This window comes from Nicotiana sylvestris, chromosome 10, assembly GCF_000393655.2.
Source record: "Nicotiana sylvestris chromosome 10, ASM39365v2, whole genome shotgun sequence".
NCBI classification, from domain to species: domain Eukaryota; kingdom Viridiplantae; phylum Streptophyta; class Magnoliopsida; order Solanales; family Solanaceae; genus Nicotiana; species Nicotiana sylvestris.
Genome location: NC_091066.1, coordinates 19200655 through 19344833, shown reverse-complemented (window position 1 = coordinate 19344833; position 144179 = coordinate 19200655). Strand labels below are relative to the sequence as shown.

Below are 144179 nucleotides of genomic sequence, written 5' to 3'. Positions count from 1 at the left end.
TCAAGTTATGAGATTTTATTTGATTGTGTGTGTTAAATGTTATTAAAAGTTAGTTAGTACTTTTATAAATTAATCTAGTCCTATAAGTTAGTTTAGGATTTTTGGAATTTTTAGTTTTATTAGTTTAAGAAAAGAAAGGCAAAATAAAAGAGTGTTAAGTCATATTTGGGCCAAATCAATTTAAAGTCCATCATCCCAAACAATTTTTCTTCCCCTTTGAAATTGAAACCTAGATACCCAGTCCATACCCCATCCCCGACCCGTTCTGCCCCATAGCCCAAACGACCACCCCCCTTCTCCATTTTCATTTTCATTTCCAATCCAAAAACCCTAAACCACCCGCCCCCTCCTTCTTCTTCTTCGAACCAACGACCCCCCCACTGCCATCTCCAAAGCTCCCTCGACATCCATGGTTGCCCTCCTTCTTCTTCTTCTTCGAACCAACGACCACCCTACTGCCATCTCCAAGCTCCCTCGACATCCATGGCTGCCCTCCTTCTTCTTCGAACCAACGACCACCCCACTGCCATCTCCAAGCTCCCGTCGACAACCTACAGCCCAACGACCCTCCAGTCGCGAGCTCCAGCCAGTCCACCCGTCGCTGCACTGCTGGCCACTGGCCATCCTTCTCCATCGACGTCCAACGACCACCGGCGACTCCATCACTCGTCGACAGCCCGCCTTACGCCCACCACGACCACCTCCCTTCACGCCAGCCTTACTACCAATGACCACTGGCCAGCCTTCTCCATCAGCTCGTTCGACCACCTGAAATAGCCCGCCTCACCTTCAACATAGCCACTCTCCAGTCTAAAACGAGACTAGCCACCCTCCAGTCCAAAACGAGACCAACCATCCGAGGTCGTGCTCAGTCATACGTTGAGGCAGTGCGTCGAGGTTCCATCCGAGTCCGTGTTTGTTAGTCAAGCGTCGAAACAGTGTTGTGAACGAAGCTGTGTTTCATCGGAAGTTCAGCATTGTTCGACGTCGGATCGTTAGCATAAAGGTCATCCATAGCTCGTTCACGGATTTTTTGCTTTTTCTTTGGAGTTTCGTTTTCACTGTGCGTAACGGAGCAAGAAAGTGTAGTAGAAAAGGTCATATCTCTTACCTCGAATCTATGCTATTCACGGATATATTTGTGGTTTCGTTTTAATCTGGGTTCATTTTGATAAAGTTTTCGCATGAAGCATCCTACTGCATATTCGTTGAAATTATATGTATATGCGTTTTAACGACTATCCTACTGTTTTGAGTTCAATTGATGATTGTGTTTAGTGATTTGGATATACTTGTTTGTTCCGTTAAGTTTGTTCTAATATGAATCTGGCCTTGTTGAATTGTCCTAATGTTGTTGATTGGGAGTTAGTTTCATATGTTTAATTAGTCAATTGTTAGGATTTCTCAATTAAGATTGGTTATAGCTGCTATAGTTTGGTTAATTGATTAGGAGGATTGGATATAGCTGATGGGGTAGAATGGTAATTTCAATAGTTTTAGGGGTATTTTGGGATTTAAAGTTTTAAAAATGATTAATTTGAGTGCTCTGTCCACTAAGCACTAATAATATTAAAATAAGGCATTGTTTAATACATAGTGGGGGACAAGATATTTGCTAGTGGGGAACAAGACATTTGCTAGTGGGGAACAAGACATGCAAGTGTGGGGAACAAGGCATGCAAGTATGGGGAACAAAACATAATGGTATGAAAAGCTTAAAAAGGATTGATTAAAATATGTTGCCCATACCTATTTTTGGGTTATAAATAGGGTCATTTCAAGATAGAAAGGGGGCTGGTTTTTTGGGAGCTAGAAAATCGAGTTCTCTTTTAGTTTTTTTTCAGAGAGTCTAGGCTGGATTTTTAACATTTAAAAGTTCAGTAATTTGAGAGTAAAAGAACAGGCTGGTTTTTAATCCTAAAAGGTTCAGTGTTTGAGAGCTAAGAAACTGAAAAGTGAGTCTTTTCTTTTACTGCTGAATATCAAAACTAGTATTGTTGATGTTTCATTGGTGTTGTTGTTTGGTATATCTAGGGTTTCAATTGGTTCTTCCTGAGTTTGCTATTGATTATTGGCTACTGTTTTCATTGGGTGTTGCTAGAACTCTACTGGTTCCTTCCTTATTATCCGTTACTGAGTTGTTCTGTCACTGCGTTGCTGTGTTATTACTGTTGCTGACTGCTCCTTCATCTTCTTGTATTTCCATTATCCAAGTACACGTTCTAAAGCTCTCAAATTTAATGGAAAGGAAGTAAAGAGTTGTTGGAATAGATTTCTGAATTTCCCCTGTTTCTTTGTGTTTAATTTGATGTATAAGCAGTAGTTCACTTGATATTTCATAGTATATATCGGAATGACTTTGGAATGCATAAATTGGACTGATTGAATCTATTTCTACAAACATGGAATATCAATTGTAATTAATCTTAGTTGGTGATTACTAGTTAGGAAATATACTTAATTTAATTTTTTTTCAGCAGTCGTGAAATAGTTTCAAATAGTTTATGTCACAAAACAGGTTCAAATAGTTTATGGAAATCAGCATGTTGGTTTAACAGGTCTAATTCTGAAATTGCGAGTTCACTTGAGTAAATAACATCATTTTAAATAGCAATGTAAATAATGTTAGTAACTAATGTTAATGATTAATGTTAGCTTCATGTCAGTTTTTAAGCATTCATGCATTTTTCAACAAATCGTAAAAAGAGCTCAAAATGGCTTTGTATTCCACATAGTTAATTCCAATAGTCCAATTCATATAATAAAACTAAAGTTGAACTAGATCGAAATGGTAGTTGGTTTGTTAATATTTACAACGGCAGGTGGCAGATCTTAGTTAGGTAGCGGGTTCAAACTAGAAGGTGTTTCCTTTTGTTCGGACCCGGACTTGAACTTGAAGCCCGAACTTTTAATGCTAATTGATTAGGATTTTTCTTTATTCTTAGAGACCAATAAATAGAAAATCAGTCGCTTTAGGATATCCTTGAATAAAAAATGAGATGAGCCTCGCCGAAAAAAAAATACAAAATTGCGGGGCCCGCAATAAATATTTGTTTTAAAATACTTAGACTTAGAGATGGACCGTTTAGCCAATTTCACGGCCTTCCCCAAAAGATAATAACGCGCAAGTCACTTCCGGCGCGCTTTAAATAATTTACTCTCTTAAACTCGGGTGCACATTTATGTGACCCAAATCCAAATCTCAACGAAGTTGAAATGTGTCGCTAATCACGGGTACATTGATTGTGACGTAGTTTGAGATGCATTTCCACGACGTTGCAAATTCCTTTTAAAAATAATGAATGAGACGAGCCTCGACAAACAAAAATACACAAGCTGCGGGGCCCTCATACGTGTTGGTAAAATTACTTAGACTTCGGGATGGGCCGTTTAGCAAAATTTCACGGCCCTACCCAAAATAATGATACGCTAGTCGCTTTAGGCGCGTATTTAATAATGTTATCTTCTTAAACTCGGGTGCACATTTATGTGACCCAAATCCAAATCTCAACAGAGTTGAAATGTGTCAATAACCACGGGTGCATTGATGTGATGTGGTTCGAGATGTATTTTCACGATGTTGCAATTCTCGGTAAAAATAATAATAATAAAAGCGGTACACAGTTAAAATTTGCACATAGGTTCAACATGTATAAAATCAGATAAATAAGCCGAATATGACAGTTGAGCGACCGTGCTAGAACCACGGAACTCGGGAATGCCTAACACTTTCTCCCGGGTTAACAGAATTCCTTACTTGGATTTCTGGTTCGCGGACTGTAATACAGAGTCAATCTTTTTCTTGATTCGGGATTCAACCGGTGACTTGGGACACCATAAATCTCCTAAGTGGCGACTCTGTATTAAATAATAAATCTCGTTTCGATTGTCCCTTAATTGGAAAAACTCCCCCTGCGCTCTTGCGGGTGTAGGTGAAAAAGGAGGTGTGACATGGTGTAGATAGAGTAGCACTCTTTAAAGTTTTTTTAATAGAGCCCTGACCAAGATTCTTGTGTTAAAAATGAATCGATCTCAATTATTCTACCATACTCAAGGTGATAAGATTTGAATTCATTGTCATCTTTTTATCATCAAAGTATTTTCTTATAGAATAAAGCAAGGACATTAAGATTATGGCGACAGAGATTTATACTACTCCTAATTTAAGTATTGGAAGATGAAGCATAGACGACGCTCGCACTCTTGCTTCATAAAATATTCTCAAGTCAATGGAATATTCATGAAGAGGGTGATGCAAAGTACTGCTATTGAATTTTAAGTAATGATCATGTTGCTTGATGAAGCTTACTTAAGTTTCTGAAATATGAAAGATAAATCATTTTCCCAATAGCATATAAACAAACAAGAAAACTGGTATAATTAGAAACTTAAATTCAATAGTAAGGTGGAAGAAGACTAGTTTTGGCATATATGATTGAGGCGTAGAGGAAATTGTTCATGGATACAAGTAGAAAGTTGTCCTTAATGGTATGTTAACGCTAGCCCTTTTTTTTTTTGGCATGATTCAAATAATACAAATGAAACGAGCAAAATACGCAACTTTCATAAATGACTCTATTCATAAAAATATTAGAGATGCTTATGTTTTTGGTTCCTCATGTGTCATATTATCCTATCATCTATTCATGGGTCTCAAAAATACGTAAGTTGGTAAAGTTTATTTTATTATTTTAATCAGAGGCATAATGGTCTTACGATGTACCGAGAGATTTTATTAACGTATTTCACATGCATTTCATGCATTTATACATGCTCATTGACCCATGACCAGATAGCGTTATATGTATATATATATATATATAGGAAATGGGAAAAGGTTACGGCGTTATATACGCACCACCACCTGATCAGCTGGTATACGTTGATGATTTGCCTACAGTGGCAAAGATGATATGATGGGATGCCCTCAGAGGCGTGATGATGTTATGACGTTATATACGCGTATATATATGTATATGGGATATGGAAAGGTTATGGCGTTATATACACACCACCACCTGATCAGCTGGTATACATTGATGATAATGCCTACAGTGACCGAGATGATATAATGGGATGCCCTCAGAGGCTTGATGATATTATGAACAAATGTACCTATGCACGACATGAAATTCATATGCATATGCATGACACTATAAGTATTCCATAATTTATAGAGTTATCCATACTTACAGGTTGAGTCATTTACTCTATATTTCTTCCATGTGTTTTATGTACTTATTTATGTGCCTTACATACTCATTATATTATTCGTATTAACGTCCTTTTATTGGGGACGCTACATTCATGCATGCAGGTATAGATTATTAGTTTGACGAGCCCTCATAGTAGACGAGATCAGCATTCAGTGAAGGATCGGTAAGACTCCACCTTATTCGGAGTGCAGCCGAGTCTATGAGTCATCGTGTCAGAGTTTGCTACAAATTATGGGTAGGCCGGTACCCTGTCCCAGTTGATGTAAAATAATCTTAGAGGCTTTATAGACAGAGGTTCATTTTGTACAGTATGTCAGAGGCCTTAATGGCCCATATGTATTCATGTTTTAAGAAAAATGGTTATGTGATACGGGGTTTCCCACCTATAGTTATACATTATGCGTTGTGGCCAAGTGGGCCTATGATAGTTATAAAAGGAATGAGTCTAGCTAAGTAGACCTATTGTTACGACCCGGATTTTCCACCCTCGAGAGTCGTGATGGCACATACTGGTGAAAGCTAGGCAAACCAAATTATTCTAATTACTTAATCTTTTCCAGTTTTAAACCATTATCAGGAGTGAGTAGATATCATACAAATAGCGAAAATAATTAAGCAGAAGACAAAAATCTAATAATTTATCTTAATACAAACGGCGGAAGTCTAAATGCAACTCTACCTAGAAATTGGTGTCACAAGTTCACAGACTATCTAAGATTACTACAAATAAAGTCTGAATAAAAGTACACGAATCTGTCTCTGAATAAGTAGAAACAAAAAAGAAATGATAGAAGGAGACGCCAAGGTCTACAGACGCCTGCAGGACTCTCGGGTCGCCTGTTAGACTGAAGACAGTAACCTCACTGCGGTCCAAACACTCCGGTACCAGTATCTGCACATAGTACAGAGTGTAGTGTCAGCATAACCGACCCCATGTGCTGGTAAGTGCCTAGCCTAACCTCGGTGAAATAGTGACAAGGCTAGGAACAGACTACCAAATAAACTTGTGCAGTTAAATCATATATAGCGGAAAAATAAAAGCAGATAATTATAGTTAAAGATGGGAAGGGGGAAACATGCTTCGGGAAATAACAGATAACAACAAAATATCAAGAAGAATATAAAGAAACCAAAATCCAATTACTAACAAGGATAAGGAAAACAAATGCAGAATTCACTTTCATTTCACATCTTGTTGCAGGCTTGCAACCCGATCCCATTTCATGTATCTCGTTGCAGGCGTGCAACCCGATCCCATTTCATATATCTTGTTGAAGGCATGCAACCCCCTCCCATTTCATATATCACGTTGCAAGCATGAAACCCGCTCCCATTTCATATATCTTGTTGCAGGCGTGCAACCCGCTCCCATTTCATATATCTTATTGCATGTGTGCAACCCGCTCCCATTTCATATATCTTGTTGCAGGCGTGCAACCCGCTCCCATTTCATATATTTCCGTGGCAGCGTTCCACCCGATCCCATTTACAAATCAACAGCAATCACAAAAGAATCTCGGCAAGGGAACAAGAGCAATATAACAAAATTCCGGCAAGGGAACAATAATATTTCAACAATATCCTGACAAGGGAACAATAATATCAAAACAAATATCTTGGCAAGGGAACAATAATATGACAATAACATCCCAACAAGGGAACAATAATGATAATAACATCCCGACAAGGGAACAATAATGATAATCCTCATATGAAACGCAATAAACCACAATGTGTCATAACAATTACAATACAAGACTCACGGACATGCTTGACACCGACGTATAGATACTCGTCACCATGCCTATACGTCGTACTCCACAGTTACCACATAGCAAATAAGATACGACTCTTAATCCCTCAAGCTAAGGTTAGACCAAACACTTACCTCGATGCCACAAATACAATTCAAGTCTCAATTATCGCTTTACCTCTTGATTCCACTACCAATTCGCTCGTATCTAGCCACAAGTTACTTAATTACGTCAATAAATGCTAAATGAATCAATTCTAATGCATGAAAATAAGTTTTCCAAAGTTTTACCCAAAAAGTCAAAAATCGCCCCCGTGCCCACATGGTCAATGTCACGACCCAAACTGAAGGGCCATGACTAGCACCCGACCACACTTGCCGAGCACCAACGTACATTTCATCTAACCTTCATTATTATCTTTTAAGGCTGACGAGATCAATATAAATGGTAGACCTAGATCATGGACAACCAGCAATAAAATATGACGGCATGAACATACATAGCAGGGGATGACCAGACAATCAAGAAACTACGTATAAGGTATGAGCTACCTCGCTACTATGAAAGACTATACAACAAAAACTAGCCGACAAGGCATACCAAACTATACATGAGACGACACCTGTCTATGAGCCTCTAACAGAACATAAGTGTTGCAACATAGCCGGAACAGGGCCCCGACATACCCATAATGTTCTATAACAAAAATTGCATACCAAGACCAAGGCAAGTCCGGAGAAGGGATCTCGCCAATCACCGCTGAACTGGACAGTCTACTGTGGTGGGGGAGCTGCACCTGCCTGTCTATCAGGACCTGCAGCACGACATGCAGCGTCCACAAATAAAAGGACGTCAGTACGAATAAAGTACTGAGTATGTAAGGCAAGGAACCATAAATACGATCAGTAATGTAAGCAAGGATAGAGAATATACAACCTGTAACATCTTAGTACCTCTGAGGGCTACTTACATGAAATGCATGATACATATGTATAAATACATAAACCTTTAAAGCATTCGCCTCTGTGGGCATCATCATCATCATATCGTACCCGGCCATAATAGGCTCGGTAGAATCGTACCCGGCCACGTGGAGCTCGGTAAAACCCAACTGATCAGTGGTTGCACAATAGGTGTCGTACCCGGCCAACTATAGCGTGGCTCGGTAGAGTAAAATAGATACATATATATAATGCATGCTCGACTCATGGAATCACATTCTAAACCTTTCGGAGTGACGTAAGGTCGGTATCCTCTATACACGTTATTAGGACTAACTCTTCACTATGAACCTTATAAGATTTAGGAAGTACGAACAACATTGATAACATAAGAATAAGAGAAGTAACATTAACATCAATCGTTCCATAAGAGGGAAAACAATGTAAGTACTGCTAGCTTCTAAGAGTAGAGTATCTTGGAAGCTCGTTCATTACATTATGTACAATCGGAGTCGTGCAAAAGAAGGAAAGGGATAGCCTCACATACCTTGTATATACTGCCCCAATCTCAAGCTATGCAATTGTCAAAACTCCTTAGTCTACAATAAGAGAAACGATACTATCGTTATCATTTAAGCGTCATAACTATTATGTATCGACCACAACCTATTTTACGATGAAACGGACAGCACCTCCCCTATATATATGAACTCACACCATTCAAAACAGTCACCAAACAGCCCAAACAACATCAATAATAAACATATTGAGCCTCCCAAAATAGTCCACACACAGCCTAATCACTCCATACATACGACGACCACTGTAGTCGTGTCAAACAACCTGGAAATGTTACGAATAACTATCAGCCCATAACCCTACATATATATGGTGTTTCTCCACACCCTTCCTCCTCCAAAACTCCACAAGATAGTAGTAAAATATGCAGCCCAACAACAACGCAAAACAGTCCACAAAACAATAACATTACTACCAAGCCTTTCGATATATATCTCACAAGTTCTAGCTTCAATGGCTTAGCCGCAACTTGGATAATCTTAAATACATATAGATTAAGAGGTTCCTTACCTTTATACAGAAAGAACAACTCCAATTTGACCTTAAATTTCCAAGAAATATCCCTCCAATGTTGCCACAACAACAAAAAAATGAAACTAGCGATCAATTAGTGTTTTTCGGCACTAGAATCACTTTAGAAGGCTTGAAATCACCTAGGATTGATATTAAGAACATTAGGGAGTATTTACAGAACATAAACCCTTTAAAACAACCTCCCACACGAGCTGGAACGACACAAAAATGAGCAACAACAAGAAGAACAAGAGACTTACTAGCGCCACGGAATTCCCGACACTTGATTTGTGTTGTTTGCCCTTTTTTTGGGTCTTGAATCTTGAGAGAACCTTGAGAGGATGTTCCTAGGGTTCTAAGGTCTGAAAATAGTGAAAAGAAATGACTTAAAACGGGTTGGAGTCATCCTATATAGGTCCAAATATCTTAAACCGACTTAGTGGGCCCCATAGAGAGGTGCTTGGCGCAGTCTCGCGAAAATGCGAATATCTCTCTACTCCGAGATCGTATCGATGAACGGTTTAATGCGTTGGAAACTAGACTCATATATATTTAATTTGGTTGGTAGATCACCCCATAATTCCTTGTAAATTATGAGAAAAGATTAGAAACATTTGACCCAATGTTTAAGTAAAATTATGAACCTAAGTTGCGACAACTTTTGTCGACTTTTGTTTCATAACTCGTTTGACTTCAAGACTTATGATACGGATATTATATGATTAAAATACCTTAATAAATGACCTCTTGAGTGTATTAAGCACCGCTAGATTACCTGAAAATACGAGTTACAACATCCTTGATTCATTTAACTTCTAATACTGGTTAATCACCCTTATACACTCTTGTATCACTTAAGACCAATAGGATTGACTTCTTATCATCTCAAAGATAATTCCTTCTTGGATTTATGTTAACTAATATATGGCATGAACTAACACATGTGGATATGGGTTGTAACACCCTCCCCCCTTAGGAACATTCGTCCTCGAATGTAAGGGTTTATGGGGAGTTTAAATCATCGTGGATTCCAATGGAAATTTCCGATCAATTTTCCCCTATAAAATGGTCACTAGCAAAACTTGCAAGTAATTAATCCCAACATATGGCTTCACAAGGCTACACAAAGCATTATGCGTATTTACATTATCTACATATCACCATTTTGTATTAAGGAGGAGTATTCTCAAATTATTGCTTACCTCATAGAGCCGTTTCTTCTTCCAATGTATCCTGTCTTCCACCAGCATCCTTGTTATCTTCATTCTGGAATAAGTAAGGGTATTTAGACTTCATCTCCTCTTCTGCTTCCCATGTCATTTCTTCCATATTTTTGTTCCTCCATAATACTTTGACGGAAGCTACATCTTTTGTTCTCAGCTTGCGGACTTGCCGATCTAATATCGCCACTGGCACTTCTTCATATGATAGGTCCTCTGTAACTTGTACATCTTTGATAGGGATGACTCGAGAAGGGTCTCCAATACATTTTCTCAACATAGATACATGGAATACCGGGTGGACAAATTCCAATTCGGATGGCAATTCTAACTCATAAGCAACCTGTCCAATCCGTCGAAGAATTTTATACGGCCCGATATACCTTGGACTCAGCTTACCTTTCTTCCCAAAACGCATAATACCCTTCATTGGTGAGATCCTCAGGAAAACCCAATCACCAACCTCAAACTCTAGATCACGACGTCGGACATCAGAATAAGATTTTTGCCTGCTTTGTGCCGTCCTCAATCGCTCCTGTATCACTTTCACCTTCTCAATAGCTTGGTGAATCAAATCTGGCCCATATAATTCTGTTTCACCGACTTCGAACCATCCAACTGGTGATCTACATCTTCTCCCGTATAGTGCCTCATATGGGGCCATTTTAATACTGGAATGGTAGCTATTGTTATAGGCGAATTCTATGAGTGGAAGATGATCATCCCAATTCCCCTTAAAATCTAAAACACATGCTCATAGCATATCTTCCAGTGTCTGAATGGTACGTTCAGCCTGTCTGTCAGTCTGCGGATGAAATGCAGTGCTGAGATTTACCTGTGTGCCTAAACCCTTCTGGAAAGACCTCCAAAAGTTAGCCGTAAATTGAGCTCCTCGGTCTGATATAATAGATATGGGCACACCATGAAGCCTAACAATCTCCTTGATATACAACTTTGCATAATCTTCAGCCGTGTAAGTTGTCTTCACTGGCAGAAAATGGGCACATTTTGTAAGTCGATCAATTATCACCCAGATGGAGTCAAACTTATGATAAGAGCGAGGTAATCCAATAATGAAGTCCATATTAATCACCTCCCACTTCCAGGTCGGAATCTCTATATTTTGAAGCAATCCACCGGGTTTCTGATGTTCTATCTTTACTTGTTGACAATTGGGACACTGGGCTACAAATTCTGCAATAGACTTCTTCATATTATCCCACCAATACTGCTCCTTGACATCATGATACATCTTTGTCGAGCCGGGATGGATGGAATATCGGGATTGATGAATCTCATTCATAATCTTCTCTCGCAACCCTGCCACATTAGGCACACACAATCGGCTCTGGTATCTCAGTGCCCCATCTTTTCCGATCCCAAAAGCCATACTTTTACACTGTTGAATGCTTTCTCTTAATCGTACTAAGATAGGATCTTCATATTGTCGTGTTTTTACCTCGGCTACCAAAGATGATTCTGATGTATTCTGTACAGTAACACCTCCGTCATCAGAGTCTAACAATCTGATTCTCATATTGGCTAGCTGATGAAGCTCTTTAATCAACCCCCATCTACCTGCCTCAATATGTACTAAGCTTCCCATTGATTTACGGCTGAGAGCGTCTGCCACAACATTGGCTTTACCGGGATGATACAATATCTCGACGTCGTAGTCTTTCAATAATTCAAGCCACCTACGCTGCCTCAAATTCAACTCTTTCTGCTTGAAGATGTATTGTAAACTCTTGTGATCTGTGTAGATGTCAACATGGACGCCGTATAAGTAGTGCCGCCATATCTTCAAAGCATATATTACTGCAGCCAATTCCAAATCATGGGTTGGATAATTCTTTTCATGCTTCTTCAATTGTCTTGATGCATAAGCAATCACATTCCCACGCTGCATCAATACGCACCCCAAACCTATACCTGAGGCATCACAATATACCACATAATCTTCTGTTCCTTCAGGAAGAGTGAGCACTGGTGCAGATGTCAATCGATTCTTCAGCTCCTGAAAACTACGTTCACAAGTGTCAGACCACTGGAATTTGGTAGCTTTTTGTGTTAACTTAGTCAATGGTGATGATATAGAGGAAAATCCTTCTACAAACCGCCTATAATATCCTGCTAGTCCTAGGAAGCTGCGGACTTCTGATGGTGTTGTAGGTCTCGGCCAATTCTTTACTGCATCGATCTTCTGAGTGTCGACACTAATACCCTCATCAGATATCACATGGCCAAGGAATGCTACTGAGTTCAGCCAGAATTCACATTTGGAGAGCTTAGCATATAACTTACGATCCTGAAGCATCTGTAATACTATCCGCAAGTGGCCCGCATGTTCCGCCTCCGAACGAGAATATACTAGAATGTCATCAATGAATACAATCACGAACACATCAAGATAGGGCCTGAATATAGTATTCATGAGATCCATAAAAGCTGCTGGGGCATTTGTTAGCCCGAACGACATCACCAAGAACTCAAAGTGCCCATATCTTGTCCGGAAGGCCGTCTTTGGAATATCCTTCTCCCTAACCCTCACCTGATGATACCCTGAACGTAAATCAATCTTAGAGAAATACTTGGCACCCTGGAGTTGGTCAAACAGGTCATCAATTCTTGGAAGTGGATACTTGTTCTTTATAGTAGACTTATTCAACTGTCGATAGTCGATACACATCCGTAACGACCCGTCTTTCTTCCGCACGAATAGGACTGGTGCACCCCAAGGTGAAGTGCTAGGCCTAATAAAGCCCTTATCTAGCAAGTCCTTCAATTGCACCTTCAACTCTCGCAACTCTGCCGGGGCCATTCTGTATGGAGGAATAGAGATCGGTTGAGTGTCAGGCAACACATCAATGCTAAACTCAATCTCCCTTTCAGGAGGAAGGCCTGGGAGTTCATCTGGGAAAACATCTGGGAATTCGTTGACCACAGGGATTGATTGTAAAGTAGGCGGTTTCGCCTCCGCATCCCTAACGCGAACGAGATGATAAATGTAACCTTTTGAGATCATTTTCCTTGCCTTAAGATAGGAAATAAACCTACCTTTCGGTGTAGCAATGTTCCCTTTCCATTCAATGACGGGTTCACCCGGAAATTGGAACCTAACCATCTTCGTACGACAGTCAACATTTGCATAGCATGAGGCCAACCAGTCCATTCCCATTATCACATCAAAATCAACCATTTCTAACTCAAATAAATTTGCCGAGGTTTGACGACTACAAATCATCACAGTGCAACCTCTATATACCCTTCTAGCAATCACAGAATCTCCTATCGGAGTAGATACCGCGAGGGGTTTACTTATCAATTCAGGTTCAATGCCAAACTTATTAGCCACAAAGGGTGTAACATATGATAATGTAGATCCCGGATCAATCAGCGCATATACATCATAAGAAAACATAGATATAATACCTGTAACAACATCTGGAGACGACTCGAGATCATGTCGACCTACTAGAGCATAGGTTCGATTTTGAGCACCACTCGAACTCGGCACTGCACCTCTACCCCTACCACGACCTGTCGACTGCTGAAAACCCCGTGCTGGAGGTCGAACTGATGAGGAAGAACCAGACACAGATCCAGTCGGCTGAGCCATACCATCACCTCCTCTATTAGGACAATCCCGCATCATATGGCCAGGCTGCCCGCACGAATAGCATGCATCAGAACCTCGACGACACAGTCCAAAGTGGGCCTTGCCGCACTGATCACAATGTGGTGTTGGGGGTCTCATCTGACTAGTATCCCTGTGATGTTGCGAGCCAGATGCCCGCGAACTCTGACCTGGACCAGAATAGGATCGATCATATCGAGGCCTCTGAAACTGTGGAGGAGCACTAGCTACAGGTGGCGCCGAACTCCTCGAAAACTGTGGCCTGATGCGGCCTCTGAAGTCATCAGAATACCCTGCAAATCTCGCCCTCTTATGCTGGCCCCTATCCTGCTCCCTAACTGCCCTCTGCTGGCGCTTACGATCCTCTAGGGTCTGGGCATAAGCTTGAATACGGGAAATATCCATGCCCTCCACCAAGGAGGCTGTCGTACACTCATTTATCAGATGTGGTCCCAACCCATTCACGAACATATGCACCCTATCACTCATCTCGGCCACCATATGGGGAGCATACCTTGCCAAAGAATCAAACTGCATACTGTACTCTCGCACACTCATATTACCTTGTCTAAGGTTCAAGAACTTATCAGCTCTAGCTCGTCGTATCTCAACTGGCAAGTAGTGACGAAGAAAGGCCTCAGAAAATTCCTTCCACACAGCTGGAGGAGGGTTCGGACCCCTGGATCTCTCCCAACTATCATACCAGAGAACCGCTAAATCCCGTAACCGATAAGAAGCCAACTCTACTGCCTCTGTATCACTAACATGCATAACCCGAAGTGTACGATGAACCTGGTCAATAAAAGTCTGTGGGTCCTCCTTCGGGTCTGATCCGGTAAACACTGGAGGGTCTAAATTAATAAAATCACGAACTCTTGTACTAACTGGTTTCTCAGCAGCACCTGTATTCTGCCTCTGATCCTGAGCAGCTACCAAGCTAGTCAATAACTGCAAAGCACTCCGCATATCCTGGTCTGGAGTGCCAGACGGAGGAACTGGAGGCGCTGGGTGCCTTCTAATATCCTCTGGAGGAGATGGAGTAGATGAGGTATGAGAGGGCATCTCACTTTGAGCCTCACTTTGTCCTGCTCTGACTTGGGGAACCTGACTGGTACCCTCTCCCGCTGCTGTATCAAGCCGTCTACTAATCGTTTGCTTCCTAGTCGAAGGCATCACTGAAAAAAACAAGGTGAATATTAGAGACGAACACTTACGACTCAACTCTACGCACGATCTAGATTCAGGAAGAAGGTAACAACCCTAGATGTCATGTAGCCTCCTGATTATAAATGTGGCGCGCTACACATCCATAATCAAGACTCTACTAGACACGGCTCATAGACAACCCCTAGGACAGACTTGCTCTGATACCAAGTTTGTCACGACCCAAACTGAAGGGCCATGACTAGCACCCGACCACACTTGCCGAGCACCAACGTACATTTCATCTAACCTTCATTATTATCTTTTAAGGCTGACGAGATCAATATAAATGGTAGACCTAGATCATGGACAACCAGCAATAAAATATGACGGCATGAACATACATAGCAGGGGATGACCAGACAATCAAGAAACTACGTATAAGGTATGAGCTACCTCGCTACTATGAAAGACTATACAACAAAAACTAGCCGACAAGGCATACCAAACTATACATGAGACGACACCTGTCTATGAGCCTCTAACAGAACATAAGTGTTGCAACATAGCCGGAACAGGGCCCCGACATACCCATAATGTCTATAACAAAAATTGCATACCAAGACCAAGGCAAGTCCGGAGAAGGGATCTCGCCAATCACCGCTGAACTGGACAGTCTACTGTGGTGGGGGAGCTGCACCTGCCTGTCTATCAGGACCTGCAGCACGACATGCAGCGTCCACAAATAAAAGGACGTCAGTACGAATAAAGTACTGAGTATGTAAGGCAAGGAACCATAAATGCGATCAGTAATGTAAGCAAGGATAGAGAATATACAACCTGTAACATCTTAGTACCTCTGAGGGCTACTTACATGAAATGCATGATACATATGTATAAATACATAAACCTTTAAAGCATTCGCCTCTGTGGGCATCATCATCATCATATCGTACCCGGCCATAATAGGCTCGGTAGAATCGTACCCGGCCACGTGGAGCTCGGTAAAACCCAACTGATCAGTGGTTGCACAATAGGTGCCGTACCCGGCCAACTATAGCGTGGCTCGGTAGAGTAAAATAGATACATATATATAATGCATGCTCGACTCATGGAATCACATTCTAAACCTTTCGGAGTGACGTAAGGTCGGTATCCTCTATACACGTTATTAGGACTAACTCTTCACTATGAACCTTATAAGATTTAGGAAGTACGAACAACATTGATAACATAAGAATAAGAGAAGTAACATTAACATCAATCGTTCCATAAGAGGGAAAACAATGTAAGTACTGCTAGCTTCTAAGAGTAGAGTATCTTGGAAGCTCGTTCATTACATTATGTACAATCGGAGTCGTGCAAAAGAAGGAAAGGGATAGCCTCACATACCTTGTATATACTGCCCCAATCTCAAGCTATGCAATTGTCAAAACTCCTTAGTCTACAATAAGAGAAACGATACTATCGTTATCATTTAAGCGTCATAACTATTATGTATCGACCACAACCTATTTTACGATGAAACGGACAGCACCTCCCCTATATATATGACCTCACACCATTCAAAACAGTCACCAAACAGCCCAAACAACATCAATAATAAACATATTGAGCCTCCCAAAATAGTCCACACACAGCCTAATCACTCCATACATACGACGACCACCGTAGTCGTGTCAAACAACCTGGAAATGTTACGAATAACTATCAGCCCATAACCCTACATATATATGGTGTTTCTCCACACCCTTCCTCCTCCAAAACTCCACAAGATAGTAGTAAAATATGCAGCCCAACAACAACGCAAAACAGTCCACAAAACAATAACATTACTACCAAGCCTTTCGATATATATCTCACAAGTTCTAGCTTCAATGGCTTAGCCGCAACTTGGATAATCTTAAATACATATAGATTAAGAGGTTCCTTACCTTTATACAGAAAGAACAACTCCAATTTGACCTTAAATTTCCAAGAAATATCCCTCCAATGTTGCCACAACAACAAAAAAATGAAACTAGCGATCAATTAGTGTTTTTCGGCACTAGAATCACTTTAGAAGGCTTGAAATCACCTAGGATTGATATTAAGAACATTAGGGAGTATTTACAGAACATAAACCCTTTAAAACAACCTCCCACACGAGCTGGAACGACACAAAAATGAGCAACAACAAGAAGAACAAGAGACTTACTAGCGCCACGGAATTCCCGACACTTGATTTGTGTTGTTTGCCCTTTTTTGGGTCTTGAATCTTGAGAGAACCTTGAGAGGATGTTCCTAGGGTTCTAAGGTCTGAAAATAGTGAAAAGAAATGACTTAAAACGGGTTGGAGGCATCCTATATAGGTCCAAATATCTTAAACCGACTTAGTGGGCCCCATAGAGAGGTGCTTGGCGCAGTCTCGCGAAAATGCGAATATCTCTCTACTCCGAGATCGTATCGATGAACGGTTTAATGCGTTGGAAACTAGACTCATATATATTTAATTTGGTTGGTAGATCACCCCATAATTCCTTGTAAATTATGAGAAAAGATTAGAAACATTTGACCCAATGTTTAAGTAAAATTATGAACCTAAGTTGCGACAACTTTTGTCGACTTTTGTTTCATAACTCGTTTGACTTCAAGACTTATGATACGGATATTATATGATTAAAATACCTTAATAAATGACCTCTTGAGTGTATTAAGCACCGCTAGATTACCTGAAAATACGAGTTACAACATCCTTGATTTGTTTAACTTCTAATATTGGTTAATCACCCTTATACACTCTTGTATCACTTAAGACCAATAGGATTGACTTTTTATCATCTCAAAGATAATTCCTTCTTGGATTTATGTTAACTAATATATGGCATGAACTAACACATGTGGATATGGGTTGTAACAGTCAAACCCGAGGTTCGATCCAAAACCCGACTGCCCATTCCCCCACGAACCCAAATATATAATTTGTTTTGAAATCGGACCTCAAATCGAGGTCCAAATCCCCAATTTTGAAAAACCTAGGTTCTACCCAAAACACCCAATTTACCCCATGAAAATCATTGATTTTGAGTTGAAATCATGTGAAAAGATGTTAAATATTGAAGAAAACTAATTAGAAACGACTTACAATTGATTTGGAGAAGAAGTTTTCTTTGGAAAATCGCCCAGGAGAGTTTATGTTTTGAGAAGATGTGAAAAATGGTTGAAAATGTGTCTAAGTGTAAATTTACAGGTTGCAGGTATCGTAATTGCGAACCCAGACTTTGCTGTTATCGCATTTGCGAAACGACCTTCGTATTTGCGAACATTCTGTTGCATTTGCGACGACTAGCCAAAACGGGGAACATCGCATTTGCGATGGAAAACTCGAATTTGCTAGGGAAGGCTGGCCTGGGCTAGTTCGCATTTGCGAGCAGGCTGCAATAGAACAGCTGAAACCTACATTTTTCCCAAGTCCAATTCTACGTCGTGGCCTATCCAAAACTCACCCCGAGCCCTCGGGGCTCAAAACCAAACATGCACACCAACCTAAAAAATCATACGGACTTGCTCGTGCATTCAAATCTCTCAAATAACATCAACAACTATGAATTTAGCATCAAAATCATAAAATTTTCTTAAGAACATCAAATTTTTCAATTTTCTCAAATAAGGTTTGATTCATATTATTTCAAGTCCGTTTCTTACCAAATTTCACAGGTTTGACTCAAATCATATATAAGACCTGTATCGGTCTCCGAAACCAAAATACGGGCACAATACCAATGGTTTCATACATAAATTCTCTTCTTTACTTCATAATTAATTCAGCAAAATAATTTCTTTCAAAAATTATTTCTCGGGCTTGGGACCTCGGAATTCGATTTCGGGCATACTCCCAAGTCTCATATTTTCCTACAGACCCTCCGAGACCGTCAAATCACGGGTCTAGATCCGTTTACCCAAAATGTTGGCCGAAGTCAACTTAAATTCATTTTAAAGTCAAAATTCATCATTTTTCATAGATTTTCACATATTGGCTTTCCTGCTACGTGCTCGGGCTGCACATGCAAATCGAGGTGATGCAGAAAGAGGTTTTTAAGGCCTCGGAACACAGAATTTTCTTTCAAAACAAGTGGTCATCACATTCTCCACCTCTAAAACAACTGTTCGTCCTCGAACGATTAGAAGAAAGAAGTACCTGTGTTGGGGAAAATATGGGGATAACGGCTCCGCATATCGGACTCGGACTCCTAGGTCGATGCCTCAGCAGGCTGACCTCTCCACTGAACATGAACAGAAGGAAAACTCTTTGATATCAACTGACAAACTTGCCGGTCTAGAATAGCTACCGGCTCCTCCTTGTAGGACAAGTCATTGTCCAACAAGACAGTGCTGAAATCTAACACGTGGGATGGATCGCCATGATACTTTCGAAGCATGGATACATGAAACATTGGATGCACGACTGATAAGCCCGGTGGCAACGCAAGTCTGTAAGCCACCTCTCCCACTCGATCAAGAATCTCAAACGGGCAATGAACCTAGGGCTAAACTTGCCCTTCTTCCTAAATCTCATCACGCCCTTTATAGGAGAAACTCGAAGCAATACCCGCTCACCGACCATGAAAGCCAAATCACGAACCTTGCGGTCGGCATAACTCTTTTGCCTGGACTGAGCTATGCAAAACCTATCCTGAATAATCATGACCTTGTCCAAGGAATCCTGCACCAAATCCGTACCCAACAACCGAGCATCCCCCATCTTGAACCATCCAACCGGCGACCGACACCGCCTACCATACAAAACCTCATAAGGAGCCATCTGAATACTCGACTGGTAGCTGTTGTTGTAGGCAAACTCTGCTAAAGGCAAAAACTGGTCCCACGAGCCTCTAAAGTCAATGACACAAGCTCGGAGCATATCCTCCAAAATCTAAATAGTCCGCTTGGACTGCCCGTTTGTCTAAGGATGAAACTCTATGCTCAACTCAACCCGTGTGCTCAACTCTCGCTGAACTGCTCTCCGGAAATGTGAGGTAAACTGCGTACCTCGATCCCAAATGATAAACATGGGCACACCATGAAGACGAACAATCTCCCGAATATAGATCTCAGCTAACCTCTCGGAAGAATAGGAGAGTGATAATTTAGGATTTTAACATGTTTTATGCCCCTACTTGCTTATGCTTTGATCATATATTGTTACAAAATAGTCCTAAAAGTCTGACAAGTTGTGCTTGATTGTAGGTTTTATCGACAAAGTGACGAAATATCAAAGATTGGCTCAAAAAGGAGTGAAACCTGCTCAAGTATCAAAGACTAATGAATCTAAGAAAAGAAGGCCTAGTGCGAACCGCGTAAAATAGAATGCGGCCGCACTAGGTGGTTCAGAGAGTTGGTGATTCAGGCTAGAAGAAGCGCGGCCGCGGTACACATCTCGCGGTCCGCGGTGAAGGCTCCGTGCCCGCACTACTCTTTTGTGCGGTCCGCGGTCATGAGATTCAGAGAGATAAAGTTTTCAAAGCCAAAGCCATGCGGTCCGCGGTCATGAGTGCGCGAACTGCACCAGCTCCCTCCGTGGCCGCAGTCCATTCTACGCGGTCCGCGGAGTCCAAGTTCAGAGAAGCAAAAGTGAACCCAGTGCGGCCACGGTCCATTTAATGCGGCCCGCACTGACCCCGCATGAGTATTTTTGTCTAGTTTTTCCAACCTAGTATAAATAGAACATTTTACCATTTTTTAGGTATTAAGATAGATCAGTTGATAGTTGCGCTCGTGAGACCGACTTTTGTAGCCATTTTTGACACTTTTGCTTTACATTTACAACAGATTTTTGTAGATTAATTTTAGCAATTAATTAATATGCTTAGTTCTTCATCTATTTCTTCAATTTCTTTATCTAGCATGAGTAGCTAAACCCATTAGCTAGGATTGTGGCTCAACCCTAGTGTGGGTAATTGATGGGTGTTGCCATCTAGTGTGAGATTGACTATGGGTGTTTGTTATTTGGGTTGGTTTTATGTTTTAATCTAGAATTGGTGGTTGCAAACACTGATTCAAGCCTTGTGGGCTTAATTCTTCTTGAGAAAGAGAATCTATGACCCCAAAATTAACCCAACAAGGAATTGGGATGGACTCATGAGAAATGATAGTCCCAATTAACGGGTTAAACCTCGAGAGAGTAATTACCCTACTTGAACCCTAGTTGCTTGGTCTAATTTGCCTACCAGTTTCGTCTAGAGAGAGTCAATTGGGCAAAATCACTCTCTCTACCGAGAAGTGTGAGAGTGGGCAAAATTGTGCAACGGTTATAGTATAAGCCCTAATTATGTCAATCGAACCTTAGTAACATCTACTCGTCAATTAACCACCTAGGTAGTGTCACGACTCTAGTTCCCTTCTTCCCATTAGATACAACTTAGCACTATTCTTGTAGCATAATTTAGAGTTACTCAATAGTTTTATAAAATTAGTTATAATTCGAAAACTCAAAAATGTTTGAAGTGACATTAGGAGTACAAACACATCTCTAGGATAGACAGACAATCCAACTCCACTTCTAGCTCCCTGAGGAAATCGATTCCGACCCTCATATCAGGTAAAAGCTATTACGACCCGCTCTTCCTACCTTAGTGTAGTGTCGAGTTAGCTGCGATCACTTTTTGGCGCCGTTGCCGGGGAGCTTACTGTGTTGACTATCTGTTTATTTAGTTTTGTGTTTTGCTTCTATTTCCTTCTTATTTACTAATTTTGTTTGTGTCGATCAATCAGGTACAAATAGCTCTTAATGCAAATGACCCTCTCGGCAATGTGATAGCGGGGGAGGAGGTAGAGGATCTAGAACAAGATGAGGTCTTACCTCAAGTTCCACGGAGAGGACGAAATGCCAATATAAATGCAAATGAGAACAACAATATTCCAGACAATCCTCCGTCACCGCCGAGAGTGGCTCCCAGAGTTTTACCAAATCAAGGATATGCCAGTGCTATTGTTCCTCCCCGAATCTGGGCAGGGAACTTTCAAATCACAAATGTTATGTTGACCTTGCTCGATCAAAGAGGGTATTTCACGGGCGCCTCCGATCCAATGCCTACAAGCACTTGAAGGGGTTCGTGGATACATGCTGGGGTAGCAAGCAGAGAAACGTGTCCGAGGATGCATTGAGATTGAGGCTTTTCCCGTTCTCTCTTCGGGGTAAAGCATTGGATTGGTTAGAAAGGCTCCCCAATCATTCTATTACAACATGGGATGAATTGGCAAACAAATTTATTGCCACGTTCTTTTCTCCAAGTCATATGGCAGCTCTTCGGGATGAAATTCTAGCTTTTAAGCAAGAGGCAACGGAACCTTTACACGAGATATGGGAAAGATATAGAACAATGGTGAAAGAGTGCCCTAATAACGACATGACCGAGGCTATGATTCAACAAACCTTTTATCGGGGCATCAATACCACGAATCAATGCATTGTGAACTAATTGGCCGGAGGGAACTTTATGAAACTTTCTTACCAAGAGGCATGTGATGTACTTGATGAAATGGCTGACACCTCTTCGGCATGGCAAAGCCGAGCAAATGTTCCCCAAGGTGACCCCACGGTAATCGATTTGCACAAGGAATTGCACGATCATGGCCAAGCCATCGCCGAGCTTACAACAACTATGAATCAATTGGCAAAAGCGCAATTGCAACAAGTCCAAAACCCGTGCCAAGTCAATGCAATGGAAGGTGTTTCTATGTTGAAAAGGAGGCAAAGAGGACAACAATCTCAAGGTAATTGTGAACAATATGACAACAACAATGATGATGGTGGTTATTCAAATGAGTGCTATGATGATCAAAGCGAAGAGGTCCAATATGTCAATAACTACCAAGGGAATAGAGGTAACTCTTCGAATCAACAATGGTGTCCTCAAGGAAATTGGGGCAATCAATAACAAGGCGGAGGTAATTGGAATAACAACAATCAACAACAAGGCGGAGGTAATTGGAATAACAACAATCAACAATAACGCGGAGGTAATTGGAATAACAACAACCAAAACAACAATTGGGGTAATCAAAGCAACCAAGGAAATTGGAATGGTAATAACAATAATTGGGGCAATAACAACAATCAAGGAGGGTGGAACAATAGTGGGAACCAAGGTAACCGGGGGCAAGGCTTTCAAAGGCCCCCCATGTACCAACAACTGAACAATCCACCCCCTTTTCTTCTCAATGTACGAGTTCTTCCGGAAGTGATATGGGGAGAATTGAAAGCATGTTCGAGCAAATGATGAAAAAGAACCAAGATTCCAAGGCCCAATTAGCGTCTCATAACACATTTATCCGGAACTTGGAGGTGCAATTACGAAAAATCTCTCAAGCATTGAATACTCGTCCCAAGGGTGCTCTACCAAGTGATATGGTGGTGAACCCGAAGGGTGGGAATAATAATCATGTGATGGTGGTTACAACAATAAGTGGGAGAGGCGGTGATGTAAATGCCTCAATGCAAAAGCAAGTTATGGATGAAGATGTTGAGTTGCGGGATGATGATGTACCTTTGATTGTTGATGATGTCGTTAATCAAAATGTGAACAATGATGTGCGGATTGATATTGATGATGAAGCTGAGGTAGAGACTCAAGATGTTGTGAGCCCATCTTGGGAACACGTGATTGACATGCCCGAGCCGGTTGTACAAAAGGCCAAGGCACCTTTGCCTAGGCCACCTCCACCTTATCCTCAACGGTTAGCAAAGCAAAAGAGTGACAATCAATTCACAAAATTCATTGACATGATGAAGAGCCTCACAATCAATGTGCCTTTGGTGGAGGCACTTGAGCAAATGCCGGGGTACACTAAGTTCATGAAAGATTTGGTAACAAAGAAAAGGTCAATGCAGTGCGAAACAATTAAAATGACTCATCAAGTAAGTGTCATAGTGCATTCAATGGCACCCAAGCTTGAGGACCCTGAAGCTTTTACTATCCCTTGTACTATCGGAAGTGCAGATTTTGCCAAGGCCCTTTGTACTATCCCTTGTGCGGATGCCTTACTCGGTCTTCAAGACTTTGGGAATTGGACAACCTCGACCTACCTCAATGAGACTTCAAATGGCGGATCGATCGATGAAGCGACCGTTAGGCATTATTGATGATGTGCTTGTCCGGGTGGATAAGTTTATATTGCCGGCCGACTTTGTCATATTGGATTGTGAGGTGGACTTTGAAGTGTTGATTATTCTTGGTAGGCCTTTCCTAGCTACGGGGAAGGCATTGGTTGATGTTGAAGCGGGTGAGTTGACTTTTTGAGTGGGGGATAAGAAGGTGGTATTCCATGTTTGCAAATCAATGAGGCAACCCAATAGCACGGAGGTGTGTTCATTTGTGGACATTGTCACAGCTGTGATAGTGGATGTCACAAGTTCCATGATCCATGTTGAAGATCCCCTTGAGGATGTGCTTCTTAATATGGATGCCAATGATGATGCTAGTAGAGTGGAGTGCGTGAATGCATTGCATGGTATGGGTTCATATTCTTATGAGCCTAGGAGGCTATCTTTAGATCTTGAAAACCGCAAAACTCCACCAACAAAGCCAGCGATTGAGGAGCCACCGGTGTTGGAATTGAAGCCACTTCCTCCACACCTCAGGTATGACTTTTTGGGTTCAAATTCTACTTTACATGTTATTCTTTCTTCTTGCCTTACTAACATGCAGGTTGAAGCCACCTTGGCGGTTTTTCAAAAGCGTAAGAGGGCAATAAGATGGACATTAGCTGATATTCGGGGAATAAGCCCTGTATTTTGCATGCACAAAATCATCTTGGAAGAGGATGCAAAACCTTACTTGGAGCATCAAAGAAGATTAAATGAGGCGATGCAAGAGGTGGTGAAGAAAGAGGTTATCAAGTGGCTAGATGTTGGGGTGGTTTATCCTATTTCTGACAGTTCGTGGACTTCTCCAGTGCAGTGTGTGCCGAAAAAGGGTGGTATGACCGTGGTGACCAATGACAACAATGAGCTCATTCCCACTAGAACAGTCACCGGGTGGAGAGTTTGTATGGATTACCGGAAGCTGAACAAGGTGACTAGAAAAGATCACTTCTCATTGCCATTCCTTGACCAAATGCTTGATCGTCTTGCGGGACGGGCTTTCTATTGCTTTCTGGATGGTTACTCGGGGTACAATCAAATTCTAATTGCCCCGGAGGACCAAGAGAAGACCACCTTTACATGTCCTTAGAGCACATTCGCTTTCTCTAGAATGCCATTTGGATTGTGTAACGCTCCGGCGACCTTCCAACGTTGCATGATGGCTATTTTCACCGACATGGTGGAGGATATCTTAGAGGTCTTCATGGATGATTTCAGCGTGGTTGGGGATTCTTTTGAGGAGTGCTTAGTAAACTTGGATAGAGTGTTGGCCCATTGTGAAGACACCAACCTTGTTCTCAATTGGGAAAAGTGTCATTTTATGGTAGAAAAAGGTATAGTGTTGGGTCACAAGATCTCGAAGCGAGGAATTGAAGTTGATAAGACCAAGATTGAGGTTATTTCGAGGCTTCCCCCTACTTCTGTCAAAGGGGTAAGGAGTTTCCTTGGGCACGCGGGTTTCTACCGGAGGTTCATAAAGGATTTTTCTAAAATGGTACATCCATTGTGCAAGTTGCTAGAGATAGATGCAAAGTTCTTGTTTGGTGAGAGTTGTATGCAAGCATTCGAGCTTCTCAAGCTCAAGTTGACTTCTACCCCTATCATTACCGCACCAAATTGTAGCTTGCCTTTTGAGCTCATGTGTGATGCTAGTGACGTTGCGGTCGGAGCTGTTCTGGGCTAAAGAATCAATAATATGTTTCATCTGGTGTACTACGCAAGCAAAACCATGAATGAGGCTCAAAGAAATTATACAATCACCGAGAAAGAATTGTTGGCTATTGTGTTTGCTATGGAAAAGTTTAGACCTTACCTTATGGGGGCCAAAGTTATAGTGCACACCGATCACACCGCCCTTAGGTATTTGATGACCAAGAAAGACTCCAAGGCGAGATTGATCAGATGGGTGTTACTTCTTCAAGAGTTTGATTTAGAAATTGTTGACCGGAAGGGTAGTGAGAATCAAGTGGCGGACCACTTGTCCCACTTGGAGGAGGAGGGGAGGCCATGTGACAGCCTTGAGATCAATGATTCATTTCCCGATAAACAACTCCTTGCGGTGTCAATGAAGGATATGCCATGGTTTGCCGATGTTGCCAATTACCTTGTGACTGGAATAATCCCGTGTAAGCTCTCTTCTAACCAAAGGAAAAATCTCAAGCGGGATAGTTTGGATTTTTATTGGAATGAGCCATACTTGTTCAAGATTTGCACGGATGGTGTGATTCATAGATGTGTCCCGGAGGAAGAACAATTGAGTGTCCTTGAAGCTTGCCATTCTTCACCCTATGGTGGTCATCATGGAGGGGCGAGAACGGCTTCTAAAGTGCTTAGTTGCGGATATTATTGGCCCACCCTATTCAAAGATGTGGGAGAATTGGTAAAGATATGTGATGAGTGCCAAAGAGCCGGCGAAATTTCAAAAAGGGATGAGATGCCCCTCAATACAATTCTCGAAGTGGATATTTTTTATGTTTGGGGCATCGATTCCATGGGTCCTTTTGTGAGCTCTTGTGGGAACACTTACATTCTCGTGGCGGTGGACTATGTCTCAAAATGGTTTGAAGCCGTGGCTTTGCCCAACAATGAAGCCCGGAGTGTTGTGGCATTTTTGAAAAAGAGTATTTTCACAAGGTTTGGCACTCCTCGTGCTATCATTAGTGATGGGGGTCTCACTTTTGCAACAAGGCTTTCGACACGTTGCTTTCTAAGTATGGTGTCAATCATAAGGTTTCGACCCCCGATCATCCCCAAGCTAGTGGCCAAGTGGAAGTCTCCAACAGAGAAATTAAGAGTATCTTGTCTAAAACGGTCAATGCTAATAGGACCGATTGGTCGAAAAAGTTGGATGATGATCTTTGGGCTTATCGGACGGCCTACAAAACTCCGATTGGTATGTCACCGTATCGGTTGGTGTTTGGAAAATCTTGTCACCTTCCGGTGGAATTAGAGCACAAGGCCATGTGGGCTTTGAGGAAGTTGAACTTAGAATGGGATGTTGCGGCAAATCTGCGGGTTGAACAACTTAATGAGCTTGATGAGTTTATGCTCGTCCTTGTACAAGGACAAAATGAAATACCTTCACGACAAATATGCTTGGGGTAAGGAGTTCAAGGTTAGAGATATGGTTCTCTTGTTTAATTACCGGTTACGTCTGTTTCCGGGTAAGCTTAAGTCAAAGTGAAGTGGGTCGTTTGAAGTTGTGTTCGTGACCCCATTTAGTGCTCTTGATCTAAGGAATAAGAATGGTGAAGTATTCAGAGTCAATGGACATCGGGTCAAGCATTATCTTGGGAAATTTTATGATAGCCACGTGGTGGCACTTCTCCATCTAAAGTGATGTGCTGGTAACATACGTCGTGCCGCGACATTAAATCTGGCGTTGATTGGGAGGCAACCCATGACTTTTTCTTATTGTTGTTTTCTGTGTTTTCTTGATAGTGTAGGTTTGGTTTTTGAGCTAACTAATTGTGAGATGTTGCAGGGATTGAGTTGATGCAATACAAAATAGTTTGAAAAAAGTGAACAGTCTCTGAAGATTACCAGTGTGACTGTGGTTGCTTTTGTGCGGTCCGCACTGGTGATGGTGAAAAACGGTGCTCTCTGAAGTTAGCCACCGCAGCCGCATTCCATTTAGTGCGGTCCGCGGTGGACCTCCGCGGTCGCGGTCTGTTTTGTGTGGTTCGCGGAGGTTGGCTACTCAAGCTTCATTTGAACAAACCCAGCACGGTCCGCGGTCGGTTTTGTGCGGCCGCGCTGGTAGGTAGGTATGGGTCCTACTATTTTTCTATAAATAGAACCCATGGGTCACTATTTACACTTTTCGAACTTTTCACACTCAGACCCCTAAAAGTTACTATTCACTCTCTCTTCTGACAATAATTCTTGCTTAACCTGATTAATTGCATCTCATCATCACAATCTGGTAACATTTCATCATCTTTCCTTGTTTTATATTATAATTTCATCTTGTTTTTCATGCCCAGTAGCTAGAGTCTCTTCTTTTTCCCGTTTTTTTTATTTCATTTGTTAGCCAAAGAATGTGTAATGGTTGGATATTGTGTGTTTAGGAACCTTTGTGAATTGGGTAAATTGAGTAGGGACAAGTTAGGTGGAAAACTTGAACAAAAATAGCAAAAGACTTAAGCCGTAACTTAGTGCCTCTGAAAAACACTCACCACGGCCCGCGGTCGCGTTTGTGCGGTCCGTGGTGCCCTGACGCGGTCTGCATTGCCATTTTGCGCGGACCGCGGTACCCGAGTGACTGAAAGTAAACCTATGCCCAGCGCGGCCGCATTGCATTTACGTGGTCCGCGCTGGCCCACCGCAGCCGCGGTGCTACTTTGTGCGGGCCGCGGTGGTTGGATTCAGAGAGGTGGCGTTACAGACCTTACCTCAGTGCGGACCGCGATCATTTTTTGTGCGGTCCGTGGTGCCCTCAATGCGGCCGCAGTACTCTTTGTGCGGGCCGCGGTGAGGAGATTTATAGAGATGTTTTCAGGGGTCTTATCCCAATGCGAACCGCGGTTTCCTTTGCGCGATCCGCGGTGCTCCCAGTGCGGCCGCACTCCTGCTTGTGCGGGCCGCGATGCTCTGCTCTGTAACTATTTCTGCAACATATAATCTGATGTTTGCAGTTCAACTTCAACACCTGTTTCACTGCCTGTGCTGATACTAACCTTGTTAGATGTGTATGCTTGCAGATAATGGTCAAACAACGAGGCGGAGGTGCCAAACAACCCGGGCGAGGTAATTCCTCCCGGAGAGGGAAGCAAAGGATGGTAAAACTTACTCCCCAGGCTAGAAGAAACATAAAAGAAATGAGGAAAGCAATAAAAGCGGCTGACAGAGCCATTGACAACTCGGGGAGTGAGTATGAGCCATCCCGGGAGATCTCTTCAAATTCAGTCCCTCTCTACATCTCGTATCCGGAGAACGCCATACATAAAGACACTCCTCCATCTTCCCTCGATGCTCGAGCCTCAATCAATATTTCTTCTGGGTCATCTGATGGTTCAGCAACAGGTAGTGGGGATGAATACTCTACGACTCGCACATCGTCACTATCTAGAGGAGGTGCTAAGGGTGATAAGGGAGATAGGGAATTGCTTGAGGGTGGTGTGCCTCGAGTTGAGGGGTTGACCGGACTAGGAATCCCGCTGTTTGGGAAGATAGATTCGTCAGCCAGGTGGCGTTCCACAAGTTTAGGGAATGGTGGCAGTCACGGAAGTTGATTCTTGAGAGGAGCTTCATTGACAAAGACCTTCTACCCTTACACCCCAATATGCATAGACAGTTTCAGGCTCGAGTGGGCTGGGAGTTCTTTAAAGACAATTGTGTGAAGGCAAATGAGCATATGGTCAAGGAGTTATATAGCAATGTGGCCCATATTTTGAATGGCACTAAGGTGACCAAAGTGAGAAACAAAAGTGTGGTATTTACCGGGAAAGCACTAAATGAATACTTGGGGTTCAATGATGAAGATGAGTCCCTTTACAATGAAAAGTTAGCAATGGGCGAGGAGGTTCGTCCGTGGTTATCTTCATACCTGGCAATCCCGGGTACGGTTCCAAAGTGGTTATAAGCAGGGGCCAAAATACTTCATAGAACTTTCAACATCGAGGCTAGAGGGTGGTTGACTTTTGTGTGCAGTCGGTTCGACCCCACTACCCATGATCAGACTATTCCACTTGACCGGGTAGTTCTTATTGCTTCTATTATGGCGGGATATCATATCAATGTGGGCAATGTGATGTCCCGCGTCATTTATGCAGTGGGGATTGAGCATGACCGGAACTACCCTTTTCCCAGCACCCTCACTATGTATTTCCGGGACTTGGAGGTGGAGAAGAGACCGTTTGACGTCAGGGACAAACCTGTGGCTCCGTTCTCCTGGTACAGTTTGAAGGGGTCAGACAACCCCAAGGACAAAAATTACAAGCCGCCTGCTTCTGCCCCAACTGGCCAGTCTGAAGAGCCGGTTGCAGTAGAGCCCTCCACTGAGCCTACTTCCACAGTTGTTGACATGCCTCCCGGACCTTCCAATACTGCTGGTCCCTCTACTTCAGCTGGCTCGGGGATTCCATCTTCCCAGGCCCATCCTATCACCTCCCACCAGCTGATCCAGACACTTCATAGCTTGAACAACTGGATGGCGACTGCTTCATCCAAGTTGTCCACCTTGACTTCTACTATTGCGGCTCAGTCGGCACCACAGCCAGTGCAGGTGCCCCAGCCTATCGAGGATGCACTTAAAGAGATTCTTTCCAACCAGCAAAAGATCCTCGATTCTCAAGCTGCCTTGGCTAAGGCAGTGGATTCACATGGCAAGGCCCTTAGGGAGCTTGCCAGGGAGCACAAGAAGCTACGCAGAACACGGGCTTCCAAGGAGTCTGTGAAGGCGCTGAGAGAGGATGTTGACAAGCTTAAGGCAGACCAGCTGCCTTTAGACTTGCTATTTGAGGACCCAACCCCAACAACAGCACCAGTACCAGAGCCACAGCAGGAGCAGACTCAGAGGCTTCCTAGGAAGAAGAGGAAGCTCTCTAGTGCAGACGAGGCGGTCATCCGGTTGGCAGACCCACATGAGGTTTCCTCCAGTCAGCCACAGGTTGCTCCAGATATTCAGCCCGTACAGGTCCAGGCCCCTGTCCAGGCAGTCGAGCAGCAGGAGATCGGGAACCAGTCTGAGGTTCCCGTACATACAGAGGACCCGGGGACCACTCATGTGCCCATGCATACAGACGAGGCTTAGGGAGCTCCTATATCCTTTCCTCTTGTTTTATGATGCTTATTTGTTTAGTTGGCATTGGGGACAATGTCAGCTTTTATTTGTGGGGGTGCGCCCTACTTTTTATCCGGATGATTGTATATATTAGTTGACTTAGTTTATGTTTCTGTTGATTTATTTTATTTTATTTTGTCTGTATATAACTTTACATTTAGTTACTTTTATCGCACTTTTTATCTTCTCTTTAGTCTGTATATAAAGTTACATTCTTGTATATATATTCATCCCCCGTTCTATATTCTAATCCCCGATTGTAAATATTTATTCTATTTTCTATTTTCGTACAAATTTTTCATTCTTAGTTAGTAGATAGGCCTGCAGCCTTTTTGTTTGGTTTTGGCGCTTTCAATAAGCCTTTGGTTTTCTTAATGCCACGGTTCTTTCCAAGGGTAGAGTATTGTGCGAACCGGGTGGCTCTTCCCAATGATGGATGGAGTGACAACCTTCTTAAAGGTTTGAGTCCGTTTTTTATTTTTCTTTTATTTTTAGTAGTTTATAGTTAAGGGTACCTCAAGCAAAGCTTCACTTGGGCCTAACACATTTGCCTTTGATCCCATGGTCAAAGACAAGTGGTTGTGTTTAGGATGGTGAATGTAGTGACCTTAAGACTCTTGTTTTGACCAAACAAACATCATGTGGTCTTTCGAGACTATTGTGTGCTCAATCATGTCTAAGGTTGGTGTGGGCCCACGACTCTATGTCTTCAGCAATCCTTGAGTGTGTGTGGTGAGAAATCGAATTGTGAGTCCAAGTCTCGAGCCAATGGTTTAGAACTTGCCCTGAATGTTTGTTGAGGCAAAATGTTGAGTGAAATTCGACTTGAGAAGTGATTATAGGCTCTGCTTAATCCAAACAATAGTCGAATAATTCCATAGCCTACCAATGATATAATCCTTAGCTAACCCTTTTGAACCTTAAACCTTTTTCTTTCAAGAACCAACGCTACAAGCATATACCCGTTCTAAATTATACCCTCTCTTGGCACCCAAATCGTCTCTTAAGTAGTGGCAAAAGTCTAAGTTTGGGGGGGGAGAGACAAGAAAGGAAACGAAGTAGTAAAAGGAACAAAAGCAAAAGAAAAGGAAGACGATGAAAAAGAAAAAAAAAGACAATAAGAAAGCCCAATGTGCAAAGAATAAAACTAGATTCAAGAAAAACAAAAGTGAAAAAGGTGTGGAAAAAGTAGAAAAGAGAGAAATGTTTTGAATTGCATAAGAAAGAGTGACAATGTGTCTCTCTAACCCCTTGAAAAGAAGTGAAATACTCAAAGAGTCAAAGAGAATTGTGCCAATGAATCAAAAGAAGTGCTTAAGGAAAGATGAAACCCATATAAACCAATAACATTTCCTACCCTGAACCAAAAGCCTTCACATTGACTCCACAAAAGCCCTATATGATCTTGAGTTGGATGATGCTCGCATTAGTGGATACTTACATGAGGGTCAAGCATATGGTACTTAGAGCCGGACGTGTGACCTTTCCTTGAGAGAGACGAGTGAATTCCCATTAACCTTGGTTTGTGTGCTTGTACTCTAAAAGGTGAGGTTTGCCTAGGGAGAGTTGAGGACGCGTGAGTTTGGGTTCCACAATGACCAAAGTAATTGAGAGGGTTCTTTGATGTACTGAGTCAATTCTTGATGCTCATGTGTCACACTTGATCCATAGTTTTTCAAAGTTTAAGTTTTGTTAATGATCCATTCGTATTGAGGGCAATTGTTAGTCCCAATTGATACTTGTTGAGGTTACCTTAGGACAACTGGAATTACTTGGATTTTCCTTTAAAGGGTGAGTCTTATTTTGTTTGCTTGAGGACAAGCAAAGGTTTAAGTTTGGGGGAATTGATAATTTAGGATTTTAATATGTTTTATGCCCCTACTTGCCTATGCTTTGATCATATATTGTTACAAAATAGTCCTAAAAGGCTGACAAGTTGTGCTTGATTGCAGGTTTTATCGACAAAGTGACAAAATTTCAAAGATTGGCTCAAAAAGGAGTGAAACCTGCTCAAGTATCAAAGACCAAGGAATCTAAGAAAAGAAGGCCTAGTGCGGACCGCGCAAAATGGAATGCAGCCGCACTAGGTGGTCCAGAGAGATGGTGATTCAGGCTAGAAGAAGCGCGGCCGCGGTACACATCTTGCGGTCCGCGGTGAAGGCTCCGCGGCCGCACTACTCTTTTGTGCGGTCCGCGGTCATGAGATTCAGAGAGATGAAGTTTTCAAAGCCAAAGCCATGCGGTCCGTGGTCGTGAGTGCGCGGACCACACCAGCTCCCTCCGCGGCCGCGGTCCATTCTACGCGGTCCACGGAGTCCAAGTTCAGAGAAGCAAAAGTGAACCCAGTATGGCCGCGGTCTATTTAATGCGGCCCGCATTGACCCCCGCTGGGGTATTTTTGTCCAGTTTTTCCAGCCTAGTATAAATAGAACATTTTACCATTTTTAGGTATTAAGATAGATCAGTTGATAGTTGCGCTCGTGAGACCGACTTTTGTAGCCATTTTTGGCACTTTTGCTTTACATTTACAACAGATTCTTGTAGATTAATTTTAGCAATTAATTAATATGCTTAGTTCTTCATCTATTTCTTCAATTTCTTTATCTAGCATGAGTAGCTAAACCCATTAGCTAGGGTTGTGGCTCAACCCTAGTGTGGGTAATTGATGGGTGTTGCCATCTAGTGTGAGATTGACTATGGGTGTTTGCTATTTGGGTTGGTTTTATGTTTCAATCTAGAATTGGTGGTTGCAAACACTGATTCAAGCCTTGTGGGCTTAATTCTTCTTGAAAAAGAGAATCTATGACCCTAAAATTAACCCAACAAGGAATTGGGATGGACTCATGAGAAATGATAGTCCCAATTAACGGGTTAAACCTCGAGAGAGTAATTACCCTACTTGAACCCTAGTTGTTTGGTCTAATTTGCCTACCCATTTGGTCTCGAAAGAGTCAATTGGGCAAAATCACTCTCTCTACCGAGAGGTGTGAGAGTGGGTAAAATTATGCAACGGTTATAGTATAAGCCCCAATTATGTCAATCGAACCTTAGTAACGTCTACTCATCAATTAGCCACCTAGGTAGTGTCACGACTCTAGTGCCCTTCTTCCTATTAGATACAACTTAGCACTATTCTCGTAGCATAATTTAGAGTTACTCAATAGTTTTATAAAATTAGTTATAATTCGAAAACTCAAAAATGTTTGAAGTGACATTAGGAGTACAAACACATCTCTAGGATAGACAGACAATCCAACTCCACTTCTAGCTCCCTGAGGAAATCGATCCCGACCCTTATATCGGGTAAAATCTATTGCGACCTGCTCTTCCTACCTTAATGTAACGTCGAGTTGGCTGCGATCAGAGAGTGACACCAGAATGAAATGTGCTGACTTGGTCAGCCTATCAACAATAACACACACTGCATCGAACTTCCTCTGAGTCCGTGGGAGTCCAACAACGAAGTCCATAGTGGTACGCTCCCACTTCCACTCAGGAGTCTCAATCTTCTGGAACAAACCACTGGGCCTCTAATGCTCGTACTTAACCTGCTGACAGTTCAAACACCGAGCCACATGAGCAACAATGTCCTTCTTTATTCTCCGCCACCAATAATGCTGTCAAAAATCCTGATACATCTTAGCGGCGCCCGGATGAATAAAGTTCCGGGAACTATGGGCCTCCTCTAAAATCAATTCTTGGAGTCCATCCACTTTAGGCACACAAACTCGACCCTACAATCTCAGAACTCCATCATCTCCTAAGGTAACCTGCTTGGCACCTTCGTGCTGCACCGTGTCTCTAAGGATACACAAATAGGGATCATCATACTGCCGATCACGGATACGCTCCAATAATGAAGAACGAGCGACTGTGTAAGATAACACACGGCTGGGATTAGAAACATCCAACCTTACGAACTGATTGGCCAAAACCTGAACCCAATGCAAGCGATCTCTCACCGACCGGAATATAAGCAAGGCTGCCCATACTGGCTGACTTCCTACTCAAAGCATCGGCCACCACATTGGTCTTTCTCGAATGATATAAGATGGTCAAATCATAGTCCTTTAATAGCTCCAACAACCTTTTCTGCCTCAAATTTAGCTCCTTCTGCTTGAACAAATACTACAGACTCTTGTGATCCGTGAACACCTCACGTGCCATGCCATACAGATAATGCCTCCAAATCTTCAACACGTGAACAATGGCTGCTAACTCCAAATCATGAACCGGATAGTTCTTCTCATTAATTTTCAACTGCCGCGAAGCATAGGCAATGACCTTTCCATCCTGCATCAACACCACACCAAGTCCAATATGATATGCATCACAATAAACTGTATAAGGCCCTAAACTTGTGGGCAAAACCAACACCGGTGTCGTAGTCAAAGCTGTCTTGAGCTTTTGAAAGCTCTCCTCACACTCGTCTAACCATCTGAATTGGGCATCTTTCTGGGCTAACCTGGTCATCGGGGTTTCACTAGACGAAAACCCTCCACAAACCGACGATAATAGCCTGCCAATCCCAAGAAACTCCGGATCTCTGTAGCTGATGCTGGTCTAGGCCAGTTCTTAACTGCCTCAATATTCTTCGGATCAACCTGAATACCCTCCGCTGATACAACGTGACCCAGGAATGCAACTGAACTCAACCAGAACTCACACTTCAAAAATTTGGCATACAACTGACTATCCCTCAAAGTCTGAAGAATCACTCTAAGATGATGCTCGTGCTCCTCCCGACTGCGGGAATAGATCAAAATATGATCAATGAAGGCTATCACGAACAAATCCAAGTAAAGCCTGAACACTCGGTTCATCAAATCCATAAAAGTTGCTGGGGCATTTGTTAACCCAAACGACATCACCAAGAACTCGTAATGCTCGTACTGAGTGCGGAAATCTGTCTTAGGGACATCTGATGCCCTAATCCTCAAATGATGGTAGCCAGATCTCAAGTCAATCTTCGAAAATACCTTAGCACCCTGAAGCTGATCAAACAAATCATCAATCATCGGCAATGGGTACTTATTCTTGATTGTAACCGTGTTCAACTGCCGGTAATCTATGCACATTCTCATTGATCCGTCCTTCTTCTTAACAAACAACACCGGCGCACCCCAAGGCGAAACACTAGGTCTAATGAAACCTTTTTCAAGCAAGTCTTGCAATTGCTCTTTCAACTCTTTCAACTCAGGTGGGGCCATACGATACGGCAGGATAAAAATGGGCTGAGTGCCCGGATCCAAATCAATGCAAAAGTTAATATCCTTGTCGAGTGGCATACCCGGCAGGTCTAAAGGAAATACCTCAGGGAACTCACGAACAACAAACAGAGAATCAATAGAAGGAACCTCGGCACTAGAATCACGAACATATGCCAAATTGGCCAAACACCCTTTCTCAACCATACACGGAGCCTTCACATAAGAGATAACACTATGGGTAGAATGACCAGGAGTCCCTCTCCACTCTAAGTGAGATAAACCCGGAAAGGCTAAGGTTACGGTCTTGGCATGCCAGTCCAAGATAGCGCGGTAAGGTGATAACCAGTCCATCTCCAATATGACATCAAAATCAAACATATCCAGAAGTAACAAATCTACACGAGTCTCGAGACCCCCAATCACAACTATACACGAACGATGGACTCGATCTACAACAATAGAATCACCTACCAATGTAGACACATATACAGGGGCACTCAAGGAATCACTAGGCATGACTAGATACGTCGCAAAATAAGATGACACATAGGAGTATGTAGACCCTGGATCAATTAGAACTAAAGCATCTCTACTACAAACCAGAACAGTACCTGTGATGACTGCATCGGAAGCCTCAGCCTCAGGCATGGTTGGAAGAGCATAACATCGGGGTTGGGTCCCACCACCCTGAACTACATCTCTGGGAGGTCCTGCTGTTGGTTGGCCTACACCTCTAGCTGCCTGACCTCCACCTCTAATACCTCTACCTCCACCTCTAGCACCCCTACCCCCACCCCTAGCTGGCGGAGTGGGCGGTGGAACACCTGGTGTCTGTACTATAGCACGGGAACCCTGCTGCTGAGAGCTGCTCGATGCTCGAGGACAATATCTAGCAATGTGCCTCGTGTCGCCACAAGTAAAACAAGCCCTCGGTTGCTGGGGCTGACGACCCTGAAAACTCTAAAGTGGAGGTGCACTGATAGGAGCTGGTGGTGCACTGTAGGACTGTTGATCGGAATACTGCATGGGAAAACCACGGCTACCTGGGGCACTATGAGAAGCCTAAAGTGCTGACTGAAAAGGCCTAGGAGGATGGCCTCTACCAAAAGAATCTATGCCTCCATACGAGGCGCCACTAAATCTGCCTAAATGGCGAGGCCTTTTGTCAGACCCCTGACCACCTCCCTGCGACAGAACCATCTCAACTCTCCTGGACACATTGGCCACCTCCTGAAAAGAAATCTCACTTCTCGCCTCCTTAGTCATCTAAAGTCGAATAGGCTGAATGAGCCCCTCAAGGTACCTTCTCACTCTCTCTCTCTCTCTCTCTCAGTAGGAAGTAGGGGTGTCAAATGGGTGGGTTGGGTCAATTTTGGGTGGGTTAAAATGGGTTGAGTCAATAATTGTGCGGGTCAAATAACCCGCCCAAAAGTTACTTGGGTTGAGATGGGTTGGGTCAAGATGGGTTAAAATTCGGGTCATAACCCAACCCGCCCAACTCTTATTAAACTTTAATTAATATGTGCTATTTTCTTATAAATTGTATAATTACTAAATAAGGCTTTTTTGCTTTTGTTATGGTCATATTTAAAATATTAAACAAAAAATAAAATTATTTCTAAGATATTTTGACAAACTTGTTCATGGATCAATTTGGACTAAAAATTAGCCCAACTTTAATTGGGTTGAGATGGGTTGGATCAAGATGGGCTAAGTTCAATAAATGGGCGGGTCAATAACCAACCCAACCTTGGGCGGGTTAGGCGGGTCATTTGGGCTTGGGCCAAATTTGACAGCCCTAGTAGGAAGTATAAGTAGAGCATGACGGGCCAAACCAATAAACCTAGTCTCGTCTGAGTAACAGTCATAGAACCCTGCTGGAGACGCTCAAACTGCCTCCAATAGATCTCTCTCTGAGTGACATGAAGAAACTTCTCCAAAAACAGCTGAGAAAACTGATCCCAAGTCAAAGTTGGTGACCCAACTGGTCTAGCCAAACAATAATCCCTCCACCAAGTCTTGGCGGATCCAGATAAGCCAAAAGTAGCAAAGTCAACCCAATTGGTCTCCACTATCCCCATGTTCCTGAGAACCTCATGACAGCTATCTAGATAATCCTGGGGATCTTCAGAAGATGCACCGCTGAAAGTGGCAGTGAAGAGCTTGGTGAAACCTATCCAACCTCCACAAAGCCTCCGAAGACGTAGATAATCTATCACCGGTCTGTGCTGTTGCTCGGCTGAAGAAGCGGTACGTGACTTTGCCATTCGCGAAAGGACAAGAGTAGAGGTTTCAATTTAACAGTTAGAGAACAAAACTGCACGACAGAGAAGAATAGAAGTGAAACATTTCCTAACTCCGTAGCCTCTGGGGATAAATACAGACGTCTTCGTACCGATCCCACAGATTCTACTAAGCTTGTTTGTGAACTGTGAGACCCATGTAACCTAGAGCTCAAATACCAACTTGTCATGACCTGGATTTTCCACCCTCGAGAGTCGTGATGGCGCCTACTGGTGAAAGCTAGGCAAGCCAAATTATTCTAATTACTTAATCTTTTCCAATTTTAAACCATTATCAGTGATGAGTAGATATTATACAAATAGCGGAAATAATTAAGCGGAAGACAAAATCTGATAATTTATCTTAATACAAACTGCAGAAGTCTAAATACAACTCTACTCAGAATTTGGTGTCACAAGTTCACAGACTATCTAAGATTACTACAAATAAACCCAGACTCTGTTGTTATCGCATTTTGCGAAGCGACCTTCGTATTTGCGAACATTCTGTTGCATTTGCGACGACTGGCCAAAATGGGGAACATCGCATTTGCGATGGAAAACTCGAATTTGCGAGGGAAGGCTGGCCTGGGCTAGTTCGCATTTGCGACTCAGCCCTCGCATTTGCGAGCCAGGCTTCGTAAATGCGAAGACTACAGGCCTGCAATAGAACAGCTGAAACCTGCATTTTTCCCAAGTCCAATTCTACTCCGTGGCCTATTCAAAACTCACCCGAGCCCTCGGGGTTCCAAACCAAACATGCACACCAACCTAAAAACATTATACGGACTTGCTCGTGCATTCAAATCTCTCAAATAACATCAACAACTATGAATTTAGCATCAAAATCATGAAATTTTCTTAAGAACATCAAATTTTCCAATTTTCTCAAATAAGGTCCGATTCATATCATTTCAAGTTCGTTTCTTACCAAATTTCACATGTTCGACTCAAATCATATATAAGACCTGTACGGGGCTCCGAAACCAAATATGGGCCCGTTACTAATGGTTTCATACATAAATTCTCTTCTTTACTTCATAATTAATTCAGCAAAATAATTTCTTTCGAAAATTCATTTCTCGGGCTTGGGACCTCGGAATTTGATTCCAGGAATACTCCCAAGTCCCATATTTTCGTACGGACCCTCCAGGACCGTAAAATCATGGGTCCAGATCCGTTTACCCAAAATGTTGGCCGAAGTCAACTTAAATTCATTTTAAAGTCAAAATTCATCAGTTTTCACAGATTTTCACATATTGGCTTTCCTGCTATACGCTCGGACTGCGCATGCAAATCGAGGTGATGCAGAAAGAGGTTTTTAAGGCCTCGAAACGTAGAATTTTCTTTCAAAACAAGTGATGACCTTGGGTCACCACACCTATATATGTTCTAGTTTTGGCCGACCGATCATGAGTTACGGAGTGGTTCGCTCGGGCCAGTGCGACATCGGGTGCCAGTCACGCTTCCCCAGGTTTGGGGTGTGACACCGGGCTAACCCGGACTAAATCAGATCGAACCTGATTGGCAGAGGGCTGACCCAACCCCGTTTAACAGGTTTAGGTGAAGCCCACTAGGTATTTCAAATATTGTTCGATAGGTCTGCAATGCATGATCTAACTTTAAAATCCAATCCTTACATAGGTACATCAACAATTATTCTTTCTCAAAATTTTTTTAGTTCTCTTAGAAACCTCGACATCACAATTGGTTTGTGCGTCTAGTAAGCATGTTTTATGTGTATCTAATTTATTTTGACTAGGCATAGAATTAAAAAATAAAATATTTTAAAATTTATAATCTAAAATAAATTATAAAATATTTGTATGATTATAAAATCTTTCAGTAGTAAGAATTAAATAAAAAATTTAAAATCTGTTATAAAATAAAAGCAATGCAGTAAAATGTAAACAAGAAGAGATAGAGAGAATGGAAAAGTGTTTTCTTTTTCACTTTGGTGTAATTTTTCATTGCAATTACATGGCCTTTTATAGGCATAAAAAGTAAAGATGATGGACATAAAATAGGAAATTTAATCTTTAAGTTATTCACAACATGGGCATCCAATGTAGCATCCAATGTAGTATCCAATGTAGTATCCAAAGTAGTATCCAATGTACAAACTATTCATAACACTCCCCCTTGGATGTGCATGTAAGATAATGTGCCTCATTAAAAACTTACAAAAAAATATATTGGGATGTACATAGTTATTTATAATATGCATTGCTTGTTGCCTCATTAAAAACCTTACCAGGAAAACTCAGTGGGACAAAACCTTGGTTAAGGAAAAGAGTGCAGCGTGTAGTTATTCCCCCTGATAAAAAATCACTTAATGTCTCGAAGACGACGCATTCCAATCTTATATATCAGCTTTTCAAATATTGAGGTTGGTAATGCCTTAGTGAACAGATCAGCCAAATTATCACTTGAACGAACTTGTTGTACATCTATTTCACCATTCTTCTGAAGATCATGAGTGAAAAAGAATTTCGGTGAAATGTGTTTTGTTCTATCTCCTTTGATATATCCTCCTTTCAATTGAGCTATGCATGCAGCATTGTCTTCATACAATATTGTTGGAATATTCTCTTTCGAAGAAAGACCACATGTTTGCTGAATGTGTTGAGTTATAGATCTTAACCAAACGCATTCTCGACTTGCTTCGTGAATGGCTATTATCTCTGCATGATTTGAAGAAGTAGCAACCATAGTTTGTTTTGTCGAACGCCATGATATGGCTGTACCTCCACTTGTAAATAAATAGCCTGTCTGAGATCGACCTTTGTGTGGATCAGACAAATATCCTGCATCTGCATAACCAATCAATGATGGCTTGGATTCATTTGAATAAAATAAACCCATATCAATGGTCCCTTGGAGGTATCTGAATATATGTTTAATACCATTCCAGTGTCTTTGTGTTGGCGAAGTACTAAATCTTGCCAATAAGCTTACTGAGAAAGCTATATCTGGTCGGGAATTATTGGCAAGATACATTAATGCCCCAATTGCACTAAGATATGGTACTTCGGCACCAAGAAGCTCTTCATCATTTTCATGAGGTCGGAATGGATCTTTCTTTATATCAAGTGATCTCACAACCATCGGGGTACTCAATGGATGTGCTTTATCCATATAGAATCGCTTTAAAATCTTTTCGGTGTATGTCGATTGATGGACAAATATTCCATCTTTCATATACTCAATTTGTAGACCAAGACAAAATTTTGTCTTTCCAAGATCTTTCATTTCAAATTCTTTCTTCAAATAGTCTACTGTTTTTGGAAGCTCCCCAAGAGTTCCAATGATATTTAAATCATCAACATACACGGCGATTATAACAAATTCAGATCCAGACCTTTTTATAAAGACACAGGGACAAATTGGATCATTCTTGTACCCTTATTTCAACAGGTATTCACTCAGGCGATTGTACCACATACGTTCTAATTGTTTCAATCCGTATAAAGATTTCTGAAGCTTTATTCAACAAATTTCTAGAAAAAATTTATATGCTTCTGCCACTTTAAATCCCTCAGGTACTTTCATAAAAATTTCGTTGTCTAATGATCCATACAAATAGGCTGTAACAACATCCATTAGATGCATATCAAGTTTTTCTTGTACTGCCATATTTATGAGATACCTGAAGGTGATAGCATCCACTACAGGAGAATATGTCTCCATATAATCAATTCCAGGCCTTTGGGAAAACCCTTGTGCCACAAGTCGTGCTTTATATCTAACGACTTCATTTTTATCATTTCGTTTTCGCACAAAAACCCATTTATACCCTACTGGCTTTATGCCTTCAGGTGTTCGAACTATGGGTCCGAAGACTTCACGTTTTCCAAGTGAAGTTAACTCTGCCTGGATAGCGTCTTTCCATTTTGGCCAATCATTTCTCTGTCTACATTCATTGACAGATTTTGGTTCAAGATCCTCATCTTGTTGCATTATTTCAACAGCAACATTATAAGCAAAAATGTTATCGATAACAACATTATTTCGGTTCCATCTTTTCCCGGTTGAGACGTAACTTATTGATATCTCTTCATTTTCATTATTTTTAGGTACCTGGACCTCCCCTAAGGTCTTATCATTTGTTACGTCTTGGGGCTCTTCTTGAGCCACTACCTCTGTGTTATGTTCACTTTGATCACTTGCTCCTTTTCTTCTTCGAGGATTTTTATCTTTAGAACCGATTGGTCTACCACGTTTCAAGCATGGCTTAGACTCATTTGCTTTAATTAATTGTTCTGTCGGGATATCAACTCGAATTGGAGCATTAGCAGCTGGAATATGTGACTTAGTCACCCTTGGTAGGTTAGTGAATGCATCTGGCAATTGATTTGCAATATTTTGTAAATGAATAATCTTTTGAACCTCTTGTTCACATTGATTTGTTCGAGGATCTAAATGAGACAGTGATAATGCATTCCAATCTATCTTTTTTTCAGCTGCTTATTTTCTCCCCCTAATGTTGGATATACTGATTCATTAAAATGGCAATCAGAAAATCTTGCCGTAAATAAATCTCCAATCATCGGCTCTAGATATTTTATAATAGAAGGAGATTCATATCCAACATATATCTCCAACCTTCTTTGAGGACCCATCTTTGTGCGTTGTGGTGGAGCAATTGGAACATATATCACACAACCAAAGATCCTAAGATGGGAAATATTTGGCTCTTGACCAAAAGCCAATTGCAATGGGGAGACTTTATGATAACTTGTGGTCCTTATCCGCACAAGTGTTGCTGCGTGCAAAATAGCATGACCCCATACTGAAATGGGAAGTTTTGTTCTCATAAGCATTGGTCTAGCAATTAATTGGAGGCGTTTGATCAATGATTCTGCTAGACCATTTTGTGTATGAACATGAGCAACCGGATGCTCAATTGTTATCCCAGTTGAAATACAATAATCATTAAAGGCTTGGGATGTAAACTCACCGGCATTATCAAGACGAATTGTCTTAATTGCATAATCTGGAAATTGTGCTCTTAGCTTTATTATTTGAGCCAACAATCTCGCAAATGCCATATTGCGAGTTGATAGTAAGCACACATGTGACCATCTTGTAGATGCATCTACCAAAACCATATAATATTTGAATGGTCCACATGGAGGGTGAATGGGCCCACATATATCACCCTGTATACGTTCCAGAAATGCAGGGGATTCCATCCTAACTTTAATAGTTGATGGTCTAATAATTAATTTTCCTTGAGAACACGCAGCACAAGAGAATTCCTTAAATTGAAGAATCTTCTGATTCTTCATTGCATGTCCATGTGAATTCTCAATTATTTTACGCATCATATTAGAACCAGGATGGCCCAACCGGTCATGCCAAATAATAAAATTATCTTGATTAGTAAACTTCTCGTTTACTACGGCATGTGTTTCAATCCTGCTAATACTTGTGTAGTATAAGCCGGAGGAAAGAGCAGGTAACATTTCAAGCACATATTTCTTACCGGACATTATTGTAGTAATATAAAGATATTCAATCTTTTCATCATTTGTAGTCTCAATATGATAGCCATTTTGGCGAATATCTTTGAAACTTAATAAGTTTCTTTGAGATTTACTACAATATAGTGCTTCATCAATAGCCAAATTTGTTCCTCCTGGTAGTAATAAATTGGCTCTTCCAGAACCTTCAATTAATCTTGTACTACCGGATATTGTATTAACATTCGCTTCTTTCATTACCAAATAAGAGAAATATCTCTTATCTTTTAAAATAGTGTGTGTTGTAGCACTATCCAGAAGACATATATCATCTTTATTAATCTTGAGTCCAACTGAAGACTGGGGAATTTTCATATTTTTCATAAAAAAGACAAATAATACATCATAAGAAATATGAAAAACAAGCAGGAAAAAAACATTAAGAAATACATTAGAAATGTAGAAACTAGCAACACATGATGCATTAGGAAAATACACTCAAGAAAAATAAACTAGTTGCAAACATAAACATAACAACTTTTATAGCTTCATTCCCCAGTAAGATGATTAGTTCTTCAGTCAATATCCTCAAAGAAGTCCCCAACTTCTAAATGAGTAATATTTGTTAGGCCTTCAAAATCATCATCTTTATATGCAAGATGTGCCTTAGAATCATATTTATTTGAGGGACCTGCTTCATCATCATTATTTTGAAAGGTCAAGTGTGCCTCCACATTATTTTCTTTTTTCTTGAGGGAGGCTTGATAAAGTTTGACAAAATGTTCTGGCGTACGACAAATGTGTGCCCAATGACCTTTCATACCACATCGGTGACACATACTAGCTTTACCTTTTGAATGATTAATTTGAGAACCCTTATTGTTCTCCAATTTATTTCCACCATAATGATGATAATTGTTTCGCCCCCTGCTACGTCCACGTTTACGACCATGTTCATGACCACGGTAATTATTTTATTTTATTTCAAACTTATCATATGTTGCTACAACATTCACTTCCAGAAATGGAGCTGACCCAGTGGGACGGGCTTCATGATTTTTCATTAATAGAGTATTATTCTGCTCAGCCACAAGTAGGCATGTGATTAACTCAGAATATTTCTTAAAACCTTTTTCACGGTATTGTTGTTGTAGCACCACATTTGAAGCGTGAAAAGTAGAAAATATTTTTTCCAATAAGTCCTCATCTGTGATAGTGTCTCCACATAATTTTAATAGAGAACTTACTTTAAAGATAGCAGAATTATACTCACTTACGGTTTTAAAGTCTTGCAACCTTAAATGTATCCACTCATACCGAGCTTTCGGTAATACCGTAAGTTTTAGGTGGTCATATCGATCCTTCAAATTAATCCATAATTCAAGTGGATCTTTTACGGTTAAATATTCAGTTTTTAACCCTTCATGTAGATGATGACGAAGGAAAATCATGGCCTTCGCTTTATCCTGATTTGATGCTTCATTTCCTTGTATAATAGTATTTCCAAGACCTTTAGCGTCAAGGTGAATTTCAGCATCAAGAACCCATGATAAATAGTTCCTCCCGGTGATGTCAAGTGCCACAAATTCAAGTTTTGATAAATTTGACATAGTGAAAACTATCATAAAAGATGAATAAGTTAGAGAAATAATTATAATAATAAACAATTAATGAAAACAAAACGATTAAGGTAAAAGAAATAAAAATAGAGCTATATCATGTTAACAATCTACTATTTCATTTTATTCTTGCCATAAAGTAGAAATTACATACTTGTTTCATTTCACTTTATATTATTGATATATATGTGTTAATAGAACTGAACGTGACTAACATTATTTATATGTTCCAATAAATATAAAGTAATTAAACTATAAAATTATTGCTTGTCAATTTATTTCTCACAGTTCTTCAAAATGCCTTAAAGATATGTTTTGATCTAGGGAGTCCATGAATATTATAAGTATGACATTAGTGCATAGCTAGTTTGATGACTTTGAGGTCCTCTAAGAGTTGAGCACGGAAGGAAATAGTTATTTTATCACTGCAATGTACTTAAACTATTTAAGATGCCCAAGCGCACAAGTAATCTGCAAACAATGAGCATATGATATGTACTGCCATAAATAAAATGATTATAATGATACATACCTTAATAAAATATGGCTCAACTTAGCGGGAGTTAAGAATAAAATTAGAGCTTCGTGCTGATAACGTGTTATAAAATAAAAGCAATGCAGTAAAATGTAAACAAGAAGAGATAGAGAGAATGGAGAAGTGTTTACTTCTTTCACTTTGGTGTAATTTTTCATTGCAATTACATGACCTTTTATAGGCATAAAAAGTAAAGATGATGGACATAAAATAGGAAATTTAATCTTTAAGTTATTCACAACATGGACATCCAATGTAGTATCCAATGTAATATCCAAAGTAGTATCCAATGTACAAATTATTCATAACAAAATCAAAATTATATCTAAATATATAAAATACGTTTATTATTTGAAGTGCATCACATATTTTAAGACATAAAGTATTTGTTTGGTCAAGTGGGAGAACATGTGCACCCAAGTGCACGTGCATTTACAACATAAAAATCGTACTAAATCACAACCTAAACCCCATCCAACAGACGAATTCATTAATTTTCACGCGTTTCTCTCTCCATTTTTCCAGAATATAAATCTACCTCCGCAACACATCATCTCTCTCTCTCTCTCCAAAAAATCTGTCATTTGCTACTTTCTCTCTCGTCCATTCACGGGGCATCCACCAGTTAAAGGTACCTTCCTCTTCGCCGCATCTCTTTTTTCTCTCCTTACCTAAACCAATTATTTTGCGAAAATCTCTAATCACCATAATTTCTCCTATGTTTAGATTTAGTAATTTTTATATGTATATATATTAAGTACTTTTGTTTGGTATGGAAGGTAAAAATCTCAAATATTGAAAATTTTCTTCTTCTTCTGTATTGTTTTTCAGGCTTTGTTCAGTAAAACTCGAAAATGAACAAATTTGCATATAGTCAAAATGCCTTGGTGGGTTTTGTTGGTGTTGGAGAGATGACTAACGGCGTTTATAGATCAAACGGCGTCGTTTGTCCCAAGCCTCGTAGGGGCGGGCTATTCAATTCTCCATTGCTGCAATTCAAGTACGTTTTTTAAGTTTCCTAGATTAATTTTTTTCCCTCCTTTTTGTGCTTTGTTTTTGGTTTATTTATTTGGGTATTTCTACTTTTGGGTGTTTTAGCAATCAAGAAATGGAGGGTTGTGATCTGATAGCAGGAACTGAGCTTCTCGATATCATTCTCACCAAGGTAATTACTAATTAGTGACTCATTAGATGGTTTTAATTAGTATTTTTATCTCTTGATTGGGATTTGGGGAGCGGAGCTTAGGTTCAGAGTTTAAGATGATAATTTGTTTTATATAGTATTATTTTATGATAGTGAATTTTCTTAAAAATATGAGTAGTGCATAAAATGAAGTGGTTTTAAATATCTTAGTACTTAAATACTAATAAAAAGAAAAAAGATTGTCATATAAATTACAAGACGGAGGAAGTACATTTTACTCTGTATACTGATTGAAAAAATGGTCTATACAAAACCACTGATATATTTTTCCTTTTCCCTTTTGTTTCATGTTCTCAGTTGAATTTTATTGATTCACTCAACCTGTTTAATTTCTTTAGCTACTAATAGTGTATTTTGACTGAGAGGATTTAGTCTGTTAACTGAGTACTTGATTCAATTAGTTTGAGCTGAAGATTTCTGATCTTTCTGTGTTCAGGGGAGATACGATGATGAGAATTCCGATTTGCAGTTGGCTTCATCTCCACCATTTTTTTGTGGGTCGCCGCCTAGCAGGGCTTCAAATCCCCTGATTCAAGATGCCCACTTTGGCAATGACAATTTTGTACCTATACCACAAATCCCAGAATCAGCAGCAGCTGCACCACCACCACCCTTCTCCTCCTCCGGTCGTATGATCGGAGGTGGCTGCGTTCGAGTGAAGTTTGGGAACGATTCAGCTCCTGTGAGGATTGAAGGGTTTAATTGTCGTGGCAGCTGCAGCATCTCCGCTGTTGCTTAGGTATACATATAACGTTCACTTACTCAGACATGACTAAAAAGAGCAGAAAATTTTGTGGAGAGTGCGAGAAACCAAAACCAATTCGTTTAGCTTTGTGTATATAGAGTGAAAGAAAGAGGATAATCCTCTTCTGCTGATTTGCTGATGAGTTTTGTTCTGCAATCATTCAAATACCTGTAATCTGTATATTGTAATGAGGTGATGAATGAGTGTTAAGTTGATAATAGGAAGCAATAACTTGAGCTCTAAGAGGGAGAGAGGCTAAAGATTGTCATCTTTTCTCTGGGAGTATTAGGATTCTTTACTATAATTAGGGCAATGTATGAGTTGGGAGTATTTATTTAGTGTAGTGTAGAGACACTTCTTTAGAAGAGATGGTCTTCTTAGAAATTCTTTTTATCTTGTATTCTACTAGTGATATTTTTTCATTTTCAGTAAGCTACTGTATTGTTATTACTTTAGCTCTTTAGATGGAAAGAGTATCTTGTCAACCTTTGATGATCAGTCATGTAACTATTTAAGGAATTACATTATATTACAGTTATCATATAAATATTTTTATATTTTCGGTGTAATAGCATGTTACTATTTGTCTTCTGTTTCACTCGTCAGTTCATAGTTTGTTAATTGTAGTTGGTTTTATATAAAGTTTACAAAGAAAAGGGCAGCCTAGTGTATAAAATATCTTGTGTTCATGCATGGTTAGGAAAAGGCCTATCCTGATGCTTTTGATTCTACAGCTCGAACCAGTGATACAAAGACTTATCGTTGCTCCACTCCTTTCATAAAATTTACCAAGTGCTTTAGTATAAGTCCATACAGTCGCGTTAATATCGCCGCTTGCTTGGGATTTTGAACTTAACGATAAGTTCTCTCTCATATGTTTGGCATATGGAATAAGTAAAGATGCCAAATTGCGCAACACAAGTTGGGGAGGAAATAATGTTATCTGATGGGAAACATTGGAAACTACGTGGACGGATTTGTATCTAGGTTGTTTGCTCTGAGCATCTCTTTTAATAAGTATTTAAGTTATTATTTGATAGTGTAAAGAATTTTTGCAGTAATTAGATTTTAACTTGTACTAACAAGTTAGTTATTTATTTTATCAAACTATAAATTAATGTTTATGAATAGACTTATTTATATTTACTTAATTTTTTTATTTTATTTTTTTCTTATATTTGCTTAATAAATGATCTAGTTGTATAGAAAAAATTATACCGTCACTACATAAAATTTAGATTCAATAAATAATGATGGTATCTGAGTCAACTTGCGTGTAGTATAATTTAATATCCTATTGGATATTTACTATTTTTCATTAGCACATATACCATGTAACTTTGTCAATCAAAACTTTGAAAGATGAAAAAAGAAATTACTTAACATTTTTGTTTACGTTTTAGATTTGAATTTTAAATCAATTTTTTATACTAGGTTTTACTCAACTCACCCACCCTTGGGTGGTATTTGCTTTTAATCATGTGATTTGGTTGAATTGAATGTCAATTGTCAACCCAAAGAGAGGGCTAATTGCTGACAACTTTGTCTAAAATAATAGGCTGGCTTTTGCTAATGGTGGGAGACAATAGAATAAAACAATGGCAAGTTGGTGGGGCAACTTTTTGGACTCAAAACACGTTTCTATACTTTAAAAAAAAGGTTACTTTTCTACCTAAAATGCAGTATAACAAATTCCGTTAAAGTATAGTAACCTCTGTTCCTTACTAGATGTCTGACAACACAGATTAGAGAATAAGCTGCCAACACAGATTAAATACTACAACTGATGGTGTAGAAACAATTACTCACTTCACCGTCTACCTCACTCCTTAGCTTTCCTTCTATATAATGTGGTGAATTCACCATGTTGAGTTTTCTGTATTTTTGAATCTTTACATTACATATCTTGAAACATGTATTAAATGGTTAATTGTTTCATTGAGATTATGATTTGTACTAAAGCTCCTTTACTTAGTAAAAGAGGTGTATCCTATTTGGATTTTCGTTTTGCTATCACACTGCCATTCAGTGATAACTGTTCTTCTGGTTCTCTGCCTTCCATATGAATTCTTGTCCTAGTCATATTGATAAATGACAATGATGAAAGCTGAATTCCATTACTTTCAAAATAAACAACAAAGAATAGAAAGTGCATCCGAGGATAAGCGATAATCTTTCACCAAATGTGAAAAACTACTTTTGCAAAGGGGAACAAAAATTGAATATTAACATTCAACAACAAATTTTGTTCATAAGCCCTCCAGTGTTGCTTTTGTTTATAAATACAAGAAACTTAAGACAAATATATATCAAAGAAATGCAAACCTGTGTAACATTCTCTAATTCGTGTTGTGAGACATCTAGTAAGGAACAGAGGTGTAAAGCGCAGTATAATACTGCATTTTACTATAGCTTAGTATTATATTGCGTTTTACGTTAACGGCTAAAATTTCGTTAAAGTAAAGCACAGTATTATACTGCGTTTTAGGTAGAAAAATAACTTTTTTTAAAAAACTCTAAAAACGTATTTTGAATCCAAAAAGTTGCCATTTAGGTTTCGGACTCCTTCCCCTTGCCCCCTTTGTACTTTCCAAGAAGGGTACCATACAACTAACAAACTTTGAGAATGCTGTGTGTCGACTGTGTTGTCGTTATAATCTGCTTAGCATGTGTGTTTGCATGTGGAAACCGAAACCTAAATGCTAATTTTTTTGGACTCAAAATATGTTTTTACTACCTAAAAAAAAGATATTTTTCTATATATAACGCGGTATTATACCGCGCTATACTTTAATGGTGTTTCTGTCGTTAAGGTATAGCGCGGTGTAATACGACGCTATACCTGTTTGTGGGCCCACCAATAAGTTTCATGCGGTTAATTAACATAACAATAATTCAAATGGGTATAGCGCGGTGTAATACCGCGCTATACATTAAAAAATTCAGCCCCTCGAGCTAGGCATTGCCTTATTTAAAGGCGTTAGAATTTTATGAGAATCCATTCAAAAAATATTCTAACTTTCGTTCAAACTTTTCTTCTTGTTATCAAGCATTTTTTATAATATCTGAAGAGCCAAAAATAAGGGTTTCATTATATTGGAGGGGGGAGGGGTGAGATTGTAGTGGAGAATAACTCTGTGAGGTATAGTTCATTTAACTGATATAGCTGTAATTCAAATATATATAACGTGGTAGTACACCGCGCTATACCTGTTTGTGGGCCCACCAATAAGTCTCATGCGGTTAACAAACATAACAATATTTCAAATGGGTATAGCGCAGTGTAATACCGCGCTATACATCAAAAAATTCAACCCCTAGAGCTAGGCATTGCCTTATTTAAAGGCGTTAGGATTTTATGAGAATCCATTCAAAAAATATTCTAACTTCTGTTCAAACTTTTCTTCTTGTTATCAAGCATTTTTTATAATGTCTGAAGAGCCAAAAATAAGGGTTTCATTATATTGAAGGGGGGGAGGGAGAGGGGTGAAGTTGTAGTGGAGAATAACTCTGTGAGGTATAGTTCATCTCCACAATGTCATGTTAAATTGTCGCTTACAATAGAGTACGATAAATTGGTATCGTTGTTACGTAAAAAAATGAGTGTGAGAAAACTTTCTGTGAGCCTTAAAGTAATCGGTAGATTTTCGTATTCTGTGACTCCACATGGGCTTGCTTGTTATTCTGAGTTTAACATCAAAGATGATGAAACTCTTAGAGTTTTTTTGCGAATTCCGGATGAATACAGGAAATTTATTGTGATAAAATTATTGGAAATGTATGTCAAGGCTGAAGACGTTGGCAATAATGAGATTGCGCAAAGCAGGGATAACCCCCAGTCAGTGGGTGGTTATTTTGGTGTAATTTTAGCCCAACAGGTTCCGGCTGAAAGAGTTTGGTCGGATCTTAACTTATCTCTGCGGGCGAACGAGGAGCGAAAAAATAATTTCTCTCCTACTTTACATAATCCACAAGACGACTGGTAAACTTCAATTTTTCTTTCTATTACGATATTTATATTTTGTTGAATTGAATTTGTATTAACACTCATATTTTCCATAGGGGATACCGTCCGGATATGAATTTTACAAGTTATGACCCCACACCCAGTTATAATATGCGTAATTCTGGCGTGTTGGATCACGGTGGTCCATCCGGGAGTCATCACCAACAGGAAAATGTCCATCATGGAATGTCAACGCAGTACGACTTGTAAGTGAAGTGATATAGCTATATGTAAAATATTTATCAATTTGAGTATCTTACCATTTTGTTCTTTTTGTGTAGTGAAAACGAGCAACTTGATGGTCCTGGCCTCACTCAGTTTCCCGTAGACGATTTATTTACTCGTGATTTGGCAGATGCGCAGAGTTAGGAAGATAATAGTGATTATGACAACAATGCCGATGAGTCTGGAGATGACACACCCTTCCCTGACGAGGGTGATGATGAGGAGGAAGGGAATGTCGAACCTGAGCTGACGAGAGAGCATGCTCCTCCACCTCTCGTTAGACCAAGAGTGTACGAGTCCCACGTGTCGTTTCATGAGCGGAATATTTCCTACCTTGATAATTTTCCAAGTATGCCGGATGTGGATGCCCTCACAAGGGATGTTAACGAATTTCGGTCAGTAATGTGGGATGAGTCTAGACCAACGGTGCTGGCAAAGGACATGTATTTTTCCAATAAAGCTCGCCTATCTGGGGCTTGTAAAATGTACAGCGTAAGAGAGTGCCGTGAGATGACAGTTAGGGAGTCAACTCCAGAGGTATACAAAGTCATATGTTGTAGATACTTTATGGGTTGTAACTGGATGTTGCGTGCGATCAAGAAGGAAACAGGGTCGTGGAAAGTGGGTAAATATATTAGCACCCACAGATGTGAAATGGACACATTTAATTAGAATCACTTCAACTTGGATGTAGACTTGATTTCTCTTGTCTTGATTCCACACTTGGAAGTGTCCATTAGGTACAAGATCAAAGAGTGTATTACATCCGTCCACCAGGAATATGAGTGTACTATAACCAAAATAAAGGCATATCTCGGGCGCAAACGTGCATTTAAAATTATTTATGGTGACTGGGATAAGTCATTTTCATCTCTACCCAGGTACATGGCCGCACTGAAATACTTTAACCCCGGGACTATTGTTGAATGGAGGCATGAGTGGAGTCCAGGAATACCGGAATAAATTTTCAACTATGTGTTCAGGTTATTTAAACTAGCAATTGATGGTTTTGTGCATTATTGTCCAATAGTTTCCATAGACGGTACTCATGTTTATGGAAAGTATGATATTATGCTTTTGATCGCAGTTGCAGTAGATGCCATCGGACAAATATTTTCACTAGCTTTTGCCATTTGTACCAATGAAAGTGAAGAGACGTGGACGCTTTTCTTTGAACCACTTGAAGCAGCACGTTGTCAAACAGCGTTCAGGTATTTGTCTAATATCTGATCGGCATGGTGGTATTTTAAGTTCTGTATAGCATTTGCCTGAATGGAAGGAACCCTATGCATACTACCGTTACTGTATGAGGCACCTGAAGGCCAATTTCTAGAAGAAATATCCCGACAAGGCCTTGCATGACTTAATGTGGATGGCTGCAATTGAGCACCAGCAGTGCAAATTTACGAGGCGCATGGAAGCGATCTGGCAGTTAGACGAAAGAGCCTATAATTGGCTAATGGGACATGAACTTCACAAGTAGATATTGCATTCTGATGGTGGCAGACGATGGGGAGCCCTGACTACAAATGTGTCGGAGTCATTTAACGGCTTATTGAAGTCTGCACGTGAATTGCCTGTCACTGCCATGGTCCGGATGACATTCAAACAAATTGCGGAGAGGTTTGTTGAAAGGCATAGAGCTGCATCGGAATTAATGGACAAGGGTGTTCAATTTATGCCAATACCGATGAGAAGATTAGAAATATAGGAGGTGAGCACATTGTCATTCATTTTTACAGTATGATCACAACCAGGGTGTTTTTGAAGTTCGCACCGCTATCTGTGGACACCGGGGGAATAATCTACAAACCCTGAATGAAGCCAACATGTTGTGTTCATGTGGGAAATGGACCATCTACCACATGCCGTGCGCACATGCCATGAAGTGCTTTCAACAAGTTGGTTTAGGGGCAACCAACTATGTTGATAGGCAATACAATATTGTTGCATACATAAACACATATAGTGGGCAGTTGCAGTTATTGGGTGCTGAGCATTATTGGCCGCCGGAACCATTTAAAATGATGTGTAACAAGGACTATTTGCGTAAGCTGCAAGTGCAAAAGAGAACGCGTATACAGAACCAAATGGATGTTGGTGATACCGTTTATGCGTGTAAATATGGCATATGCTCGCAAACAGGACACGACTGTCGTAAATGTCCTTTAGATGGTCTGGGTGGAAGTGGTAATCCAGCTCCTGGTGTAAGTTCGTTTAATGTACCCAATTATCAAGGATACACCTAGTGTTTTATTTTCGTAATGTTTTTTGTAATAAGTCTCTGTACTTGTTTATGTTGCAATATCTATCAAATAAAATTATGTTCCACGGTCTTGTTACATCTTATTATCTAACATGACCTTTTGAATTGGGATGATGATATGATAGTTCCAACATTCAACTTATTAGTGTTAGTAAAGAAGACCAATATGAAGATTGAAATTTCATAACATAATACTTGAAGAGAAAAAAGCACAATAACCATAACTAAAGCAACATACATGAAAATAAAAGATAATAAAAGGATAAATCAAGACAATACAGTTTCATTTCAGAAAAATCAATATGTATAGCGCGGTTAAATACTATGTTTTGTGTGTTGTCTTGTCGGTCTGAAATGTTGACCAACTGCGAAAAAGCTGTTTTGTTTCAGAAAAATCAATATGTATAGCGCTTTTAAATACCATATTTTGTGTGTTGTCTTGTCGGTCTGAAAAGCAGACCGACTGTGAAAAAGCTATTTCGTTTCAAAAAAATCAATTTGTATAGTACGGTTAAATACTATGTTTTGTGTGTTGTCTTGTCGGTCTGAAAAGCTTATCGACTGCGAAAAAGCTATTTTGTTTCAGAAAAATTAATATGTATAGCGCGGTTAAATACTACATTTTGTGTGTTGTCTTGTCGATTTGAAAAGCTGACCAACTGCGAAAAAGCTGTTTCGTTTCAGAAAAAGTCAATATGTATAGCGCGGTTAAATACTACGTTTTGTGTGTTGTCTTGCCTATAAATAACGGGCGCATTCTAGTTATTTTCTGTGCTTAACAATAACCAATAGAAAATATTTCCATAAAAGCAAGGTTTTTTTTACGCTTTAACAAATGTCTGAACCCCTTTATGTGCCAAGGTGCGAGTGCGGCAAAACATGCATGATGCAAGACTATTGGGATGATGGTGAAGCTGGACGCCACTACTGGGCGTGTATGAACAAGTTTTATAGGGTTTCCGATGAACCTGTTTGCAATTTTGAGGTATGGATTGATGAACCCTGTCAGCAGGAATACTACAAAAAAAAGTTGCAGCATCTTCATTATTTGTGTTTGAAACAGTGGGAAAGAGAGCGACAATCCAAACGAGAAGTTGCGGAGTTAAAGGAGTCAAATAGATGAAAGAAGAAAAAAATAAGTTGGAAAAAAAAATTAAGTGGTTGGAGCAGAGAATACTAGACGGTGATGACTAAATAATGACATGTACGTGTTGAGCGTAGTAGTGTATCTTTATGTTTTCCGTGTCATGTGTTTTCATTAGTTGTACTGAATTTAAGTTATGTTAAGTTTCTATGTTTGTGTTTGTGTTGTACTGTTAAAATAAAGAAGAAACGGGATAATAAAAATATAATGTGCATATTATGTAAGCATAAAAAATAGTTGTTAATATTTACATAATTTATTATTTACATAAAATACAAAAAAAAAATCAATGAGTCCCACAGCCCTTGTGCTTCAATGCAGCCGCTGGCCTGAGTCACATCCTCTCCCGTCCGGATACACTATCAGGATCAACCTCATCACGTCGCCTCTTTATATGAGGATATGCTGCAGCATGATCGTCAGTTGGGCTGGAAGGGTCAGTAGAAGGAGTCGTCGGTCCATTAGCAACCTACAAAACAATAAGTAAGCTCAGTATATGAAAATGTATATTAGTAATGTACGTGTTAAGTCAACAACATTTTCTTACCATGGTCTCGTTAGGATCCTGAATATAAGCATCTGTGGTGTCCTCAGCATCGGAAAAAGTGGCCTCTGTGACGGGCTGGGATGAAGCCTTAATAAGAAAATTAAAAATTAATTTATGAAAAAACAATGAGAAAAAAGCGAATTAAAATTTAATAGTAATACAAATATACCTGCGCCTGTGATAGATCCACTGCACCCGACGACAATGATCCAAAACTCAACCTGCGCCCACCATCCATGTCTCGGGTCAGCCGATCCTCAGCTGCAGTCGATGGACCTGAAAAAAACTGCTCCCAACCTCCGGTGAAGCTCGTGCCCGTAATCAACAATGGATCTGACGGGGTCACCTGCGATGCTAGCAGCGCTAGCTGAAGACTGTACGATGGCATGTTGTTGGGATGCTCGTCTGGCTGAGGAATCACCCGACATATCAGCTCCAACCTCCTCATCAGGTGCCTCAACAGGTGCCTCAACACCCCCTTGCTGGGGACCACCTCCTCGTTGTCCCCCATGACCCTGTGGGGCACCCCCGCCTTATGGGACAGCCCTACCTCATCCTCGTCTCCTCGGACGTGCGATAGGCCACACCACTAGTCGTGATGGCACCTAACCCCAACCCGATAGGTAAGCCACTTTAACAATTATCCATTTCCAATTAAATTAATAAAATAATTAAATGGAAGAAATTATCTGAAACCTATACATTTTTCAAGGACTGGTAATACAAATCATGAGCTTCTGAGAATAGAGTTAACAAAGCTGATATGAAGTAAATACATCTTCTGTTTGAAAAGTATAGAGTTTTATTAATTCTACGGCTACCATGAATAAGAGGCAGCTACAACAAGAACGCAGGTACATCTTCAAATTCAGCTCTCATCCAACGTAGCAACTTCAGCAGCTAACATCTGCACACAATGTGCAGAAGTGTAGTATCAGTACAACAGACCCCATGTACTGAGTAAGTAACAAGCCTAACCTTAGGTTGAAAGTAGTGACGAGTTGGAATATGGTCGGGTCCAACACCAATAGCCGACAATAATTCATAACAACGTAAAGTATTTGCATAAGGAAGTAACTCAGAGATAAGATACTCAGCTTTTTACAGTTTTTTCGAAAATAGTTCCGCTTTTCAAAAATATAGGTGAAAACTCAAATCCTTTACCGAAATAGTCGAAAAATGTGAGATAGTTTGAAAACTATATTTTTTCCAAAAAAAACTTTCCAAAATAAATAAAACGTTTCATTTTCTTTACAGATGGAAAGTGTAAAATACCACTTTATGCCCACATATCAGTATATATGAAAAGTCATGAATGACGTGATACCGTACAGTATGAGGAAAATGCATCCCTATGATTGTATGTTATGTGTGCATGCCAATATCATGTATCGCAGAGATGAATCATGTACTCATACTCTCAGAGCACTCAATCTCACTGTCTCATACTTTCAACTCATCATGCTCAACCACTCGGCACTATTGTGATGACCCAAAAGGTCATCACTTATTTTAAAAGTAAATTCTGCATTCTGAGGCATTAAAAACCTCTTTCGGCATCACCTCAGTTTGCGTGCGTAGTCCGGGCACGTAGCCGGAAAGACATTATGTGAAAATCTGTAAAAAATGATGAATTTTGCCTTTAAAATAAGTTTTAAGTTGACTTCGGTCAATATTTTGGGTAAACAGACTCGGACCCGTGATTTGACGGCCCCGAAGGGTCCGTAGGAAAATATGAGACTTGGGCATATGCCCGGGATCGAATTCCAAGGTCCCAAGCCCGAGAAATGAATTTTTAAAGAAAATTATTTTCTGGAATTATTTATGAGTTTTGGAAATGAAATGTGTTTAAAACTTGATGGTATAGGGCCCACATTTTGGTTCCGGCGCCCGGTACAGTTCTTATATATGATTTAAGATAAGTCTGTGAATTTTGGTAAGAAACAGACTTGGAATGACGGGAATCGGATCGTTTTTGAGAAAATTGTTAAATTTGAAGTTCTTAAGAAATTTCATGATTTTGATGCTAAATCCATAGTTGTTGATGTTATTTTAGTGATTTGAATACATGAGAGAGTCCGTATGATATTTTTAGGTTGGTGTGCATATTTGGTTTGGAGCCCCAAGGGCTCGGGTGAGTTTTGGATAGGCCACGGGGTGGATTTTGGATTTGGAGAATTGCAGGTTTTCAGCTGTTTCAGTGCAGGCCTGCAGGCTTTCCATTGCGAAGCCTGGCTCGCAAATGCGAGGGCCATGTCGCAAATGCGAGGGCCATGTCGCAAATGCGAAATGTAGCCCAGGTCAGCCTACCTCGCAATTGTGAGGATTCTATCACAAATGCGATCCCCCTTGTTTTAGCCAGTCATCGCAAATGCGACAAGTTGTTCGCAATTCCCAACTCGCAAATGTGAGAACTTCTTCGCAAATACGAACTTAGCAGAAGTCTGGGTTGGCAATTGCGAACCCTGGTCACAAATGCGACATTTGCAACCTGCAATTTTATAACTTAGCCAAAAATCTTTCATTTTTCACACTCTTTCAAAACCAAAACACTCTTGGGCAATTTTTCAAAGACAACTCTTCTTCCAAATCAATTGTAAGTCAATTTTAACTCGTTTCCTTCAACCATTAACATCTTTTCACATGATTTTAACTCAAAATCAATGATTTTCATGGGGGAAATTGGGTGTTTTGTGTAGAACCTAGATTTTTCGAAAATTGAGGATTTGGACCTCGATTTGAGGTTCGATTACAAAACAAATTATATATTTGGATTAGTGGGGGAATGGATAATCGGGTTTTGATCATGTGGGCTCGGTGGTGATTTTTGACTTTTTGGGTAAAACTTTAGAAAACTCATTTTCATGCATTAGAATTGATTCATGTAGCATTTATTGATGTAATTAAGTAACTTGTGGCTAGATACGAGCGAATTGGTGGTTGAATCAAGAGGTAAAGTGATAGTAGAGGCTTGAATTGTGTTCGTGGCATCAAGGTAAGTGTTTGGTCTAACTTAAGCTTGAGTGATTAGGAGTTGAGTCCTATTTGCTATGTGGTATTTGTTGAGTACGACGTATAGGCATGGTGACGAGTATCTATATGTTTGTGTCAAACATGCTCGTGAGTCTTATATTGTGATTATTTTGACTTCATTGTATTATTCATGCTTTGATGATGTTTTCTATTGTTGGGTAAAGTTTGTGGAAGTAATTGAGACGTTTGAACATTGAGGAGCGTTGGCTCAAGTTGTATAATGAAATGTGAAAGTATAAGTGGTAATTGAACCTTTTAGAGCATTGGCTCAAGTTGTGAAGTGAGTTGAGAAGTAAAAGTGAAAAAAAAGAGAAGAGAATCATTATATTATCTCCCTTGCTGGGAATTTGTTGCTTTTAATGTTATCTCCTTTGCCGGGATGTTGATGCTTCTTACGATGTTGTTCCCTTACCGGAACTTGATTGTTGAACTATTGTTCTTTTGCTGGGGTTCTTATTGTAGTTTCATTTATTCCCTTGCCCTATTGTTTGTGAATGTTGTTTGGGTGAGGAATAGTGTTAAAGCACGAAGGGTGATGCAGTGTATGATTTGTGAGTAAAGAGTGTAAATCACTAAGGGTGATGTCGTGCCGCACGATGTACCATTCCGTGTCTATTATATTGATTTTATGGTGAGGATAAGAGTAAAAGCACGAAGGGTGATGCCATGCCGCATGATGTACCATTTTGTGCCTATTATATTGATTTTATGGTGAGAATGAGAGTAAAAGCACAAAGGGTGATGTCGTGCAGTTTATGTTGATTCTTATGGTGAGGACGAGAGTAAAAGCACGAAGGGTGATGTCGTGCACTTGTCCTTGATTTTTTTGATTCTTGCTGATAATTAAGTTATGTTGTCCTTTACATTTACTTACTGATTTTATGTTGTTACTTGATTTTATTTCGATGTTATAGATTCCCTTACCCTATTTGCCTTGTGATTTGTTGCTTGGGTGATGAAGAGTGTAAAGCACAAAGGGTGATGTCGTGTATTGTTTTGGTGAGAGAGTGTTAAAGCACGAAGGGTGATGTCGTGCACTTGTCTTTGATTTCCAGATTTTTATTGATAACTAAGTTACGGTTTCTCTACATCCTGTTGATACTTGTTGTACCCCGCAACATGATTTCCCCTTCCTATTTTCAATTGAATTGTGGTGATACCCATATTTATTTGTTGTTCTTCTGTTATTATTCGATGTTTCCCCGCAATATGTTACCCCCTCCCATACTTGACTGTATATTAATGTTCTTCTTTTCCGCTGTATATAGTTAAACTGGACATGTTTATTTGGTAGTCTGGTCCTAGCCTCGTCACTACTTCGACGAGGTTAGGCTAGGCACTTACCAGCACATGGGGTCGTTGTGCTGATACTACACTCTACACTTTTTGTGCAGACCCCAGTGTGTTAGACTTCGGACCGTAGTGAGATTGTTGTTTCTGGTTCATCAAGCAACCCGAGGTAGTTCCGCAGGCGTCCGCAAGCCTTGACGTCCCCTTCTATCTACTATACCTATTTCTTTCATGTATTTCCAGAGACAGTGTTGTATTTATTTCTTTCAAACCTTATTTGTAGTACTCTTAGACCGTTTGTGAAGCTGTGACTCTAGTTCTGGGTAGTCTTGTTTAAACAGTTGTGTTGGTTATACTCAGTAATTTTATTATTTTTCTTCCGCTTGATATAAATTCCACTATCTTTAAGTTATTGCTCATAATTTCTTGTAAAGGATTAAAATGGGAAAAAGGTAATTTGTTCAAACAATCAGCTTGCCTAGCTCACACTAGTAGGCGTCATTACGACTTCCGAGGGTGGGAAATCCGGGTCGTGACAACTGTATATGGCCCATACGGCCCAGGAAAGATCCATCCCGGAATATATACATCACTGACCATCAGTCACTCAGTACCGAGGATGGCAATCCAGCCCCATGGAGAAGATCCATCTCTAGGTATATAAATGCTTCGGACAAGATCCATGTCCAGGGAAGATCCATCCCTCAATATAATCAACTACGCTCACAAGGGGTTTGTACAGACTCCGGAGGAGCTCCTACAGCCCAAGCGCTATCATAAGCCAGATCTAGGCATAAATCAACATAACATGCTGCGGCGTGCAACCCGATCCCATAACTGTCACTCATAATCATGCTCTCAACCTCACTCAGTCATCAATCTGTCCAGTCTCACTCACGGGCTGACAATGTCATGAAACTAGCCCGACAATAATGATATGAGGTATCAATAACAACAACTAAGACTGAGATATGATATGAATGTATGAATATGACTGAGTACGAAATATCAATAAAATCAATGAGATAACAGTAAGAAACGACCACTATGGGTCCTAGCAATATCAGCATAAAGCCTAAACATGATATCTAACATTATTGACAGCTCTGTTACTTTATCACATGGTGAAAATGCAGATATAAACAAATACGACTACCAAACAGTTCCATGAAAAACAACAGAGTCACAATTCACAGGGTGCACGCCCACACACCTGTCACCTAGCATGTGTGTTACCTCAATATCACTCGTGTAGCACGTAATTCGGGATTTCATACCCTCAGCACTAAGTTTAGAAGAGTTACTTACCTCGAACAAGCCAATTCCAATACCGAGCAAACCAAACGATGCTCCAAAAATGCAATCACTTCTGTAGCGACCTCCAAACGGCTCAAAACTAGTCAAAAGCAACTCAAATACATCAAATAAAGCCCAAGAAAATAATTTCAAATAACAAAGATCGAATCCTTAATCAAAACCCAAAACCAGCAAAAAATCACACCTAGGCCCACGCCTCGAACCCGACAAAACTCACAAAATTCAATAACCTATTCAATTATGAGTCCAACCATACTAGTTTCACTCAAATCTGACTCCAAATCGGTGTTCAAAACTCAAAAATTCATATTATGAAACTTTAGGCCAACACCCCCAATTTCCTCTTTAAAATTCATCAACTAAAATCGAAGGTAGATTCATGGAATATAACAAAAATCGAGTAGAGAACACTTACCTCAATCGTTGTGATAAAATTTGCTCCAAAAATTGCTCTATTCTGAAGTCCATGGCTCAATATGTGATAAAAATGACCAACCCTCGAACTTATAACATTCTGCCCAGCGATCCTGCATTTATGGACTAATTGTCGCATCTGCGACCACAACTTCTGCGATAAATTTTCGCTTCTGTGAAACAACCTGACTCAGCAATTCCTCGCACCTGCAGCCCTTAAGCCGCTTCTGCGCACTTGAACCGCATCTGCGGTTGCGCAGGTGCGTCCAAGCACCGCACCTGCGATCGTCACGCCCAGCTTCCTTTCTTGCTTCTGAGATGACACTACTGCTTTTGCGGCTCCGCACTTGTGCCCAACACTCTGCAGATGTGGTCACACCAGAACCAGAAAATCTTCACCAATGCCCCATGGAATGAAAATAATCTAAACCTCGTCCGGAACTCACCTGACCTACTCGGGATCCCGTCTAAATATACCAACAAGTCCCATAACACAACACGGACCTACTCGAGACCTCTAAACACACATAACAACATCAAAATGATGAATCATACCTCAATTCAAAATCAATAAACTTCAAACTTCCATAACCGATCCTGAAACCTATCAAATCATACCCGATTAACCTCAAATTTTGCACACAAGTCACATTTGACATTACAGACCTGCTCTAACTTCCGGAATCAAAATTCGACCTCGATATCAAAAATTCCACTCCCGGCCAAACTTTCCAAAATTTTAACTTTCGTCATTTCAAGCCAAATTCTACTGTGGACCTCCAAATCACAATCCGGACGCGCTCCTTAGTCCAAAATCACCCAACGGAGCTACGGAACCATCATAAATCCAATCTGAGGTCAAATACTAAAAATTCAAACTTTGTCAAACCTTTCAAATTTAGAGATTTTAGCGGAGAATCATTCTTCCAAATCAATTCCGAATAACCTGAAAACCAAAACCAATAATTCACATAAGTCACAATACATCATACAGAGCTATTCATGCCCTCAAACAACCAAGCGAAGTGCAACTGCTCAAAATGACTAGTCGGGCTGTTACATCCTCCCTCACTTAAACATATGTTCATCCTCGAACGTGCCAAGAGTTGTTCCAAAAGCCACCAGATCGCCATGTAACCTTACCATGCGCATCCCCTGGGATGATCCGACATCACCCTATTTTATATAGGTCTGCTAACACAACATAACTGAAATTTTCTTAATTCAACCTAGCCCATAAGCCTTAAAATTCAATTTCCAACATCCGAAATTTCTATAAGATCTGAACCTCGCATCTAGACACTACATAAGTCTAAACAAGTTATATCAAGCCATATCCATAACCCAAGACATAATCACATGATATACCGCATAACTCAAATACTCATAGCGATAATTTCTAATCACAGTAGCTGCTCAAAATAGCCCAATGCCGGTAATAGACCTCTTATCAAACAAAGCATCATTCTAACACCTTCATATACTGCCAATAATGAAAGAAACACGCAGAAACTCATAACCATTCGTTAGGGGTTGGCATAATACCGGTCGAACCGAAAAAATCGCCCGAACCATGAATTTTAATTTTTTAGTTTCGGTTTAATCGGTTATTTCGGTCGGTGCACGGTTTTTAAATTATTAAATTTTGGTTTTTCAGTAGGGTTAATATTTTTGGTGTTTCGGTTTTCGGTTAAACCGAAAAATCGAAATTTTGGGTATTAGTTGAGAAAAATAGGTTTGAACATATGGGTTTTTTTTAGACTCCAAAACTTATTACCCATCTAAAGGCTGAAGCCCAATAGTCCAATACCCATTTGAAGCCCACCAATTTGCTCAAACCTAAGACTTAGTCACTTACTGACTTACTCTTACTACTTATATTCCCACCTTAGAATTAGAAATCAAAAATTAGACTTAGGGTTTCTTTAGTCCTCTCACTTCTATGACACAGAGCACTTGAGAAATTCCAAAGCAAAAGGCCATGTACTTTCATTTTGATTTATTAACCACTGGTACAGCTGCCACCATAACTGTTATCTTGATTTGCACTATCAAATTATAGTGGTTCTGCCTGACAATCACTTGCCGCCGCAGTTCGCCGTCGAGGATGACGATTGCGACGGAGGCAGATGCTGTGCGGTGTGCCTCAACGACGTGATCGGTGACAATAGTTGCTGGAGACTGCTGAAATGCGACCATATTTTTCACATTGAGTGTGTGGACGCTTGGCTACAGTACAATTGGACATGCCCACTTTGCAGAAGGCAAGATAATGATCAGCTTCCTAAGCAGCAAGGAGAAAACAACATTTTGAACCGTTAATAACCGAAAAACTAAACCGAAAATAACCAAACCGAACTTTAAAATAAATATTTTGGTTTGATTTGGTTATTAATATTACAAAACAGAAAACCGATAAACCAAACTATACTTTCATAATAACCGACTGAACCGACCGACGCCCACCCCTACCATTCTTTAGATCAACAAGTCATCGAGCTCTCTCTCCTTTGACAAGGACTATAGCAAATTTCTAAGCCGACTTTCAATATTATTCTTCCAACCACGCTATAATCAATTCTGATAGTATTCATTCTAGGTCCAGTGACCCCATCTCATCCAACACGACCGCTCTAGTGGCATGACACATCAATACTTTATAAAGTCACAACCCCTGCAATCCGTGCACCAAATAGCAACATTCCAAATGTACTCAAACATGAAAATGACTCAAACGAGAGAACTGTCCCACAAGCTCAACAGGTACCACCACAACGCAATGCTAAGAACCCATCACACATCGCAGAACCAAAAACACACGAATCTACGATAAAGGATCATACCCTAATATAATTCCGCTACAACGCGTGACCACATCCAAACATCGGTCCACGGCCTACACCTCAAGCCACCTTGCTCAAAATAAACAATCATGCGCGATTCGGCATCAAGTCCCTAAAGTGCATTACCATAAACACGGGAAGCAAATGATGTAATGCCACACAAGCCCGAAAGAACATAACCAATTCGCAATCAATCATGCAACACCCAAATACCCTCTCGCTCAAATTTCGCCATAAAGCCAAATAGAACCGCACCATGTGTGCATATAACCAACGAATCATAACCCTTCATAGCATGGAAGAGTAACACATAGAACATATCTGGTACGAATAAAATCAATTCTAACCGAATGGCACATTCCTCAATAATAGCAGTATGGAGCCAACCAATCTGGCTCGATGTAGAATAAACATCCAAATTGGGCCTACCAATGGACCCCCAGATCAGCTCAAGTCACCCACAGATAGATAAAAAACCCTCCGAAAGTCCATAATGACTTAATCATAACACCTACTATCATCTGGCTAGTTTTAGCCACAACTTCACAGTCCATAACCATGAAACAATCTACTCATGAGAACTCCCAGTCTCCAAATCCATAGAGCACACGAATCACCGTATCTAATCCCAACTCCACCGCCCGAATACCTAACGTATCTCTCATACATGATCATCCCACCAGGAATACTTCTTTAATTCTTCCGTGACACATAGAAATATTTGAATATCAATAATTGATCAATCAGGAGAGTGTTGCAATACCAGTGAAGTATCCATAAATCAAGGCACACTGCCCCTTCTGAAATGTATACTCTCATCAAGCCATATTAAATAGTAATATCATTACCTATTCATCTGAAACCGTTCATGCTGCCTAAGAATTCATGTCCTCCCTTTCAAAACTGAACTATGACCTTGCTCATGCAAACCTCAATCCTATACAATACACCGCATATACCATTCCTTCATATGAAAAGTGTGAGAATCTCATAAACCACCCCAAGGCACAAACAAGTTATATACTCAATTAACTAGGAACCTTTCATTTGATCTCATCTGGAGGAAATCACTATACATCCATGCTCCTCGCTAGTAGGAAATATACTCCTTGAACCGCGGTAGAAATCATTGAGAACTCTTCGAAACCCATTTGCACATAACCAAGCCCTTAGAACTAAATCTCTCTAACTCAACCACGCCACGGAGGTCACCAAAAACCCAAAAGTATTACCAAGAGACACCTGTAAAGACTAGCCACATCATAAGTACCTAAGGAACCGATTATATCCATTACTGTGCTGATCCAAACTACTACCAAGTTGTCCTAATTCTCCGATTTCCCTCCTAAGTACCTCCAAATTGATATTCCTCCTCACCATAATACCACGATCCTCAACCAAAACTCACCACACAAGACCCTAGCATAAAACCACACCGCCCTAAGGCCCACAAGCCGCTGAATTCCCTCAAAAGCACCCCAAGGCACAACAATCGATACACCCACTCTAAAGAGACCTTATGCAAATCTAAAGTTGTTTCCTTCACCTTCCTGATACTGAAGCGTAGAATCCATAAGGATATAGAAATATCGAGAGTCCCGACACTCTCCAATGAAGATCTCATTTTCTAACCAGATACAAATCCTGAAAGTTCCTAATTGCTAGATATAAATCTTGAATCCATTAGAACCGTTTTCGAGAGTCATCCATTTTACTCAAATCTCAATTGCACCACCCAAACGGACTGAACGACATGTGCCCCATTAGCATACTAACATCCAAGGGAGTAACCCCACCTTAATGCAACCAAATAAATTCCTGCTCTATGCACATTACACCCTTTACGAATAACAACTCAATCATTCAATATTTCCCATATACCCACAAAACATAATACAACCCGTATATAGAAATTTCTTTACTCGAGTCATCCTTGATCTAAGCCTCTGTAAGCCATAACTGATTCACCAGTGTACCTCAAACCGAAACCAATACAACACATAATCGTGAAATCAACTTATCAATCGCAGACTCCCCCGCTTGGATCAAAGCCATAGATCAAAACACATAATAACTCATGATGCCCATACTTTATTACTGCGAGAAAACTGTGGTGAGATTCCACTAAATTCTCTATAAGCTCATGAAATACAAACCATCTAATATCTCAAATCATCTGCAAATCTCGTATTCTCCCTTGTAATAGTCAAGCCAACTCTCATAAGCGATCTACACTCAGGTTGCAACACATATAATTCACTGGTAAAAGAGAACTTGTTACAAGACAACATAGGGATCACACAACCTCAGGACACCCCGCAGAAGATGACCCACCTGCTGAGCCTCAAACTGACATCTTTCTATACTCTTCCATAGTCTTAACTATTACGCAATCACTTAATCTTCCCGTGTCTGAACTCATATCACGACATGAAAATCTACTTCACTTCTCAACTAAACCACATGAAAAGGTCCTTCAACACGCCCATAACTCGAGACTATACGTCATATCAAGACAGAAACCAAATACCCAATAATCCTTTCTACACCTCACGCAAACCCTTCTCGCCAAATTCAACCCATATGAACACACCTCGCAACCACATCATACTCATCACGTAGTCATCTAGCCACAAACTCTACTAATAGGGACAGTACCGGACAGATAAATCCAAAAACACGTGCTCACACAACTGAAATCCTCGAGCTCGAGCTACAGTCAAAACCCAGCCTCAAGTCCTCCAGACTGGCCTATCATCAGCACACAGAAATCATATCTCGCACCTCATCCATAGAATCACAAGCCGTCGATGCACAACTGATACTAAGCGCTCATGTGCGCATATGAATGCATGGAAAAAATTCAAAGAGTTACGCTTCAAGCTGAATCAATGTCGCACGATAAGGAAAGAAATATGGAAAGTATATCCTAAATGCCCTGTAGCCTCTCGAAGATAGGTATGGATGTCATCATACTGATCTGCAAGACTCAACTAGACACTTACTCATAACTTGTAGAACCTATGAGCCTAGAGCTCTGATACCAATCTGTCATGACCCAAAATCGACTAGTCGTGATGCCACCTAACCCTAACCCACTAGGTAAGCCAATTTAACAATTATCCATTTCCAATTAAATTAATAAAATAATTAAATGGAAGAAATTATCTAAAACCTATACATTTCCCAAGGACTGGTAGTACAAATCATGAGCTTCTAAGAATAGAGTTTACAAAGCTGATATGAAGTAAGTACATCTTCTGGTTGAAAAGTACATAAACAGAGTTTTATTAATTCTACGACTACCATGAACAAGAGGCAACTACAACAGCAACGCATGTACATCTTCAAATCCAGCTCTCATCGAACACAACAACCTCAGTAGCCAACATATGCACGCAATGTACAGAAGTATAGTATCAGTACAACCGACCCCATCTACTGAGTAAGTAACAAGCCTAACCTTAAGTTAAAAGTAGTGGCGAGCTGGAATATGGCCGGGTCCAATACCAATAATCGACAATAATTCATAACAACGTAAAGCATTTACATAAGGAAGTAACTCAAAGATAAGATACTCGGCTTTTTCACAGTTTTTCGAAAATAGTTCCGCTTTTTAAGAATATTGGTGAAAACTCAAATCCTTTACCGAAATCGTCGAAAAATATGAGATAGTTTGAAAACTATAGTTTTTCCAAAATAAAATAAGACGTTTCATTTTCTTTACAGATGGCAAGTGTGAAATACCTCTATATGCCCACATATCAATATGTATGAAAAGTCATGAATGACGTGATATCGTACAACATGAGGAAAATGCATCCTTATGCATGTATGTCATGTGTGCATGCCAATGACATGTATCCCAGAGATGAATCATGTACTCACACTCTCAGAGTACTTAATCGCATTGTCTTATACTTTTCACTCATCATGCTCAACTACTAGGTACTGTATAAGGCCCATACGATCCAGGGAAGATCCATCCCAGAATATATACATCACTGACCATCAGTTACTCAGTACCGAGGAAGGCCAATCCGGCCCTATGGAGAAGATCCATCTCCAGGTATATAAATGCTTCGGACAAGATCTATGTCCAGGGAAGATCCATCCCTCAATATAATCAACTACGCTCACTGGGGTGTGTATAGACTTCGTAGGGGCTCCTACAGCCCAAGCGCTATCATAAGCCAGATCCAGGCATAAATCAACATAATATGCTGCGGCGTGCGGCCCGATCCCATAACTGTCACTCATAATCAAGCTCTCAGCCTCACTCAGTCATCAATCTGTCCAGTCTCACTCACGGGCTCACAATGTCATGAAACTAGCCCGACAACAATGATATGAGGCATCAACAACAATAACTGATACTGAGATAGGATATGAATGCAACAATATGATTGAGTGCGAAATATCAATGAAATCAGTGAGATAACAGCAAGAAACGACCACTATGGGTCCTAACAATATTAGCATAAAGCCTAAACATGATATCTAGCATGATTGACAGCTCCGTTACTTTATCACATGGTGAAAATGCAGATATCAACAAATAGGGCCACCAAACAGTGCCATGAATAACAACAAAGTCACAATTCACAGGGTGCACGCCCACACGCCTATCACCTAGCATGTGCGTCACCTCAACATCACTCACGTAGCACGTAATTCGGGGTTTCATACCCTCAACATTAAGTTTAGAAGAGTTACTTACTTCGAACAAGTCAATTTCAATACCGAGCAAGCCAAGCGATACTCCAAAAATGCCATCACTCGTGTAGCGACCTCTGAACGGCTCAAAACTAGCTAAAAGCAACCAAATACATCAAATAAAGCCCAAGAAAACAATTCCAAATGATAAAGATCGAATCCTTAATCAAAACCCAAAACCGGCCAAAAATCACACCCTGGACCACGCCTCGAAGCCTGACAAAACTCACAAAATCCGACAACTCATTCAATTGCGAGTTCAACCATACTAGTTTCACTCAAATCCGACTCCAAATCGGTGTTCAAAACTCAAAAAATCATATTATGAAACGTTAAGCCAAAACCCCCAATTTCCTCTTTAAAACTCATCAACCAAAAACTAAAATTGAAGGTAGATTCATGGAATATAACCAAAATCGAGTAGAGAACACTTACCACAATCCTTGTGATGAAATTTGCTCCAAAAATCGCTCCATTCAGAAGTCCATGGATCAATATGTGATAAAAATGACCAACCCTCGAACTTATAACATTCTGCCCAGCGATCCCGCATTTGCGGACAAATTGTCACATCTGCGACCACCGCTTCTGCGGTAAATCGTCGTTTCTGTGAAACAGCCTAACTTAGCAATACCTCTCACTTGTGGTCCTTAAGTCGCTTCTGCGATCGTGCTTCTGCACACTTGAACCGCATCTGCGGTTGCGCAGGTGCGTCCAAGCACCCGTACCTGTGATCCTCACGCCAAGCTTCTTTTCTCGCTTCTGCAATGACACTGCCACTTTTGCGGCTCAGCACCTGCGCCCAACACTCCGCAGGTGCGGTCATACAAGAACCAGAAAATCTTCAGCAATTCCACATGGAATGAAAATGATCTGAACCTCGTCCGAAACTCACCCGAGCCGCTCAGGATCCCGTCTAAATATACCAACAAGTCTCATAACACAACACGGACCTACACGAGGCCTCTGAACAGACATAACAACATCAAAACGATGAATCACACCTCAATTCGAAATCAATGAACTTGAAACTTCAAACTTTCACTACTGATGCCGAAACCTATCAAATCACGTCCGATTGACCTCAATTTTTGCACACAAGTCACATTTGACATTACGGACCTGCTCTAACTTCCAAAATCAGAATCCAGTCCAGATATCAAAAAGTCCACTCCCGGTCAAACTTTTTAAAATTTTAACTTTCACCATTTCAAGCCAAATTCTACTGCGGACCTCCAAATCACAATTCGGACGCGCTCCTAAGTCTAAAATCACCCAACAGAGCTAACGGAACCATCAGAAATCCAATTCGAGGTCAAATACTAAAAAGTCGAACTTGGTCCAACCTTTCAAATTTAAAACTTTTAGCTGAGAATCATTCTTCCAAATCAATTCCGAATAACCTGAAAATCAAAACCGACGATTCACATAAGTCACAATACATCATACGGAGCTACTCATTCCCTCAAACAATCGAGCGAAGTGCAACTGCTCAAAACGACCGGTCGGTCGTTACAAACGTGAAACAACTTCATGCAAGTGTGATTCTAAAGATGAATCTGGACAAGTTTCTGGTTTTTTGATAAAGCTGCTGAGAGGAGAGGAGGAGATCTTTTTTCACGAATGAGGTTGCAGATCACGCGATTAATGCGTGATGCAGGTTTTATATCTTTTGTCATGGGTGTAATTGTCATATTATTACGGATGGCACAAATATAGGGCACGTCTGCAAATTCCGTGATCAGATTACCGGGCTAGCCGGATTCCGGTGCATCGATAGCCAAAAAAGGACTGACTCCGTCTGGAACAACCCTTGCCCTAGCCAACCTGTCCCATCTCTTATTGGACCGGACTAAACCGGGCTATTAGTGGGCCGGCCAAACCCGATTACCACCTTTAATTATAAGGATAAGATGCTAAAGCTAGACGGCTTCAAAAGCAAACTACTTCCTAGAAACAGACGGATTTAAAACGAGTTATATAGTTTTAGTTAAATTCATTAGATTAGGTTCTCCTCAAATAATGCATACATGTTCAAAACAACACGAAATTATATGTTTAATAACATCATATTCATTCTGAATTTATTAACTTTAAATTCAGAATTTGTCTCTACTTGCAAATTATTGGTTGGAAAATTGAAGGGTAAGCTACTAAATTATTGGCTCTCAATCCATCGATCAACTACTGCAATAATCTACTATTGTCAAATGAACGAATTGAAGTAAACTTAAATGGATCAAAACAAGTAAAATAATAATGATCCACCCTGTCAAAAGTTTACATTAGTCAAAAATTTCACTAAATGGATTATAACCTAATTCATTATTCAAAAAAAAAACATTTTTACATTTGTTTGTTCCCATTTTATAAATTGTTTAAACAATAAACCAGAAAAAGTTATTTTTTCCAGTTTAGGGACCAAAAATGTGTGGAAGTATAAAGAAAGAAAATATAAATAACAAACTATTCTACTAGATGCGTCAGGGATAACTCAAGGCAAGCCATCAATCAATATATTCTATTCCAAAACGCCAAGTCTCTAGTTGCTTATCATCTTTTGGCTTTTCCCAAAATAAATATTCTTATTACACAAGTTAAGAAGATTTCCACTTCATAGTCCGTACGGCATCTAAAAACTTCACCAAGATAATCCTTTCAACAATGGTAAATTATATCCAAAAATCTTAACATGAACATAAATGACTAGTAAGTCAATAGTTGTGTGTTACGAACTTCAACAAAATTTCATAGTACTGTTTGACCCAAAATTTAGATTCGATTCAATCAATTAGATTTAAATAAAGTACAGTCGATCTCAGCCAATATTAATATCCAAAAAATATGTAACCGATTTTGTAGTAGATAATACGTATGTTTGACTATATGGCAATAAATGTGGACAACACTAACAATATTCAATGACTCAAAAGGAGGATGATAACATTAAATAATAATAACTAGCAATGAATGACATTTAAGTAAATAAAAACATGTGAGTCACCCGAAAAAGGGTGAGATCTGTGGATATTCCTTCTGAAAGTGATGAATGATTGATGAGCTTTCGAATATTCAAGTTGTTTTTGGATCAAGTGGAAAAGTTATGTAAGAATCCTAGTAAAAAAGTATTTCTTGTTTGCTTGCAATAAAGCAAGATTCTCTCTATAAAGTCAATGTGTTTTCTTACAAGTCAATATCTCTTCCCTCCTCTTCTTGTGTCTCTTTCTATTTATAGGGAACATATATCTAGAATACCCTAATAGTACAGGTACAGAGAATAACCACTAGAATAGTCTCATCTGATGTCTTACTCTAAAATTAGCCATTATTCACTCTATTTACGGTGAGTGCTCAACCTCGGCCCTAATCTTCGCTGACTCTTCGATCTCGATCTTTGTTGACTCTTCGACCTTGGTTTTCAATAACTTCACCGGCCCTTCCCTTCACTTCTTAAGAGATCGGTTCGATGTCAGGCATACCTTTTTCAAAATCGTACTGGCGACACGTGGCAATCCGCGAATGCCTCTTTGATGTTAACATGATTTGATCATGCCAAAGGTAATTTTTGACCAATACAAGTACAAGCTTACTGACTAGTAGAAAAGCAAGAAACCTATCAAAAATTATCTGACTACAAACTTCTACTTATCCCAAACCTGCCTCCCAAAAAGAATTACCAACCGTGTCAGTTCCCCCCCAAAAAAAGGCAAAGATCACTTGATCACTTTTAGCCGGCAATTGAAACTGTTTATATTTGATACCGTAAAAGTATATTAATTTTATATATTACATACAGAAATATATATACATACTATATTAAAAGCACGAAGGCCTTAGTGAAATGTTGTTCGCCTTTTTTACCCTTTAAAAATAAAGTTTACACTAGACATAATAGTCATTTAATAATTTTTTCATAATATTTAGGATATTGAAAATAAAAAACAACTAATATTTTAATTACTAAATTTTTCCATATTTGAAATATATAGGAAAAATATGTAATATTTGGAAACATAATTAAAGAATCTCGTATGGTACACTTGATGTAGGCGCTTATTTGAGTTCCTACCATATAATTAAAACATAATTAGCATAAAAATACTAAAACTTTAAAATTATAAAATTTAAAGGTTAAATAAAATGTTGAAATAAATATTAAGAGTTCAAAAAAAATCAATTAGATCACTTCGATAGCCGGCGGAAACACCAAAACTCAAAGTCATATTTCTCATTTATTGAGCAAGCTAAATATGATCAATATTTATTATTTTAAGTAACTTATATATTCAAAAAATTAATTTTATAATGAAAGCATATTATTTTTATATCGATTTAGACATGCGCGTATCATAAAACTAGTATATATACAAAATATATATATATATATATATATATATATATATATATATATATATTTGCCTATTATTTAAGAGCGTCTAAAATAAGGTAATATGACCAGCATATTTCACACCATATAAGGGAATCAGACTCTTTAACCGAGAAATAAGGGAATATGACGTGCATTACAGCTACATATCACTGCAACCTTTTGGGAAGTTTTGGCCAACCAAATCGTCCGAATGTTCCAATTTTTGAAGGAACTTCTAATCACAATACATATCTTTAAGACAAACAACATCCAACTTGAGACTTCTAGAGAATCATTTGGCTAGTTTAGGAGGAGTCTATGAATTTTAGATTGTTTATTATCTGCAAAAAAAAAAAAAAAAATCACATAATATGATAGTCAAGTAGTCAGTTCAATTTAAACGTTCATAATTACGAGTTACAAGGAACCCTAAGTTAGCATATCTGTCAAGATAAAGTGGAATTCCTCTGATTCAAAGAGGTGATGATAAGTCGATAAGTCTATCTCAGATTACATGGAACTCCCCGGTTTTCATCTAAAGCAAGTCGTATTTAAGCCAACCAAACATGAGAAAATTAATACTACTTATTTTCATTTTATCCTTGAGCCGAGGGACTCTAGAAACTGTCTATCTTCACAGGTAGGGATAAGGTACATATTACCCTCCACAGACCCCACTTGTGGAACTATACTGGGTATGTTATTGTAGTAAACACGGGAAAATTGGAAAAAAATTCCACCCTAAGATTTTTATAGTTTTAATTGCAAACATGATGAAATTTTTCGGGAAACATGTGCATGCTGTGATGCTGAGATGATATAAAACTTATTTTTGTTCTCTGCTTTTCCTTTTGTGGCTCCTTCGGGAAAAAAGATTTCTTTCCGCACAGCAATCAGTTTCTGTGCCCATAAAAAGACAACTATCAGATATTATATCACTCAGTGTTTCCACAATATCAGCATTACTAAATTCAAACCTCACAAAGAAATTTTGAAAGACATACCTTAATCAGCACTATGTGTCTCACTGTCGGCGCCAATATAAACATTTTTTTGATCTTTGATCAGCTGCAGTTTCTCAATCTCCTCATCTTTCTGAGATATCGTATCCTTAAGAGACACAACCTGGAAGATCAAAAATTACAAGAGACTCCAATTCACACCCTACAAAGTAAAGTTAGTCTGCATATCATGTCTCTCATTTTTCTTGCAAACGCAAAACCAAATGGATAGGCATAACATATAGGAGAATAGAGCTGCATAACTCATACGTCGATTGGCTTGTTTTCTCAGCCTTAACCATTTAGGTAATATGATGGAGCATAAAATAGTTTTTCATTTCTAGCACAGAAATTGAAAATATTTAATAAGTATTTCAAGTTAAAAGAATACCTGCTCCATTAAATCTCTTACATCTCTGCCCTCTTTACTACTTCGAGCAGCACCTAACTCTACTCCAGATACTCTTTCAGCAAATTTTAACGTGCTCATGGTTTCTGAATATGAACCAACTTCAGGATTTAACTGCACAAACATAAGTGTCTTGGCTTGGCCACCTGTACAATAAAATCAAATAATAAGTGTGCAACCGCCGAGCACATTAAGTTGCTGCCATGTGACCAGGAGGTCACAAGTTAGAGCCGTGGAAACAGCCTCTTGCAGAAATGCAGGGTAAGGCTGCGTACAATAGACCCTTGTGGTCCGGTCTTTCCCCGAACCCTACGCATAACAGGATCTTAGTGCATCGGGCTGCTCTTAACAGCCAAGGACATCAAGTTGTTGCCATGTGACCAGGATGTCATGGGTTCGAGTCGTGCAAACAGCCTCTTGCAAAAATGCAGGGTAAGACTGCGTATAATAGACCCTTGTGATCCGGCCCTTCCCCCGACCCTGTGCATAGCGGGAAATTAATGCACCGGACTGCCCTTAACAGCCGAGCACATTAACTGTTGAAATATCTCCAATACTACTTGCTTACAATTCATAAGTACCTAATGAAGTCTGAAGGAGTTGAGTCAGCTTGCTGTTTCTGTAAGGGACATGAGCATTTTTTTGTGCCAAAGCAGAAATGACATCTCCTAGGGAAGATAACGACTTATTTATATGTTGTGCCTCTTTCAGTCTATCTCCTGTCACCTCAGAGCGGTCTACTCTTTCACTTCCAGCGAGATCCACCAAATTAAGACTACTACGCATGGATGAACCACTCTTTATATCCATCCCACGAACATGAACAGTGACAACGCTGTGCACGTATTTTAGTTAATTTATTAGTGTATACTATAGAAAAAGCCCCCATCATAAAATGAAAAAAGAGAAGATATGTACTTTAAACTACAAAGTATAGAGATGAACTCTTAAAAGTTGTTATAGGTAACCTGTGTGATCGACTGCTTCTTTCATTTAGGGCAGTGGAACCTTTTGCTCGATTTCTTAATCCAATATCCATCAAATCTAAGACATCAGAGGTCCTGTTTACTGGATGCATGCTCGCTTCAGGAACAACTAAACCGTTAGGTTGGGAGGCGGATACTATCCCAAGTGTGTGCAAATCAAGGAAAACAGTTAACGAAAATCATGTTATATGCAAGTCGGAGATGGTCTTCTGGTAATTATTGTAAATGTAAGACAAAGCAGTATCAGCAAAGAGGAAGGAAGGATATTTCTTTTGTGAACTATCACTTGAGAGTAAGTCACGAACTTGTTCGTTATATATTTCTATCATTTGAACTGTAATTTCATATGTGAAGGTGCTCCCTCTCATTTGAGAAATTCTGAAAAGATCATTTAAAGCTCGATAATTGACACCCAAATTCTCCTCAGTCGCTTTGTCTGGGCCAGTCTGGAGGTCAATTTAATTTGACATCAGGAAAGTGAAACAAATATATACACATATCTAACAAAATTATATACAGAAGTTCTTACCATGGTGTATGTTTTTCCTGATCCAGTCTGACCATAGGCAAATATACATACATTATATCCATCAAGCACAGACTGTATCAAGGGCTGAATATCCGAATAAACCTCAGCTGTAAAGAGTTGGAACGGTGAATTCATTTTAGAGTTCATTATATATGCTGAACCGAGATAAAAGAATTACTAATTAAGATCCGCAATTATATGGAGGAATGTGAAAACCTTGTGTTGCAGCTGGACTGTAGACCTTATTAAACTTGAAAGACCTATGGCCTTCCTTTCCTTGTTTGGAAGGATTTACAACAATAAGCTCCCCATTTTCTCCAATGTATTCAACAACTGATTGTTTTTCCTTTTGTCCACGAAGGAATGGCCTAATCCGACAATATACTCTGATATTTCCTAATTGAAAAATAACCATAAGTAAATAAAAAGGACAGGTAATAAATTTCAGTCCTCAATATTATCGCACCTTTTAGCTCCTGCACCTCATTGTGCAGTTTGCGATTCTCAGCAAGGACTGTGGAGTAGTGTGCAGCTGCATGTCCTAGTGCTCTAACTTTTTCACCTGCAATTGAAATTTGGTTCCATAAGGAAAATCCATTTAAGTCAATATTAAAACTAGTGCTGATATCTTATACTTGTAATGCAATCAATAAACGACGTTATTATAACACTTCAAGCAGCTGAACTGACCTAGTTGATTGAATTCCTCTGCATAGCTCTTTTGTGTTTTTACAACTTCTTGCCTTATTGACTGAGAAGAAAACCTTAGTTCCTGAACATTCATCGAGGTTCAAGTCACACGTGCTACAACACTGACATTTCAGAAAAAGATAGAAATAAAAGAGATCAAGCATACACGAAGTGCGCCTAGCTGGAATTCTGTAAATATTTGGTAGATATGCTCCTTTTTGGTCCAATCCTGAGATTTTTCTTGAGAAAATGTCTCAAGTTCCTTTATCCTATTTCTTGATTCTGTCAAAAGGCTCGTCGCCTCCTTCAACTTCTCCTCGAGCTCTTTTTGGGCTTCTGTAGCCTTTTTGTCCATTTCTAGGGTGTGTTGTTCATATGATTTCTTAGATATTTCCATTTCTTGCTTCAAAGCTGCGATTTCTTGCTTATGATCTTCCTTCTCTTTCAACTCGTACGATTTCTTAGTTATTTCCATTTCTTGCTTCAAAGCTACGATTTCTTGCTTATGATCTTCCTTCTCTTTCAACTCATACGATTTCTTAGCTATTTCCATTTCTTGCTTCAAAGCTGCAATTTCTTGTCTATGATCTTCCTTCTCTTTCAATTCATATGATTTCTTAGCTATTTCCATTTCTTGCTTCAAAGCTTCGATTTCCTGTTTGTGATTTTCCTTCTCTTTCAATTCATATGATTTCTTTACTATTTCTAGTTCTTGCTTCAAAGCTGCGATTTCTTTTCTATGATCTTCCTTCTCTTTCAATTCATACGATTTCTTAACTATTTCCAGCTCTTGCTTCAAAGCTGCGATTTCATGACCGTGATCATCCTTCTCTTTCAATTCATAGGATTTCTTAGCTATTTCCAGCTCTTGCTTCAATGCTGCAATTTGATCATCCTTCTCTTTCAATTTAGGCACATCCTGCTCCTCGTTTTTCTTTTTCTCCTCCATTTTGTTTTTCTCATTCTGCATGTGATTTCAAAAAACAAGGAATAGTAAAATTAAAGATTGTTGAAAAGAATGGTGACAGCTGAAATTTTTTAGGAGTATCTAGTCTTTGACATCATATTCTTTGCAATCAATAACAAATTTTACTTGACACAATTAACGAACAAATTCTAGGAGAAACTTGTAATCATAAGCAAAGAGATTGTTAATCTAAGCAAGTAATGATAATGTCCGCAACCTCTGCACCATCCCACAAGCAAAAGCCAACAAATGGGAGAAAGCATAGGTGGTTTAATGCCCAGGATATCAGTTTTGTATGATTTATAGAGTTAAATGTCACGGGCTTAACTTTTTCCGTACGCTAGCGGCACCAAACTGCCCGTGCGGCATCTGTACTCACCCCGCACTACAGGCAATCCTTTCCTTTTCCCAGGTCTTCTAGCACGATCCTGTGCCTGTGGTGGAGCTTGCCCAAGGGGCTTACTCCAACTGTGCCGCCCATATGATGTCTAGGCTCATAGCCTTGACTAGCTGTGGCGCTTCTCATCTGTTGGATCTTATCCATGCGCACACCTGGGGTTGGCAAAGGACACATACGTCCTCGCCTAGCATTGAGCAACGCTCTCCCGTGAACTGTCTAATGCTCAAGCTTGGAACTCGCCTCGTGCATCCGCACCCAGCTTGTGCTTCGCCAGAGTAGGACAACCTTTAATCCTTGGCCTTTGTCATGTGCGTCTTTCGTAGCATGCCTGCCTTTGTCTTATGGCATCACCAATCATAGCCCTCGCGACATACTTCCATCCCGCATAGTGCAGTGTCGCCCCACAACTGCACGTCTAGGCCTACGGACCTTTGCTCGCCTAGCTGAACCCAAGCTAAGCTCACAAGTCGACACATGAGGCCCCTGAGAAAGGTGCGTCAAGTATCCAATCGGCACGGAGGTCTTCATCCATCATTTCAATAGCCCGCAGGGCATAACCGTCCCACATGTCAAGCCTCCAGTACCCGTTTGGTGCCCAACGCGAGCCCTAAGGCGTCGCGCCGTCCATAGAGTTCCCAAACTCGTATGGATACCTTAGACACTCCTTTGAGATGTCCAGGCAGGCCCTTGAGGTTCTTCCCCAAGGTAGCTCACTTGGTGCGGCTGACTGGCAGCACGCACGGGAGAGGCAGGCTGAGCTTCAACACCTATACCCCCCTTATATATGCTTAAAATTAAAAAGCCCAAGATTCAACAATCGTTTAGTTCTGGCCAGAGAATCAGAATGGCTCTCCTTCGAGCATATATAAGGGCATACTAGGAACAAGGCCTACGACCGAGATGCCTAGATTCCCGCTAAGTCTCTTGGCACACTTAGGATATGCAACACAACATGTCCTGATGGTTGTTGCCTCATACATAGTCCTTTTGCCGGATGTTCCTTCACAATACTTTGTTAGTGCACGCCGCCTACGCGACTGACATTCGTCCTGGTACATTGTAGCACGCAGAACTCATGGATGACATTACCCCCAAAATGCAGGGTGTGACATCCTCCCACACTTAATCTGTCATCGTCCCCGATGACACAACAATGCCCACGATAACCCGGAGTCTGCCCCCTCAGGGATGTGCACCGGCTCCCTTAATCTTTGTGGGTCGGACTTCCTCAAAGTCCTTCTCAAAATGGAGTCGTGCCCCTTGCACTTCTCCCCCAAGTATCTTCCAAGTGTGCCTTCTGCAATGCACCTCTTATCGGTGTTCGCTCGGAAAGTGCCTCCGCACTTGCACCCTCTGGTGTCTAACTTTGTGGCGACCCACACTAGTCAACCACACCATGACCCTCACGGCCTTCATACGTCCGAAGCTCTTCCCTCAATGGTAAGCACATCAGCGTGCTTAGACGTAGCTCGCGCAGTTCAGCAACTCGCGCAGCCCTTTTCTCGCCCTCATTGCCTTGGAAAGTTTAGTTCACTTCAGGACTCACAATTCTGTACCGGCGCCTCTGCATAGGCGGATCCTCCCACACTCAAGGTGGAGGATACTTCTTAATGTACCTGCCCCCTTTTGGCATATCAGCTCGCTCTTTGGGACGTACTCTTGGTGAGTATGGCATTCTCAAAGTTATAGCCTCGCCGCATTCAAGAACAAAGCTCTTTGTTTTCCAACTGTCACTTCCTCAGCAAGTACCCAATGCTCCCGGTAGTACCTCGTACTCACCCTATAGACAAGAACCCTCTCGGTTCTGCTAGCACGGCTTCCCGGTTCGGTGTGCCTCGCACATGGCCCCATCTCAATGGTCCTCGATCATTCGCTGTACTCCTTTCTAGAATGACACCTTCTAACTTGGAATCCTGCTCAATTCAGGAGCTTCGATATTTCCTTCGAATTCGTCTCCTCACCTTGGCAATTCAGCACAATGCCTCTCCATCAAATGGTTCGGCTCTTTTCCACAATCTTGGTGGCTGACTCCACCCCATTGTGACACACATGCACTCCCGCTAAGAAGCCTAGTATAGGTCCTTCTTTGCGGTTGTTAAGGGACTCTCCTGCCATTCATCGCAACCCTTGATATGGCTAGGTACATCTCAATGCCCTTAGGCAGTCCGCAAGTCTATCCCTCGGGAAAGACGCTCAACTGATGCGTTGCTCGCATCCTCGGCAAGATCTCTGCACGTTCATGCCCTTTGTTTATAGTCTATGGCTCACACTCTTTGCAATATGGCTGCACGACCTGGCAAACATGGCCCTTTCCTGACCACCCGACTCATCGGCAAATCATCATATTCAACTGAAGCACAGACTTACGAAAGAAACTGGGGTTGTCCATTTCCTTCGTCAAAATGGCCAACAGCTCCAACTTGCTGCTTAACATGAACAAAAACGCCTCAACCTGACAAGCTTCCAATGCTACTGAACCCTCATGGTTCAAACGGTATTCAACCCGCGCAAGGAACACTTTCAGTCCGTTTGACATTCCTTACCATGCCTTGCTTAGCAAAGCTGCTAACCAACTGTTGACAGAGTTTCTGACACACTGTCGGATCATCACAATCAAGACAATTGAGCTTCTGCTAATCGTCTGTCCCTTCTTGTGGAACTATCTCAACAGCATCGCACAATGGCTCTCTTTTCAAACCAAATGTGCCTATATAGATTCCTCTGAAAACAGCACCCGCTGTACGGAAAACATCCCTTACGATATCTCAATCAAATTATGATGCCCTAAAATCACCTCCCAAGACACAGACGATGGCGGAAACAGCGACTATGAAATGGCCTGATTCTGTAGATCGAAGTTCATGGCTGACAATGCACATTCTAGCTATAACTCACGCAACCGATCCCTTCTTAGACTAGTAGTATCGGGTTCTCGATCTCTGGTGGCATATGAACATCAATCTCTGCTTCAATATGATCTCCACACTGACATCCAAAATGCACTTGCCATCTCAACTTCTGCTTAGATATCATTTGTCATGGCAGAATATGGCCTAACATTGCTCTGATACCACGTGTCATGGGCTTAACTTTTTCCGTAAACTAGCGGCACCAAACTGCTCGTGCGGCGCCTGTAGTCACCCCGCACTACAGGCAAGCCTTTCCTTTTCTCAGGTTTTCTAGCACGATCCTGTGCCTGTGGAGCTTGCCCAAGGGGCTTACTCCAACTGTGCCGCCCGTATGATGTCTAGGCTCATAGCCTTGACTAGCTGTGGTGCTTCTCATCTGTTGGATCTTATCCATGCGCACACCTGGGGTTGGCTAAGGACACATACGTCCTCGCCTAGCACTGAGTAACGCTCTCACGTGCACAGTCTAATCCTCAAGCTTGGCACTCGCCTCGTGCATCCGCATCCAGCTTGTGCTTCGCCAGAGTAGGACAACCTTTAATCCTTGGCCTTTGTCATGTGCATCTTTCGTAGCATGCCTGCCTTTGTCTTATGGCATCACCAATCATAGCCCTCGCGACATACTTCCATCCCGCATAGTGCAGTGTCGCCCCACAACTGCACGTCTAGGCCAACGGACCCTTGCTCGCCTAGCTGAACCTAAGCTAAGCTCACAAGTCGACACATGAGGCCCCTACGAAAGGTGCGTCAAGTATCCAATTGGCACGGAGGTATTCATCCATCATTTCAATAGCCCGCAGGGCATAACCGTCCCACATGTCAAGCCTCCAGTGCCCGTTTAGTGCCCAACGCGAGCCCTAAGGCGTCGCGCCGTCCATAGAGTTCCCAAACTCGTATGGATACCTTAGACACTCCTTTGAGATGTCCAGGTAGGCCCTTGAGGTTCTTCCCCAAGGTAGCTCACTTGGTGCGGCTGACTGGCAGCACGCACGGGGGAGGCAGGCTGAGCTTCAACACCTATACCCCCCTTATATATGCTTAAAATTAAAAAGCCCAAGATTCAGCAATCGTCTAGTTCTGGCTAGAGAATCAGAATGGCTCTCCTTCGCGCATATATAAGGGCATACTAGGAACAAGGCCTACGGCCGAGATGCCTAGATTCCCGCTAAGTCTCTTGGCACACTTAGGACATGCAACACAACATGTCTTGATGGTTGTTGCCTCATACATAGTCCTTTTGCCGGATGTTCCTTCACAATACTTTGTCAGTGCACGCCGCCTACGCGACTGACATTCGTCCTGGTGCATTGTAGCACGCAGAACTCATGGATGACATGACCCCCAAAATGCAGGGTGTGACATAAAGCACACAAAAGAGGAGGAAATAAAAGGCAGAGAATGCAAACGTATAGCCCAACATACTGAATATTGAGATAGCAATGCGGCAGAGGAAGCCAAGGAAGGGGAGCCTTGGCGTAACTGGTAAAGTTGCTGCCATGTGACCAGGAGGTCACGGGTTCGAGCCGTGGAAACGGCCACTTGCAGAAATGCAGGGTAAGGCTACGTACAATAGAACCTTGTGGTCCGACCCTTTCCCGGACCCCGCGCATAGCGGGAGCTTAGTGTACCGGGCTGCCCTTTTATGCGGCAAGCCAAAGTGGGATTTACCTTAATCTGCTGAAGCTGGTTCATGACAATCTGAAATGCAGAAGAGTAGAATGTGTAAAGTTAGAAACAAGGGAATAAGATAAAAGTCACAGACTTTGGAACTTTTCCTAGATGGGAAGTCCATAACTACCTGTGTCTCTTCACTAGTCCCAGTTGCAAGGGCTTCTAAGACTCTGATCCTCGACTGGTATTTCTCTTCACGAGTCTTATATAGATTGTTTTGCTGCAGACATTGAAAGAAATATTATATGAACCATATTTGCTGAAAAGAGAAATTGAGAAGACAGTAGCTATATATTATACCGTTCTAAGATGTTCCGCTTGAGTGGATATCCGACGCTCAATTTCTTGCACCACTTTTCTCAATAGGCATGCTACACGCTGACAGATTAGATAACCAACTGATGTTAGAGCATGTAAAACAGAAATTCTATGAATCGACATGTGTATTTCAAGTGCGCACTTGAGGTATCTCGCCATTCTTCCGCTCAATGCTTTCATCAAGAATCCCATTGACAACACTTAGAAGTGACTGTGTTGGGGCAATCTGAAAGCAATAAAAAATGAAATAAGGGAAAATAAGTATAAATTCAAATCCCAGGTATAGAATTTATCCAACTAACAAGATAGCTTCATTGACAAAAAGGGACTTGTTACTAACATCCAAACTGTTAGATTTCATCATCTCTGAAATCCTTGCAGCAGGAATTTCAGTGTGGCTCCCTTGTTTAAGCTGAAATACTTCGTGGAACTTATGTCCGACGTGATCTAATAATGCAGCTGATGGCTCTACAAAGCTCAGAAAGGAAAATTTAACAGCCTGAGAAAGGGAACATGGCTTGTGGAGTAGCGAGAGCAAACAGTAAGATCACTACTTTAACAATGGATTAACTTTTTAGTACAAAGAAGAACACAGTATGATTGACGGTTCCAAAGCAAATATTAAACAATTGTGCCATGTTTTAACATTCCATTATGTCGCATAGTACATGGTCTGTAATCTACACAGCAATTCAGCTGAAGCAGTTCAATATAGTTATGGCCCTTTTTCTCTTTAAGGGGGAGATTTTGGTTTTGGTTATTGTATTTGGGAGGAGAATGAAACAACAATACCTGCCATTACAGGACTTCTCAATGCACGCTGGAATTTTGAATCTGATCCGTTCTTCTGTCGCTCTCCTGGGGATGGAGAAGACTGAGTTCTTGAAAATTCTTCTCTGTATAAGACATCGCCACATCCAAAATTTTCTCCCAACAATTTCCATCTTCTATTTGCATCAGCTCCAGAGTTACCAGATAATACTGTGCTAGAATTGTGTCCTCCATTATTCGGCGTAAATTCTGCCTGAAGTGTTAAAAGGCACCCCACCACTATTTTCATAGAACCCTGGACAATATATCAGTGTCAGAATATCGAAAACAGAAAATAGATGGCACTTAGATTGCATAAAGGTAAAGACGGATAACACTTTTAATTTGTGCATATGGAAAAAGTTATACAACAAATATGGCCGGCAAAATTAAGACATACAAGCACTTTTGATAATCATAAGTAAACATGAAGTGATCAATATATGTTAGTTAGGACACGACCACGAGTTTATAGTCATGCTATTAACCTGTTCCAAATCTGGTGCCTGAAACCTGGGCAAGCCCATTTCATCCATAGCTGACAAAAACCTTTTAATGTTTTCTGATCCCACCTCCGGAGAGTGTTCTGAACCACCACACTAGAACAAACAATACAGTTAAATCAACAAAAGAAAACCATCCTTACTCCTTCATACTGTAAAATCAAAAACGTTATAAACTACCTCTGCTCTCAGCTTATTCAATAATTGGCATAAGACGGTACCATCAACTAAGAAAGCTCGCAAATCCTCATCAGAAGCATTTATTGGGAAACGCAAGTGAGGAAGAACATTGTTTAACCATTCTACCAATTTTGCTCGTTGCCTAGCTGTAGAAACAACAAATTAGAAGAATTAGCCAGAACAAGAGTTTGATCAGAATTACATGGATTGAATGTTTTGCCCATTCAGCCTCACCATTATTACTTGACAAAGGCTCAAAGACGTCCCCACTACTGTAAACACTTGAGCTGCTCCGTCTACCATAATCTTTGGCAACGCGATCCAGAATGGAATTCATGATAGTGCAACATCTGATTCAGAAGATATCTGCATCACGGAGAAGCAGAAATGTTGGATCAATATATCTCTGGACTAATAAAGCAGAAAGAGTTGCATCTTGTTCTAAACTTTTAAGACTAAGTCGTGCATTCCTAAAATTACTACCTATAGTCTCCAAGTGAATAAATGGATCAAGACATATAATGTGTTAATGTAGTAGGGAGGAGGGGCAAAATGACAGGAAAAAGGAAAAAGAGCGAGAAAAATTTATGAGGAACAAGTATATGCATTCTACAAGTCTTTCCAAAAGCCTAATGAGACAGACAATTCAAAAGAATTCAAACTCTTGTAGTAGCTGCATTCTAGCACATAAATAAAAAATAGTTAGAAGAACCAAAACCAAATACTGATTACTCTACATTAACTGATGCAAGCTGGGTGAAAAAACCGACTAGATGAATTTGCAGAATTCAAAAATTAAAATGAGTTGGTCACACAATCTAACATGATATAGAGTCGGAGTTCCTGGACTCGAGTCTCGTCACCAAACATAAGCCAAAAAAAAAAAAAAGTATCACGCAGTTGGCGGAAGAAAAAATGACTCGGGGCAACTTGTGAGGTGTACATGATAGGACCAAACCTATTGTTGTATGTGAAAGTAGACAAAACAAAAGAAAGAAAAATCAAAAAGAGATGAAAATATGATGTAAGCGCTTACATCGACATTCTTATGATGTAAGCGCTTACCTCGACATTCTTATGATGTAAGCGCTTACCTCTGCAGGGCATTCAAATGCCTATAAATAGGGGTCTACATTTTCATTTGTAGATCATCCCAAAACTTCTTCTTTCTCTCTTCAATTAATAAACAGCTATTCTTTGTGTGGCCGTGGAGTAGGCAAAAATTGCCGAACCACGTAAATCTTGTCCTGTCTTGTGCAATTTATTGCTTTTCTCTCTTAAATATATGTTTCTTTCTATTAAATTGACACGCTTCCCAACAACTGGTATCAGAGCACAGACAGTATATTTCTGGTAGAAAAGTACAGTATTGGTGTAGGTACTATTCACAAGAATAGTGCGACATTATTGATTATTCACAAGCACTATTCACATAAATTGTTTTTGTAAAAAATGGCATCGGAAGAAGGGAAGGTTAAGATTGACAAGTTCAATGGCAAAAGATAGGACTATTTGTACCAGAAAAAATTACACTTACCTCTGACCGAGGTGAAACCGGAGACTATGTCCAAAGCGGATTGGGATCTATTAGATCGCCAAGCTCTTGGTGTGATTCGTTTGACGCTAACACGAAATGTGGCGTTTAACATCATTAACGAGAAGACCACTACAGGCCTGATGAAGGCGTTATCAAATATGTACGAGAAGCCATCTGCTTCAAATAAAGTCTATTTGATGCGTCGATTGTTCAACTTAAAGATGACAGAAGGTGGATCAGTCACGGAACATATCAATGAGTTTAATATAATATTAACTCAGTTGAGTTCTGTTAATATAACAATTGATGACGAAATCAGGGCATTGATTCTACTATCATCTCTACCGGAGAGTTGGTCTGCAACAGTAACTACAGTTAGCAGTTCATCAGGAAGTAGCAAACTCAAATTGAAGGATATTAGAGACTTGGTTCTAAGCGAAGATATTCGCCGAAGAGAATCAAGTGATTCCCCAGGATCTGCTTTTAGTACCGAAAGCAGGGGGAGAATCAACCAAAGAGGATAGAGTTATGATCGTGGCAGATCAAAGTCAAGGAGAAGAGGACAATCCAAAAATCGCAAGGACATTACTTGTTGGAATTGCGATAAAAAGGGTCACTACAATAGCCAGTGTAGAGAACCAAAGAAGAAGAAGGAAGAAAATTCAGCAAATGTAATTGCTGAACAAGTCGGTGATGCACTAATTTGTTGTGCAGACAGTCTAGTCGAATCTTGGATTCTGGACTCAGGTGCATCCTTTCACTCTACATCATGCAAAGAATTATTGCATAATTATATTGCTGGAAAATTTGGGAAAGTTTATCTAGCAGACGGCGAACCTCTCGAAATTGCCGGAAAGGTGAAGTTCATATGAAGACTTCACAAGGCACGCCATGGAAATTGCAAAATGTACGACATGTTCCTGGCCTCAAGAAAAATCTAATATCTATGGGTCAGATTGACGGTGAAGGATATACAACAACATTCGACAACGGATCGTGGAAGAAATTTGGTTGTGGCACGGGGCTTCAAAAGGGGAACACTGTATGCAACTGCAATAGAAAGAGATACTATAGCAACAGTTGATCATGGTCGTGATACAACATTGTGGCACCGGAGGCTCGGGCATATGAGTGAGAAGGGAATGAAGCTTTTGGCATCCAAAGAAAAGTTGCCAAATCTAAAACATGTTGAATTAGGTTTGTGCGAAGATTGAATTTACGGGAAACAAAAGAGAGTTAGTTTCTCAAAGGTGGGAAGGACGCCAAAGAAAGAGAAGTTGGAACTAGTGCATACAGATGTGTGGGGACCAGCTCCTGTAACTTCTCTAGGAGGCTCACGCTATTATGTCACCTTCATTGATGATTCCATAAGAAAGGTATGGGTTTGTTTTCTGAAAAATAAATCTGATGTGTTTGTTACCTTTAAAAGATGGAAAGCTGAAGTTGAAAATCAGACAAGTCTAAAGTTAAAATGTCTGAAATCTGACAATGGAGGAGAGTATGATAGCCAAGAGTTCAAAGCATTTTGCTCGGAGAATGGGATCAGAATGATCAAGACAGTTCCTGGAACACCAGAACAAAATGGTGTTGCTGAGAGGATGAACAGAACCCTGAATGAACGAGCCGGAAGTATGAGAATACATTCTGGATTGCCGAAGTATTTTTGGGCTGAGGCTGTTAACACGGCAGCTTACCTCATAAATAGGGGACCCTCTGTACCGCTGAATTTTGAAATTCCTGAGGAGGTATGGACAGGAAAGGAGGTAACTCTCTCACATCTGAAAATTTTTGGTTGTGTTGCTTATGTGCATGTAAACTCTAATGATAGAGATAAGCTTGATCCTAAAGCAAAGAAATGTTTCTTTATTGGCTATGGTGATGATAATTTTGGTTATCGGTTTTGGGATGATCAGAATAGAAAGATCCTAAGACACAGGAATGTCACATTTAATGAAAATGTGATGTATAAGGACAAGCTTGAAGTAGAACCAACCAACACCAGCAAACAGATAATGTCTGAAACAGTTGAGTTAGAAGAAATCTCGGAAAATGAAGTGGCTAGAGGGATTACAACTGATTCTGAAATTGATGATGAAGAACCAGAAGCCGAATTTGAAGAAGAACTAGAAGTCGAACCTGGATCAGAACAAGAACCGGAACCAGAGATAGAATCAAATGCAGAACCAAATCTGGAATCAGGACCTGAATCAAATTCGGATTCTGTTACTCATGAACCTAAATTGAGGAGATCTAAAAGAGTCACGAATGCTCCAGATAGGTTAACTCTCTCTCTTCACTATTTACTTTTAACTGATGTTGGAGAACCAGAGCATTTTGTTGAAGCAATGCAGGTGATAAACTCTGATAAGTGAAAGCTAGCCATGAAAGAAGAGATGAATTCTCTTCAAAAGAATAAAACATGGATACTTACGGAGTTACCAAAAGGAAAGAAGGCATTGTAGAACAAGTGGGTGTACAGAGTCAAGGAAGAGCATGATAGTAAGAAGAGATACAAATCACGATTAGTAGTAAAAAAACTTTCAGCAGAAGGAAAGAATTGACTACACCGAGATCTTCTCTCCTGTAGTCAAATTAACTACTATCAGGTTGGTGCTAAGTATCGTAGCTGCAGAAAATTTGCATTTGGAGCAGCTAGATATTAAAACTGCTTTCTTGCATGGTGACCTTGAAGAAGACATATACATGAAGCAACCTGAAGGTTTTCAAGTTTATGGTAAAGAAAACCTTGTGTGTAAGTTGAAGAAGAGTTTGTATGGTTTGAAACAAGCTCCCCGACAATGGTACAAGAAATTTGATGGATTCATGCATAAAAATGGTTTCACACGATGTGAGATGGACCATTGTTGTTATATCAAAAATCTTGATGAATCATATATCATTTTACTGTTGTGCGTTGATGATATTCTAATTGCAGGATCTAGCATAAATGAGATCAATTTGGTCAAGCAACAACTGGCGGAGGAGTTTGAAATGAAAGACTTAGGACCAGCTAAGCAAATGCTTGGGATGAAGATTAGTAGATATAGGTCGGAGGGAACCTTAAAGTTGTCTCAAGAAAAGTACATACAGAAGGTACTAAGCAGGTTCAGTCTTCACGATGCAAAGACCAGAAGCACTCCACTCGGAAGCCATCTAAATTTGTCAAAGGACCAATCACCTAAGACAGACGAAGAAAGGAAGTACATGTCCAAAGTTCTGTATGCTTCAGTTAGAGTTGTCAGCAGATACATGTCAGATCCAGGAAAGGAGCATTGGGAAGGTGTAAAATGGATATTGCGATATCTCAAAGGCACCTCATGTATGACACTTTCTTTTAAAAAGAGCAATATGATCTTATAAGGTTTTGCTGATGCAAATTTAGGCGGCGATCTGGATAGTCGAAAAAGTACCACGGGCTACGTGTTCACCTTGGGTGGTACTGCTGTTAGTTGGATGTCCAGACTTCAGAAAAGTGTTGCTTTATCTACCACTGAAGCAGAGTACATGGCAATCTCAGAAGCTGGAAAAGAGATGATTTGGCTCAAGAATTTTCTTAAAGAGCTAGGTAAAGAGCAGGACAATTGTGAGTTTTTCAGCGATATCCAGAGTGCAATTCATCTTGCCAAGAATCCAGTGTTTCATGCAAGATCGAAGCATATCCAGTTGAGGTATTATCATATCCGAGAGTTGATAAATGATGGAACTCTTTCCCTGCAGAAGATACCAGGATCAAAGAACCCATCAGACATATTGACCAAAGTTGTCGGTGTTGACAAACTGAGGCTGTGCACTGCCTCAGTTAGCCTTCAAGACTGATAGCGTGAAGGCGCCACCAGAGAATAGCAAATCTTTTTTTTCTTTCTTGATGTAACATAGGTTTGAGGGGGAGGTTGATAGGACCAAACCTATTGTTGTATGTGAAAGTAGACAAAACAAAAGAAAGAAAAATCAAAAAGAGATGAAAATATGATGTAAGCGCTTACATCGACATTCTAGTGATGTAAGCGCTTACTTCGACATTCTTATGATGTAAGCGCTTACATCGGCATTCTTATAATGTAAGCGCTTACATCGGCATTCTTATAATGTAAGCGCTTACATCGGCATTCTTATGATGTAAGCGCTTATCTCGGCAGGGCATTCAAATGCCTATAAATAAGGGTCTACATTTTTATTTGTAGATCATCCCAAAACTTCTTCTTTCTCTCTTCAATTAATAAAGAGTTATTCTTTGTGTGGCCGTGGAGTAGGCAAAAATTGTCGAACCACGTAAATCTTGTCTTGTCTTGTGCAATTTATTGCTTTTCTCTCTTAAATATTCTTTTCTTTCTATTAAATTGACACGCTTCCCAATAATACATTGGTAGAGCTATAATAAATTAAATAAAAGTTCCATTTGTCTAACAAATTAAACTTTCAGATGAGGTGGTCACACAATAACCTAGCAATTGCATAAGTAATCAACCATTCTGCTGCAATTTATTCAACCAATTGGACGCAATCAGACTATCAGAGAGGTCATTTGCCCAAAATTCAGGACAAAAAGAAGATTAACTCAACTCAGTAAAATCTTTCAACGCTATTTCTTTTCCGAGATTCGACTGCATGGAGGTTTACATACAAACGTGGAATCAAGAACACAAAAGTTCCAGAATATAAAAACAAGCATTATCAAGCACAACACATAAAACAAATCCACGAATGAAATTAAATGGCTAAAAATCAGCGTATGAAGTAGAATTTCAAACAGAAAAAAAGACTGAAATTGTGAAGAAAAGAAGAACCTGTGAAAGTGCGGAAAGGCATAACCTATGCACGTTCTTATTTATTTAGAGAATATCAACGGGAGTAAGCGTCATTTTGCTATTATCAATAGTGTTTAATTTTTTTGTAGTGAGATGATGTTAGTATTGGAGCTTTCAGTTAGTATTGAATTCCGTGTACCGTTGGATTTCTGTGGAAGGTTGAAAACCTGACCGCTTTCCGTTTAAGTAGGAGATCTCAGGTCCATCTTTTTCCTATTTTTATCTTTTTGATTCAGTGATGATAGGGGTTCGTTATATGATCTTAACAATAATTAATCACCTTATGAGATGTTACTTTTCTGTTTTCACAAGAATTAATTTGTTGGATTTTTCTTTAAGTGACAAACTTACATACGAAAAATTCTATTCTTTTATTATGAGCCAACAACGAAAGTTACACAAAAATTATTTCAGCTTTTGACATATGGATAGTGGGTACATTTTTACACTTATAAATACAATTTTTTTTGTAGTGCTCTGTGCGAGAAATTTGTAGGTGGTTCAACTGATTCACCATTTGAAGAGGAATGTCATGGCAATATACAGAAAGTTCATGCTCGGAGAAACAATTCAATAGTATGGTGAGAGTTATTAGGAGATGCGATCAAGAAAATAAAGGCCATCATAGAAAAGAGCAATCATTAAGTTAGGGGTTAATTTCACTCATGGTCGCTCAACTATGTTTCGATTTCACTAAAGTCACTCAACTATTTTTTGTCACTTAAAAAGTAACTAAACTTTCACATTGTTACTTAAAAGTCATTTTGGCTCAAAACCCTACCATAAATATGGCATGGCATAAGATTTAATGAGAAAAATTCAAAAATAAATACCACATAAGCTTAAATGGACCATACCCACTTTAGATCCATTTCTCCCTTAATGTGATTTGACCCATAACCCAAATGGATTTCAGATGGGCTCTCTGGGAAATTTTATCATTCATGTTGGGACATTATTAAGGAGGACCTATTACTAATAGTTGTTGATTTCTTTGCAGGTAACCAAATTCCAAAGGCAATTACTCACACCTGTCTGACCCTCATTCCTAAAGTGGACAACCCTTAAGCTTTTAATGAATTAAGGTCTATTAGCCTTAGCAACTTCTCCTGCAAGATTATCTCTAGCCTAGTGAAGATCCCTCCTTATCAAACAGGTTTTATCAAGGGAAGATCCATCATTGAAAATATTATGATGACTCAGGATATGGTCCATAATATTACAAAGCCCTCCATCCATGGGAATGTGGTTTTTAAAAGTCGATATGACTAAAGCATAAGACAGAGTCTCATAGGAATACTTGTGCAATATTATGAAGCATTTTGGGTTCAACGAAGCCTGGATTGATATTATCTGGAGGCTTATTTCTTATGTCTGTTACTCTGTAAATATCAATGGAAGTAGACATGGATTTTTTAATTCTACTAGGGGTTTAAGATAAAGGGATCCTCTATCTCCCTCTCTCTTTCTTATTGGGTCTGAACTTCTATCAAGATTAATGGTATCTTTAAACAATCACGATTTTATTCCTTTTTCGATTGATAATTGTAGTCCTATTATATCTCACATATGCTATGTTGATGATACAATTTTGTTTTCCTCAGCTGAACCGGAATCCTTGAAGATGTTGATGGACAAGATGGAGACTTATGAAAATGATGGGCTTAAGGTCTCTTAGTCTATGTTTTGATGATCTAACAAACTTTCTGTATAGAACCAGATAAAGGACTTGATGCATGCCTGGTACAATAATTCAGCAAATGGACTCAAGATAATCTGGGCAGTGTGCCTTTGGATTCACAAGAACCAGTTTAGGGACCCGATCCCTTGGTGTTTCCCTAGAAGTATAAGTCAACTCTACAATTGGAAAGCAACTACAGAAAGTGATTGTCTGTAACTGTGTACACTACAGTGAAGGAGTCACTTCCCATTAGGAAGAGGCGTATACCAACCAAGAATAGACATCATCCTTAGGATGTCTTTTCAAGTATAAGAACATGGTATAAGGCAACAAGATATTTACTTGAGCATTTAGTGATATTCTCTTAAACATTGAAGATCTGATCCAGCATTGAAGTCACAAGTGTGTCAAGAATAAGAAGATAACTCCACTACGGACCAATTTCACTATGAGTCTATGTGTGTCCTTAGTTGAGTTGTAATCTTGTGTTTTGTTCTTCATTGTAACTCATATCTTTCTTTCTTAGAAGCTTTGTTTTAGGAAACTCAAAATCATAAACCAACTGAGTTTGTGTTGTGACTAGAGTTAGTCATAGGTTGAAGTCTTTGTAACTAGTGAGTGACAAAGTGGTTTGTGATAAGTGTATTACAAGTTAAAGTAATTGAAGTCTTTGTAATAGAGTCATTACAAAGTGACTTGTAATAGTGTAGTTACAAGTTAGTGAAGTTGAAATCCTACCAGTGTAGGTCGTAGTTTTTGTCCCCTTGAGTTGGGATTTTTCCACGTAAAAATCATGTGTCTCATTTACATACTATTTCAGTAGTTAGCACTGAGGGAACTAATATAGGACCAGGTCCCTATATAGTTGGTGGACTCATATAAACTATCAATTGGTATCAGAACGAGTTCTTTCTAAAAGGTTAACACCTAGAAAGGATCTTAATGGCTGCTCCGCCTAACTTTGAGGAAGGATAATCAACCTACAGGCCTCCTAGATTCAATGGGCAGTATTACGGCTGGTGGAAGACTCGTATGCATGATTGTATAATGGCAGAAGACTCCGAGATGTGGGACATCATTTGTGATGGTCCACATGTTCCTATGAAGAAAGTTGGAGACTCTAGAGTGATGGTGCCGAAAACCAGAAAAGAATACAACGATATTGATAGAAAAGTTGTTGAGAAGAACTTTCGTGCCAAGAAGATCTTGGTATGTGGTATAGGACCTGATGAGTACAATAGAATCCCAGCATGTCAATCTGCCAAGACAACATGGGAAGCATTGCAAATGGAACATGTAGGAACTACTCAGGTTAAACAGTCTAAGATTGACATGCTCACCACCGAGTATGAGCTTTTCAAGATGAAAGATGATGAGTCTATACAAGATATGCACACTAGATTCACATCTATCATAAATGAGCTTTATTCACTTGGAGAAATTATTCCTAGAAACAAGCTTGTAAGGAAGATTCTTAGTGTTCTACCTAGCTCTTGGGAGAGTAAGGTGAATGCCATTAGTAAAGTTAAAGATTTACAAGCTCTAACCATGGATGAGCTGATTGGAAATTTGAAGACATATGAGATGAAAAGAAAGAAAGACAGTGAAAGAAGAAAGCCAAAGAAGGAGAAGAACCTGGTACTCAAGGCTGAAAACAATGACTCAAGTGAAGAAGATAGTGATATGGCCTATCTCACTAAAAGATTTCAAAAGATGGTTCGAAGAAATGGTGGTATACCAAAGAGGGGGAGTTCAAGTAAACCAAGGAACTATGATCTCTGTCACAAGTGCAGAAAGCCAGGGCATTTCATCAAAGACTGCCCACTTCTGAAACAGGAGCATTACAAACACAACTCTAACAAAGCAGCAAAAAGGAACCTGGTTCCTAACAAATGATTCAGCCGAAAAAGTGCAGTTGACAATGTTGTGAAGCAAGCTCTTACTACATGGGGAGACTCTTCTAGTGAATCAGAAGGGGAACCAGATGCAGAAAACAGTCCCATGATGGCAGTGGAAAATGAAGCAAAGGAATATGATTCATTGTTTGCACTGATGGCTCAGTCCAATGATGATGAAGAGGATGACAATGATGAAGTAAATTTTAGGGATGTTTAGAGAAATCTGAAGTCCTACTCTTCTAAAAATTAATGTCATTAGCAAATGTTCTAATTGATGCATATTATAGTCTTGGTAATGATAAGGATGCCCTGGCCATAGAGCTAGGAGATGTTGAACAATCTAGAGATGATCTGGTGGTCTGTGTGGTTTATTTAAATGAGACCATGGGCAGTTTTGAAAAAGAAAAAGAAGTTCTAACTGAAAAAATAAATAGTGTAGAAAATAAGAGAGATGACTTGATGGTAGTGGTTGTTGACTTGAAGGAACTCATAGAGAACCTTAGCAAAGAAAAGAATACTCTAGCATAGAAAATTCCAGCTACTGAGCAAGAAAGGGATGACTTTTTGGTGATAATCACAGGCCTAGAGGAAACAATTGAGAGACTCAAATCAGAACATAGGCCTGTAAGTATTGAGAAAGGGAATGAAGTAGCTAGTGAGACACACATCAAGCTTGAAAAGGAATTAAATGATGTGAAAACTAGTCTATGTGGTGAACTTGAGAAATATAGGCAACTTCAAACTGAATTGGAGAAAGTAAAAATTGATCTTGAAAAATCTCTTAAGTGGACCTGGTCCTCAGATGTTGTCAATGCCATGTACTTCAACAATAGTGGACACAGGTAGGGAATTGGATTCCAAAAGGAGAAAAATCCTTACAACCCTCACAACAAGTATGTCACTATTTCTGATAACTGGTTTTGTACCCAGTGTGGGAAAAACGGGCACTTCAAAGAAAATTGTCAGGCCAGGGTTCAATCTGTTCAGAAAAACAAAGTGTTTGCTAAAAAAGTGACTACTAAAGGGGGGACCAGGTACCACTTGCAAAAATCCCGTATTGTCTGCATGGACTAGAAAAGCTCTTATCCACCACTTTCCTCATTACAAGGGACTCAAACTAGTTTGGGTTCCTAAATATAACCCATAATTTATATGTGCAGGGAACAGTGAGAGGAAGCGGACTGTCATAGATCATGGACAGTGGATGCTCAAAGCACATGACTGGAAACATCATGGATTTTCTCTCACTAAAAGCCCTGCAGGGAGGGAATGTATCCTTTGAAAATGGAAAAAAGGGGTACATTCTCGGTGTCAGAAAGGTTGGAAAGTCTCTTTCACACTCAATTGAGTACGTGTACTATGTGGATGGCCTGAAGTACAGTCTCTTGAGTGTCTCTAAAATCTGTGATAAAGGGAACAAAGTAGAGTTCTTGTCTAAAGTGTGCACAATTACTAATCTTGTAACTGGTGAAGTGGTTTTAGTAACCAAAAGATACAAGAACATCTATGTTGCTGATTTTGAATCTCTGTAAGCTGGTGATATGATCTGCTTGAAGGCAGTGGATAATGATGCATAACTGTGGCATAGAAGATTGGGGCATGCAAGCTTCTCACTTCTGAATAAATTGATACAAAAGGACCTGGTTTGTGGTCTGCCAAATTCAAAGTTCAAGGAGCACCGAGTGTGTGATGCATGTGCTAGAGGAAAACATGTGAAATCATCCTTTAAGCCAAAAAAGGATGTTAGCATATAAAAACCACTCAAATTCCTTCATATGGATCTATGTGGTCCTATAAGAATACCAAGCAGAGGTGGAAAGAAGTATATTTTTGTAATTGTGGACGACTATTCAAGATTCACTTGGACACTGTTTCTTAGAACAAAAGGTGAGACCTTCAAGGTATTTGTGGCCTTTGTCAAGAAAATCCAAGTGAAGATGGACTTGAAAGTGGCATGCATCAGATCTGATCATGGGACAGAATTCAAAAATGCCAAATTAATGAGTTTTGCAATGAAAATGGGATTACTCACAACTTCTCAACCCCAAGGACTCCACATCAAAATAGTGTTGTTGAAAGAAAGAACAGAACTTTGGAAGACATGGCATGGACAATACTTATTGACAGTGGAATTGCCAAAAATTTCTGGCAGAGGCAATAAACACTGCATGCTACTTGGTGAACAGGTGCATGATCAGGTCCCTCTTGAAAAAAACCCCATATGAGCTACTTAATGGAAGAAAACCAAAGATAACTCATCTGAGAACCTTTGGAAGCAAATGTTATGTTCTCAACAATGGGAAGGACCAGCTTGGGAAGTTTGATGCAAAAAGTGATGAAGGAATCTTTCTGGGATATTCCTCTCAAAGCAAAGCCTACAAAATCTACAACAAAAGGACACAATGTGTGGAAGAAAGTGTTCATGTGATATTTAACGAGACACCCTCTTCTAGCAAGGAAGGAAACAATGATGAACAAGACAATGAATCATTTTCGGTTCCTGGGAAATATTTGATGTTTCAAATGGCAAGGCCGATATGATGAGCCAGATGAATGAGGCAGGTGAAGACAATGTAACATCCTCTTCTACTTCTCAAGAGGAACCTGGTACGCCAATCACTACCACTGAAGCTGAAGAAAGAGTTGGAGATGCAGTGCAAGGCATTCCACAGGTAGCAGAAAGATGAGTGCAGGGAAATCCATCCAATTTACCCAGTTTCTATACCAATCAAACTTCAGTCCCAAACTGGAAACACAAAATCTCCCATCCACTTGATAATATAATCACCCCCCTTGATTCTGGAGTACAGAAAAGATAAAAAACCAGAAATTCCCAAGCCTTCTCAGGATTTCTATCCCAAATAGAACCCAAAAATATCAAGGAAACCCTGAAGGATGCAGACTGGATTATGGAAATGCAAGAGGAACTACATCAATTTGAAATAAACAAGGTATGGCACCTGGTACCTAGATCCTCAGACATAACCATCATAGGGACCATGTGGGTATCAGGAATAAGCTGGATGAACATGGAAATACTATAAGGAACAAACCAAAACTTGTTGTCCATGGATACAATCAGGAGGAAGAGATCGATTATGATGAGAATTTTAACCCAGTTGCTCGCATAGAAGCTATTAGGATCCTCATTACCTTTGCATCACATATTGAATTCATTTTATTCCAAATGGATGTGAAGAGTGCCTTCCTGAATGGTTTTCTTAAGGATGAAGTCTATGTCAAGCAACCTCCAGGCTTTGAATATCATGTACATCCTGAACATGTATTCAAATTGGATAAAACACTGTATGGATTGAAGCAGGCCCCTAGAGCCTGGTATGAGAGGCTATCCAAGTTTCTCTTGAAAAATGGTTTCATAAGAGGAAAGATTGACAATACATTATTTTTGAAAAAAGTGGGGAAGGAACCTGCTCATTGTTCAGGTTTATGTGGATGACATCATATTTGGGGCTACAACATACTCATCATGTGAAGAATTTGCTAAACTCATGGGAAGTGAGTTTGAAATGAGTAAGATGGGGGAACTGAACTTCTTCCTGGGTCTTCAAGTGAAGCAGTCCATAAATGGAACGTGTATCAGTCAGCAGAAATACATTAAAAACTTCTGAAAAGGTTTGATATGGAAGCAACAAAGGTGATCGATCCCACTATTTATACCGCTACTAATCTAGACATGGATGAGTCTGGATCATCTATAAATCAAACAATGTATCGGGGAATCATTGGATCTCTACTCTACCTTACTGCCAGCAGGACAGACATTGTATTTAGTGTGGGATTATGTGCAAGGTTTCAATCAAATCCTAAGGAATCTCATCTGAAGGCTGCTAAGAGAATTCTGAGATATCTTAAGGGCACACAGGACCTGGTTCTTTATTATCCTTTAGGTGACAATTTCAACCTTATTAGTTATGCTGACGCTAATTATGCAGGTTATCTGGTGGACAAGAAAAGTACATCTAGAATGGCTCATTTCCTTGGATCATGTTAATCTCATGGGGTACAAGGAAACAAAACTCAGTGGCTCTCTCAACAGCTGAAGCAAAACATGTTGCAGTTGCCTCGTGTTGTGCTCAGTTACTGTGGATCAAACAACAATTGGAAGACTTTGGCATATACATTGATTGTGTACCGCTACTATGTGATAACAACAGTGCTCTTAACATGGCAAAGAACCCGGTTCAACACAAGAGAACCAAACACATTGATGTCAGACACCATTTTCTTAGAGACAATGTGGAAAAAGGACTTATTTGTATGAGATTTTGCTACACGGAAGATCAAATTACAGATATCTTCACCAAAGCTCTAAGCATGGAACACTTTGAGAGAAATAGGATGTCACTGGGGTTAGTTAAACCTAACTGAGAACCTGGTTCTGCTCATATGGCTATGAACGTCATACTTAGGTAAAATTAGCTAAAGTATTTTCTGACCAGGCCTAACTCACATCTATACTGTTGTAGGTAAACACGCATGATTATCATAGAAGCTAAAGGTATAGTGTTGAACTGCGAAAGAGACCTGTAAAATACTTTTACAAAAAATAGGTCAGGAACCTGGTTCTTGTATCTCAGGTTAGTAGTAATGTGTTTTTCTCATACTTTTTCGAAAGACAACAAAATTAATGTAACTTCCACATCATCCAACTTTTTAGTGTATGTATATCACGTCGTGTCTCTCAAATCCTTTCACTCCCTCTACACGTTGCGTATTCCCACAAACCTACCGTCGTTTCGAAATTCTTCAGAACTCGTTCCTCTCCCCTCTCATTATTAGATCTTCCTTAAATAAAACCCTCACACTCCCATCAGTTCTGAACCATTATCTCTTATTGCTCTCTGTAATTTCTTTTCAGAACCCTCTAACACTTCTCTCACAATGTCCAACGAATAAATTTCTCCTTCTCCTGTCATCAACACAACTCCCACATCTCCACCTTCCTTAGCATCACCACCGGAAATCCACTTCTCCACTATCCCTGATACTAGTGTCCCCATACCGGTTCCTTCTTCATCTCTGGTCGCCTTTACTCCTCCGTCAAACCCTGCCTCACTTCCATCTCCTCCTTCTTCTGATCAAATCAAAGAACAACTGGAGAGTGCTACCCCTCAGGCATCAAAGGTCTCTAAGAAAGATACCATTTAATACTTGAACTCCTCCATTCTAGAATTAGTGGCTCCCATGGAGTCACCAGAAAAGGAAGCGGCACAAAATATCATGGCTATCGCTGTTGAGAGTCTTATGAATGAAGGAGCCTCGCCTCTGCCTGAGTCTCAGGAGGGAAGAAACTCCATTCTTAGGGGATGAAAGGACTATGGTGCTTTTCGAGTCTCCGATTCATGACACAGTCACAGCAAAACCTGTTGGAGAACCTGATTCTCCTTCAGCCGAAACAAACTAGGAGCTCATCTTCTATACCTAGCCCTTGGAGTCCACTCCTCCTATTGTGGTACCTTTTGATGAAGATGACATGGTTCTCAGTGCCCGTTTTAAGATACACAAACCAGCAGTTACTCCTGAGTCTTCTTCCAAGTGACCCACTACAAGGTTACAGAAGAAAGAGGCTTCTAAGTCTACCTTGCAGAAGAGTAAGCGGAGTATTAAGAAAAAGAAAAAGAGGTTGATGAAACAGGGGGAAGTTGTGGCTAACAAAAACATTCCAATGGTTGAGGTTGAGGAAGATGCTGTAGAGGAACCTAGTTCCTTAGTGAAAAGATCTACAAAAGTCCAAAAGTCTATGGTTGAAGCTTCAGAGGAAGCTGAGGAAAAACAAAGTGGAACATCTGTGAAGAGTGGTGGTAAATCTAAGAAGGTTGTGGTTGAGAAAGACTTGTCTGAAGGTGATACTGTGGCTGTTGCAAGCAGGAAAGGGAAGTCTGTTGAAATATCTAGAAAATGAAAGCGGGAAACTGTGGGAGGACATGGCTCAATGAAGACCATACCAAGTGACAGTGGACTTGGGCAAGAGAGATTGAGAACTCAGAAAGTCTTGTGGGGTCGCATGTTTGACCCTGCAATCTCGAAGATGGCAGGTATGAGGCAAGTTTTTGAGATGGTGGAATTCCAGCAATGGGGTCACTTGTTTAAGGAGGATGTGCCTAAGGTATATGAAGATGAGGTGCAAAACTTCTATGCAACTCCCTTCACTATTGAAGGGGATCATATCCGCATGTTGGTAAATGGAGTTGACATTGTGCTTGACGCTTCAACATTGGGGAAAGCTCCCCAAATTCCATATGAAGGGATGTCCTCAGTCAAGGATGCTTGTGGAGCTAACTTTAGGAGAGCCATTGTGAAAGAGCAGGCTATCCAGCAGGGGGACCGGGTGCATAAGAAGGCACTACTTCCGGTGTATCATATTCTCTTTGAATTGGTCAATAAGGTTTTTTTACCTCATGCTGATATGAGCTCTATCGCTTCCAAGGCTGATCTGGTCTTAATGGAGGCTCTTGATGAGTTCACACCGATAAATCTGCCAGCAATTATGATAGCACATATGCAAAAAGTGGCAAACTTTCAAGATGGCAATCATGGGCTTCCATACGGATTTCTCCTCACTCGGGTGTTCCAGTTTTACAAGGTACCTTTGGCCAATCCAAAAGTAGGTACCCACAAACAAACCTTCTCCAAAACAACTCTGGAAGAGTGTGAGTGTGTAGAAAAGGTTGGGGGAAGCACTTTGACAATTTCTCAGCTGATAAATGCTCAAAATGCTGCTACTGAAGAAATCAGAAGGTTGAGGGCTCAGAATGCCATACTGGAAACTCAGCTCAGTCAAGCTGTTGAAGCACCTGGTTCTGTTAATTCTTCCCATGAAGAAGTTGCCCGCTTGACTAAGGAGAATATTGAGCTTAGGCAACAGGTGGAGAACCTGCGGGAGAAACTGCTTGAGGAACAGCTGTATGCAAATGCCCGCATGGACCTGGTTCTCAAAACCATTGTTGCCTCCTCCTCCAAGCCTCCTTATTCTAGTGCCCCCTAGGATCCTCTCAATGACCAGTTGTCTTATGTTCTGATATTTTTTGGCTGTTGTTTTCTTTTTGTTTTTCTTTTTGTGATGGCATGTTGGATTCCACCGTTACTGCTGCCGTTGAAATAGTCTAATTTATTATCAATGAAACAACTCTTCTTTTGCTAGTACAATGCTTGTTTTCCTTCTACTTCTCTTTTCTATCATGTTGTGTGCATATATGGGGCATGGGTTAACTGTGTTAGACTTCTTTATGTGTTTTTACCTGTTGTGCATTTTTAATGATGCCAAAAGGGGGAAGAGTTGGTTAACTTGAACAATTGAAGCAGGTGATTAAGGGGGAAGCATAGAGTTAGGGGAAACATACGCGGTTACTGGTACTTTATCTGGTTAAGTTAAGCTGTATAAATAGTCATCAATATTAAAAGTTTGTCATCATCAAAAAGGGAGAAATTGATGGGCTTAAGGTCTCTTAGTCTATGTTTTGATGATCTAACAAACTTTCTGTATAGAACCAGATAAAGGACCTGATGCATGCCTGGTACAATCATTCAGCAAATGGACTCAAGATAATCTGGGCAGTGTGCTTTTGGATTCACAAGAACCAGTTTAGGGACCCGATCCCTTGGTGTTTCCCTAATAGAAGTATAAGTCAACTCTACAGTTGGAAAGCAACTACAGAAAGTGACTGCCTGCAACTGTGCACGCTACAGTGCAGGAGTCACTTCTCATTAGGAAGAGGCGTGTACCAACCAAGAATAGACATCCTTCTTAGGGTGTCTTTTGAAGTATAAGAACATGGTGTAAGGCAACAAGATATTTACTTGAGTATTTAGTGATATTCTCTCAAGCATTGAAGATCTGATCCAATATTGAAGTCACAAGTGTGTCAAGAATAAGAAGACAACTCCACTACGGACCAATTTCACTATGAGTCTATGTGTGTCCTTAGTTGAGTTGTAATCTTGTATTTTGTTCTTTATTGCAACTCCTATCTTGCTTTCTTAGAATCTTTGTTTTAGGAAACTCAAAATCATAAACCATCTGAGTTTGTGTTGTGACTAGAGTTAGTCATAGGTTGAAGTCTTTGTAACTAGTGAGTGACAAAGTAGCTTGTGATAAGTATATTACAAGTTAGAGTGATTGAAGTCTTTGTAATAGAGTCATTACAAAGTGACTTGTAATAGTGTAGTTACAAGTTAGTGAAGTTGAAATCCTACCAGTGTAGGTCGTGGTTTTTGTCCCCTTGAGTTGGGATTTTTTCACGTAAAAATCTTGTGTCTTATTTACATATTGTTTCAGTAGTTAGTACTGAGGAAACTGATATAGGACTAGGTCTCTATACAATTGGTGGACTCATATAAACTATCAGAAAAGATATCAGGACAATTAGTAAATAAATCTAAATCTGGTTTCTATGTCAACTTCAAAGATGATAATCCGAGAATCAACCAAATCATGCAGATCACTGGTTACAAGCATTGCCAATTTCCGAAGCAATATTTAGGATGTCCTATCTACATAGGGAGGAAAAAAGTCATTTACTTCAACAACATGGTGGCTAACATAGCAAAAAGACTCCAAGGTTGGCAAGGTAAATTTCTATCTTATGGTGGCAAAGCTGTGCTTATCAAATCTGTTTTGCAAGTTATCCCGCTCCATATTCTATCAGCAGTTCACCATCCTAAGACGACTTTCTACCAGATTGAGAAGATCATCTCCAACTTCTTCTAAAGTATGGATGGTAACAAGAATAAAAAGCACTGGATTGCTTGGAAATACATGTGTTTTCCAATCGAGGAAGGGGGAGTTGGCTTCAGATCTCTCACAGACACATGTGATGCCTTCTCTACTAAGTTATGGTGGAAATTCAGAACTCAACTTTCTCTTCTTAAAGACTTTCTCGAAGCTAAGTATTGTAAAAGTTTTTATCTTGTTGCAAGAAAGAAAGTTCTCGGCCAATATCATACTTGGAGAAGAATGATGGACGTCAAAGACAAGGTGGAACCTTATATTTCATGGAGGCTTGGAAGGGGGAAATTTCATTCTGGTAGGACTCTTGGACTGACTTTGGACCTCTAGCTCATCTGGTTCAACAGCTACCTCATAGTCTCCGAAACACCGCCTGGACTGGAAGGATCAGCACTTAGGAGCGGGACCCGCTACGCCTGAATCTGCACACACGGTACAGGGAGTAATGTGAGTACTCCGACCTAGTGCGTAATAAATATAAATAATGACTGAAAGTAAGAAAGCACGTAAAACACAAGGCATTCTATACCGAAGCAGTAAAATCACTTAAAATCAGTAAATCAATGAAGAATCAAGTAAAACCCCTTTTTCAACAGGTAAAACAAGTAATTAACAGGTAAATAACAAGTAAAAGTTCGCCCCTCGGGCACAGTATCAACAAAACCGCCCCTCGGGCAACATCTCAGAATAGTACCAGCCTCTCGGGCTTAATCTCAGAACAGTGCTAGCCCCTCGGGCTCAATCTCAGAACAGTGCCAGCCCCTCGGGCTCAATCTCAGAATAGTGCCAGCCCCTTAGGCTCAATCTCACATCATAATAGGTACCCGCACTCACTGGGGGTGTACAAACTCCGGGATGGGCCCCTTACGGCCCAAGCGCAATATCAAGCCATCTTGTTGCATCAAATCTAGGCCCTCGGCCTCATGTCAATCAAGCCATCTCGTGGCGTATATATGTATATCAGGCCCTCGGCCTCATATCAGTCAAGCCATCTCATGGCGTATATATGTATCTCAGGCCTTTGGCCTCATATCAGTATCAATGTATCCTCACATTTGGCCCTCAGCCGCACTCAGTCCGAAAATTATCACAAGCCCCTCGGGCATTAGTAAAACAATAGTTCTCAGCCCAAAACATCATTTGAGTCTCAAAACTGAGTAAAAATGGCTGAGTATTAAAACAGTGGAAAATAACATGACTGAGTTCAAGTAATAAGTCAAAACAGTGAGGAAATAGTGATAAAAATCCACGAAGGGTTCAAATAGTTGGCACGAAGTCCAAATATGGCAATCAACCCAAAATATGATGATAGCAAATAAGTTTCAGTCAAATACGCGGTAAAATCATCAATCGAGACGGACCAAGTCACAATCCCCAATAGTGCACGACCCCACGCTCGTCATCAAGCGCGTGTCTCACCTCGATATAGCACTACGATGTGCAAATTCGGGGTTTCAAACCCTCAGAGCACCATTTACAAACATTACTCACCTCAAACCGGCTAACTCTCTAGCTCGCGACGTCTTTGCCCCTCGAATCGGCCTCCATGTGCATCGATCTATCCAAAATCATAACGAATACGTCACAATATGCTAAGGGAACAAAGCCCAAGCCAAAACAATCGAAAAATACCAAAAATCCCAAAATTAGAAAAACCCGAGTCCCGAGCCCACTTCTCGAAACTCAGAAATTTTTACATCATTAGATTCTTTATCACCCCATGAGTTCATACATATCAAACGTTCTTAAATCCGACCTCAAATGGTCCTTCAAATCCCAATTCAAAAGTCTAAAATCCCAAGCCCTAGTTCTTCCATTTTTAGCTTAAGTTCCATGATTTTCTAGGTAGATTTTACAATAGAATCAAGTTTTGAGTCCAAAATTCTTACCTCCAATCGTTTCCCCTTGAATCCCTCTTTAATTTCCTTAAAAAATTTCTCAAAATGAGCAGCTATGGGTGAAAATAGACCCACATTCTCGAACAAGACGACTTTAAAACATTCTGTCCAGGCCTTATTTTCTTCATCGCGATCGCGAAGCACAAAAATCTCAGCTCCCAAAATAACTCTATGCGATCGCGTCCAAGACCCTGCGATCGCAATGCCTGAGCCACTGACCCTACGCAATCGCGGACCACCTCACGTGTTCGCGTTGAACAAATTCCTTTCCAGACCCTTGGTCCATTTAACACTATGGGATCGCGACCCCTTACACGCGTTTGCGATGCACACTCTCCCCAAACAATGCGATCGCAAGCCAAGCTCTGCGAATACGAAGAGCAACTGGGCCACTTCCTCAATTCCTTCTATGCGATCGTAGGACTCCCCTCGCGATCGCGAAGGGCAAAACCCTGCAACAGCTGAACCTGAACTTCTGCAATTTTTCCAACTTAGAAACGGTCCGATTGACCACCCGAAACTCACCTGAGGCCCCCGGGATCTCAACCAAAGGCACCAACACATCCTAAAACCTTATTCAAACTTGTTCCAATCATCAAATCACCTCAAACAACATCAAATCACTCAAAACACATTGGATTCAAGCCTAAGTTCCTAAAATCTTCTGAAATACACTTTTGATCAAAAACCCAACCAAACCACGCCCGAATGACCTGAAATTTTGCACACACATCCCAAATGACACAACAAAGCTACTGCAACTCTCGAAATTCCATTCCGACCCTTATATCAAAATCTCGCCTATCAACCGGAAATCGCCAAAATATCAATTTCGCTAATTCAAGCCTAATTCTACTCCGGACCTCAAAAACCCATTCCGATCACACTCTTAAGTCATAAATTACCTCTCGAAGCTAAATGAACTATCGAAACTCGCATCCGAGCCCTCTAACATAATAGTCAACATCCGGTTGACTTTTCCAACTTAAATCTTCTTAAAAGAGACTAAGTGTCTCATACTTCACCAAACTCATTCCGGACTCGATCCGACCAACCCGATATCACAAAACACAGATAACGAAGCATAAAGAAGTAGAAATGGGAGAAACAGAGTTGTAACTCATGAGACGAGTGGCTGGGTCGTCAAACCAGCAAGTGATCAAGATTATAAATATGTTTATCCATACGAGTTTCCCAAATTTGCAATTGACCAACATATGCCATGATACTTACAACAAAATTGAGAAGCTCTCCCCTGCTATTCACTGTCAAATTGTTTATTGGCATAAACCTCCAACAGGCTGGTTTAAACTCAATACTGATGGTTGCAACAATGGTAATCCAGGCTCAGCAGGTGGTGGTGGTCTTATCAGAGATCACAATGGTGTGTTGATAGGTGTTTTTGCAGAATTCTATGGAGATTGTAGTTGCAATATCGCGGAAGCTAAAGCTATAAGGTGAGGCATCAAAATGTGTATTACAAGGGGCCTCACAAATGTTATAGTCGAATCTGACTCGGCGATTGTTCTCAACTTGATCAAAAGAATCAGGAAACCACCCTGGAGATTTAATGATATTATTGAGCAGATTCAAACCATGACCAATGATCGTAACTTTGTATTTTGCCACACCTTAAGGGAAGGAAACAACTCTGCTGACAAGCTTACTAACATGGGTGAAGAATCTAAAACTGTTTCTATCTTCAATGAGGTTGTATCATTACCATTGAATGTTAGAGCTTAAATGAAGTTAGAAGGTGATGGGATACCTAACTTCAGATTCAGACAAAAGAAAAACAAGTTTGTTATCAATGACAACACCTAACAATAAGCTCCTCTCTGGCACCTTTTTGTACATATCATCCATGTGTGTTGCTACAAACTCCCGGAGGAAGAGCAACCTTCTTCTTACTCATTCTAATTTATTTTGTTCAATCATGTATCATAGGGTGAGTCCAATCACCTACCTCACTGTTCTGGAGGCCAAGGCCTATGTCCCCCCCCCCTCCGTGTAATTATGATTTTTGATATATATACAGGTTGGAGTCATGCCTTAACTCCTCCATCATGATGATGGAATTATTAAAAAAAAAGTTGCTAGTTTTTTTTTTTTACAAAAGGCCCTTACTGTATTATAATTGGCATTTTATCTCCTAATCTCTTTTTTATATGAAAGAAACCGGTGAAACTTTTATTTAGGATTCCAATTAAATTAGGTAGGGTTTTATCTTGTACAAGAATTGCAAGAAGGAAATCCACCTTATCATGAATATTGTATTAAAAGGATTTGTACAAATATTAGACATTTAATGTTATTGATGAGTTTTCTTCACAAAAATGAATAAATTATTATGAGATTATATATGGTCCTTAAAAAGGCTAACAAATGAGTCGTGTGCATGTATTGTGCATTTTTTCCTTCCTAATCATCATCCTTGAGATGTTGTTCTCTTTTTGCACAAAAATGCCATAATTAAGATAATATTTACATAACTCAAAAAAGTAGGGAAAGAAAATACACGAAACATAGGGAAAGAAAATACACAAAACATAAAAAACTAAGTTCAAAACTAATATTTTGTATGTTATAGTGGTCCAAAACAATAAAACGCTATAATTCAACCAACTAAAAAGAAGAAAAATTGTGCACACACTGCCATAGTGGCTGCAATAGATATTTCAAAAGAAGATGGTGTAGACGTTACTTTGATGCTTTCTCTCTTCCTTGGTGGACCTTTTTCAACTTTTTTATGATGAGAGTATTGCTACTAGTTCTTTTATTGCAATTCAGAAGAGTATTATTGTGATTACTTCTGCTAATAACTGTGAATTGGTGAATGTTACAATCTAATGAGGAAGTTCTTAAATTGTCATAGTTGACTTTAGCATGCATCATAGGAAAAGATGGTAGCAGTAATTGTGCTAAGAAATACGAAATTATATGATGACAAGGCAATTAACCAACCTTAAGACTTCCGATGTACCTTATTTCCTTGGTATACCTTATCATGTACAATTAAGAAACTGCACAATGTCTACCAAAATCGTTGCACAACATTGATGTTAAAGGCAAGATTGTGGTGTGTGATAATGGTTCGAGCCGTGTAACTTATCAAGGTCAAATGGTAAAAGATGTGGGAATATTATTATGATTCTTGCGAATGATGAGGTCTTTGAAGATGATACTTTTGATGTTGTTCATGTCCTTCCAGCAGCTAATTTGGATTTTACTGGAGGAGAAAAGATTAAATCCTACGTCAACTCATCCTCCAGGCTCATGGCAACAATGCATTTCAAAGGAATAAGGATAGGGTTTATGAATGAATCATGTGTAGTATTTTTTATTCACAGATTCAAACTCAACAAGTCCAAGCATACCTCAAGCCTATCATTATTGGCCTGGAGAAATATTTTTGCTACATGATATTTCTCATTAGATAAAATAACGTGCACATATTCGAGATGAAACATCATCTCGAGTATCTCAATATTTTATCCCCACATGAATGGCATTGATGCTTTGTTCAAAAGTGAAGACCCAGATTGGTCACACGCTACAAATAATTCTGTAATTATGAGTACAGGTGGTCAATCTAACCTCAAGGGTCAACTCATCCTTGATGAAAGGAAACTTCTTGCCTATACCTTTTTTTTATTGGTGTCGGTTATGTGAATCCATCAAAAGCTAATAGTCTAGGACTTATTTATGATATTCACACCGTTAATTACATTCCATACTTGTGCTGCCTAGGTGACACAAAGGTAGATCGAGCGCATTGTGCATTAAAGTATCAAGTGCTCGTTACAATTGAGCACATATGATGCATAGCTGATATATCCTTCTTTCTCCATTATACTTGGAGCAGAGAATCAAAACTAGATAAGATTAGTTATAAACATTGGTGAACTTCTTATATTATTAGCATCACTCAAATTCCAAGAGTTCTTGAACCTATCAGGCTTGTCTTCACCAAGGTGAACCAAACAAATCATATATATGACAAAAAAACTAAATTATTTTAAGGTGTGATATTGGACTTCTGAAAATTGGGAACATGTGTCATCCCCTCTCCCCCCCCCCACCCCCCAAATTAATAATAAAAAAGTACGAGTTCACAAAAATTATAACATGCAACAAAAAGCTCATTTGTGCGAGAAAGTTTTTGTTTGGTTCAATTGATCAACCACTTGATGAGAAAGGGCATGAATATATACAAATTATTAAGAAAAATTATTCAATAGCGTGTTGGAGTTGGTATGATTTGGGATCATGAAAACAAAGACCATCATAGAATAAATAAATTATTATGTTGTGGTTTTCCTAAAAAAGACCCCCGCTATATTATAATTGGGATTTCATCTCCTAAGATCTTTATTATATAAAATAAAGAGGTTAAACATTTGTTAGAATTTTCAGTTAACTTAGGTAGAGTTTCCTCTTTATAAGAATTGCTCAAAATAAAATAAATATATTACAATAATTTATATGAATATTAAAGATTTATTGTTAAATGATGAGTTTTGTTCAAAATAAATAAATAAGTATATATGAGATTACAATCCTTAAAAATACTAAGAAATGAGTCATGTGCAAGTATTGTGCATCCTCCCCCCCCCCCCTATAAATCGTTACTATTATGAGGTTCTATTTTTTACGAAAAATGTCATGGTTACGATAATATGTGCATCACTCAAAAAGGGGGCAAAAATGCACGACCCTTAAAAACTAACTATAAAACTGATATTTATATTTTATAGCAGTCCAAAACATTAAACCTCTATATTTAAACAACTTAAGAAGAAAACATGGAGTCATCCAATAAGTTTTGATGGATATTGCAATAGACGATAGTATAGACGTACTCTCTATCTCTCTCTGTCATTCTTCTTCTATTTTTTTTATGATGATAATATTGCTACAAGTTCTTTGGTTGTAATTCAAGGGGTATCATTGTGACCGCCCTATATTGATAACTGGAATTCAGTCAATGCTTTATTGTCCACTTAACAAGGCGCCTTAAATTCTCACAGTTGGCTTTAGCACTCATTATATACAGATAGTGGCAATGGTTGTGCTAGAAAATGAGAAAGTATATGATGGCGAGTCAGTTGTCAAACCTAAAAACTTTCCTTATACGTTGTTCCGTTGATATACATTATTATGCGTAATTTAACTGCATAAAGTCTACAAGGATTGATGCAAAGCATTAACATTCAAGGTTGTAATGTGTAATAATGTTGAAACTAACCAAGGGCAAATAGTAAAGAATATGGGTGATGTTGCCATGATTTTGATGAATCAAGAGGTCTTTGGCGATACCGCTTTTGATGTTGCTCATGTCTTTCCAATAACTAACTTGGGTTATACTAAAGGGAAATAAAACTAAAACCTACATTAACTTATCCTTCATGACAAGGAAGAAATTCACTTTAAAGAAACAAGAATAGGGTTTATAGATGCACCATGTGGTAGCATTTTGCCTAAACATGGCAAATGTAGGCATATGCAAAACTGACATTATTGGCACTGGAGTAAATGTTGTTGATGCATGACCTTTGTAATAGTAGATTAACAAGCACATATTCAACATTTAACATTATCTCAGATATCTTAATGTCTTGCCCCTACCTGAGTAGCATCGCAACTTGCACAAAAGTACATATCGAGGTTGATCTCGATTCTCGAGTTATAATTAAGCCCGTGATTATAACTATAGATGATCAATACAACTTCAAGGGCCCGTCTATCCTTGATGAACGGGGACGTCTTGCTGATATTCTTTTTGTTGGTATCGACTAATTAAGTGAATCCATCAAAAGTAAGTAGTTTAGGCTTATTTATGATATCCATCCCGTAAAATACATTCAATACATATGTGGACTTGGTTACATAGGAAAAGAGATTGAGCGCGTTGTGCATCAATGTACCAATTGTCATTACAATCGAGTTTATTTGAGGCAGAGCTGAATTATCCTTCTTTTTTCATTATACTTGGACTAAAGAATTAATATTATGCACGGATAACATAAATATTGTTGATGAAAAATCCACATAGTATGTCGTTTTTATCACCCAAATTAGTTCGTAGGATGGTTGAACCTATTACACTTTTCTTTACCAAAATAAATTAACAAAATACCTAAAATATGAGTTTCGACAAGAATCAAGTTGTTATAAGGGGTGATCATTGTGCTTCTGGATACCGGGATTACTCCATCTTTTAATGATGATAATATGTTATTTCCACTGAAAAAATTAATGGCAAGAAAAATGCTAGTTTAAAGAAAATATAACGTGTAACAGGAAATCAAAATGGGTGGTTCAACTGATCTATGGAAGGCCACTACTGTTATAGGTGAACAACTGTTTAAAATAGTCCAATTTTTTTGACAGTGCTATGCATCATGCTGTAAAAGGTCTAAGACCAGCAATAACTACCTTTGTAATTTCTTTTTCTGGAGGTCTTGGTTTTATGTCCCCCTCCAATGTACTAATCTCATATTAATATACGAGATAGGGGATAATGCCAAACACCACAAATTAACAGAGCCTGATAAATGGCTTAAAAAAAATTACTAGGAGAGATAATTTAATAGTGTACTCAGAGCTTGCATCATGATAGGAATGACCACTATAGAAAAGATGAATCATTTAAGTTACTATATTTTCTTGAAAGGGACCTCTTCATTAATTTTTTGTATAACCATCGCCATAATTAAGAAGTCTTCAAAATTCAAGATTATTTTTTATACCAAGCTGAAGATTACTTTCTATATAAGTTGAATATCTTAACCTCTTATTGAGTGACTATGATTGTATACTTCCTAAGATTTCCATTACACATGACATTCCTTGTTATTTTCAAAAAATTTATGCAGCTCTATATAGTTCGTGGACATTCACCATTAAGGAAGGAAAATCTTTATCGAAGATATCTATCAACTCCGTTTTCTATTATATTATTGAGTTCCCATTGACTTTTAAGGAATGAGATGGTCTCCTTTTATGGTCTTGGTCAATCATCACCTTATGAGCTAACTTTCGGAAATGACTTAGGCCAAGCTCTATTTTTTTTATATGGTATCAGATTCAGGCCCATCCTAATTTATTGTTTACGCGATATTAAGTCTCCATCTTATATTGTCCGCGCTCCAGATGTTCAGTCTTGAACGCGAGAGGGTGTTGAGTCTCACATCAGCACTTTAGGGATAAGACAGTCTCCTTTTATGACCTTAAGCAATTATCACCTCGTGAATTAGCTTTGGGGTTGAGTTAAATAATGTCCATTTCTTTATCATCTGTCCAACTAACTTCTACTACTATTTTTGTTTTCATCAACATACTCCCACAATTGACAATTCTCCTTTTAAGTTAATAGAACTAGTTGTTTGACTTTAAAAACAACAACAACAATAACAACGACGACGACCTGGTAAAATCTCACAAAGTGAGGTGTGGAGAAGATTGCGTGTACGCAGACCTTACCCCTACCCCGATGGGGTAGAGAGGTTGTTTCCGATAAACCCTCGGCTTAAGAAGACGAAAAGAAAACAAGAAGAGACAATATACCAGTATCGTCAATAGAAACCATAGAAATAATAACAATATCATAAAAACCATAAAATAGATGACACGTAATATCAATAACTAGTAATTAAGGCCCGGAGCTATGAAAAGCAGAAAGGATAGTGTGGACACAACATTAACCACTAGCCGTCTAAGATCAATCATATCAAACCAGCCTCACCCCCGGTACGAGTAGAAAAAGCTCGATTACTTCATAGCCTACAACCCTAATGCTCGACCTCCACACCTTCCTATCAATGGCCATCTCCTTGGAAATCTACAGTCGTGCCATGTCCTGTCTGATTACCTCTCCATAATACTTCTTAGGCCGCCCTCTACCTTTTCTCATACCCACCAAAGCCAACAACCATCCGAGCCCCGCATCTTGTCATCTACAGGGGCCACCGCCACCTTCTCCCGAATATTTTCATTCCTAATCTTATCCATCCTAGTGTGCCCGCACATCTACCTCAACATCCTCATCTCTGTTACCTTCATCTTCTGGATATGAGAGTTCTTAACCGGCCAACATTCTGCCCCATACAACATGGACGGTCTAACCACCGCTCTATAAAACTTACCTTTGTGTATCAGTGGCACTTTCTTGTCACACAGGACTCCAGATGCTAGCCTCCATTTCATCCACCACACCCCTATACGGTGTGTGACGTCCTCGTCGATCTCTCTGTCCCTTGTATAACCGACCCAAAGTACTTGAAACTACCTCTCTTGGGGATGACTTGTGATCCAAGCCTCACGTTCATGCCTACTTCCCTCGACTCAGCGCTTAACTTGCACTCCAGGTACTCTGTCTTAGTCCTGCTCAACTTGAAACCCTTAGACTCGAGGACCTGTCTCCATACCTCCAACCTCTCGTTAACACCGCTTCGCATTTTATCAAGTAACAAAGTTATTAATTATAACTTTATAAACGTACATTATTAATTATAACAAGGGACAAAGTTATTCTTGTTCAAGGGAGTCATTTGACACCCTTGTCGGAGAATTATACAATATAGACATGTTAATTTTTTTGGAAAAGGGGTCAAATTAATGTCTTTAAACTATGCGAAATGGATTAAATTTACCGGTCGTTAATAGTTGGGATCACATATATCTCGGGTCATAAATGAGTTCAGATATACCGTTATTGATTAACGATGAATCATTAAAAATTGATTAATTTTTAAAAATCCGATTAACACCAGCAATTGCCACGTGTTGGCTTAAAAAGGAGAAGTGCAATAAGTTGGGTCTAATTAACGCGTTGGAGTAGGTCAACTTAAATCAAATTCAACCCAGGCCCAAACAGTTCAACCCAAACCCATCTTCACAAACCACACACCCCTTTTCCCCAAATTCACTCACCATTTCGGTCTAATCCCTACACTGCAAAAATCAGTTCACACACAGGAGAAGATTTCAAGCTGAAAAAAAATGGGGAGGAAAAAAGGAGTAGAGTTCGATGAAGGAGCACCCGATGACTTCGACCCAAATAACCCGTACAAGGACCCGGTTGCTTTCTTCGAGATGAGGGAGCATTTGGTGAGGGAGAAATGGATCGACATTGAAAAGGCTAAGATCCTCCGTGAAAAGCTCCGTTGGTGCTATCGTATCGAAGGTGTTAATCACCTTCAGAAGTGTCGTCACCTTGTTCAGCAGTACCTTGATGCTACACGTGGCATTGGGTGGGGCAAGGACCTTCGTCCTCCCTTTATGCACGGTCTCTACTAAAAGCCCTAACACGATTTAGTGCTATTTTTAGGTTAAAAGTTTAGTTTTTTAATTTGTATTGTCTTGTGAATTGCAGGCCCGAAGGTTGTTGAAGCTGTCGAATCCGAATGAGACCCTTTCCGGTCTGTAATCTCAGGCATTTTACTCTTTCCCTTTTATTAGATTGGATCATTGGAAATGTTTTTTTGTCTTTGATTCGCTGATGTTGTCTATTATTTACAATTTATATGACACAGTTAGCATTTTTGGACACTAAAATATGTTGAAATTTTGTTAATAAGACGTCCTCCTATAAAATACTCCTTCCGTCCCAATTTATTTTAGGGTGTTTGACCTGAGAGTTTTAAGAAAGAAAGAAAGACATTTTATGAGAAGGTAAAAGTTAAAAGTTAAATGAGAAGTTACAACAACAACAAACCTACTGAAATTCCAGAAGCGGGGTCTGGGGAGGGTAATGTGTATGCAGTCCTTACCCCTACCTTGACAAAGTAGAGTGACTGTTTTCGGTAGACCCTCGGCTCAGAAGAGATTAAATGAGAAGTTAAAAGTTAATTTTTTTAGATATTGAAAGGTGCCATTTTTTTTGGATAGACTAAAAAGGAAAGGTGTAACATAAATTGGGACACCGGGAGTATAAAAGAAATTGCAAAATAGCTCCCGCAGTGGAATGTTGGGCTTACCAGAGAGTTGTGTGCTACTTGCTCACCGCTCAGCCTTGTTGTGTATTGCTGAATCTGAAATCCTGAAATATGAAAGAATGAGGTACGGGTCCAATGAAGAATAATGCCATCTATAACTGTTGGGACAAGAAGACTTAAAGCATGATATGTACTATGCCTTAAACTCATAGCTGGTATGAGTGCTACTGGAGGGCATATCTCATAAGTGAGTCTGTTTTCATTTTTATCTGAACACTGAAGCACAACAGATGCTAGGGAGGATCACTTTACTAGTGTCTGACACCACTCGCACTGTGGATGCTGGCACAATAATTTGATTCCAATCCTAACAGCTAGGTATCTATTTGCCCAGTTTGTACATTATGAGAGTCTGAATCCATCTTCTTCCAGCGTCAGCTAGGAGTTTTGCCACAATCTGAATCTATAGCTACACTCTGTTGGTTGCATAAGCTATAACCGCCATATTTGTGTTTGTTTTTGCGATGTCAACCCTTTTAGGGTAGTGTCAGTGTTGTCAAAGGCTAAAAGCGTTAAAATACGCACGAAGTCTATCAGGTTTTAAGCGCAAGCACGATCAAAGTGAGAGCTTTAGTTAAAAAGGCGCAACAAAAAAATTGTTTATGAAGTTAGTGGTGTATTAATAACAAAAGCATCCGGTGGATGCATGTATTACAGAATAAAAGAAGATATCAGCTCCTAAGAAGAAATGTATACATGATGCAAGAACAAATAACAACCTCATTCATAATGATTTCCATTGCAATTAATATATCTTTTTTCCAACTATATTTATTGTTTAGTACCATTCTATTCAGGGTAGAATTTTTATGGGCATGAGGCGCACACCTTAGTGCTTTGCCTACACTGAAGCACAACCTAAGTGACGCGAACTCGTGAAGCGCCAACCGTGACCTTCTTTGAGCATCGGGGCTTAAGCTTAGCTCAAATGAGCCTTTGACAACACTGGGTAGTGTATATCAACTTAGATCCTTCAACCTTCCTCCCAAAAATATTTTCTCATCTTAGGCATATAGCTAATTATATAGCATATGAAATACTTCATAAAATTACATAAGACAGCATATATCAACTGTATCTTGCAAAAAATTCACATACAACAACAAAAAACCCAGTTAATCCCATAAGTGGGGTGTGGGAAGGGTAGAGTGTAGGCTGTTTCTGATAGACCCTCTTGTACACATGCACTGTCATGAAAACTCTATATCTTTAGCATAATCATGCTAGCTATTCAAGATAAGGTAAGAAAATCATGTCCGCATTTCCATGCACTTGTCTCCATACATGCATATATGTGAAGGACATATATATACTATACTTCTAGAACATTGAATTCAATAATTCTGTCTGAACCTGCATACATCAGATTTGAATCATGCCTTTTGATATAGAACCAGTTACGAACACATTATTACTCACTAGGTCTTCGATCTTGCTTGGACTTGACTCCAATTGATTCAATTAGGGAAAATCTTCAATGATCTATGAAAGGAACAATGAAATTGCTCAGCCATTTAAGTTCATGATTCAGCTATTCAATCTATATCCAGAGAACCTTATTGTATCTACACTTAATTCCAGCCCTAATACCCTATCAAATTGCAAGCTCCTCAAAACCATGCTGAAATCTAACTCAAAATAATAAGAATTAGAGTTAATTCCTACCTTTGGGCTTAGGAAATCCTTGTTAAGCGACAAGTCTTCTTAAATCTTCCTTTCACAGTGATTGTTCGTCCCTAATCACGTACTACAATGCCTTAGAATGAATTAGAACTTATATTTTTATACTCATAATATAAACTATAAATAAAGTATGTTGTTGTTGTAATATAAACTATTCAAATGCTACTGGTTCCATGAATCTGGTTCATCTACTGGGCTGAGACACAGTAGATCCTTCAGGTTTCTGAACTTTTCATGTGTGTACCGTGACGCGATAAACTTGAAGACTTTCTGAAGTTTCTTTGAGTTTTACTGCAACAGGGTAAAACTTCCGTAGCTACACCAGGCTTCTCTTCCTTACTATTTGGTTCCATCACAGTTTTTCTAATTCACTCACAATGTAATTCTTGGCTTCTTTCCCTTATTATTCAAGCTCGGTATGCCAAGCTTTATCCATGTACAAGATTAAAGTCAAAACATGGTTAGGAGCCGGGGTACCACAGTGATTCTGTTTTTGCTCTTTTTTCTTTCTTTTTTATTTTATATACAGTAATTGGAATCATAAATTATCTAATTGTCCTCCAGGTTCTGTATTTTAAGCAAAAGAACTAGCTGCATTCCAGTATCATTTTGCTCATTTTGATTGGTTATTTATCTATTACTATGATAGCCCCACCCACAGTAGTTACTTTCAAATAAAACAAAAAGGGGAAAATAACTACCAGAAAACTCACACAAGAAATGCATTTGATAGTGTAGAGTAAAATGCCAAAATGGCTCATAATTAGAGGTAAACAAATGTTTTAGATGACCTCTTTCCCCTCTTTATTCTTCCTCTTCCTTTATACAGCGACGCTATTGCATTATACAATTCAACTATCAGTTGAAACCTTTTTTTATAGGGTTTATCAGTTGAAACCCTTTGTACCTTCTTAACACCTTTCATACTAGAGAATACCAAGCCAATAGGAAGAGTTATTTAACCCGTAATATTTCTGATAATACAATTTTCACAAAAGCTTTCTGTTTTCTCTAGAGAATTGCTGTCATCTCCACACACTGCCCTATACTGATGGTTAGGGGCAAAGCTAATAGAAGAAGGTGGCAGTGTTGATACTTTGTTAACAGTAATTTTTATTTTTATTTTTCACCTTGTCACATCTACAGCTACTCGAACACTCCGAAAATGTCGTCGGGTGCGTGTCAGATACTATAAAGTAGTGCATTTTTGGAGGGTCCGACACGGGAGTCTGCTCGGCATAGATTTATAGGCCGCCAAATGCACTGCTATGTAGATGCGACACTATGGTGAGTAAAAGTGTTAAAAGGGACGAGGTAGACCTAAAATACTTGGAAGGAAATTGTATCGGAGGACATCCAATCTCTTGGAATCCATGTAGACTTAGCGAAAGATAGGATACAATGGAAGAAAAAGACTTATAGAAGATAGACTTATTAGTTGAGAATATCTACTATTTACTTTATTTTTATTTTATTTTGTATATTATTGGTTTGCGATGAGTTTATATGAAGTAACATGGTCAATGAGGATCATATAGCTGACTCTAACTTGTTTGAGACTGAGGCTTAGTTGTTGTTGTTTAGGTTAATCCGGTTCTTGTCCTTGTATTATAGTGCTCAAAACTCTAAAACTTTCCATTTATGGTGAACTTCACCATTTAGTTATGGAATCAGCCAATTAACATAATAAATCTCATATACTTGGCTTCCACCTCAATCCTCCTCCTTTAATATGCCCTATGTGCCATCATCCCTCTTATACACTCTGTGATCTTGCCTCCAGCCCCTACACTGCCTTCCTAGCCAGTTCATGAAGAGTTGAGCAGGGATTCATGAAGATACTACAAACTTTGTAACCATCTGGAGGTGCTAAAAATATACATTCAAAAGGGAGAAAGTGCAGTAAAATATCGAGCTTGTTTTTATAATAAAAGAAAAGATTGAGCTTGTTAATATCCTATTGGAATTTGTTGATTCTAGTAGGCGAAGGACTAAAGTTGCATCTTTACAAATTGAAGATCACTATACTACATGGAAACAGAAATTAAATTCGGTCTAAAAGAGGAAGAGAAGTGCAATTTACTTAAGAAATATGCAGAACTCAGAATTTCAGCATCTTCTCGTTACCACTTTCATTAGGTTCTTTAACACTTCATATCACCATTCAGGTCAATTGAGGAAATCATGTGTTCCCATTGCCATTGCCACTGCTTGTTTTTGCACTTGCAGCACAATTGCGATGACAAAGCAAGATTCACTAGCCTTGTCATGTACTATAATTACCTTGAACTATATTATTTGGTAAGGGTGAAAGAGGATGGGCTTTATCAAATAAAGAAAAGAAAAGGGAACGAAAGAGGAGAGTTTGCAGGAGAGGAAGTAACAGAGTGTCTGGATTATTTCCTTCATATAGTTGCAGCACAAGAAAGGAGCAATGAAGGTGGAAGGTTATCCTTTCCTTCCATATGAGTGTTTTCATCCTTCCTAAAAGGCCTAAACTGGATACAAAGGAATATATAAATGTCTTACTTTCATACCATATGTGGAACAAAATCAAGAAGTCAGTCTTCTTTTTCCTTTCCTTGAACCCAACAAGTTCTTGGATAGAATGCTTTCTTAACATTTTGTTAAATGTGCTCAAGGCAAGTTGGCAAGTTTGTGCGGATTCATCAAAAGTTGAAATATTTCTATTTGTTTGTCCGATGAGACTATAATTTCCAAAGAATCTACGCCATTTGAATAGTGATAACAAATTGTTGTGAGCCATCTAACATGTATTGTTCGGGCAAAAGTTTGCAACTCAAATTTTGTATTGTAGTTCTGTTCTCATGTTGTATATTGTAATGGTTCCTAGTCCACTTCTACACAAATTTTCTGCAATTTCTCAAATTTGCAATATATTCTTGGTTTGTTGTACATACAAAGCTTAGTGCCTTTAAGTATGACTTTCAGCGGGTAGAAGCTCACTCCTCTCGTTTTTTGCAGGTTTGTCTTTCCAGTTAAAAGTATAAACTTCAGAGCTTGTTGGGCTACCAACCGGTGAATTTGAGTGTATCACTTTCTGTCATTCGCTGCTCTAAGACCTGTTTTATAGTTTCCTGTCTTGTGAAAGATGCCAATGGTTTGCATTGGCTTTACTTCAGCCTTTTACTCTTTTTGGGGAACATTTAATTCATACTGGAAATAAAGAAGAAATGTTCATGCTCTTTCCTTGTTGGTCTCAGCTTTTACTCCATATTTGCCCTATATGTGATAGCATATCCAGTGTGTCATGTTTGTCAAGACAGAATAACACTATGAATATTCTAGTTTGAGAATCTCTTCAAGTGGGGCTGTCTTTTTCTATTCCGTCACTATTGTCAGGTGGAGCCTTTTATTGAATATTTTTTGATCTATAGTTGAATGGGAAGTTCCAGAAAACTAGTCATGCATGGATCAGGAGCATATTTTGCGGTTGTGTGCCTTTTTGCTGAGCCATTATCAACTTTCTTTCAGTGGTTTTGCCAAAGACGAGAATGTGGTAGCTCATGTGTTCTCATTCTCATACTCGTAGGATGGTATCATGTTAAGAGCCCAGATATTTTTTTTCTTACCTGTCCTTGCAAGAAATATTCAATGGATCACTTGTGTTAAGACAGTTCCTATTTGACTTTAGAAAGCCATTTCTTTATACAAGTCCAATTTAGAAGCTCGGACCTTCGAACTTGAGCCTTTTTCTGGATCTGGCAGATTGTTTCTGTTGACTTCATTAGTTAGGATCATAAGCTAACTCCCCCATACTATGTCAATAGAGCGATGTATCCTCCATGACTGAATGTTGTACTTCTGGGATCCGTATCTGAATCTAAGAAAATGTTATCATCAAAGCCTGAAAGCTTCAAGTCATTTCCAGACTGCATCTCCTCAAAGATAAACTTCAGCTCTCTACTAGCGGAAGGTGCCATGGGAGGATTTTTCCATTAACCCGAAAATGGACTGATTCCTATCTCATTGTCAAATAACTGGCAGTCCTTAAATCCCTTACAGAACTTTTGACTAATTAAGGACTGAGTTGATTGTTCTATGAATTCCAGTGTAGGCTCTTGGGATTCCATTTTCTTTATGGGATTGGCTTAAAAAGCCAAAGAGTATCCAGCCGCACTTGAATTCTTGTCCCTTTCGAATTTAGCCATTCTGTCAAACTCAGCCCCTTATCCTCTTCCACAGTGCTGAAAGTACCAAGGGTCTCTAATCTCGGTTGTATATGGCAATACTACTTGGAGTTCAATTAAATACTCCTAACAAAGAATTAATTTAAATTATAATTTTGAGTCTTTTGATAGAAGAAAAATACACAAGTCAGACTAGTCACATAGAATGTGTTCGTTCATTAGTTAAGAGGAATTTTTTTTATGAATAAAAGTAATTTAACAACTCAAATTTTGTATGAGTAAGCAGTATATAAATTAAATTTTAAATAAGCATATCAATCATTTTGGGATGCTCCAAAATAAAAAGGAGAAAACATCACTTAAAAATCACGTAAAGAATTGGTAAACGAGTACTCATGCAAAGTGAAATAGCCAAAGATAAGGATCGAAAAAATAATTTGATATCATGAGAATAAAGATCAATTTTCCTCATTACGGGATAATTAGCGAGCGTGTTGTCAAATTAGAGTTAATAACTTAATAGAATATTTGTCATTTGCGCAAGAAATACAGTTAACAGCTTGTTTGGATGATTGTTATCTACTGTATTGTATCGTATTGTTACTTTAAATATGTTATTTGTTTTGATTGTTACTTAAATTTTATTGTATTGTATCATTAAATTTGTCATTACGTAACGACGAAAAGTCACTTTATCGAACGACGGTATTGGTGTGGTGGCATCGTTTCCTTGCTTTTTCTCTCATCTTGCCCTTTCTTATTAAATAATCATATTTTATCATTTATTTTTTTTTCTTACTCCTTCCGTTCACTTTTACTTGACACGTTTTGACTTTTTACGCTCCTTAAGAAATAATAAATGAAGTGCATAATTTACCATGACACCCATATTAATTGATGCATATTTTATTGGATTTGAGAAAATGATTTGAAATGAGAAATAAATACTATGGGTAAAACAGAAAAAAAAATTGTCTTCTCTTGATATGCGTAAAACGACAAGTAAAAATGAAAATCTATTTTTAGTATACATGCCAAGTAAAAGTGAACGAAGGGAGTATATAATAATTCTACTTCATATCCTATTTTTTCTTAGTAATGTTACAAGTTTATTCTTCATATTGTTGATGCGTGACATTATGAACCGACGACAAATGATACAATGTATCCAAATGTTATATTCATCAAACAATATAATACAATGTAGTACAATACAATACGATACATTATGAAATAATATGTAACAACAATCCAAACAAGCTGTAAAATATATGGAAGCCTTTTCTTCTTCTTGGCCTTTGTTTCTTGAGAAAATTTCATAAAGCACTATCTTTTAGTAGTAATTAGCCATCTATAGATACCATTTGCTATATTATGGATTATAGATACCTTTTATGTGGTTATAAGATGTATTTGATGTATTTAAGCTATTATATTCATGAATACAGTAGCAAAAATAGGTGTGAATCAGGAAGTCCAGCTAATCAGTTGTTGTATTCGAGTGTATTCGACTGTATTCATGGAATGAAACATGGGATTACAGCTGGACAGATTATTGTATTCGACTGTATTCACGGCGTGAAATAGGGGATTACACTATTTTTAAAACGGAAAGTGAATCAATTAACATAATAGACTCTTAATATAATTCAACAAACTCAATTATAACACACAAAATTTGTATTTTCAGTTATAAAAAAGATTCTCAACCGAAAAATACCCCAAAAATATAGCAGTCTTCAGAGAAATTATATAATACATCTGAATACATAAATTATATTAATTAAAAAAACATATGAATACATTCATGACATATAGCGAGACATTGAATACAATGAAATACATAGAATATAGCGGGATACATTGAAATACAATGTAAAAAAGACAGTGAATACAATGAAATACATGAAATATAACGAGATACATTAAATTACAATGAAAAGAAAGACAATGAATACAATGAAATACATGAAAATACATTGAAATATATTAACAGAAAATAAATTGCTCAGCCCCAAACTCCGTCGTCTTTGTTCAAGAACAAACCCTAATTTCCGGCGAATCCGCCGCAACAACGTTTGAAGTTAATAACATGCGACACCTTTGAGATTTGAAGGTACAACACGCGTCTTCTTATTTTCATTACCTGCTTTTAGTGATTTGGTTAGGGATTTGATTTGCTTTTAGTGACCTTAACAGAGAAATCTCCTATCTTGATCTCGTGCCCTCTAACATTGGCAGCAATCAACAGATGAAGAATGAACAAAGAGATAAACAGATTAACCTTTGAATACATAGTAAACTCAAGTGGTTTTAAGACTTTAGAGAGAGTGTATTGATGACAGAGAAATCGCAATTCAAATATTCTGTGCAAGAATTGATCGAAATGAAAAGAAAATAGTGTGGGTGAGAGGAATTTTGAGATTGAACATCGTATTTTCAGAGAATGGGGGAAGAAAATGGGATGTATCAAAGTAGAGAGAGAAAGAAAATAGTGTAACTGAATAGCGTATTTAGTGGCTTAGGGCTAGGAGGTAACCAAAATTAAATATTTTGCTATAAACTTTAAAAGGTATCTATAAAATATAATTTTTTTAAATGATATTTATTTAAAATAAATAAGGTGTTAACCTTTGCTATAGGAGGTAAAAATTCCTTATTTGGACAGAGTCCATCTCTACCTACTTTGAATTGTTTATCTTATAGTTACGACTTTACTACTACTATATTATAATATAATAATATTAGTATAACAGAAGTTTTTAGTGAATAGCTTGATCACGATGACCGCAACCAAGCTCATTTTTTCTATTTCTTTCTTCATCTCTACTTATTAAAATTTTGGCGCTTGGTTAGACAATTGGTGAAAGACTTTTTGCAATTTTTTTTAATTTTTTTTTTCAAACTTTGTTTATTTCCCAAGCTTCTTGAAAAAACAAGTACTCCCTTCATTTCATTTTAAGTGAAAGTGTTTGATTGGTTACCAAATTTAAGAAAAAAATTTAGAACTTATTATCTAAATTTCTATAACTATAAAAATTTATTATTAAAAGTAAAATAAGAAAGGTAAAGTTAATTATTTTTAAATATAAAAAGGCATAGTGTTATTCTATTTTGAATTATTTAAAAAGAACATTTATCACATAAAATGAATACAGAAGTAATTTCTTTCAAAGCTTAGAGAAAAGTTTGATTTTTCTTTTTAATTTTGCACGAAATATATTCTTAAATTTTTTCAAAAAACATTTTCACTATATTACAAAATAATTGCCAATTTACGAAAGAACTCCATAAACCACCCCAATAATAACATCTTTTTCTTTTTCAACCCAATAATAACATGTTTAATTTAGTAACTTTGACTCACTGGAGCCATCGATCTGATTTCATCCTAGAAGTTTCGAGTAACGCGAAAGAAACAATAAAAAACGACAATGGTGTGCGAAGAGTCTGAGCTGCACCTTACCGAAACGTAAACTTCAATCGCCTGCCGACAAGATGATCATTCACATAGCTCTTAAAAATATATCTTCACTTACTTGTCAATTTTAGCAAATTAAAGGATGATCATTTCATTTTTTCTGTTTTTCCCTTATCATTAATTATTTTTCATAAATTACTTCTCAAGGCTTCTATCATTATTACGGGTACTATGATAAAATATGCACTTCATTTTTTATTTTTTAAGGGGCGTGTAAAATCCATTCTGGATAAGTAAAAATGAATGGAAGGAGTACATATTTAATTATAGTTATTAGTGTATGATTCAAAATCCCACCGAAGAAATTCAGTATGAAGAGGTGATTATCATAAGTAATTTGTAACTTATCATGGACAATTTGGTCGAGATCGACCAAAGCTCGACAGAACGAGTTGCCAAGCGATCAACCACGACAGAGATCGAGTAGAGCAGATAGTAGTAACGGTTAGTTTCATATTGGGATCTTCAGAGGGAATATTCTTTTGAATATTCTCTCTGTTTGTACTTTTAAGGTTCTTTGGGAATACCCCATATAAATAGAACGAGAGATAGGAAAAAAGGCAGGTAATATTCTAGGTGATAAGAACTCTTTTGAAAAGCAAGCTCTCTAGATAAATACAAAGAATATCTTTCTAAAGAGATTCGACTTTTCGATTATTCCTTATCATTTCCACCAGATCCGAGAAAGTCTTCAATATTCTTATAGTTACTTGACATTCATCATTGTCAGAGGAAGGAATCATCCACCTCATTCAATATTGGGTGAATCTTCTTCTTTATTTATATTGGGTTCCATTTATTGCCATTTAATATTTAACACTTCTAGCATATTGTTGCATCTGAAGCATTTAATATACAATGCATTAAATCTGCCTCATCCCTTTCTATATCTTCTACATAATTTATATTAGATCTGAAGTTATTACATTTAATAAAATTAACCTCTTAAATATCGATTAATTAGTTTAGCCAAAGATAATTTATTTTTGGTCAAACAATTTGGGGCCGTCTGTGGGGATTTTTTAGTTAAAATTTTAGTTTCTTCTGGATCTATAATCAACCAAAAAGAGGCAAAACCCTACACTTTCTTGTGCACATAGATCTAACATGGCAGGTACAACAACACCAACAACCCAATATAATCTCACTTAGTGGGGTCTGGGGAGGGTAGTGTGTACGCAGACTTACCCCTACCATGGGGTTGAGAGGCTGTTTCCAAATAGACCCTCGACATCCTTCCCTCCAAGAACTTCCCACATTGCTCTTGGGGAGACTCGAACTCACAACCTCTTGGTTGGAAGTGGAAGTTGCTTACCATCAGAGCAACTCCTCTTGTCTTAACATGGCAGGTAATGTAGAAGAAAGGATGAAGGCAGTAGCCGACCTCACCGCCAACCTCTTTAACACCATATGAGGAAGACAATAACCGACCTCACTACCAACCTCCTTAACACTATCAACGAGGTCTCCGAAACAGAGGGTGAGGAAATGACACCAAACATCTCTCCCAGGCGGAACGGCTCACCCTCTCCTCATGGTAGCATTACAACGTCCCACGGTAAATGAGCCTCCACATCCACAATGGAAGAAGTGCCACCAGCGGTGAAAAAATTGCTCGAGGCTTGACTAACTAATGCACTGACCAACATCCTTGACAAACCCTAACTGAAGAGGGCGCAAGAACCTGTGTCACACCAACAACAGTCGAACATCACGGCCACCTCCGTTTGCAGCAGGTATCACTCACAATGTTAATGATGCAGGTAATGACGACCTCACAACCATTTTAAAGAAAATGGAAAGATGGAAAACAAAAATAAAATGCTCCAAGATCAAATGAAAGAACATCAAGAAAGGGTAGACAAAATATCGGGCGCCCCAAAACTCTTGCCAAAAAGAGACGCTGACTGGTTTATCGAGCAACCGTACAGTGACAAAGCTGCACCGTATACCATACCTAAAACCTTCAAAATGCCTCCATACCTAAAAATATATGACGGCAGGAAAGACCCTGAGGATCATGTGACTCACTATGTTATCACAGTAAAATGTAACGATCTCGCTAAAGAGCAAGTACCCTCCATCTTATTGAAAAAGTTTAGCAAAACCCTTACCGGGAGCACGTTAACTTGGTATTCACAGCTGCCTACGTACTCTAATGAAACATTTGAGGAGATGTCCGACAAGTTCGTAACGGCCCATGCCGGAGCCAAGAAGGCGGAGGCATGAGCAAATGATATATTTGCCATCAAACAATCACCCGGAGAGGGGCTGAGGTACTTCCTTGCTCGATTAACCGCGTAAGGATGGCCTTACAAAACATATCAGAAGGAATGGCCGTGGCAGCTTTCCAGAATGGGCTGAACAGAAGTGGTTCAAGGGCAACCAAAAAGCTGTTGAGTCGGCTCATGAAATATCCCCCAATCACTTGGGATGAAATACACATTGCCTATTATGCCGAAGTTTGAGCTGACGAAGATGACCTAAATGGACCAACCCAACTGCTGACTTTAGTACAAGCCGAGTCCAGAAAGGATTGGAGAAATGAAAATAGGATAGATTTAGCAGGTCCCCGACCCAACCAAGAAAGACATTAACCTTACGTCAGAGGCGCCCTCATGCCGCCTTCCCGTCATGATGAAGGCCCATCTAGGCCACGAACAGGGACACACTGAAGAGAGCGAGGTATGTCTCCCTTACTATCTACTCATAATTTCTGTGTTTCTCCCTCAGAAATAGTCGACGCACTGGAGAAGCTCGGCCCAAAAGTGAAGTGGCCGCATAAGATGAGGTCTGAACCGAGCATAAGAAAGTCAAACGTCCTCTACGAATTCCATCAGTAACGGGGTCACAAAACCAAAGACTGTATCGCCCTAATGCAGGAGGTCGTGAACATACTTCACCAAGGGCACTTGAAAGAGCTGATGAGCGACCAATGAAGAGCCAACTTCGCTCAAGGACGTGAACAACACTAGGGCCCACCAAAACAACCTTTCCCTACTCGAACCATTCAAATGATCATCGGAGGGAGCGACGATGCTTCGATCAATAGCGTGAAGTTCACCACCACCCACAAACTCAAACGGTCGATCACTCACGAACAATACGATGGACTTGAAGAAAGTATCATCTTCGATCAGTCTGATACCAACAGTTTGGTCTTTCCTCACTATGATGCTCTTGTTATCACTTTACGTATATTGGATACAGATGTGAGATGAATTATGGTGGACAATGGGAGCAGCGCGTGCATTATCCACCCTCGAGTACTTTCACAGATGAGACTCAAGGATAAGATAGTGCCACGCTACATCACACTAACCGGTTTTAACAATGCAGTTGAGTGAACCTCCGGAGAAATCACACTTCCCATTTTGGCCAGTGGCATCACCTTGGAAACCACATTCCACATCATAGAACAGGACACGACATACAACGCCATAATTGGTTAGCCTTGGATACACGCCATGAAGGCCATTCCCTCCATCTTGTACCAAATCATCAAATTTCCCACCCCACGGTGGGTACACAACATTCGAGGAGAAAAATGCACTTCCTGGGAATGCTATCGCATTGCCTAGGTTGCACATACACCCAACAGATGAAGGGTAAAGCTAAAGAAGCATAGAAATCAACAAGGACGAGGTCGAGCGGTGATGAGAAGAAGGACGTGATCAAAGACCCCAAAGTCGTAGAAGCCACATGATAAACCGTAGAAGATCTTGACCCCGTCTAACTTGATGATAACAACCACAACAAGAAAGCTTACATCGGTCACAAACTTCAAGAACCAGGTAAATTCCATCAATTCTTAAACAATAATACAGACTTGTTTGCTTTTTCCCATGTAAACATGCCAGATATCCCAAAGGATATAGCGACACACAAGCTAAACTTCAATCCATTCTACCCCCCGATAAGACAAATTAGGCGGAAGCTCAATTCCGCAATAAACGACGCAGTTCACAAAGAGGTTGAAAAGTTGTTGGAAAACGGCTCCACCAGGGAGTCAAAAATACCCCCAATGGGTCGCCAACATGGTCATGGTGAAAAAGAAGAATGGAAAATGGTGAATGTGTGTGGACTTCACAGATCTAAACAAGGCCTGCCAAAAAGACTCATTTCTGCTTCCTCACATCGCCCAGCTCATTGATGCAATAGCCGAGCACAAGCTGTGAAGCTTCCTAGACGCATACTCGGGTTATAACCAGATCCTCATAGAGGAGGAAGACTAGGAGAAGACCACCTTCATCACCTACCAAGGAACGTACTGCTATAGGGTGATGCCTTTCGGACTGAAAAATGCGGGGGCGACATATCAGAGGTTGGTGACAAAAATGTTCAAATATCAACTCGGCAAAATCATGGAAGTTTATATAGACGATATGTTAGTCAAATCCAAAAGGAAAGAGGATCACATCGACCACATGAAGGAAGCTTTCGACATACTCAGGCGATACAGAATGAAATTGAATCCTGAAAAATGCGCATTTGGTGTGACCTCGGGTAAATTCCTGGGCTTCTTAGTATCACAATGAGGTATCAAGGTCAACCTCGACCAAATCAAAGCTATAGAGGGGATACCAGAGAACTTAACCAACAAAAAGCAAGTTCAAAGGTTGACCGGCCGCATATAAGTTGAGATTTATCTCGCGGTCCTCCGATAGGTGTCATAAGTTCTTTGGCGTACTGAAAAAAGACAGTGGCCTCCAATGGACCGAAAAATGCATCGATGCCCTAAAATAACTAAAGACCTACCTATCATCGCCCCCACTGCTCTCCAAAGCAGAACATGGAGAGCGCCTCATCGTCAATTTGGCTGTATCCTAAGTGGCGGTGAGTGCAGTCATGGTCCAAGAAAATAAAGGTATGCAGTCTCCCATCTATTATATTAGCAAAACTTTAGTCGACACCAAAATGAGGTACCCCCACCTCGAAAAGTTGGCTCTGGCCTTGGTCGTAGCTTCACGGAAGCTTAGACCTTACTTTCAATGCCACCCCATCTCGGTAGTCACGACTTTTCCCTTAAGGAGTATTTTGCATAAGCCCTAACTATCAGGAAGACTAGCCAAATAGGCCATAGAGTTAAGCGAACATGATATAACATATCAACCGCGAATGGCGATAAAGTCGCAAGAACTTGCTGACTTCGGCGCTGACTTCAGCATAAAAAAATGCCTAAAGTCGAAAAAGAAGCTGCTAACACCTCTCCCCAAATACAAGACCTATGGATTTTGTAAAGTGATGGCGCTTTTAATGCATCATGGTCTGGACTTGGGACCTCGTACTCGAGGTCCCAACTGGTGAAGTAATTCGCCAGTCCATCAGATGCCCGGACATGACTAACAATAAGGCTGAGTATGAGGCCATGATTGCAGGAATAAGACCAGCCCTCAAATATGGAGCAAGATGGGTCATCTTATGCTGCGACTCTCAGCTCGTAGTCAACCAAGTCATAGGGACTTTCCAAATCAAAGAGCAAAAGGATACAAAAGTATCAGGCCGAGATCTGCAAGCTGCTACTCGAATTTGAGGAATGCCAACTCGACCAGGTCCCTCGAGCACAAAATGTCGAAGCAGACGGCGTCGCCAAGCTAGAGGCAGCCACTAAAAACATAACCGGAGAAGGAAACGTGGTCACGCTCCTCCACTCATCAATCCTCCCGGGGAGGAAAACAGAAAATGGTAAGATTGACTGCTTAAGCCCGGCAAAACATTAAAAACATGAGAAGATGATTAAAGTTGCTGATAGGGCCATTGACATGTCTGGGAGTGAGTACGCGCCCTCCCAAGAGATATCTTTAGACTCAATCCCAGAGTACATCCCTGACTGGCCGGAGAGAAACAGACTAAGAGACACTCCTCCAACTTCCCCCGCTGCCCAAGCGTCAGTAAATGTATCTTCTGGGTTGTCTGAGGACTCAGGTGAAGGCAGTGGAGATGAATACTCCACCTCTCCCACAGCTTAATTATCAAGAGAGGGTGCAGTAGGAGAAGAGGTAGTAGGAGAAGGGGTGAGCCCCAGGTTGGCGGGGTAGAATGAACTAGAAACCCGGAGGTGTGGCAAGACCGGTTTGTGAGCGAGGTAGATTATCACAAATTTAGGACAAGCAAAAGCTTAAGATTGGGGGAGTTGATAACTAGGGATTATTATGCATTTTACACTCCTTCTTGCTTAAGTTTTGAATAGAAATGTGTACAAAATAGTTCCAAAGACTCACATGTTGTACTTGATTGCAGGGTTTGGTCAACAAGGTGACAATTTGTCAAAACCAGCTCAAAAAGGAGTGAAACATGCACAAGTACCAAGAACAAGGCCAAGCTCAGTATAACAGGACTAGTGCGGCTGCACACCATTCTGTGCGGTCCGCAAAGAGGAGGTTCAGAGAGTGTGCATTTTAGGCAGCCAAGCAATGCGGCCGCAAAGTATTTTGTGCGGACCGCATTGAATTTATTGCGGCCGCACTCGACTTTGTGCAGTCTGCAAAGCCCAAGATCAGAGAGTTGCCAAGTTGGAGGAATATGTCCAGTGCGGTCCGCGGTCCATTTTGTGTGGACCGTAATAGAAGCCACCGCGGCCGCGGTGCATTTTGTGTGGCCCGCGGTGGCCAACTTCAGAGAGCAGATTATTTCAGCCAAGAGCCTCAGTGCGGCCGCACTTGATTTTGTGCGGTCCGCACTAGCCCCGCAAGGGTATTTTTTACCAAAATTTTCGGCCTAGTATAAATAGTTTATTTTTCCATTTTTAGGTCATCAGTTGTATTTTGACGAAGAGCTGCTCTCGTGAACAATACTCCTTTTCTATTTTGAGTAATTTTAGCTTAGTTTCATCATTGAATCTTCAAGTTTTATCTAGTAATTAAATATTGTGGGTTTTTCTTCATCTATTTCTTTGTTTTCTTCTATAATCATGAGTAGCTAGACCCATTAGATAGGGTTTTGGCTCAACTCTAGTGTGGGTAATTGATGGGTCTTGTGTTTTAAGGATTGAATGTCTATGGGTGTTTGATATTTGGACTAATTTATGGTTTAAATGTTGAATTAAAGGTTGCAAACACTAGTTTATGCCTAGTTGATTTTGGCTCTTCTTGGGAAAGAGAGCCTAAGTCCATGAAATTGGTCCAACAAGTAATTGGAGTGTATTCAAGAGATTGATAGCCCCAATTAAAGGGTTAAACCTAGAGATAGTAATACCCGACTTGAACCTCTATTGCTTGCACAAATTATAATACCCAATTGGTCTTGAGAAAGTCAATTAGGCAAAATCACTCAAACTACCGAGAGGTATAGAGTGAGTCGAATCGTGCATTGGTTATATCATCTTCCCAAATATGACAATCTAGCCTTAGATTCGAGAATTCGTCAATCACCCACCAAGGAGAAAGTCACTTCCCTAGTGCCTTTTACCAATTTAGACAACCTTCAATAGTTTACTCTTAGCTTCACTTAGCCTAATTTAGCATCCTAGTAGTATAAAATTTGAAGTAATATCAAAACCAATTATGAATAGAAGTGTAATTAGGAACAATTATGCAACTCCAATTTAGATAGAAACTCAACTCCAATCTCTAGCTCCTTGTTGAAATCGATCCCGACCTTCTCGGGTAAAAGCTGCTTCGATCACTCTTGCTACTTTGTAGTAGTATAGGGTTGGCCTCGATCACTTTTTGGCGCCGTTGCCGGAGATGTGCCCTAGGGTGACCCCACGGTCACTCATTTGCACAAAGAGCTACATGACCATGGATAGGCTATAGTTGAGCTGACAACTATAATGAACCAACTAGCAAAGGCACAGTTGCAGCAAGTTGAAAATCCTTGCCAAGTGAATGCCATGGATGGTGTCAACATGCTAGTCAACAAAAGAAGACAAAGAGGTTAACAGAACCAAGGAAATTCATAGCAATTTGACAATGATTGTGATGGATTCCAAGATGATGGCTATGATGGGCAGAATGAAGATGTGCAACAAGTAAACAACTATCAAGGCCAAAGGGGCAATTCTTCCAACCAACAAAAATGGACACCCCAAGGCAATCGGGGCAATCAACAACAACAAGGCAATGGTAATTGGGGGAACAACAACCAAAATTCCAATTGGGGCAACCAGAACAATCAGGGTAATTGGAATGACAACAACAACAACTGGGGTGGTAACAATTATCAGGGAGGTTGGAACAATGGTAATCAAGGAAATTGGGGGAAAGGCTTCCAAAGTCCCCCAATGTACCAACAACCGAACAATCCACCCCCATTTCCATTCCAAGGTCCTAGTTCTTCCAACAATGATATGGGGAGAATTGAAATGATGTTTGAATAGATGATGAAAAAGAATGCGGACTCTGATGCCCAGTTGTCTTCCCACAATACTTCAATTAGAAATTTGGAGGTTCTATTAGGCCAAATCTCACAATCCTTGAATAATCGCCCTAAGAGAGCTCTACCAAGTGATACGGTAGTAAACCCGAAGCATGGGAACAATCATGTTATGGCGGTAACTACAAGGAGTGGATGAGGCAGTGATGTGAATGCCTCCAAGCAAAAGCAAATTTTGAGTGATGAAGTTGAGTTTCAAGAAGAGGAAATTCCTTTGGTGGTTGAAAATGTGATTGATGAGAATATAAATGAATAAGTGAGGATTGATATTCAAGATGCCAAGGTGGAAAATCAATATGACGTGAACCCGTCTAGGGAACACGTAATAGACATGCCGGAGCCGGTTGTGTCTAAAGCCAAGGCTCCTTTGCCAAGGCCACCTCCACCTTATCCTCAAAGGCTCGTGAACCAAAAAAATGAGAATCGGTTTAAAAAGTTTATTGATATGATGAAAAGTTTATCCATTAATGTGCCTTTAGTGGAGGATCTTGAGCAAATGTCGAGCTATGCTAAATTCATGAAGGACTTGGTGACAAAGAAACGATCCATGGATTGTGAAACTATAAAGATGACCTACCAAGTTAGTGTAATAGTGTATTCAATGGCCCCGAAGCTTGAAGATCCCGGTGCTTTCACCATTCCTTGCACCATTGGGAGTGCGGACTTTACTAAGGCTCTATGTTATTTTGGGGCAAGTATCAACTTGATGCCCTACTCATATTTCAAAACTTTGGGTATTGGGCAACCGAGTCTGACTTCCATGAGATTGCAAATGGCGGATAGAACGATGAAGAGACCATGGGGTATTATTGATGATGTGCTTGTCCGGGTGGACAAATTTATCTTGCCAGCTGATTTTGTGATCTTGGATTGTGAGATGGATTATGAAGTTCCAATCATATTGGGGAGATCTTTCCTTGCTACTAGGAAGGCCTTAGTTGATGTGGAAGCAGGGGAACTCACCTTCCGGGTGGGTGATGAAAAAGTGATCTTTCATATGTGCAAGTCAATGAAGCAACCCAAGAGTTTCGAGGTGTGCTCTTTTATGGACTTTGTCACAGCAGTGATAGTTGATGATACAAGTGCAATGATCAATGTGGAGGACCCTCTAGAGGCCGTATTGTTGAATCTTGATGTCAATGAGGATGAGGTCCTAGTGGAGTGTGTGAATGCTTTACATGGGAAGGGCTCTTACTCTTATGAACCTAGGAAATTATCTTTAGACCTAGAGAATAGGAAGACTTCACCAACAAAGCCTTCAATTGAGGAACCTCCGGTGTTGGAGTTGAAGTCGTTGCCTCCACACCTCAGGTATGAGTTCTTAGGCCCTAGTTCTACTTTGCTAGTTATTCTTTGCTCTTGTCTTACTAACATACAGGTTGATGCCACATTGGTGGTGCTTCAAAAGTGGAAAAGGTAATTGGATGGACTTTAGCTAATATTCAGGGGATAAGCCCTGTATTTTGTATGCACAAGATTATTTTGGAAGATGATGCAAAGCCCTTATTGGAACATCAAAGGAGGTTGAACGAGGCAATGCAGGAAGTTGTGAAAAAGGAGGTGATCAAGTGGTTGGATTCCAGGGTTGTGTACCCTATCTCTGATAGCTCTTGGACTTTGTCGGTGCAATGTGTACCGAAGAAGGGTGGCATGACCGTGGTTGCAAATTCACAAAATGAGTTGATTCCTACCAGAACAGTCACCGATTGGAGGGTATGCATGGACTAACGCAAGTTGAACAAAGTGATCCGCAAGGATCACTTTCCATTGCCTTTTCTTGATCAGATGTTAGATCGACTTGTTGGGCGTGCCTTCTACTATTTATTGGATGGGTATTCTGGGTATAGCCAAATCTTGATTGCTCCGAAAGATCAGAGAATACCACATTCACTTGTCCATATGGCACCTTTGCCTTTTCTTGGATGTCTTTTAGGTTGTGTAATGCACCGGCTACATTTCAGCGGTGTATGATGGCCATTTTCACCGATATGGTGGAAGATATTTTGGAGGTGTTAATGGATGACTTTAGTGTTGTGGATGATTCATTTGAAGAGTGTCTGAAAAATCTTGATAGAGTGTTAGCCTGTTGTGAAGAAACCAAGCTTGTTCTTAATTGGGAGAAATGTCACTTCATGGTGGAAGAGGGCATAGTTCTTGGGCATAAAATTTCAAAGCATGGTATCGAGGTGGACAAAGCAAAAATTGATGTAATTTCAACGCTCCCTCCCCTACCTCTGTCAAGGGAATTAGAAGTTTTCTTGGGCATGCAGAGTTCTACCGGAGATTTATCAAAGACTGTTTGAAGGTAGTGAACCCCTTATGCAAGTTATTGGAAAAAGATGCCATGTTTGTGTTCGATGAGAGATGTATGCAAGCCTTTGAACTTCTCAAGCACAAGTTGACCACCACTCTTATCATTACCGCACCTAATTGGAGCTTACCCTTTGAGCTCATGTGTGATGCAAGCGATATTGTGGTTGGGGCGGTTTTGGGTCAAAGAGTGAACAAAATATTTCATCCGGTGTACTATGCGAGCAAGATAATGAACGATGCTCAAGTGAACTACATGGTGACCAAGAAAGAACTTTTGGCTATTGTGTTTGCCATGGAGAAATTTTGGCTGTATCTTATGGGTGCCAAGGTCATAGTCCAAACCGATCATGTCGCACTCTGGTACTTGATGATGAAGAAGGATTCCAAAGCTAGACTGATGCGATGGGTCTTGTTACTTCAAGAGTTTGATTTGGAAATTATGTATCGGAAGGGTAGTGAGAACCAAATGGCGGACCACTTGTCCCGCTTGGAGGAGGAGGGGAGGCCTCATGATGTCCTAGTGATCAATGATTCATTTCCCGACGAACAACTCCTTTCGGTGTCGGTGAATGGTATGCCATGGTTTGCGGACGTTGCTAATTTCCTTATGACTGGTATAATCTCGTGTGAGCTCTCTTCTAACCAAAAGAAGAAGCTCAAACGGGATAGTTTGGATTTCTATTGGGATGAGCTGTACTTGTTCAAGATTTGCACGGATGGTGTGATCCGAAGGTGTGTCCCAGAGGAAGAGCAATTGAGTATCTTGGAGGATTGTCATTCCTCTCCCTATGGTGGCCATCATGGCGGGGCGAGGACGGCTTCCAAATTTCTTAGTTGTGGGTTTTATTGGCCAACTTTGTGCAAAGATGCAAGTGAACTTGTGAAGAGGTGTGACGAGTGTCAAAGAGCGGGTGAAATTTCAAAGAAAGATGAGATGTCTCTCAATACCATCTTTGAAGTTGATATTTTTGATGTATGGGCCATCGATTTTATGGGCCCATTTGTTAGCTCGTGTGGGGACACAAACATTCTTGTAGCGGTTGACTATGTTTCAAAATGGGTTGAAGACGTGGCTTTACCTAACAATGAGGGCCGAAGTGTTGTTGTGTTTCTCAAGAAGAGCAATTTTACAAGGTTTGGCACTCCTCGTGCAATCATAGGTGATGGGGGGTCTCATTTTTGTAATAGAGCTTTTGACACTTTGCTTGAAAAGTATGGTGTCAACCACAAAGTTTCTACTCCTTATCATCCTCAAGAGAGCGGCCAAGTTGAAGTCTCAAACAGGGAAATCAAGATCATATTGTCAAAAACGGTCAATACAAATAGGATCGATTGGTCAAAGAAGTTGGATGATGCTCTATGGGCTTATAGGACTGCTTACAAGACTTCGATTGGTATACCTTCATATCGGTTGGTGTTTGGGAAAGCATGCCATCTACCGGTTGAGTTAGAGCACAAAGACATGTGGGCTTTGAGGAAGCTGAATCTTGAATGGGATGTGGTAGCAAATCTTCGTGTGGAGCAGCTTAATGAACTTGATGAATTCCGATTCCATGCCTACTCCAGTGCGTCCTTGTACAAGGAAAAGATGAAGTACCTTCATGATAAATATGCTCGTAGCAAGGAGTTCAAAGTGTGTGATTTGGTTCTCTTGTTCAACTCTCAATTACGTCTGTTTCCGGGAAAGCTTAAGTTAAAATGGAGTGGACCTTTTGAAGTGGTGTTTGTGATCCCATTTGGTGCACTTGACTTGAAGAACAAAAATGGGGAAGTTTTCAGAGTGAATTGGCGCAAGGTCAAGCACTATCTGGGCAAGATTGATGAAAGCCACGTTGTGTCACTTCTTCATCTCAAGTGATTTGATGGTAACCTACGTCGTGCCGCGACGTTAAATCAGGCGCTTTTTGGGAGGCAACTCATGTGTCTTTCTTCTTGATTTTCTTTAATTTTCATTGTAGTGTAGGATTTATTTTTGGACTGACTGGTTGTGAGATGTTGTAGGATTGTGTTGATGCAATGCAGGAATAAGTTGAAAAATGCTCACTCTCTGAAGATTGGCAATGCAGACCACACTCATTTTGTAAGGTCCGCGATGGTCAACTTGTCAGTGCCTCGTGGTTTTGAGCACCGCGGACCGCGGAGCCATTTTGTGCGGTCCGCGGTGGGTAGGTAAGCTGGGGCTCAGGACCTTTTTCTATAAATAGGACCTGAGGCCCTACATTTAAACTTTTCGATCCTTTTAATCTCAGAAGCACAAAACTATTGTTCATCTCTCTAAATTGCATGCAATTAACTGCTAAGACTCTTCAATCATCACTACATCTCGTATCTGGTAACTTTAATTCCTTCTCATTTGTTTAATGTTGTTATTTTCTTTGGATTTTTGTTTTTCTTAGTTCCCTTTTTCTTTCCTTCCTGTTTTTCTTGCAATATTGTAGCATAGGTTAGTTAAATACTATTTTAATTAGGACTAGGTAGTTAAAACACTGAACCAACACTTAGGGAATCACTAATAGGTGAACAAGTGGACTAAAAATGAACAAAACATGAACCCTAGGTTGGTATTGTTGCTGGTCACTCAGTGCGGACCGCGGTGGATTTTGTGCGGTGCCCCTGTGCGGTCCGCAATACCATTTGTTGCGGACCGTAATGGACAAAGTTCTGAATGCTGACAATTGAGGACCGCTACCGCAATGGATTTTGTGCGGTCTGTGGTGCCTCAATGCAGACCGCAATGCCTTTTTGTGCGGTCCGCGATGCATAGATTTAGAGAGTGTGTAGTCTGAACCTCACCTTTTTGCGGACCGCAATGGATTTTATGCGGTCCACGGTAGCCTCTTTGCGGCCGCACCTCATTTTGTGCGGTCCGTACTCTACAACTTTTAAACTGTCTACAACAAATTTTTTCCTGCAACTTTAAATTTCATTGTGTCTACTGATACTAACAAAGCATAACTGAATTATGTTTGTAGACAATGGTGAAATTTCGAGGCAAAGGTGGTAAACAATCAGGAAGAGGAGAGTCCTCCCTGGGTAGGGGACAAGGAATGTTAAGATTGACCCCACAAGTCCGAAAAAACATAAAGAACACAAGGAGGATCATAAGAGCTGCAGACAGAGCTATTGACTAGTCAGGGAGTGAGTATGAGCCTTCCCGGGAGGCATCTTCAGGCTCCGTGCCAAAGTATGTTCCTGACTGGCCGGAGAGGAACAAGTTGAGGGATACACCTCCAGGCTCTCCCACTGCACAAGCATCAGTGCGTATATCTTCTGAGTCGTCTGAGGGCTCAGCTGCCGGCAGTGGAAATGAATACTACACCTCTCTTACAGTTTCACTATCCGGAGAGGGTCCAGTAGTAGAAGATGGGGAAGAAGTAGAAGGGGGTGAGCCCCAAGTAGGTAGGGTAGAGAGGACTAGAAATCCAGAGGCATGGCAGGACCGGTTTGTAAGTGAGGTTGCCTACCACAAGTTCAGAGAGTGGTGGCCAAAGAGGAAATTGATACTTGAGCGTAAATTTATCACCCGGGACCTTTTGCCTCACAACCCCAATGTGCTGAGGCAATTCAGAGAGAGAACTGGATGGGACTACTTCATAGGCCATGTGAAGGATGCCAATGAGCATTTAGTGATGGAGTTCTACACAAATGTGGCCCACATCAAAAAGGGCACCACAGTCACCAAAGTGCGAAACTTGAAGGTCAAATTTGATGGCAAGACCATAAATGATTACCTGGGCTTCTTAGAGGAGGATGAGTCCTTGTACTTGGAGAATATGGCATTGGATGAGGAAGCTCGTCCTTGGTTGGCGGAGTACTTGGCAATCCCAAGTACCACCCCAGATTGGTTGACTGTGGGAGTGAAGATCTTGAGGAGAACTTTGAACTTTGAGGCTAAGGGGTGGGAGACATTTGTGTGCACCAGGCTAGACCCAACCACCCACGACAACTCACTCCCTATTCACCGGGCGATTTTGGTAGCATCTATCATGGCAGGGGTACCCGATTAACGTTGAGAATGTGATGTCCCAGGTTATTACACGGGTAGTGAATGAAGGTTACAGATCTTATCCCTTCCCCAACTTCCTGACCATGTATCTGAAGGACCAAGATGTGGAAAAGCGGAAGTTTCATATGAAAGTGAAGGCGAAGGCACCTTTCTCATGGTATAGCCTACAGGGTGATGACAACCCTAAGGGCAAGCACTTCAAGGGCAAGGCCACTACTTCGACTGGCCAGTCTGAAGAGCTAGTGGTGGTAGTGGCTCCTACTCAACCTCCTTCCACCTCAGCAGACATGGCTCAGGTCCATCCACTTCTACAGCTTTAGAGATACCCTCCACCACTACATACTCATTGATTGCCTACCGCTTGAGCCAGGCCCTCGCCAGCATCAACAATTGGATGCAGACAGCTACTTCTAAGCTGTCTGTACTTCTACCACGGTGGCAGCTCAGTCAGCACCTCCTCCTTCACAAGTCCGACAGTCCATTAAGAACACTCTCAAGGATCTTCTAGACAACAAGAAGAAGATCCTAGAGAACCAGAAATTGCTTACGGACGCTGTTGATTTACATGTAAAAGCACTCAAGGAACTTGCTAGGGAGGCGAAGAAAATGAGGAAGACTCGGACTTCAAAAGAGTTGGTGAAGGAGCTAAGAGTCGAGGTTGAGAGATTGAAGGCGGATCACCTGCCTTTAGATTTGTTATTGCATGACCCAGCACCAGCAGCCCAGCCCCAGCCAGAGTAGGAGTATGAGAGGCCTCCCAAGAGGAAGAGGGTGATCCCCCGGTCTGACGATGCAGTTATTTAGTTGGAGTACCCGCATGGAGGTTCCTCCAGCCAGCCCTAGGATTCAGCCCAGGAGCCAGTCCAGGTCACAGCAGAGCTACAAATCACAGGGAGCCAGTCACAGGCTCCCGAGCAGACAGAGGACCCAGGGACCCAGACTCAGGATCTCATGCAGACGGACGACACATAGGGAGTTTCTTTTTCCTCTTCTCTATTTTTGTGCTTATTTTGGTTAGTTGGCATTGAGGACAATTCCAGCTTTCATTTGAGGGGGTAGCCCTATGTAGACATCTGGATGACAGTACATATGAGAGATTTTATGCTTTCTTTCCTTTTTTATCTTTGGTATGTATATAATTTCAGCATTTCATTACATTTTTTGTACTTTTTACTTTGGGTCTGTATATAAAAGCTATGTTCTTATGTATATATTCATCCCCCTATTGTATATTCAATTAAATCCCCTCTTGTACATATTTATTTTACTTTCCGCATTTTTTCTTTCTTAGCTTCTTATTTTATGTTCGTAGCTTCTTGTTTTGAGTTTTTGCAATAAGCCTTTGGTTTTCTTAATACCACAATTCTTTCCAAAGGTGGAATTTGTGTGAACCGGGTGGCTCTTCACGATGATGGATGGTATGACAACCTTCTTAAGGGTTTGAGTCTGTTTTTCTTTTTTGCTTTTTAGTAGTTAGTTGGTAAGGGTGACTCAAGCAAAACTTTACTTGGTCCTAACATATTTGCCTTTGATCCTATGGTCAAAAAATCATTGTGTATAGGATGGTGAAAGTTGTGACCTTGAGACTCTTGTGTTGGCCGATAATCATCAAGTAGACTTTCGGGACCATTGTGTGCTCAAATCTTATCTAAGGTTGTTGTGGGCCCCCGACTATGTGTTTTTAGCAATTCCATAGCTTGTGTGGTGAGAGTTTGCATTGCAAGTCCAAGTCCCGAGCCATTAGTCTAGAACTTGCCTTGAATGTTTGTCTAGGCGAAATCCTAAGTGTAATTTGACTTGAGACGTGATTATAGGCTCTCCTTGATCCGAATGATATCTTGAACACTTCCATAGCCTACCAATGATAAAATCCCTAGTCAACCCTTTTGAGCCTTAGACCTTTTTCCTTCAAGAACCACGATATAAGCCCTTGCCCGTTCTAAAGATACCCTCTCTTGGCACCCGATCTTTCCTTAGCACATGGCAACAGTATAAGTTTGGGGGGAGAGACGAGGATTGCAACAAAGTGGTAAAAAGGTACAAAATGAAGAAAAGGAAAGACAATGAAAAAGAAAGAAAAGCAAAAAGACAAAAAGAATGTTCAATGTAGAAAAGAATAAAGGGATTCAATAAAAGCAAAGAATTAAAGGCGTGGAAAGTTGAGAAAGGAGAAAAGATTTGAAATAAACAAGAAAGAGTGACAGTGTATCTCTCTAACCCCTTAGAAAGAAGTGAAATGACGTAAAAAGTCAAGTGAATGCGTGCCAAAATGAAGCAAAAAAAGTGCTAAAGGGAAGATGGAACCTACCTAGACCAAACATTTCCTACCCTGAACCAAAAACCTTCTCTATGTCTCCACAAAAGCCCTATATGGTCTTGAGTTGAATGAAGCTTACATTAGTGGTGACTCATAAAAGGGGAAATCATATGGTACTTAGAGCCGGACTTGTGACTTTTCCTTGAGAGAGATGAGTGTATTTCCATTAACCTCGTTCTAAGTGCTACTATCCTAAAGGTGAGGTTTGCCTAGGGAGAGTCGAGGATGTGTGAGTTTGGGTTCCACAATGACCAAAGTAATAGAAATAGTTTCTTTGATGTGTTGAGTCAACTCTTGATGTTTAAAAGAGTGAATGGTGTGTCGCACTAAATCCATGATGTTTAAAAGAGTGAATGTTGTTAATGATTCGTTTGAATTGAGGGCAATTGTTAGTCCCAATTGATGCTAGATGAGGTCACTTTAGGTCGGCTGAATTTTCTTAGATTGACTCTTACGGGGTGGGTCTTATTTTGTTTGCTTGAGGACAAGCAAAAGCTTAAGTTTGGGGGAGTTGATAACTAGGGATTATTATGCATTTTACACTCCTTCTTGCTTAAGTTTTGATTAGAAATGTGTACAAAATAGTCCCAAAGGCTCACATGTTGTACTTGATTGCAGGATTTGGTCAACAAAGTGACAATTTGTCAAAACCAGCTCAAAAAGGAGTGAAACATGTACAAGTACCAAGAACAAGTCCAAGCTCAGTTTAGCAGGACTAGTGCGGCCGCACACCATTCTGTGCGGTCCGCAAAGAGGAGGTTCAGAGAGTGTGCATTTCAAGCAGCCAAGCAATGCGGCCGCAAAGTATTTTGCGCAGACCGCATTGACCTCATTGCGGCCGCACTCGACTTTGTGTGGTCTGCAAAGCCCAAGATTAGAGAGTTGCCAAGTTGGAGGAATATGTCCAGTGCGATCCACAGTCCATTTTGTGCGGACCGCAATAGGATCCACCGCGGCTGCGGTGCATTTTGTGCGCCCCGAGGTGGCCAACTTTAGAGAGCAGATTATTTCAGCCAAGAGCCTCAGTGTGGCCGCACTCGATTTTGTGCGGTCCGCACTAGCCCCGCAGGGGTATTTTTGTCCAAACTTTTTGGCCTAGTATAAATAGTTTCTTTTCCCATTTTTAGGTCATTAGTTGTATTTTGACGAAGAGTTGTGCTCGTGAACAGTACTCCTTTTCTATTTTGAGTAATTTTAGCTTAGTTTCATCATTGAATCTTCAAGTTTTATCTAGTAATTAAATATTATTGATTTTTCTTCATCTATTGTTTTGTTTTCTTCTATAATCATGAGTAGCTAGACCCATTAGCTAGTGTTGTGGCTCAACCCTAGTGTGGGTAATTGATGGGTCTTGTATTTTAAGGTTTGAATGTCTATGGGTGTTTGATATTTGGACTAATTTATTGTTTAAATATTGAATAAGTGGTTGTAAACACTAGTTTATGCCTAGTTGATTTTGGCTCTTCTCGAGAAAGAGAGCTTAAGTCCATGAAATTGGTCCAACAAGGAATTGGGGCGTATTCAAGAGATTGATAGCCCCAATTAAAGGGTTAAACCTAGAGATAGTAATACCCGAATTGAACCTCTATTGCTTGCACAAATTATAATACCCAATTGGTCTTGAGAAAGTCAATTAGCAAAAAATCACTCAAACTACCGAGAGGTATAGAGTGAGTAGAATCGTGCAATGGTTATATCATACTCCCCAAATATGACAATCTAGCCTTAGACTCGAGAATCCGCCAATCACCCACATAGGAGAAAGTCACTTCCCTAGTGTC

At 39.9% G+C, this 144179-nt stretch overlaps 6 protein-coding genes across 7 annotated transcripts; 5 read left to right on the top strand and 1 right to left on the bottom strand.

The window, feature by feature from the left end:
- Window positions 1-46494: 46494 nt before the first annotated feature.
- Window positions 46495-48537, top strand: LOC104213491 (uncharacterized). The gene is made up of 4 exons (XM_009763012.2): window positions 46495-46650; window positions 46851-47019; window positions 47118-47184; window positions 47660-48537. The coding sequence occupies exons 2-4, from the start codon at window positions 46874-46876 to the stop codon at window positions 47960-47962; spliced, it is 516 nt and encodes a 171-aa protein (XP_009761314.1). The 5' UTR covers window positions 46495-46650; window positions 46851-46873; the 3' UTR covers window positions 47963-48537.
- Window positions 48538-74861: 26324 nt separating this feature from the next.
- Window positions 74862-86157, bottom strand: LOC104213490 (kinesin-like protein KIN-14P). Its single transcript, XM_009763005.2, has 20 exons — window positions 85746-86157; window positions 85512-85657; window positions 85317-85427; window positions 84811-85084; window positions 84359-84486; window positions 84161-84244; window positions 84001-84078; window positions 83828-83920; window positions 83698-83727; window positions 77920-78717; window positions 77754-77835; window positions 77530-77625; window positions 77280-77459; window positions 77064-77170; window positions 76802-76980; window positions 76517-76681; window positions 76130-76383; window positions 75531-75694; window positions 75143-75263; window positions 74862-75038 (listed from the first exon to the last, which is right to left on the bottom strand). Exons 1-19 carry the CDS (start codon window positions 85846-85848, stop codon window positions 75144-75146), a joined length of 3192 nt encoding a protein of 1063 aa, XP_009761307.1. The 5' UTR covers window positions 85849-86157; the 3' UTR covers window positions 74862-75038; window position 75143.
- Window positions 86158-94581: 8424 nt separating this feature from the next.
- On the top strand, window positions 94582-96447 carry LOC138879070 (uncharacterized). Its single transcript, XM_070158643.1, has 5 exons — window positions 94582-95336; window positions 95436-95628; window positions 95736-95823; window positions 96013-96274; window positions 96363-96447. The coding sequence occupies exons 1-5, from the start codon at window positions 94582-94584 to the stop codon at window positions 96445-96447; spliced, it is 1383 nt and encodes a 460-aa protein (XP_070014744.1).
- Window positions 96448-99072: 2625 nt separating this feature from the next.
- On the top strand, window positions 99073-99444 carry LOC138879069 (secreted RxLR effector protein 161-like). Its single transcript, XM_070158642.1, has one exon. It carries the CDS (start codon window positions 99073-99075, stop codon window positions 99442-99444), a length of 372 nt encoding a protein of 123 aa, XP_070014743.1.
- A 7754-nt stretch (window positions 99445-107198) lies between these two features.
- On the top strand, window positions 107199-107819 carry LOC104238422 (uncharacterized). The gene is made up of 2 exons (XM_009792768.1): window positions 107199-107533; window positions 107627-107819. Exons 1-2 carry the CDS (start codon window positions 107199-107201, stop codon window positions 107817-107819), a joined length of 528 nt encoding a protein of 175 aa, XP_009791070.1.
- Window positions 107820-114956: 7137 nt separating this feature from the next.
- Window positions 114957-120963, top strand: LOC104238421 (NADH dehydrogenase [ubiquinone] 1 beta subcomplex subunit 10-A-like). 2 transcript variants are annotated; one of them, XM_009792767.2, is made up of 3 exons: window positions 114957-115365; window positions 115453-115512; window positions 120743-120963. In XM_009792767.2, the coding sequence occupies exons 1-2, from the start codon at window positions 115080-115082 to the stop codon at window positions 115485-115487; spliced, it is 321 nt and encodes a 106-aa protein (XP_009791069.1). In that variant the 5' UTR covers window positions 114957-115079; the 3' UTR covers window positions 115488-115512; window positions 120743-120963. The 2 variants fall into 2 exon arrangements, with proteins under 2 accessions (XP_009791069.1, XP_009791068.1); XM_009792766.2 differs by having other exon boundaries at window positions 114958-115365; window positions 115453-115498.
- The last annotated feature ends 23216 nt before the right edge of the window (window positions 120964-144179 follow it).

Coding starts and splice junctions, on each gene's coding strand:
- LOC104213491 (XM_009763012.2), top strand. CDS start 46,874: ATGAACAAATTTGCATATAGTCAAAATGCCTTGGTGGGTTTTGTTGGT. Junction 47,020..47,117: donor TCTCCATTGCTGCAATTCAA/GTACGTTTTTTA, acceptor TGGGTGTTTTAG/CAATCAAGAAATGGAGGGTT. Junction 47,185..47,659: donor TCGATATCATTCTCACCAAG/GTAATTACTAAT, acceptor TTCTGTGTTCAG/GGGAGATACGATGATGAGAA.
- LOC104213490 (XM_009763005.2), bottom strand. CDS start 85,848: ATGAATTCCATTCTGGATCGCGTTGCCAAAGATTATGGTAGACGGAGC. Junction 85,658..85,745: donor GCCTTTGTCAAGTAATAATG/GTGAGGCTGAAT, acceptor TTGTTTCTACAG/CTAGGCAACGAGCAAAATTG. Junction 85,428..85,511: donor TGAATAAGCTGAGAGCAGAG/GTAGTTTATAAC, acceptor TGTTTGTTCTAG/TGTGGTGGTTCAGAACACTC.
- LOC138879070 (XM_070158643.1), top strand. CDS start 94,582: ATGGCAGAAGACTCCGAGATGTGGGACATCATTTGTGATGGTCCACAT. Junction 95,337..95,435: donor CACAAGTGCAGAAAGCCAGG/GCATTTCATCAA, acceptor CAAATGATTCAG/CCGAAAAAGTGCAGTTGACA. Junction 95,824..96,012: donor TTTAAATGAGACCATGGGCA/GTTTTGAAAAAG, acceptor TGATAATCACAG/GCCTAGAGGAAACAATTGAG.
- LOC138879069 (XM_070158642.1), top strand. CDS start 99,073: ATGGAAGCAACAAAGGTGATCGATCCCACTATTTATACCGCTACTAAT.
- LOC104238422 (XM_009792768.1), top strand. CDS start 107,199: ATGAGACGAGTGGCTGGGTCGTCAAACCAGCAAGTGATCAAGATTATA. Junction 107,534..107,626: donor GCGGAAGCTAAAGCTATAAG/GTGAGGCATCAA, acceptor CAAAAGAATCAG/GAAACCACCCTGGAGATTTA.
- LOC104238421 (XM_009792767.2), top strand. CDS start 115,080: ATGGGGAGGAAAAAAGGAGTAGAGTTCGATGAAGGAGCACCCGATGAC. Junction 115,366..115,452: donor TCGTCCTCCCTTTATGCACG/GTCTCTACTAAA, acceptor TGTGAATTGCAG/GCCCGAAGGTTGTTGAAGCT.